At 31.6% G+C, this 144179-nt stretch overlaps 4 protein-coding genes across 4 annotated transcripts; 2 read left to right on the plus strand and 2 right to left on the minus strand.

Annotated features, from left to right (window-relative positions):
* Window positions 1-8412: 8412 nt before the first annotated feature.
* On the minus strand, window positions 8413-39682 carry LOC127711659 (tectonic-2-like). Its single transcript, XM_052217774.1, has 20 exons — window positions 39537-39682; window positions 34500-34645; window positions 33858-33964; window positions 33455-33544; window positions 32727-32837; window positions 30346-30442; window positions 29858-29951; window positions 28799-28881; window positions 27637-27781; window positions 25363-25427; window positions 24197-24371; window positions 23245-23360; window positions 22240-22487; window positions 20381-21216; window positions 19093-19206; window positions 16497-16614; window positions 12398-12502; window positions 11513-11692; window positions 10491-10628; window positions 8413-9485 (listed from the first exon to the last, which is right to left on the minus strand). Exons 1-20 carry the CDS (start codon window positions 39592-39594, stop codon window positions 9314-9316), a joined length of 3198 nt encoding a protein of 1065 aa, XP_052073734.1. The 5' UTR covers window positions 39595-39682; the 3' UTR covers window positions 8413-9313.
* Window positions 39683-39780: 98 nt separating this feature from the next.
* On the plus strand, window positions 39781-96015 carry LOC127711661 (poly(A)-specific ribonuclease PNLDC1-like). The gene is made up of 21 exons (XM_052217776.1): window positions 39781-39911; window positions 44556-44681; window positions 48610-48649; window positions 49892-49967; window positions 50241-50288; window positions 53811-53905; window positions 54573-54676; window positions 55664-55749; window positions 57228-57310; window positions 58926-58986; window positions 59651-59720; window positions 60634-60719; window positions 61803-61867; window positions 62480-62547; window positions 64676-64729; window positions 85635-85677; window positions 86511-86610; window positions 88856-88945; window positions 91315-91403; window positions 93714-93812; window positions 95885-96015. The coding sequence occupies exons 1-21, from the start codon at window positions 39833-39835 to the stop codon at window positions 95952-95954; spliced, it is 1632 nt and encodes a 543-aa protein (XP_052073736.1). The 5' UTR covers window positions 39781-39832; the 3' UTR covers window positions 95955-96015.
* LOC127711668 (uncharacterized) lies at window positions 68085-73185 on the minus strand. Its single transcript, XM_052217785.1, has 3 exons — window positions 72826-73185; window positions 70065-70142; window positions 68085-68750 (listed from the first exon to the last, which is right to left on the minus strand). The coding sequence occupies exons 1-3, from the start codon at window positions 72967-72969 to the stop codon at window positions 68583-68585; spliced, it is 390 nt and encodes a 129-aa protein (XP_052073745.1). The 5' UTR covers window positions 72970-73185; the 3' UTR covers window positions 68085-68582.
* A 9667-nt stretch (window positions 96016-105682) lies between the features above and the next one.
* LOC127711660 (uncharacterized) lies at window positions 105683-107851 on the plus strand. Its single transcript, XM_052217775.1, has one exon. It carries the CDS (start codon window positions 105717-105719, stop codon window positions 107496-107498), a length of 1782 nt encoding a protein of 593 aa, XP_052073735.1. The 5' UTR covers window positions 105683-105716; the 3' UTR covers window positions 107499-107851.
* Window positions 107852-144179: the final 36328 nt, after the last annotated feature.

Consider the following 144179-nt stretch of genomic DNA (forward strand, 5'->3'; position numbering starts at 1 on the left):
ATCTTCATTGTCAACTCCTATACTCCTATCTGCTAATTATTATTAATTAATTATTTATTTATTTATTTATTAGTTTTTATATTTTTTGAACTTTTTTCTTTTGATCTTTTCTATAGAAAATGTCAAATATTTCCAATTATGATGTATTTATAATAATGACATTGTATATATCTTACATGTATTATATTGTATGTATGTCATGTATATGTTTAAATTGTTGGAAATAAACAAATTTAAATTAAAAAAAAAAATTGTTATCACAATCTTTGAATATTGTGTTTATTGGTGCTAACATTGATTTAATTTTTGATAAATTAAAGTATTACTAGTACTAGATATATATTGCTTTAGAAATATGAAACCGTATGGTCTTTCATCCTGTTGATATTACGAACTCGTATTTTGACATTGTATAGGGTCGTACATTTCTCAGACTGTTTATATCGTCTTTACATTAAATCCGTTGTACGTGAACTGATTGATACTTTAGTCTGGGAAAACATGGTTGGATTTTTAGTTGTTCAAACAGACTAGCTTTCAGTAACTGATAGTCATGGCTTATGATCATAGTGTCGTTGATTTATTCAGTTCTATATCGTTCTACTTTGAAACATCTCTCTCTAGAATGTAATTGCCCAACTATCCATGACAATGTCATTAAACTTCGGAAAAATGTAATAAGATACAAAGGGGCAATCAACATATATAAGTCAAAGACATACTAAACCATGACCCATAAGACAGTCGAAACACAGAACAACATTACACAGAAAACTAAAATTTGAGAATCATGAATAATGCATAAAAGGATTACAGGAAGCACCAAAAATACAGTACAACAGACCACATCAACAACCAACGTCGACTCCTCGATATACATATACGGCACATGGTTCAGACACAGCCTGACTTGGTACAATCACAAACTTTTATGGAGTAACCCCAGTTTTAAGAGCCTCTCCTTTATTGATAAAGACCATATCTAGACATTGTTAGGAAAGGAGGGTCACATTTTTTGTTCTCCACAACAGGAAACTATGGATGTTACAGCTGTTTGTTGGAGACTGTTTCTAAAAAAAAATTAAAAAATCTGCTGCGACCTCGTGTGGTCTCATAGGCTAAGCGATTTCTAAGAAAATGTTTCAAAGAGGTGTTAAAAATTTGTCAACATCAACCCTTGACTAAATAGCTTTTTCGTTATCACAAGCTCTCGTACAAACTTTTTTCAATTATATTAATTGGGGATGCCCTTAATTGGCTGGACAATCACTTGAAGAGCTCTTAAGTGATTCTCTATTGATTTATTTGAATTTGGAAAGATTTTAACTGTTCGTCAGTGACCATAATAGATATCGTTTTCAACATTTTCCTAATCTGAGAAACTGAAAGGGTGTAATTGAAAACAACACTTCATACTTTTGTGCAAAGATTAGAAAAATGTTATTCGTAATATTTTGGATTAAGAGTGATTTTCCCCCTTGTAGTGCGTATGGCATGTCACTTTTATTGTTCAATTAGCAAAATAAATTGCTTGTTTATTTAATTAATCAATCCTGTCTCCTCAGCTCTGATGCTTTTGTTAAAATGACAATTTATTATGTCACCATATGCACACAAAATTAAGTATCCGTGTGAATTGTATGGTTCAAAGTTAAGCACAACTATCGGCTTATTGAAAAATAAGATTTTGATTTTTTTTCATGTGACAGCCCTATGACGAAAATAGTTAAAAGACACAATATAGTATTTTTTGTCGATGTAAAAAAAAGTTAATTAATATTTTTCTTCATCATAAAGTTTATGGAAGCAACTGCCTCCTCCGACTGTATGTTATTTACGGTCATGCTGCGGAAATCATAACTGTTAACATGACGTTCAGAGGAATGCAGTTTAGCTAAAACTTAAACTTCCTAGTTTAAAACTTCAGACAAAATACTGTGGGTTCTGTTATGTTCATGGATACCAATTTTCGTGAATTGAAGAAACATTGTATTTAGTTTAGTTGATATTTGATTTCTTGGTTTTGCAAAAGTCTGTATGCACACAACCCTATATAAAACTTGTACTTCATTGAACATTTTGATTCGTGGTTCATCTTTACCCACGAAATCCACGAAAATTGCTATCCTACGAATAATAATGAATTCTCAGTAGTCAATATCGCCTCTGAAATAATCTTTGTCACAATGTAAAAGATCAAAGTCTCGTTTAAAAGTCGAGAAATATTGAAATACTCGTTGTTAAAGATTTAAGGAACACCGATATAGGAAACGAATCTATATGGTGTCCTGTCTAACTTTGTAGGCCAAACGAAGAGGGGATATTTTGGGTAAAGGGGTTTTAAATGTTATTTCAATACAGTCTGGTGAGATGCTATTCAACAGTGTATAACGAAAGAAGTTTGGGATATGCTTCCCTGTCCCGTGTTATTATTTCAACCGAACGGATGTGTAGTTCGGAGTTTTTCATCCAGGAAGTTCAATTAAATTCATTGCATTTTCCAATTCTGTTTTTGTTTGATAATTTTTCCCCTAAACAGCTTCGAAATGTTGGCATAAACTTTCAAATCATTTCTTTGTTAATCAGCAAACCATATGTAGAAGTTCTTCCAATAATTAAGTCTTACTTTTTCCTATATTTCATAAAGGATGTGGGTCATTAAGACAAACGATTTTCAATTAACAATATAACTATTATGAAGTATGTGCAAAATATGCAATTCAGTTAATTTTTAAAAAGTCAAGTTAGTCGAGTATATAGACACTTTCATGTCACGGCTATCAAATTTTTATCTTTACTTGGTTACTAACAATAAAATCTATTTGGGGGCATTTTTATCATGTTTGCGTATAATCAACAGCTGGTGGATTGTATTTTGATATTGAAGTTCACAACGTGCATTTATTCTGCATATAAATATCAGTCTTTCATAAATAATCATGAAATATGATATTGGAAGGAGCATGGCACAAAACTTACTAAAATGCCAATTCTGTAAGAGATCGTCTGAAGTTACATGGAAGTGTAAGACTTGCGAAGTATTTTTCTGTGACCCGTGCAGAATAAATACTCATACCATACTTAAAAATGCGCATGAACACGATGTAACTGATTATAAAGAAATGGATACTAAGTGCAGTGATAGGGTTAATCTAAAAAGCATTCCATGTTCTACACATCCTGAACATAGCTGTTTAATGTTCTGTCGAGTCTGTGACAAATCACTTTGTTCTTCTTGTTTAATTAATCCATTCGACCATGAAGAACTGACAAGGATTTACAATGTAAGACGTGAAAGTCTTAGAGAATTAAAGCATCAAATTGAGAACGTTTTACCCTTCTTTGAAGAGAAGTGCACTGAGTTCCAGGATCTAGAATCGAATTCGCTATCTCAGTACCACCAAATCAGGCAAACAATTTCTGAGAGGCAAAATGCACTGACCCAGGAAGCGGAAGAACTTTTTAAACAATTAAACGACTTTTGGAATCCAGCTGATAACGCACTGACACAAGAGAAAGAAAGGTTAACGACTATAGAAAAGGACTTGAAACAAAGAAAGAGTGAACTTGCAAATGCATTAGAGGAATCATCGCCATCTATTATATTCCCAGTATATGAAAAGATCGACAGAGATATGCCGTCTCAAATGATTGCTAATGTAAAAACTCCTGATCTAATTTACGTTAAATCAAGTTCAAATGATTTTTACTTTGGATCAATTACTCAAGTACCTGAGTTGAATTTGGTCCACACATTCACTATTGCATTGCCAGATATTTCGGCTATTGCTACCATTAATGCTGAGACCAGTGTCCTTTACAGTGCGAGGACAAATCGTTTCCAGCATTTCACTATTTCTAATTTGGAAATAGTCAAATGTTTAGATTACAACGCTAAGAATAATATTTCAAAGCAATTCAATTCATCAACTCGAGTAGTAGATATGACAGAATACCGTGGAAACATTTTGATTTCTGATGAATTGCTGGGCGATGAAATAATGCACATATGTCATAGTGTCAGTCAAACAAAATTCACATCAATCAGTGACTTAAAACCTTGTGGTGTTCATACAACTAGTAATATCATTCTTGTAGGATATTGTAGTAGTTATCGTCGCAATGAAAAAATCTGGAATTAGGAAAGGAAATCAGGCGATTTGAATGTAATGCGAGAACTGAGGAGATGTTATTTACCTTTCCTGCAAAAATCACAACAAATATTAACAATGACATTTGCATCATTGACTACAAGTAATTTTATACAGCAAAAAATCCAAGATATGGTACACGTTATACATATGAATCAAGGAGTGGAAGAATAGTTACCTTAGGAGAGTGGGCATACAGTGGCCAGTCGTGCATCAACTGTTACGATACATTCACACCGTATGACATAGTTACAACGATGCATGGTCACATATTAATTGCGGACGGATACACAAGCACCATTCATGTCGTGTCAAATGATGGAGAGTTTGTCACAAAGTTTTGTCATGACGATATTGAGAACCCTAATAGTCTTAATATTGACAAAATGGGGAGATTATTGGTAGGATGTTCAAGTGACTGGGATGGGGGCAATCACGAAGATGATGCAAGACGTTGTAAAACTTCAAAACTTCATGTAGTTGAGTTGATAGACATCTGTTGATATATCTGCTGTAGAGACATAAACTGTTGTAGATATTCAATTTTACTGATTGCACTTCCATTCATAATATTGCAAACTCGTACCTTTAACTGTTAGTTCTAGCAACTCTCACACTATTTCTGCTGCTGCATTCGTGTATACTCAACATCTCCTTTGATTTACCAATCGTTCATATGGATTCTTTTCTTAAAGGGTTGTTTTACAATTATAGTTTTAAGAGTATTTTGCTACATTGTGTCAATCTTCTGGTTCAGTCTTTCACATGCCTTGATCACTTCTCCCCAACCCAGGGTTAAGATCTTATGGACCCGATTATCGTTGACTTCTGTTACTTGGTGTTCAAAACTTTGTATACTTTGATTGTTTGAAGATGTGTTTGATAAAACTTTTTTTCAAGCCTTTCTTTGAGCTTCGGTTCTTTTCGTCATTGTTAAATATACTTACTGGAACTGTGGTGAGATGATTAATGCTGTAATTTTTCTCCTTTATATGTACGTTTCAGCAGCTTTTTATCGATAGACTGTAGGTATTCATATGGGCACCGACTGCGTCCCTTTAATACCAGACATATGCCTATCTCTTTTTTTAATGAATTATAGTTTATGATCAAACTGAGTAAAGATTTTTCTAAATTCACTAAGCGCTACAAATGATATTTTTGTTTAGAAAATCAAAAATTATCTACTTATATTGCGAAAATTAACCCAAGGGAACTTACGTTAAAATATATCTTATATTAAAAGCAATGAGTGTCTTTTTCTAGATTTGTACAAAAGTGATGAGTTTCGTAAATTATTTAGTCAGGGATTTCGTTACCCCTAATAACTTAAAACTCCTACAAGATTCTTTTATAGATACAACAATTTAGTTTGGAAGTTTTGCTGTACCTGTGGAATTGTTATTAAAAACAGGATATCACATCATAATATTTATGATCATGCTGTTTATAAAGCCCGCAATTTTAGATAGAGTCCATCTTAATTCATTGCCTCTTTGAATACTTATTCTTAAACTATATCAAGGTAACACGTCATAAGATCTTTTTGAATATTGTTTTTATCGGTACTAATGTTGATTTTATTTTTGATAAATTAAAACATTACTAGATATATATATATTACTTTAAAGATATGAAGCCGTATGGTCCTACATCCTGTCGATAGTATGTATGTGCAACCAACAAATATAAGTCGAGGGCATACTAAACCATGACCAAGGAGGCAGTTGAAAACATAAAACAACAATGCACAGAAAACTAAAACAATTTAAGTACTTTCTGATTTATTGAATGTTTGTTCTTTTTTTTTTACCTGCTGCCCCAACGGGCAGGTCTAGTAGTCACTCAAATCTGTCATGTCATGCTGTTTGTCCCTCAGAAAGATTTGGGTTTAAAAATTTCTTCAAATTTTTTTTTTTGGCTTCTCTAAAAGCAGCAGCTTAATATTAAGTTGCAGGGAGTGGGCAATTTTTAGATATGCTTTGCAGCTTCTTCCTGTTGGCAGACAATTTGAAATAACTAATAACAAAACAATCTACGAAAATCAAATATGACAGACATGCACCAACGACAACCTCTGAAATACAGGCTCCAGACTTGGGACAAACACATAAAGAATGTGGCGGGGTTAAACACGTTTGAAAGCGCCAACCCTCCCCTGTAAGCAGTTAGCTACAAATACTCATTGTAGCAGAAAATTTTTGTCAAACTACTCTTGGCTTCTATGGAAGTCAATAATTTTACATTTTGTCTGGTGCTTGATAATGTTGAGTTGTAGCATGTAAATAGTTATCAAAGGTACCAGGATTATAATTTAATACGCCAGACACGCGTTTCCTCTACATAAGACTCATCAGTGACGCTCAGATCAAAATCAAAACAAGTACAAAGTTGAAGTGCATTGAGGACCCAAAATTCCAAAAAGTTGTGCCAAATAAGGCTAAGGTAAGCTATTCCTGGGATAGGAAAATCCATAGTATTTCGAAAATTTCAAAGTTTTGTAACAGGAAATTTATAATAATGACCATATAATTGATATTCATGTCAACACCGAAGTGCTGACTACTGGGCTGGTGATACCCTTTGGGATGAAGCGTCCACCAGCAGTGCCATCAAACCAGTGGTGTAAAAAGTTATCACAGGTACCAGGATTATAATCTAATATGCCAGACGCGTGTTTCGTCTACATAAGACTCATCAGTGATGCTCAAGCATATTTTTTTTTACATCTGTTGTACATCAACTTCCTGTTTGCACATAGTTTGAAAAATCTCATTTTGACAGAAAATTTTTGTCATACTTTTAAAGCTCACAAAAGGATACCCCCCCCCCCCCCCCCCCCTCCCCCCTTGCAAAGTACTTGATTTGCTAGGGGAAACCCAAAAAATAGTTTGGATTAAAAAAGAAATAGGAGATGCACAATGGCATTTTATGGTAAAGATAGAGAGAGAGTTCCATTTATCATAAGGGATTTGCGGTAACAAAATGGGTAATACCCAAATAAAACAATGGCAAAGTCCATTCTTTGGTATTTGAGGTAAACCCCAAAAATAATTCTGATCAAAAACAAAATAGAACAATGGCATTATATGGTCAATAATGTGAGAAAGTTACAATTACCAATCTCATTTAGATAAAGAAAAAAAAAATAGAAAGTGCAAAAGTACATCATGCGAATAAGATTTTGTTAAAGTTTCACAAAATCTTGTTGACTGGTTCAGGCGCAGTTGCAGATGCAAAAGTTGGACAGAAGGAAGAATGAATGTGGCTATATACTGCCCACTTTAAAAAGTAGAAGGACTAAAAAGAAGGCATGATGGTAAGGGCAGAAATTTTGCAATGTCACATACTGACTTCTTAAGACCTAAATGTGAATATATATATTTAAATAAACTGTTATCACAGAGATATGTCTTGTCTTTTTGTAATTTTGATAATGCAAATGTTGAAACTAAAATAGCAATGCTTTAACATGTAAGTTATGCAAATATTCAAAGTTGATGAACAATGACTGAAGGCACATGGCTAAACATTCTCCATGGAATGAGATGTGCCAATGCTAATACAACTGCATACCAAATACCATTGACTTATTATAAGTCGTTCCGTTTAAACAAACCTAAACACAAACATTAACTTGTAAACTATGTAAAAGTTTCAAAGTCAATGAAGCATGATCAGGGGTGGGCCTATATAATCTCCATGGAAACGATACTTGCAAATGCCAATAAATTTGCATACCAAATATCATTGACTTAACATCAGCGGTTCATCTTAAACTGATCTAATCACAAACTAATACATGTTAACTTAGCAAAATTTTCAAAGTCTATAGACCATGACTAAGGGGGCGGAACCAAATAATCTCCATGGAAATGAGATATGCCAATGCTTATACAACTGCATACCAAATATCATTGACCTACCACTAGTGGTTCCCCATTAATTGACCTAATCACAGACTAATACATGTAAACTATGAAAAGTTTCAAAGTCAATAGACCTTGACTGAGGGGGCGGGGCCAAATAATCTCCATGGTAATGAGATGTGCCAACGCTAATACAACTGCATACCAAATATCATTGACCTACCACTAGTGGTTCACCTTGAACTAGACCTAATCACAAACTAATACATTGTTGAGCACGCCGCCGCCACCGACAACAGCATACCTATGTCTCGCTTTTTGACTCCGTCAAGGCGAGACAAAAATGGATGTCAAATGTCACATTGGCTCAGGTTTCTATAAAAAATATAATATTGTTTTCACAAATTTTATTATAAAAATTCATTTATAAATATTAAATGTATATAAAAATATCACTATAACTTGACAAACAAATGATCACTAACATTATTTTGCAGATAAGTTCTGTTATACCATAAAAGGTATAGCTATAAAATATTCATTCAACAACCTGTAAATTTCACTACTTGAAATCATAACAATCAAACGTACACTTTTATAAAACCTCTCATCACTTTCACATATACTCATGGACGGAACAACTATTTATACTAAAAAAATATAAAACAAGCTACAGAAAGAATCATTAATGAAACTATAAACTCATGGTATAGTTCTCCCTATTTTGGTTAACCATGGCAGATATTTTCATACAACTTTTAAGTTTTCTCATTCATTTTTCTAAAACCTAAACTTCACAATGGTCAATGGTTAATGAAAAGTATGCAAATAACTCAAATAAATAATGCTTACTCTAAAACTCATGGATCAGCCGGCTCTCCAGACTCTGAATGATCTTAAATAATAATTTAAAAATTATTCTACATACTGTCACCCAACTTATTTTCAAAATGACTTTTTCTGCATTCAACCATTTCTAGCCGACAGCAATAGAATTTATTGGCTCAATTTTCCTGTTGATTTATTCATATAACGGAAGATCCATTCTGGCATGTCATATTCACATGATTTTACTTCTCCCACAAATTGATTAAATAAATTACTTGCAAAAAATCAGTTGATTTACAATAGCCAATTTTTGTGCTGTAGTTATTGATAGACAACAATACCTTCTAAAATAAACCTCATACTTCTTAAACATGTCATTCACCTTTTTAACAATTCTTAAATTTTAAAATCTTTCTATGCCTTTAAATGTATCAATTTATTACAATAATATCTCTCTCATTTCTTTCACCACCATGGTCTTGTGATGAATAAAAATCCAAACAAAAATAAAATTAAAATTAACGACATAGCTAGAACATATTGTCTTGGTTCAGCAGTGTAAGCACGCACTAGTGGATAAATAAAGTTATCCCAGCAAATATCTCTGTAACATATATCTGGATGTTCTTCTTCCCATCTAGAAAAAAAAATTTACCAAGAGTAAAATTTTTGCATCCTTATCTGTGGTGAACAATATACTAGCTTATAAAGAAACACTTGCTTCAGATTGAGAGTACATCTTCTATATTGCATTGACAATTTGAACAACAATTTGCAGCTTTCAAATTTCAATTTTTTTACGGTCTGGGATGTGGAAAATTTTAAAGTCTCGAGTTATTTCCCCTTTTGAGACTTTTTATTAGCATAGACATAAAAAGGAAGAAATGAAGGCTTATATGATTAACTTTCATTTTGCTATTACTTGTAAATCTGTAAGAAATCCAAGCTTGCATAAATATTTCTAATACAAAACTGAATATTTTGAGTACAAAATTGTAAACATAGCTGTGTACTGTAGATTTATTTATTTGTATATGCTAGTACCAATTGGATTGGATTGAGGAATTTTGAATGCTCTTAGTTTTCTGATTTTGTGGTTATGACAAATTATGTATTCAAGCTTACAATATGGTGTTAGGAAAATTGTATACACTTGAACACTAAATTAGTTGTTACGTTTACCTATATCCCAAAAAAATCACCAAAATTAGTACCTAAAGAATTATTATGAATTGATAGTATCTTTCTTACTTTGAGTTAATTTGAAAAAGAATGTGTCAATAGTATCAGATGCCCCACTCGCACTATCATTTTCTATGTTCAGTTGACTGTGAAATTGGGGTCAAAACTCTAATTTGGCATTAAAATTAGAAAGATTATATCATAGGACACATGTGTACAAAGTTTCAAGTTGATTGGACTTCAACTTCATCAAAAACTACCTTGACCAAAAACTTTAACCTGAAGCGGGACAGATGGACGAACGGATGAACGAACGAACGGACGCACAGACCAAAAAACATGATGCCCCTCTACTATCGTAGGTGAGGGCATAAAAAAAGGAGCATTAGAATATTGTGAGTGTTGAAGCCAATAACTGTATCTAAAGGTGTTTTTTTAAGCCATTGTAGTATTGACATACCTAATTTTGGGTTCTGGTGTATTAGCTGGAACTTTGATAAACCTGACAGAGGCTGTGACAGGGAATGGTTCTACATAAGATGGATCAGCACACTGTGATCCTGATACACATGTTAGCTGCCATGTGGATTTTGAATAGCTGTAAAATAAAACATATAAATGGTCATGTACAGCTGTTGTTATTATCAAAATTTTATCCACCTCTTATAATTTAAAAAAAAAAAAAATTAAAAACGGTATAAAGTTATGTATAAAACGCATCCCCTCTACCAACTAAATGTCTTCGGTTAAAAAGTGTGTATTATACACAACCAAAAACGGTATACAGTAAGTTGAAACTTTTTGAAACAAGTCAATTTTTTATAACAATCAAAATTACATCATAAAATCTATATACAGAAACAAGATGATTTGGAGGTAAATGTCAGACAGACAGCAGTCCAACAGCAACAGAGCAACCAATAAAGATCATATGGAGGTCATCACAAGCAATGATCCTTTTTGTTAAACATTTACAGTCACACATATTAGACAGTTCTGTTTTTCTAGTGTTCAAGACTTGTCAACCAATAAGACGTGTTTTCCAAAATACAGTTTCAACATACTGATCTATACAAAATATTCCTATGTCAGAACTGTCTAAATAAATTGAAAGCTTTTGTATACAAACTCATACAAAGACTTTATTGATAATGAAAAGACAGCTAGCTACTAGTTCATTTTTATCCCTATAACAACAAAAAAAAACAGTACCAAATCTTAATACTTTCATACTTTGGTATTTCATTACCAAATGAATGTGTAATAATCAGACAAAATGTTATTCATAATGTCTCAAACAGATCACAATTAGAGTTTTCATCCAAAACCAAACTTTGAATGCAAAGTAAAATAAGTTAGTTACTTTTTGGAGTATAATCTATATTTCATACAACTACTACTAACTGGGGGGGGGGGGGGGGATATTGGAAGTCCCGTTCTACACCCCACATCCATTTTAATGGGATAGCCCTAAACACTCACCTGATGTATGCTCCTATAATTTCTTTTGTAGGCACACCACTAGCCATGCCAGATTCTCCATACATCACATCTAAATTGATACCACTGACAATATCTGTACAAAACCCAGAAAATCTCCATGACAACACGGTCTGGTTGTTAGCCTGTAAGCTGTTAGTACAAGTTGAGGTCAAATCCTCTCTACCAAAAAAAAGTTGACACAAATATACAAAAACTTACAGTTTTAACCTTCCGAAGTCAACAATTGTCAACAAAATAAATAAGCAATGGATTGCAAGCAGACCTTCTGGACTATCCCAATCCACAATATTTTATTTTTTATGTTGTATAATAGCTGTCTACTAAAAACTTTTACAAAAATAACACCAAGACTTTGGGGGAAAAATTCACATTTAACAGTTAGAAACACATTTTTGTCTTTTTCCAAACTTCAAAAGTTCCTGTGATAATTGTTTAAAAAGATTTTAGTCAAAATAGGCCAGTATGTTTTTTTTTTTTATAAAATTCCCCATTACATATTTTTTTATTCCTTGAACTAATTATATATAATTATCAGAAACTTAGTTTGAAATCTGTGTTAAGTTCAACCAAATAAATCTGATTCAGTCTTCTTAATGTAGGTAGCAATGGGCCCATTGCAGAATTTTCAATAAATAAACATTGCATTTTTGGGGGTATTTCAAGTTGTCAGAATTGAGAATTGCTTCAGGTTACAGTTTTTTTTTAAAACTGTCGCTAGAACGAGAGGAACAATGATCCTATATAGGTTAAAACATAAGAGTTTGTAAAAATCTTGAAATCAAGTACCTTTGAAAATACAGTTTTTCTTTAATTCACAAAAATTGGTACTCGTGTAAATAAATGAATACTCAGTATTCTACTTACCTCAGGACTTCTATCCATTGTGCAGGTCCATATGGATTGTTGTTACCATAACGACCTATTCTCTCAGATGGCATCAAGTTGTCAAGACGATTAATTATCAATTTGCTGAAATTCAATTGCATACACTCTATCATTGTCATTTAATCTTGATTTGATTATTGATTTAAATTGGTCTAAAAAATTACTCCATATCTTTGTCAAATGAACAATTTTTGAAAATTATTAATGTGTTACAAAAGAGTAATATCAACTTATAAGTTATAACATTATTAGCGGCATGTTAACAATCAGACTTAATCTTAGCTGAAAAAAATTTGTTTAACTCAAATCACATATTTTAAAATGACTGTTGGTGTATTTGCCTCTATTGTGGAGGTTGTGTGTTCTTTTCTTTTCTCAGATAGATGAAATCTACAACTTTAAAATTGTATTAACTCCTTTTTTGTCAAGCATGTAGCAAAGACTAGTTAACTATGAGTCAGAATAATGTGTCCATGTAGCGTAACAAATCTTCTTGCAGATTGTTACATACTGAGTTAGTACTGTAAATTCAGAAACTATTGCAAGATTTTTATAAATGCGAACAATGCGACTTGGTGATTATCGCAATAATAAGAACTCGCTTTCTGATATATGATACGTATCTGTATGCAGACTTTCCTGAAATCACAATAATTAATCTCGCATTTTTGTCCAATCTTTAAATAAAATGCTCCGCTGGGCGCAGCTTGATACAACTGCAGAGGTCGAACCCTGAACAGTTGGGGCAAGTATGGACACAACATTCAAGCTTGATACAGATCTGAATTTGGATTGTGATTAAATATTTGACACAGCATAGGTTTCTGACACAGAATGAATGTGGTCTAAGAACTTAAATTTTTTTAATTTACCTATTATGGTCCAATATCCAAAATCTAAATACATGGTTAAATTCAGCATATCAAAGAATCCAAAAAAGTCAATTTTTGATGAAATCAAACAAAGTTTAATTTCGGACCCTTTTGACCTCAATGTGGACCAATTTGATAAAGGGGCCCAAAAATCAAAATACATCGTTAGATTCAGCATATCAAAGAACCCCATATATTCAATTTTTGTTGAAATCAAACAAAGTTTAATTTTGGACCCCAACTTGGACCAACTTGAAAACTGGGCCAATAATCAAAAATCTAAACACATGTTTAGATTCAGCATATCAAAGAACCCCAAGAATTCAATTTTTGTTTAAATCAAACTAAGTCTAATTTTGGACCCTTTGGACCTTAATGTAGACCAATTTAAAAAACGGGACCCAAAATAAAAAATCTAAATACACGGTTAGATTTGGCATATCAAAGAACCCCAATAATTCAATTTTTGATGAAATAAAACAAAGTTTAATTTTGGACCCTTTTGACCTCAATATGAACCAATTTGATAGCAGGGCCCACAAATAAAAAATCTAAATACATGGTTAGATTCAGCATATCAAAGAACCCAATATATTCAATTTTTGTTGAAATCAAACAAAGATTAATTTTGGACCCCAATTTGGACCAACTTGAAAACTAGGGCCTAAATCATAAATCTAAATACATGTTTAGATTCAGCATATCAAAGAACCCCATATATTCAATTTTTGTTAAAATCAAACTAAGTTTAATTTTGGACCCTTTGGACCTTAATGTAGACCAATTTGAAAACTGGACCCAAAATTAAAAATCTAAATACACGGTTAGATTTGGCATATCAAAGAACCCCAATAACTCAATTTTTGATGAAATAAAACAAAGTTTAATTTTGGACCCTTTTGACCTCAATATGAACCAATTTGATAGCGGGGCCCACAAATAAAAAGTCTAAATACATGGTTAGATTCAGCATATCAAAGAACCCCATATATTCAATTTTTGTTGAAATCAAACAAAGTTTAATTTTGGACCCCAATTTGTACCAACTTGAAAACTGGGCCCGAAATCAAAAATGTAAAAACATGTTCAGATTCAGCATATCAAATAACCCCATATATTCAAATATTGTTAAAATAAAACTAAGTTTAATTTTGGACCCTTTGGACCTTAAAGTAGTCCAATTTGAAAACTTGACCCAAAATTAAAAATCTAAATACACGGTTAGATTTGGCATAACAAATAAATAAATGTGGTCAAAGATTTTACAAATCTAATGCGCCATACTGTGCAATTAAAGATTACTTCTTGAAATTTTTCAATATTTGAAATTTGAAAAAAAAAAATATTTGAAGAATAATTCTTTTTAATTTATGAAATCTGAAATGAGAAAAAATTGACCCGCCACAATTTCTTTTTGTTAAAATCAAACTAAGTTTAATTTTGGACCCTTTGGACCTTAATGTAGACCAATTTGAAAACTGGACCCAAAATTAAAAAATATAAATACACGGTTAGATTTGGCATATCAAAGAACCCCAATAATTCAATTTTTGATGAAATAAAACAAAGTTTAATTTTGGACCCTTTTGACCTCAATATGAACCAATTTGATAGCGGGGCCCACAAATAAAAAGTCTAAATACATGGTTAGATTCAGCATATCAAAGAACCCCATATATTCAATTTTTGTTGAAATCAAACAAAGTTTAATTTTGGACCCCAATTTGGACCAACTTGAAAACTGGGCCCGAAATCAAAAATGTAAAAACATGTTCAGATTCAGCATATCAAATAACCCCATATATTCAAATATTGTTAAAATAAAACTAAGTTTAATTTTGGACCCTCTGGACCTTTAAGTAGTCCAATTTGAAAACTTGACCCAAAATTAAAAATCTAAATACACGGTTAGATTTGGCATAACAAATAAATAAATGTGGTCAAAGATTTTACAAATCTAATGCGCCATACTGTGCAATTAAAGATTACTTCTTGAAATTTTTCAATATTTGAAATTTGAAAAAAAAAAATATTTGAAGAATAATTCTTTTTAATTTATGAAATCTGAAATGAGAAAAAATTGACCCTCCACAATTTCTTTTTACCCCCCCCCCCCCTCCTTTTTCCCCCAAAAAATTCTTTCCCTCAAGATATGGTCATAATCTCAATTCAAATTTCCAATGGAATTTGCAACCATAATTACCCATTTAAATTTACCATAGTGCTAACTTAATTTATTTTATAATAGAATTTAAAATATGGTGTCAAATCTTTCATATGGATTTTTTTGTAAAAAAAAAATTATGCAACATTTGCAGATATTTTTACAGGGCTACCTTTATAAATATGCATTTCTTTAATTTAAAAGCAGTGTAAGGGAAGTAATCAAAACATTGTATGTGGATTACCTCCCTTACACTGTTTTAAATTGTCTTAATTGTTCATTAACCATTACATTATACATAATTTAAAAGCAGTGTAAGCGAAGTAATTCAAATGATGTATTTGATTTATCTCCCTTACACTGCTTTAAATTATGTTTTGTACTAAAGTATTTGTCCATATAAAAATGCTTGTTTTTTGCCCCTTTTTTTGCCCCTAATTCCTAAAATTTTGAGGTAATTACCCCCAAAATCAATCCCAGCATTCCCTTTGTGATATGGAACCTTGTGGTACAATGATGGAGAGATCCATACACTAACACACAAGTTATGTCTGGAAGTTACAAAAATGCTTATTTTTGGCCCCTAATTCCTTAACTGTTGGTACCATAACCCCCAAAATCATTCCTAATCTTCCTTTTGTGGTATTGAACCTTATGGTAAAATTTCAAAGAGATCCATTCACTTAAACTAAAGTTAGAGTGCGAAAACCAATGTGTCTTCGGACGACGACGACGCCGGACGATGACGCCAACGTCATACCAATATACGATCGCAAAATTTTTTTGTGGTCGTATAAAAATGCAATAATAAATGCACGCAATAATTTCTGAATTTACAGTATGTCAAAGTCTAACTCTGAATGTTGGTCTATGTACAAAGCAGAGTTTTTTCATATTACACTAACATGTCATTGTCCTGCATTTACATGTAAAACTTGATGTGTGACGAAAAGCAGTATCAATCTTTAATCACAAAATTCCATACAAGAAAGAAAACAAAAACCTTTCAATGTTAATTATCTCCCCTACAAACTAAACATACCTGAGGTCTGTACAATTCTCTAGATCAGATGTACCAATATAAATGTTGCAACTGGTAAAAGTATCTTTACCAAATAAAATCTCTCTTCTTCCAGCATTAGTACACAAACCATCAAAACCTAGAGATATATTTTTTAAGTTAAATTTTATTAAAAGCTCATTCTTTAAAATGTTGGAGGATATAACAGAAAACAATCTGATTAACATACAGAACCTGTATTAAAAAAAAAAAAACCTACAGATGTATGTCCAAGCTTTGCTTACAAGGATTTGAAAACACTCCGTGTTACTTTCTGTTTTTAAAGAATTTTCAGGATCCTTTGGTTTGGTCAGATTAATATACATCTTCTAAAATTTAAATGCTGAAATTTCATTGGCTGATGTAATATTTACCAGAACAGAAAGTAAACCAGACTGTTGACAGAATCTTGTAAGCAAAGCTTGGACACTGTATTTTAATCAGATTGATTAGAAAACTTAATACTGTTTTATATCATAAAAATAGTGTTGTGGTTTTATTGATATGTAAAAGGCATAACACACATTCAAGTTGCTTCATTCTAACAATATGTGTTTGGTCAAAGTTTTTAATTGTAAAAAGTGCATTACCATCTCATATATAAAAAGAAGATGTGGTATGATTGCCAATGAGACAACTCTCCACAAGAGACCAAATGACACAGAGATTAACAACTATAGGTCACCGTATGGCCTTCAACAATGAGCAAAGCCCATACCGCACAGTCAGCTATAAAAGGCCCCAAAATGACAACGTAAAACAATTCAAACGAGAAAACTAACGGCCTAATTTATGCACAAAAAATAAACGAAAAACAAATATGTAACACATAAACAAACGACAACCACTGAATTACAGGCTCCTGACTTTGGACAGGCACATACATACAGAATGTGGCGGGGTTAAACATGTTAGCGGGATCCCAACCCTCCCCCTAACCTTGGGACAGTGGTGTAACAGTACAACATAAGAACGAACTATAAAAATTAGTTGAAAGAGGCTTAACTCATCAGATGGATAAAAATACAAATACTACAATTACAAGTGGACGTGGCTGGGTACTTGTACATCCAAACAACAAAAAAGACACTAAGTACAGATCTGAGAGTAATCGCAGTTACTGACAGCTAGTTCAAAGCCACTAACAACTAATAAAAAAAATCATGCATCTAAGACTAAATTATCATAATTTATTATGCTGTTTTAGGGTTGGAAAATTGACATGAATTTGGTGATGTCTTAGGGTTGGATAAGAGTCAACTACCAATCAGCTATTGCATGATACCAGCTGTTCACTTGATATAATTTGGGAGTAACACCACAAGAGTCACATGTGGAGCAGGATCTGCTAACCGGAGCACCTGAGATTATCTTCTGTTTTTGGTGGGGTTAGTGTTGCTTATTCTTTAGTTATTTATGTTGTGTTATGTATACTGTTGTTTGCCTTTAGGCCATTTTTCTTTTCTTGCCATATGGAATTGTCAGTGTGTCAGATTTTTAAAAAATTAAATAGAACATTTCAGCAATATTGTTTAAAAAAAACAATCCTATGCAATTTCCAGTTGTACCACTAAGCATTATTTTGAGTATGCAATTTTTTTTTTATAAATTTACTGTTTTGGTCAGAGGATGCCTACATGATAATCTGGTTCCTGAGATTGTTAAAATTGTGAATAATTTTATAATAATGAACTAGTCATTTCCCAAGAAGTGTGCTTAGCAAATATTAATGTGTGAAATTTGGAAATGAGTATGCACATTCAGTCAAAAGATGAACTGAAATCAATTTTTGAAAATCCTCAAAAATGTCATGTGTATGTCTTTTAACAATGATAGGCATTTAAAATGCTTGATAGATTTGATAAATTGAAAAATCAAGACAACAGCATACATGAATACATCATGTTTTAATGGTTTCATGCTTATCATTTTCATTGATTTTCTTTACACTCTTGTTGAGGAAAAAGTGATGATGAAATGCAAAATTCCATACTAAAGATAAACATTTCATTAATATTTAGTGACAAGAAAAAGAATATTCATAGATATAAAGTGTGAGACCTTGATAAGCAAGCAGAATTCTGTAATTGAGTGGTTGTTGTTTTTTGCTGTTTTTCATATTTGTTTCATGTTTGTTTTGTAAAATTTGCTATGTTACACCACTGTCCCTGGTTAGGGGGAGGGTTTGCGCAAACAAACTGATTCAAACCTGCCACTTTCTTATGTGCCAGTCATAAGTCAGGAACCTGTAATTCAGTGGTTGTTGTTTGTTGCTGTGTTACATATTTGTTTTTGTTCAATATTTTGTACATAAATTAGGCTGTTAGTTTTATCGTTTGAATTGTTTTACATTTGTCTTCAGGGCCTTTTATAGCTGACTATGCAGTATGTGCTTTGCTCATTGTTGAAGGCTATACGGTGACCTATAGTTGTTAATTTCTGTAATTTGGTCTATTGTAGAGAGTTGTTTCTTTGGCAATCTTACCACATCTTCTATTTATATCCAATAATCAAACTTGCCATAATATCAAATGAGATCAAAACAAGGCATCTTCTAATAAAAGTCTTAAACATTTACCTGTATTCCACAGCGCCACCTGTCTACTGCTGTTAGAGTTCATGTATAAGAAGGCATTGCTGGTTTCATTTCTAATCACCATACCACTGATCATTGGTTTATCTATGTCATAACCTATCAATATAATTTTCATTCTAAAATTAGGAGTATTAAATTATGTATCACTGAATAGTATACTGCAAATTCATGAACATTTTAGTATTACATATGATAATTTTTGTTGTAAATAAACTCATCATAGAAACCAGGATTAAAATTTTGTATTTGCGCCAGATGTGCGTGTCGTCTACAAAAGACTTGTGATGCTCGAATCAAAGAGCCCCAGCAACTTAAGCTGAGAGTTTGTGAAGTTTGAACTACTGAAATCATGTTTATACTAAAATGTTTGCTTTGTTGCATCATATGTTTTTTTTCTTCATGTGAAGTCAAAAAATTGTAGAATAAAGTTTGAGTAGTTCATAAATGGTGGACAAAAAGCAATAAAGGTTTTGATTTAATTTCAAATACATGGGGATGTTTTACAGTGTATGAATCTGTTTTCAGTCCTTACAAATAAATGGACTGTTGCTGAAACCAGTTTGATATCTTAAACTGACATCAATTCTCAAAATAAACAATTGTTTCAGTGGTTGTCGTTTATTGATGGGGTTCATAAGTGTTTCTCATTTCTCTCTTTTTTTTATATAGATTAGACCATTGGTCTTCCTGTTTGAATCCTTTTACACTAGTCATTTTGGGGCCCTTTATAGTTTGATGTATGGTGTGAGCCAAGGCTCTGTTTTGAAGGCTGTAATTTGACCTATAATGATTTACTTTTTACACATTGTGACTGGATGGAGAGTTGTCTCATTCAGTCATTGGCACTCATAACACATTTTCTTCTTTCTTTCTATTAATTGTTTAACAAACAATACAACTCAACAGTTAATTATTGGGAGATATCATTGTGAGAGTTAAATCTTCAATAATAGATTGTCTAAGAAATGATAAAAGTGAAAATACAGTGATTATGGGTCCAAATCCTAAAGGGGAGAATATTTAAAAAGTTCACATCATGAGTAGTTGGTTTCAAATTGATGTGATCACAACTTCATGGTAAACTACCTCCAATAAAACTTTAACCCTATATGGGACAGATGGACCATGGACAAACAGAAAGACAAACGGATGATATATGCCTTGAAACCATATTGCCCCCATCCTATCTCAAGCAGGGCATAACAACAATATCTAATGAAATTATCATATATGTAGATGTATTTCGTAATGACCTTGAATCTAAGCTTACCTGGTTTACCAGACCTAGAGAAAGGTGTACTGACATTGTAGAAGTTATCCTCAGCTGGTGATCCTGCAAAACTGTTCACAAAAGATGCTTTATATTTCTGTGTAACTACCACTGGATTTGTTGGCAAAGAAAGCAATATATTGGCAAGAAATACTGTTGCATTGAGTTTCAATATATTGGGACCAGACCAATAAAAATTGTACCTAACATCTACAACAGCATTTTCACAAGTAGCACCATTGATATTTGGTGATGGTGGTCGAGTGTAGTGGTCATTGAACCCACATCGTGGAGGAAGAGTTTCCTGAGCAGTACCATCAACATAACCAGTACATGGTGGTTCAGTCGTTGTCTCCCTACCACAATTATCCAAAGGGCATCCAGCTGGGTATGTATAGTTGAATAGTGACCTTGTTGATGGTGTTGCTGCAGTTGTTGTTGATTTGATATAAGACGCTGCATCTGTTAAACAGTAATAATTGACAACTGTTTCTGCAATATTCTGTGTATTAGGATTCCCCATTATGGAAAAAGCACTTGGACAGGAGGGATCCCGTGTTGTTGATGACTGTATGTAAGACAAAGCATTAAATACACTATCACCAGAACACATGGCATTTGTCAGTTGAAATGAACAATCACTGTCCATATCCTTCAGATACTGTAATGGTGCAGTTGTAGAACATTCACCAGACAGGATACGCTGTGGAAGGGAGACAACTCCTCTCCTATCAGCCCGACCAGCTGCATTAGTTCTGACAGATAGTACTTTCTCGTTCTGAAGATAACCTTTTGTTGCGGCTGGTGCAGGAGGCTCAACTCTTTCTTCTTCTTCCCTGTTTATAACAAAAATATCTGATATCAAACTGTAAAATAGATAACTCAAATGAACACAATGAAAATAGTTCTACGTGTCCATGCTTCAATAATGATATTGAATATTGCATTGATTTTTTGGGGGGAACTATCTTATACTTACAATGTATATGTTGATTCTACCACTGCATCAAGTGGAATGCAGATATGTTCTTTCTATATGACATGATGAGACATGGTCGCCTTTTTTCAAAATGTCACAATAGGAAATTCCGAGAATAGCAAGGAAATTTGACTTCATAAGTGAATTTTGACCAACGAAAAACTGAGTTAAAAAGAACCACACATAGATTATAAAATAATAATCAACTGGTTGGCAAAAGTATAAATCTGCTAATAATTAGTAAGTTAAAACTAGTTCCATTCATGTGTTTATTATATTCCTTACTAGTGTTAAATTTTGTTTTAATTTTGTTAAAAATTAAAGATGTTTAAACCAAAACTGCTTCGGTAGCTCAAGAAAATTGAAGTTTAATTCTTCTGAAGCAATTTGTAAATTGAAGGAAAATTGATTTCCCTAATAAATATCTCTTCACATAGCTCCAGAGGGAATCTAAATTTTACATTCCAGTTGCAAGAAAACTTTTTTATACCAGTATAGTTTTAATTAGGTGTAAAGTGTCAGTTTTCTAACATTTAAGTTTAAGTACGGGTTAGATTAGAGATTGTGTATGAGGAAATAGGCTTATAGATAGAGTAAGTAACTACATAAATGTTTCAATTAAATTTAGAAGAAAAAAGTAAATGAAAGGTTGATGCAAACTGTGAAAGTAATTTTTTCAAAAGAAGATGGTCTATTATTATTTCTAATTTTAAAATTCATACTCAGTAAACATTCATATAGCAGCTGTATTTTTAAATCAATACACATGACAATCTAGTGTGATAAATCAATACACATGACAATCTAGTGTGATAAATCAATACACATGACAATCTAGTGTGATAAATCAATAAACATGACAATCTAGTGTGATACTCACTTATAAGTAAAGCTTTCTTTACCATTCACCTTCTCCAATAAACTTTGTGTTGTTCGTAAGTTATTTTCATTCTGATAGAAAAAACCCAATAATGAATTGTATTCATTCGTAACACACATCAGTGGAAACCAATCTTCTTTGTGGAAATGTTTAGAATCACACATATATTCTGGTAAGGCAGCTTCCTGACCACCATCTAGATAAGGTATACATCTACTGAAAGTCTCTTGTTCAGCCAATGTACAGTCCTGTACAAAATATTTAAAATAATTTGAAATACTTTTGTCAGATGAAAATGATACCTTAAATAATTTTGCAGGAGTGTCAAAATTTCACATGACAACGTAAATCTATTAATTTTCCAAGTTGTTTTTAGTTTTCAGTTTTCATGATTTTGTTAATTATTTGTTGGTCACAGAAAATAAGCCAATATTTATTTAGCAGTTTAATACAAATCTGTATCTAGATATATTCTATTATCCACTTCATGTCTGGGCCTTTTATAGCTGACTATACGGTATGGGTTTTTCTCATTGTTGAAGGTCATGATAATAATCTATAATTGCTTACATCCACTTCATTTGAACTTTGGTGGATAGTTGTCTCATTTTATAAGAATTTCAAGAAAAAATTAATCAAGATTTCAAGCGTTTATAGGCACAATGAAAATAATAAATAAAAAACATTGTGCCCTGAACTAGTTACTACTTTTACAAGTTTCATCCAAACAATACACACAATGTTAATAATGTATGATTAACTAAAGGAAACTGCAATTGTAAATTTTTAGAGAACAAAAATAAATTATAATATATACATGTAGTTATTGGATAACAATACTTTTCAATCTTGAAAGCAGTTCCTTTAATACAGCCAGGTTAGAGTAGCTTAAATTATGTAAAACATTGTGTAATTTGTGTATTGTTGACATCTTGAAAAACAAAGTTGAAGACACCTCATATATTGAAGTACATGTATACAACATTTTTAAAACAATCAATGTACCCCATCGCAACAGCAATTAATATCACACACTCCTCCTGTCAAATCACAAGGACATGGGGCGACCTCTACAAAGGCTACATTCTGTATCGTTCTTGGTGTTGTAAAGTTATTAATGTCTGAAAACAAACACAGAAATACTGATAGTGACAATGATTAGATCATACAAAATTTTTAAGTTCTGATAAAAATTCTTACTTAAAATACTGTAAACAAAATAATTTTTGTGAACAATCCATTTTCAGGACTTTCACAAATAGGAAAACAAATTGTCACGAATATTTAAAATTTGGTCTACGTTATGTAAATAGAGAAAGAAAATCTGGAAAATAAATTGCCACAAAGTCTACTGAAAATATCTAACCTGAAATAAAGATTTTGTTTAATTTGGTTTACAGTTTTCAAGGCATTTAGGGCTGTTCCATAAAAATATACATGGGACCCAGGGAAGGCACTTTGAAATCTCATCTATGGATGGGTGATTTTGTACAGTTAATTGTAAGAGAAATTCTTAAATTACCGCTATAGATGGTTATCCCATTTCCAGAGTGCCTTCCTTGGGTGCCATGTATGTTTTAATGGAACAGCCCTATCTAAATTTATCTAAATTACTAGTAGATAGCTTTAAGATAAGTATTCATCCTGATATCTATAAGTGCTATTCCATTAAAATGAATATAGGAGGGAAGTTTAGCAATGTTTAGGTGGAGGGTTATGGTTTTATGTTCTTTGTAAATGAGTAAGAAGCATACAGTTATAGCTAGAGTCTGCTGCATTAAGTGGAAGCTGTTTAAAACATTATAAGGAGAATTCAATTGTTTCTTTCTCTTTCTTTTTAAAAAAATTTGTAATTACCAAGGCAATTGCCTCGGTTGTCACAATGGAAGCTATGCCACAGTATAACAGTCAAACTGACAACAAATGTATAGTAATTGACAATTTTCCCTATAAATACCTGTAGATTTCTCCCAGTCAACAGTAGCATTAGGTGTTAATGAGACTTGAGCCCATATGGCAGTTTCTAATGTAGTAGTGCCTGTTGTACTACAACAACTAACAACAACATTCTCTTCTACTGATGTTGTCACACCCACATTACGTGTAGCTTTCAACAAGGCATGGTGAACACTCTGTGAAATAAAATAAATAGAAAGTGTATACAATTACTGTATGTTATCATATTATTTCAAGTAATTATATAAAATGTTGTATGAAAATAAGCACTTTCAACATATCACTGTCATCAATTTAAGCAAGATAAAATTACAAACTGGATTTGGAAAAGTAATTGAAAGTTGAAATAAAATTGAGAATGGAAATGGGGAATGTGTCAAAGAGATAACCCGACCAAAGAGCAGAAAACAGTCCAAGGCCACTAATGGGTCTTCAACACAGCGAGAAAATCCTGCACCAGGAGGCAGGCTTCAGCTGGCCCCTAAACAAAATGTGAAATAGTTCAGTGAAAATGGACATCACACTAAACTCTGAAACATATAAATGAACTAAAATTAAGAAAACATACAAGACTAACAAAGGCCAGAGGATCTCAACCCTCTGGTCAGTCTTGTCTCCTAGGCTGTCAGAAGTCTAAATTATTCAAAGATTTTTTACTTCATCCATATTTACTATTTTCTTTCATGAGAGCAAGTTGACTTCTCCCTTAATGTTGTATATGTAATGAGCTTCACATATATCATGTACAGTGCATTCATTATTATTTATGCAATACCAATTTTCGTTTTCATAAATGGAAATCACAAATTTGATGTTTCAACAAAACATAAATTTTTTATAGGCTTGTACACTAACTTTTGCATAACAACCAAATCAAATATGCATGAGAATACAATTTTTCCTCAATCCAGTGATATTGGTGCACACTATATTAAATGCATTCTCAGTACTGTGGATTCATTTTTATTTGTGGGATACCAATTTTCATGGATTTTGAAGGTAAAGGTGTACCCAGAATTTAAATATTTAACGAATTACGAATTTTCTATAGGCTTGTATGTAGACTTTGACAAAACCATGACATATCCACAACATTTTTTTCCCTCAATCCTTTGAAATTGGTACGCACTAATTTAAATAAATCTGCAATAAATGAATCCAACTTACGCTATCCAGATTGACCTCAGGAGTTAATATTCCCCACTCAGGTGTGACTGTATCTGTAGCATTTCCTGTCAATAAAATTATAATATCATCCATCAACTGGAACAAACTCCCAAGATATACATAAAGGAATCAGTTACACATTAAGCATAATTTTTCATACTTTTGTAGACACAATGAAAAGAGAAATTTACAAAAACTATAAAAATAACTACTTTTGCAATATTTTATAAAATACCAGTATACAATATGAGACCCAAACTTATTCTAAATCTCTGGTTATTATGTAAGTTTTAAAATGATTGACAACTGGCTGAATATATTTATTTGTTTTCACAAATAATCCACACATTCTAAACTTAAAACAAATTGTTTAAACTTGCATTTTGCAAATCAACTTCCTGATAAACATAAATAGTAACTAAAAAAGCATGAAATGCACTACTGAAGCAAATATGGATGTATGGATGAAATTTCACAAAAACTTTATACTTATTAGAAATTTAATGATACATGTAGAACAATTTTCTTTTTACCACTTAGCACTTCTAACATTGATGAATTGACTATTGTTCCAGAAGTTTAAATTTTTCTTGAACATATTAATGTTATAAAACAAATTGCAGTTGGGTCCGATTTTTGAATGAACTGCAATCGGTGAAGAGGAACAGTCTTCTTCATATGTTAGCAAATGAAATCTATATAATTAATCTATTTATAGTACTTGTATGCAGATTATGGAGGAACATTTATCAGGATTGCACACTTTCATATATTAGACCATGCTTACAGATATCAAATTAATTTTCTAATTCTGGAAATGTATCTGCTACAATGAAATCAATAATTCAGCTACAAACAACATAAGCACAAATATAAATAGCTTTCACTAGAATTCAGTTCTTTCCAATTGGCAATGAAATGAAATGTAAAGGAAGGATGGTATTGACAATATGAAATCATAAACCGTGCAAGAACTCACCAATATTTACAAGTATCATCAGGAAAATCCATAAAGGAATGCAAAAAATAATAAGATATCATCAATAGGGTTTAATATTTCTATTCTTTTTTATAAAAGAAATTTATACAAATATTGTATACAATATAAAAATAAGGAGATGTGGTATGATTGCCAATGAGACAACTATCCACCAAAGTTCAAATGAAGGGGATGTAAGCAATTATAGGCAACCATACAGCCTTCAACAATGAGAAAAAATCATACCATATAGTCGGCTATAAAAAGCCCGACATGAAAAATATGAAACAATTCAAATGAGAAAACCAATGGCCTATTTTATAACAAAAACATTTATGAAAAACAAATATTACGGACATGAACCTAAAACAACCACTGAACTACAGGCTCCTGACTTGGGACAGGCACATAAAGAATGTGGTAGGGTTAAACATGTTTGTGAGTACTCAACCCTCCCCTAATCTGGACAGTAGAACAAAAAAAGAACAAACTATAAAAATCAGTTGAAAATGTTCATTCAACTCTATTGTTGGGGTTTTATGTTTGTGGCCAAATGGTCTAAGTTGAATAAAGAACACAGCATTTCATTACTACTCTGCAGCCATAGGTGGACTAGTTTCACTATTATAATTATAATATATTAGCTATTGCTGTAGAATGTTTTTCTTTTGCCAATCATTTGTAAAATTAAAAGGTGCACTTGATCTTTTGGTAGCCAGTATTTATTGGTGGAGGAAGCCAGTGTGCCCAGTGAGAACCAATGACATTCGGCAGGAAAACTGGCAATCCTTGTCAATCAAGACTAAGTCGAAAGTACCTGCCCTATGCTAGATTGGAACTCACAACCCCAAATGTTGACAGGCTAATGATACTGTAGATGAAATACTTAGACCACTTGGCCACAGAGGCCTGTAAACTAATTGAGTTAGTTGCTTTGAGACTCCAGCATTCCAGTTTCCAATTTTGATATAAAATACATGTAAAATTAATGTGAGACTGCAATTCAGCAAGGTAATTGCAAGAAACTTCTTTAGCTACATGTATGTAAAAATCTTCATAACCGGGATAAATTTCAATATTTCTACAATAATGCAAAAAAATAAAAATGTAATGAAATAAAAAACAAAAAAACAAACTGCTTGTGTGTAATGTTGTTAATTTTTTTTTTTTTTTAATGATTTTAATGAGTCATTTTGTATCCTTCAATTCAACTAATAAATTGTGAAAACCATCAAAGTATACAAATTAACAGCTCATCAGTCAGAAATAAAGCAAAGAAATAATATGATACTGACCTGCAGTGGGACTGGGGGTGGGAGTAGCTGCCCTGCATAAGGGATTCTGTAAAGCATTCTGTACATCTGCTAAAGCCAGGAGATCTGCTCTACAACGGAATGTTGTTGCACTGCCTGGGACTGATGATGTCAGAAGTAATATTGTCTGAAATGAAACGAAATGGTTTTCAGAGTTCTTAAAATCTTTTATTTCCCTGGTGGTCCTTGCCATTCAGCTGGTCCTTACTATTATTTCTACTGCAAAATACCAAAATTGTGTCGGTCTTTTGCTAAATTTTGGTGGTCTAAACTTTTGGATGACCACTTTTCGAGAAATCTGCTTTAGAGGTTAGAAATTACAATAGACTACTTTCAAATTGGTATATTTTCCCATACATTTACTATGTCACAATGCTTATGTTATTACGTCACAGTAAGAACCAACCAATTGTCCCATGACATCATTTACACCAACTGAACTAGGAGAAATTGGTGCAACTCATTCATAAAAAAACAAGAATGTGTCCATAGTACATGGATGCCCCACTCGCACTATCATTTTCCATGTTCAGTGGTCTGTGTAATTGGGGTCAAAACTCTAATTTGGCATTTATATTAGAAAGATCATATCATAGGGAACATGTGTTCTAAGTTTCAAGCTGATTGGACTTCAACTTCATCAAAAACTACCTTGACCAAAAACTTCAACCTGAAGCGGGACAGACGGACGGACGAACGAATGAACGGACGCACCTGTAACCTTGTTTCCAAAATATTCTATAGAAACACCAAATAAAAAATTAAGGGTGCATTGAAACACCCAAGATATATGTTTATGACTCAGAAATTTTTTACTGCAATGAAATGTAGGATTAATTTCTAACAACTATCAAATTCAAGGGAATATTTTTTTTGACCCTTTTTCGTATGCAACCGGATGTGACGTACTATGATTTGGTGGTATTACACCTAAAGCTAAGAGATCTATTTTTTATTGATATTCTTTCATACTGCTATCACTGATGACATAAGTAGAATATGTTTTATAAAAACACTATAAGGCTCTAGGAAGAACACCAACTTGAATAATCAAATTAAATAAGTAAATAAATTAAGAAACAAACAAAAGTCACAATAATCTGTCCACAATTTTCAATTTTGTTTTATATGGTGTGATACTTACAGCAAATGAAGTAGTTGATACCGATAAACTTTGAGGGTATAATGCTACAACAGGCTGCACTAGTTGGAATGTGACTGCTGGACCTGTAAATACATTTTAACATTTAATATTTACAGTATACATAATGTATTACTAGCCTGTCAACACTGAGGTTGTGAGTTTGATCGCCACAAATGGCAGGTGCGTCCAACTCCAATCTAAATTGACTAAAATTACCAGTTTTCCTGCCGAAGGTATGTGGTTCTATACAAGCACTCTGGCATCCTCCGCCAAAAGAAGCTGGATAAAGCCAATAGTGCTAAAAGTGGGGTAAAACACAAACAATCAATCCATCAATTTACATTATAAATAAACTGTGCAATGGTATTACTTTGGCAAAACTTTCTCCTAGAGTTTCGTTCACTAGAAAAGACTTAAGGATGTACTTAGGTGAAATTAAAAAAATCTAAAATTTAAAATTGATAAGTCAGAAGAGCATTAGTTAAGGAAAAAAATAAGCTAAAAATATTGATAGGTTATGGAGCTCCTTTTCGAGATATTTAATATTTGAACCTTTAATGAGCTATATCACATACCATATGCCCTTGTACAAAAGGAAAGAGCTTTTTTATAGTGACCTACTGGCATACTTTTTCCTATTGACTGTTGGGTATGATTCTTACCTGCTATGATTTTAGACAGCAAGGCCATGTGATATTAATTTTCTGGTTCTCAGACAATGACTTCTATAAAATTGTTGACAAAGGGAGGGTGTTTATATTTGTATCAGTTATTGTGTTGATATTGACCAGTATTTTTTAAAACACTGTCTGTATTCATCTTAAAAAAATAAGGATGATAAAAAGCACAAAGAAAGTCAACTATATTGTAACCATGTTCTATTTACTTTAGTTTTGCAGAAAATCTTGTTTCAATGGATGTCTTGCCGAATTTTGGAGTTGGGACTTTTTCAAATATGTCAGTGGGTCAAAAAGGGGGGTGCATGTTATCCTTCAATATGTTTTATACACACCAAAAGATGGTAAATGGTATAATATAATAGAAATAAATTATGTTTACCTAGTGAATTGGTCGTTTCGTACTGACCACCTGTCTGTGATTGTCCACTACATGTACCTGTTACAGGTGTATTAATTGTCAAGGTAACTGTTACCTACAAAGAAATCAAATGAAATTTTTGAGATTCATCAAATACTCCTGATTAAAATTATCCTTTGGATTGTCATAAATAGATGGAAACATCACAAAAATAATCATAAATAGGTAAATATTTTAAAAAATAGAAGTTATTTTCTTTTTGACAAACTCAAACTTTATAATTTCTCAATTAAAGTTAAGAAAATCAATCAAATTGAACCTTAATAAAAATACCCTCCCCCACCCTCCAACAAAAAAATCAAATGGCCTATCTTCCTTACAAACCAACCCTTTAGATAAAAGGCAGCGTCCAGATGCTTTTTTGGAAGGAAAAGTTTAAAGTACCACATCACTGAAAACCTCTGATGCACTCAAATATGCTAAAACATAATATTAATGACTATACTAACCGGTACTTCTCTGGCACCAATAGCAGCTGTGGCAGTAACAAATGTTAAACCTGTTCCAGTACATGTAATGGTAACAGGGCTTCCAGCAACAACATCACTGTAAAAATGTTACAAATGCATGTAGTTAAAAATTAACAAAGGATACTCCATACCTTTATTTAAGAAAATGAAAACTAATTTGTAAAGACATACATGGAGATAAAAAAAAAACAAGTATATCATAACAAGAGTGTACACGCTGAAATGTCTCGCCTGCTTCAATTATCATGATTGAACTATATCCTTTTCCATCACATTCTCACTCCACTTTGACGAAATCATTGGCAACATTTTGACAACACCTTGTTGTATGATGTCAGAGGAGTGCTACTTTAGTAACTTAGGATTTATTTCACATGTGCAAATGTTGGTTTTTATTGGAATAAGAATGTCATGTAATTAAAACATTTGTTTCAGTTGAAATCAAATATATTGTAGTGACATGTACTATATTGTATGTTATTTAATGTATATGAAACAAAGTTTCTTTCTTATCCTTTCTGAAGTAAATTTTTCTTCCATCCTTGTCTTTAATACAAAGTATTAAAATCTAAAACTTATTCCTAAACACTAGCATAAAGCATACTTTTCATCAAGCATAACTTTTTCTACAATCAAGGTTCATTAAGGGATGAAAATAAGTTTGAAATTTGTCTTACAATTTAAATAGCTATCAATGTATTAATTTAAGTTGCAGTATAAAAACATATTAGGTCAATGTCAGAAAAATACAAACTTTTTTTGTATTTGGCACAAAACTGGGGAAGGGCTTGGTAAAACCTCGCCCTTCCCCAGTTTCTCAGCCTCATACAAAAAAGTTTATATTTTTCTGACATTGACCTTGATATTGTATATGTATCCAGTTTAGTCCAATTTTAATATAGATATTGTATACTGTTGATTCATTTATTTTCATAAAAATTATGTACCAATTTTTGAGGATGAGGAAAGAATTATATTATGGTGGAATTGTCAAAGTCTGTATACAAGCCTTATGAAAATTTATAACTTTTTGAACATTAAAATTTGGGATTTACCTTTACCAGTGAAATCCATGAGAATTTCCATGAACCCCCCAATTCTGTAAACCAACTTTTTTTTTCATGGATACTATATTTTGCCTTTAGCCCTTTCTATCTAACATTTTGGCAATGTCTTCTTTAACATTTCCATGATATATGTATATAAAGATAGGTCCAACTTTTATTTCTACACTCTTACGTTGCAGAAATAAGTTGGTTTACATTATATCTGCTTTCATGTTCAGTAGTTTAGCTCCAACTCCTAGAATGGAGGTATAATTAAGTTAATAATTACAGAATAAATAATGAGCTTCTGAATCACAATCTATTCCAACTCTTCTGAATGGATTATTAGATGGGTGGCACTGAACAGACTAATAACTCAAACGTTTGGGAAGATAACCATAGATACTGTCGATTCATTGTTATTCATGGGTTATCAATTTTCGTTGATTTAGTGCGTACTTGTCAAGACATATGCAAATGTTCAACAAAGTATCGGCTTGTATGCAGACCTGTGTAAAACTACGAAATCAAACATCCATGAAAATACAATTTTTTCTTAATCCACGAAAATTGGTTTTCATGAAAATAAATGAAACCACAGTATCACATATACATATACAACACAAACCTTTGTCTAACATTAAAGGTCTGTGGAGTATTTTGACTGTTGATAGCCACTACATCTTTAGTACCAGTAGGACAAATACTGACTGTAGGACCACTTACCTTTGTCTAACATTAAAGGTTTGTGGAGTATTTAGACTGTTGATAGCCACTACATCTTTAGTACCAGTAGGACAAATACTGACTGTAGGACCACTTACCTTAGTCTAACATTAAAGATCTGTGGAGTATTTTGACTGTTGATATCCACTACATCTTTAGTACCAGTAGGACAAATACTGACTGTAGGACCACTTACCTTAGTCTAACATTAAAGGTCTGTGGAGTATTTTGACTGTTGATAGCCACTACATCTTTAGTACCAGTAGGACAAATACTGACTGTAGGATCACTCACCTTAGTCTAACATTAAAGGTCTGTGGAGTATTTTGACTGTTGATAGCCACTACATCTTTAGTACCAGTAGGACAAATACTGACTGTAGGACCACTTACCTTAGTCTAACATTAAAGGTTTGTGGAGTATTTTGACTGTTGATAGCCACTACATCTTTAGTACCCGTAGGACAAATACTGACTGTAGGACCACTTACCTTAGTCTAACATTAAAGGTCTGTGGAGTATTTTGACTGTTGATAGCCACTACATCTTTAGTACCCGTAGGACAAATACTGACTGTAGGACCACTTACCTTAGTCTAACATTAAAGGTCTGTGGAGTATTTTGACTGTTGATAGCCACTACATCTTTAGTACCCGTAGGACAAATACTGACTGTAGGGGCACTTACGATGGTAAATGATCTGAAATAAAACAAAAATATTATTAATTTTAAAGCCTTACTTATGCATAACATATTGCTCAAGCTTAACAACACAGCAGTGGTAAATTTTAGTTATATTTGTGTAAATTTCAAAGTTGTATAAACTACATACAGTTTCAAGATTTAAAAGATGGATACAGCCAATATGTTACAAAAATCTGAGTGTAATCTGACACTTCACATAAGTACAGCAAAAAAGAGTTTTAAAATGCCTATGTTAAACATTCTTTATTAGTTTTTAAAACGTTACCTCTAAAGACTATAGATTTAACTTTACTCAATGGTAACAGTAATTTATCTAACCATTAACTAGTACCAGTGCTTTAACTTTGTTGACATTGACAATGTCCTTTTAGGAAACTAAAGTAAACACCATGTAACCGATCCAAAATTTCAAAAATCAGGGTTTTCAGCTCATGTCTATCTTGATTGATAAAAAAAGCGCATTGCTACATATTTTGACGATAAAATTGGTAGCATAGTTCACAAAAATCATTCAGCCCCAATCTGCCCTGATAACTAAAGTTAGACAAAAAACAAAAAGATAAGTTATAGTCTTTTAAAAAGCCTTTATTTTAATAAGTAACTTATACATACGATGGTGAACTTATAGATTCTGTTTTGTTGAACTGAAGACCAGAATCACTAAAACATCTGATGTCTACTGCCTGTCCTTTAACTGGAGCACTGAAACAGAATCTTCTATATGATAATCTATTGATATAAACCAGTCATTTTTTCAGGAGGCTTCTATTTGATTAAATGAGAAAAAATAAAAAAGTAAACTGAGTTAAACTTTAAAAAAATTCCCAAAATTGTTTAAATATCTAAATCTCTATAATCATGATAATAGCATATATGATGTTAGCGTATGTCATATCTATATGAAGCAATTTATTGTAATTCCAGGCTATAAAAATCTGCTGTAAACAGCTTAAATTTTGATATTATGCTGTAGATTTTGTTCATGCTTCTTTTTCAACAGTCTAAGAAATGTTACCTAAATGGAACATTGCCACCACGATTTGCCTGAGTTAATGTTACTGTTTGTATAGTGGCTGAACTAAATCCACTTCCACTTGTACTCAACTCACACTCAACAACTATCTGAAATAATATTACACAAATTAATGATTTATGTTTATTTATATACATGTATAAGCGAGTGAAGCGTGTGAATAAAAACAATATATTTTTTTGGTGTAATTCTTTGCAAATTTTTATTTCCTTGGATGATTACTTTTTTATAATCAATGCATGGCTGATTTCATTGGTCACAATTCAATTATGGTATCTGAATATTCTAGCTTTCATCTGGATTTGCTATTGTGATATAAGGAGACATTCCCCAATGATGTCACATATAAAGAAGTTCAATACATGTACATGTCGAAAAAAATATCATTATAGATCATTTAACCAGAAACACAATGATAAGCTACACATTGTCTAAAATTCATTGGAGAAACAAATTTGAGAGGTGGATGGTTGATAGTTGTCTCATTGGCAATCATACCACATCTACTTATATCTATATTATATGCAGACTTTGGCAAAATAAGGTATTGCATATTCATAAAAAATATACAATGTTTACTCAATCCATAAAAAAAATCCAGTCATGTAACATATCCATACATACATTTCCTGTAATTGGAACATCAGTATTATCCACAGGATTTTTGTTTTCTATGAATACAGGTATCACAAGAGATGCTGAATTCTCATTGAAGGATAGAGTTGACACAGTGTTATTTGGCAATGTTCCAACATAGACTTTTCCAATACCTGGAAAAGAAAACAGAGATAACTTATTTTCAGAAAAAAAGATGCTGTCAATATATTAAAGGAGGGTCTTGATGAGGGGAGGGGGTACCTTTATTTCTTTTATCTTATACCATTTTCCCTTATTTTTATTTATTTTGCCTGTTATTCTCTTTTCTTTAATATTTCAGCTAGTGATCTCCATGGATGAAAATTTAACGATGTAGGAAATTTCACCAGGACAAAACCCTGCAGGTCTTCATTAGAAATGAAAATATTTCATTTCTACATTTCATTGAAAGTAAGGCCAAAATAAAATAATGCTTGTGTTTCTGCTACGTGTGAGAAAAAATCTAGGTAGGTAGGCATTATCATTTTAGTTTACAAACATTTTTGGCTGGTTACTACTAGGAAATCTGTCTGACTTTAACTGTGCTTGTTCAAAAATGACATAAAAAGTGTAAGGGTAGGCACTAAAAATTAGGGTAGGTGGGGTAAGCCGAAACACATGTATTATTTTGTTTGGCCTAAAAGCGAATAGACTACTATTTTGTTCGTTACATTGTATATTTACATCAGAATCATCAGTGATCATTATAGAATAAACAATATTTTCATTAATTGCCATTTGTAGCAATTTCAATGTAATTTCCTGACAAGGTTCACAGAGTCATTTCCTTGCTATTTTTGTAATTTTGTTAGGACTAAACAAATATCCCAGTAATGTCATTTCAATTCAGAAGTCATGAACTGGGATCAATGATTTGCAGCATCAACAACAAGAAGTTTGTTCCTGTTTTTGTAAAACATTCAATACAGTCAGATATACATGTAAATGTGGAAGGCAAATGTTTAAAACTGAAATGGTTTAAATGTGGAAGGCAAAAGTTTAAAACTGAAATGGTTTAAATGTGGAAGGCAAAAGTTTAAAACTGAAATGGTATAAATGTGGAAGGCATAAGTTTAAAACTGAAATGGTTTAAATGTGGAAGGCAAAAGTTTAAAACTGAAATGGTTTAAATGTGGAAGGCAAAAGTTTAAAACTGAAATGGTTTAAATGTGGAAGGCAAAAGTTTAAAACTGAAATGGTTTAAATGTGGAAGGCAAAAGTTTAAAACTGAAATGGTTTAAATGTGGAAGACAAAAGTTTAAAACTGAAATGGTTTTAAGTCACTAAATATTGAAATTTCCACAGTAATAGACCATGCTACATGCATCTTTCCATTCTGAATGTAATACAATGTATTATTTTGATTGTAAACTATGATATAAATTAGGAATTGTCATTATCAAGTTGCGGTTAATATTCAAGTATTTTATTTTAAACTACTGAAGTGATTCATTATGATCGAAAATTATTGTTTTTTTTTGCATGGAATTATGTTCCGTTTTACAATTTAGACTGCAGTGTTCTCCCCAGAAATTGTGGATAGCATCACATTTGGCGTAAAAAAATAAACTGTATTTTTTTTCAATGTCATTTGACGTGTCGCGGCGATGCCCTATTTCCTTTATGTTATATATGTATATATTGTTCAATTCATAATTGAGAATATAATTAAACTTTAACCATGATAGCAGTTGTTTCAGTTTATGTTTTCTATATTCATTTATAGTTACAGAATTATTTTTTTCCTCTTGGGCCAAATAAAAATATATATGTGGTTCCAGTTACCCTACCTACTCAACTAAATGAATGAATGAATGAATGAATGAATGGTTTATTATAGTACAACCTGTATATATACAATACTGAATATCTAGCAAAAAAAAAGAACTGGTTTTTATATAAAAATTTGTAAGGGTTCCGCGGAACCCAGTGTCTTGCCTACTTTTGCTGTTATCTATGTTTTCAGTGTGATAGGGGAATGCACATAATAGATTTACAGTTAATGAAATAAAACGTTTGAAATGTATGAAAAAAGTTATGCTTGTAAAAATGAATACAGTATGGAATCAAATCTATAGATTTATAAAAGAGTTGAAACATAAATTGATTGAATGAACAAATGATAAAGAAGATAATTTTTACATTGTTTGATGATTTATGCCTTAATTCAGACGACGACGGAATGTAGGATCGCTATGTCAACAAAAATGGGGAAAAAATTATTAAAACTTTTCCTCTAGATACTATCTTTTGATTGTAAGAAGCTTCTGTCCAAGTTTGGTAAAAATCCAGGATGGTTTATGAATCTTATAAATTTTTTAAAAACTTTAACTGCAGACTGTATGTAATGTTAACCGGAAGAAAAACTAAGTCCATTTATAAGTAATAGACGGAAAAACAGGAAATAAATTTTTACAAAATTTACAAAATTTCCTTCTAGATACTAGCTTTTGATCATAAACAAGCTTCTGTCCAAGTTTGGTAAAATTCCAGGATAGTTTAAGAAAGTTATTAAAATTTTAAAAACTTTAACCACAGAGTGAATGTAATGTTAACTGGCAGAAAAACTTAGTCCATTTATAAGTAAAATACGGAAAAACAGGATTTTTTTTACAAAATTTACTTCTGGATACTATCTTATGATCATAAACAAGCTTCTGTCCAAGTTTGGTATAAATCCAGAATAGTTTAAGAAAGTTATTAAAATTTTAAAAACTTTAACCACAGAGTGAATGTAATGTTAACTGGCAGAAAAACTTAGTCCATTTATAGGTAAAATACGGAAAAACTGGAATTTTTTTTTTACAAAATTTACTTCTGAATACTATCTTATGATCATAAACAAGCCTCTGTCCAAGTTTGGTAGAAATCAAGGATAGTTTAAGAAAGTTATTAAAATTTCAAAAACTTTAACCACAGAGTGAATATTTGTGGACGCAGCCGCGGACGACGCCGACGGAATGTAGGATCGCTATGTCTTGCTTTTTCGACAAAAGTCGAAGGCTCGACAAAAAGGGAAGAGAAAGTATCATGTAGCAATAAAATTTCAATTAAAAAACTTTATTCTTTATCATGTCTATGAAATTCATTGTTTCATGGTACTCAATGAATTAGTCCCAGTTGTTTCTTTATATCAAAATGATATATATTTTTAACAAAGTTAAGCTACTTAGGCAGTATATTAAAACGATTTATTTTCAAAAAGAATACATTAAGCAAAGATATCTAATAAAAAGTCTGTTAATGCGTGTGAAATGAGAAGTTTTCTCTTTTGTGATCATTTTTTTCTGTCTACTGTGCCATTTGTGCATCTGTAGTTATTATCGTAAAAATGTGGAATTTTGTCATATCTGGTCTGGTTCCAATGCGTAGTTTACACAAATATTTCAATGGCGGCGGAAGAAAAATTTACGAAAATAAACAATGTTTGACAAGAGATTGGGAATGAATATGAAGCTTTTAATGCATTAAATGGATGAAACATTAACTAAAGCCAATTATAATCTCTTTCTAAAGAAGTATCAAACTTATGTAACTCAAAATCAAAATGTTTCGCTCTCGATTAACTAGTAGTACCAGTCAGGGGACTTACTTAAATGAGTGATTTTTTAAATCACTGATTCAAGTAACATTATGTCCATAAAGGTTGGAAGTAAGAGTTGTCTTTCTTTAATAATCACCTATTTAAGTAGTAAAAATTAATCACTAGACTAAGTGATTTAATTTTATTGTAGCTTTAAATATAGAATACTTATGATCCAGGTACTAATTATGTTGCTAAACTTATCAGAACCAACATCTGTGTTGATAGGATGACCGGGTCATGTCAGGTGATGACCTTGTACTAAATCTAGGATAATGACATAAAAATCACTTGTTTAAGTATCATACCTCAATTTCCTTCCAAAAAATCACTTCTTTAAGTATCATTATTTTAATAACCCCAACTAATTTCAACACCCCCGAACAGTGAAATTTTATTACATAATCTATGATGAAACCTTGAATTTTACAGGAAAAATACTCCCACTGCTGGGAAAAATCTGTTAAGAAAGTATCAGTTCATTATGTAAAGCCATTTTTATAGCATTTTTTCAACTAAAATAGAATTTGCAGCTAAATGATTGCATCAAAGGCATAAACCTTGCTGCTTAAAAGAAGCAAAAAGTTCATTTTTTTCAATTTTACTAATGAAAAGATATTATCTAAACCTATGTGTTTAAAATTTTGGTAAAACTACAAAATCACAATTTGTGACAAAACTTCGAATTTGCTACTTAAATAAGTGATTTAAAAATCACTTATTTCAATAAGTTTCCTGACTGAGTATCGGCAATGAAAGATAGTATTTTTTTAAAAGTTGTAAAAATATACAACCTAACCTTTTTTCTAAAGAGAGAAATCGTTTGTATCTTTGAATTCGGATTATGCAAACGTAGATTTCGAATTGTTTTTCGATTTTCTGATTACATTTTCTCCATGTCGAAATTTGCGATTGGACCATGTCATGCATGTGGTATTAGTCATGTCACAAGTGTCAGCTTGGGGTACTCGTATCCATTCAGTTATCACCAAGCGACAGTGGAAAGTAATTCAGTGGTTGTCGTTTGTTTATGTGTTACATATTTGTTTTTCGTTCATTTTTTGTACATAAGTTAGGCCGTTAGTTTTCTCGTTTGAATTGTTTTACATTTTTATTTTGGGGCCTTTTATAGCTGACTATGCAGTATGGGCTTTGCTCATTGTTGAAGGCTGTATGGTGACCTATAGTTGTTAATTTCTGTGTCATTTGGTCTCTTGTTGAGAGTTGTCTCATTGGCAATCATACCACATCTTCTTTTTTATATTTGGATAAAAAATTTCTTTTGTAGACAATACCAGGTTTATTTCATTTAATATAAAAAAAATAAATTATAACATAAAATTAGCTAATGTCCTTCTGGCAGCTAAGTTGCTTGCATCCTGAACATGCAGCAACAGGACTAGTTCTGAAAATGTGCATATTCATATGGAGTAAAGACTAACCCTGACTTGATATTACTTGAAGAAGTAATGATAGCAAAATATAAATGATACAAGACATTTCAGAGACGTAAGCTTCGTTTGTGAGATAGATTGACTGTTATTTTTAGTTTAGCTGAATCTTCTTGTCAAATTTTCCGCCATTGTTGAAGCCTAAAGTGAAACTAACGATATTTTACAAGACTGATTTTGATTGGTTTAAAGTTTTGTATCTACCAATGAGAATTCTTGTAACATTAAAATATATTTCAAGGGGAGAAAACTCATAATTTGGAGTAATAACTTTTTTAGCAGACAGCATGGTTGGAATCACAAAAGCAAACTTCGAGGATGTTTTTCCAACAGTAGAAACTGCTATAAGAAAGGCTGAATTTATAGGTATAAAAAGAGACATGAGTCACTGGGAAAGAGCACATAGCAACGAAAAAAAAAATGCATTTTAAACTTAAAGGGGGCTCGCGGGTATAAATCATTTTTTTTTTCGCTATATTTTTCTATAAATGAACTTTATCATATACTTTATAGAAAAACAAAATAAAAGAAATGGGGTCACCGTTCATTTAAGCTCACAATCTGCCTTCGAAAAAAACATACATTTTTGTATTAAGCATTTAAGGTACTTTTTTTCTGTTGAACATAAGCTCCATGGAAGCAAGTTAACTCGTACCATTGTAAACTCGTACCACGTAAACTCGTACCAAAAAAGTTAACTTGTACCAATGTAAACTCGTACCACTGGGAAGTCGTACAAATCAGAACTCGTACCACTGCAAACTCGTACCATTAAAAATATATTAAAAAATACGAATGTTTTATGATTTTTTTTTTGGTAAACTTAATAAAAAAAGTTGAATTACTTGAATTTTATACTAGATTTTATTTTATGATTATTTTTTTTTAAGCTTTATACAAAAAATTAAAATATCTTTGAATTTTATACCAGATTTTAATGAAAACTTAGACAAAAATCAACTTGTTTAATCATATTATTAAATTTTGATTGTTGTTATATAATTTAACAGCTTGGAATTAAATGTATAATGTTTATTATTAAATGAAATTCCTGATTATCAAAACATAAGCTGACATGAGTTGTCTCAAAGCTCACTTTCCTCATAAAATGGGGCATGTTTGTGAGGTTTCTAATAACCACAATGGAAGACGACAATTGTATATGGTGCCACTCTCTGGTTAGACCCCGACAAGAAGCAATAGAGTGTGATGTATGTTCTAAATGGCAACACAGAAAGTGCGGAAATATAGGTAGCTACAAATTGGTCATCGTAATTTCAAATTATATACATTTTACAGACTTAAGAGGTATCGAGTGAAATTAAAGTATATATTCATCATTAAACACCATTTGAATGCATTTAAATAAGTTGGTACATGTTTACAATGGTATGAATTTACCGTGGTACGAGTTTGCATTGGTACGAGTTCTTTTTTAGTGGTACGAGTTGACATTGGTACGAGTTTACAATGGTACGAGATAACTATAATTCAGCTCCATCTGCTCCAAAGCCAACAACACCATTAGCTTCTTAAAAAGGAATGTTAACATCTCAAACAAGTCAATTAAAGAAAAAGCATACATGTCCCTCATCAGGCCTACTTTAGAATATATATGCTAGTGCAGTATGGGACAAATACCAACAAAACAACATCCACAGATTGGACATGATGCAAAGACGGGCAGCAAGGTACATGTATGTTACTAACAGATATCACAACACCTCATCTGTTAGTAGCATGCTTGAACATCTTGAATGGTCTACCCTACAAGAACGAAGGAAACATAGCCACTTAATAATGATGTATAAGCTACAAAACAACTTTGTCAAAATCAATACATCCAGTAAGCTAATACCAATGAACGCCCTTCCAGAAATAATAACGAAAAGGCACTTAGAATACCATTGTGTAAAACAACTGTACGGAAGGAGTCGTTCTATCCCAGAACAATCAGAGAGTGGAACACCTTGCCCAACTCTACTGTCTCCGCCCTGAGTCCTGAATCCTTCAAGGCTCAGCTCCGTCATTAGATTAAATGCCATGTTTTTAATTGCACCCATTCTCTTTTTGTTTAATAAATTTCAAAAATATTTCATGCGCTCACTCCAAAATGTGGCAGAATAGTCAACCAGTTGACGGTGGCTGCTTACCGGAAGAAGAAGGAGAAATAGAGGTTATATCGAAATAAAAAAAGAACTAAATTACAGAAATCGCTTAAATTTACAATAGTTTAGTTTAAGTACAGCTTAATCGAAAAAAATAATAAAAAATATAGGTCACCGACATGACCGATGAGTTTAAAAAGATATTTGAATTTTAATGCAAAAAAATGGCATTTTTGCACCAAAGGGAGATAATTTGGAGCTTTTTCAATGATATATACATTTTAAAAAGTCATCTGGGACCAAAACGAATTGATTTTTATGGTTGATTTTTGTACCATATGATAAAGTAAAAACTAATAAAGTAATACATAAAATTTGTATTGAAAAAAAAAATGTTTAAGTTTTTGCTGAAATTTTTGTACCCTCGAGCCTCCTTAAGAGTTTTAAAGTAAAAATGATTTCAAACTTTATCTCACCAGCCAACAATTATTTTTACATTGTAAAATGACATTAAAAAATATTTTGAAATACCTTTAGCAGTGTTCTAGGTTTAATGACAAGTTTAATGAACTTTCCCTTAATTTTATACTATTTTGAAAATGTTTTCATAATTTTGTTATTCCTTTCATTGCATGTTTATACATGTACATTTATAGTTCAATTTGAAATTATGAACTCTCTTGTTTCCTTTAGAATTAATTAGTTTGTCTAACTAGCTTGTGATTGTGTTGATATTAATGCAATGTCATCATGGTCATGTTCATCAGATTTACAAAACATTTGATGGAATATATTAATTTTATTTTGAAATAAATTAATTTTAGTTTGAACCTTGTCTATTTGTGACATAACATCAGTAATTCAAATATATTGGCACAAAAAAGTGATAATATTACTCCCAAAAAATCACGAATTTGAGATCCGGATATTACATCTTACCGTTTGCATTCCGGATTTTAGTTTTTGCGTCTACATTAGATGGATACTTGAAATCGTGGATTTCACTTTGTTTAGCTATAAAGCTTATTTATGATGGTGATCGTGAAACACGTGCGCACATTTATCTCCCCTAGACTTTAGAATCCCTGCATAATTTACACCAACAACAACGATCTTGCTTTGCGACTTTGATTGAAATAAAAGAATACAATTGTTTCATCAACCGTTTGATATGCATGAATAGGAAGTTTCTGTAATTTAATTTTACTTGCCCACGGACAACAAAGGTTTGAATTTTCACGTTCCCGTGACCTAAATCAACTTGCCACGGTTGACGGGAAATGGGAATTCTAGAACACTGTTTACCTTCTCCAGTTTTTGTACTTGTATGTATCCAGAATAAAATATGATCTTGTGTTAAGTCAAAATCCAAAACTGCCTCGACTCTCGGTCTGTAAAAGAGAGGTGAAAAATATCTGAGAGACATTCAAACTTGTAAGTTGAAAATAAACTGACAACGCCATGATCAAAAAGAAAAAACCCAACAGATAACCAATAGAACATGAAACACAACATAGAAAACTATAGACTAATAAGTCACAAGTAAGTAGTCCAAATAATTATGATGTCTTGAAAGCTATTATATTTTTTTGCTTTGACACACGACCTCATAACGGCGAACTGATATTTTCAGTGAATTCACTGCTTTATTAAATTGTTTAGCTGATTTCTCCTTAAGACGCCTAACTTTTGGAGTATAAAATATATTTTTGCACCAAACTCTGTAAAACATGTAAAATTTGACAGACCAGAATTTCCGGAGAATATAAAAACAAACATTCCGGAAAATCAGGTCTGTCAAGTTTTACTGAGGTTATTGCAAAAATTTATTTTATCCCTCCCTAAAAAGAAATCAGATAAACGTTTTAAATAAAGCAGTAGATAATCGTCCACCTCTGATGGAATTGTTACTTATTTTACCATTATTTAGGAAATTATAAAATTGGAAATATTTTGCACAAACAAACACATAAAAGGTAAGAATTTGTATATATGCAAAAATGTCTAGCCTTCAATGAAAGTTTTATGGCTAAATATGGACTCAAAGTTGAGAGCAAAATTCGGTCAAAATCCAACCAAAAAAGATGGCTTCAGCTTTATATGACGTCGCTGTAAGGCGTCAAAGCGAAATAATATAATAGCTTTTCAAGACGTTATAATTATTTGGACTAAAGATTAAGCAACACTAACCCCACCAAAAACTGGGGATGATCTTGGGTGCTTTCGAAGGGTAAGCAGATCCTGCTCCACATGTGGTACCCGTTGTGTTACTCGTCTTAGTACAAACCCGGTGATAAGTCTAATTGGGTAGGTCACATATTACATGTCCTCATCTGCTGCTAGATAACCCCCAGCATCTACCCACGATCAAATGTAAATGTTTTTAGGTAATTTTCAAAAATGACATTGCCTATAATTCTATGTAATAAACATGATAAACATTAAAAATATACACCATGAAAGTACTTTTATTTGTGTGGTATCAATTTTCTTAAGTGCCCAACACAAAATATATATAACAGCTGTTGACCAAATCAAGACATTGAAAGATTTCCATGGACAATCACTCATAAGTCGAAAAGGAAATGACAATGCCATGACAAAAAACTAAAAACAACCAAGACAAAAAACATGTTTACAAAACAACAACATAGAAAACTAAACTGTGCATCACGAACCTCATCTACAACTGGGGTTGATCTCAGATGTCTGGAATGGTAAGAAGATCCTGGTCATGTGGCATCCGTCCTGTTGCTCATTGAAGTACAAACCCAGTGATAATTCGAATTCATAATTAGATCACATTTGCGGAAAAGAGGACATGATATATATATTATATATTGTTTTATAGTATGATTGTAAATGAATTTAAAGAGCTAACAATTTTGTCTTTCTTTCTCAGCTTTAGATGCAGAATTCACTGGATTACAACTAAACAAACAGACTAAAAGTACTTTATTTGATACAAGTGAAGAAAGATATGCAAAACTTAGAAGAACCATATCCAACATAACAATATGTCAGATAGGTAAGGGGTCATTTTTAATATTTTCAAGTTTGAAGTCTGGGAGTAATCAGTATCAAGAATTTTTATCATGTTTATTATGTCCATGCTACAGTGGAAGGGACATTATCAGTCTGTACGTCCCAAAATTACTTTCTGTTCTGTAACTTTAGTTTGCCTCAACCAAATATTATGAAACTTATACACTATGATTATTAACACAAAACACAGATGAAATTGGAATTATGGTTGCATCACTTTTTCTGTTCTTGAGTTATGTCCCTTTATAAAGTTAAATGCAAGCCAGGGCATCATCTGTGTCCCCAACTGTGTCCCATAGATACATTCTACATTTGTATTTATAATGTGTCTAAGAAAAGTGATATGCTACTGCATTTTTCCAATTTCTTGCTTAGAAAAAAAATTATCTAACTATCAGGACTAGGACATGATGTTTTATGGTACATGTACTTAACATTACAAGTTTTGTAAATTTCTAATTAATTTACAATCTGCACACTTTGTTCTATCAAGAAATAAAGGATAATCTTTTTTTTCACTCTGTAATTGCTTTACTGTAGAACTTCTGTCAGTAAGCTAAGTCAATGGGAACTGGCATACTTATTTTACTCATTTGAGTCATCTTAGGTCATGATTTCATCAGGTTTTACCAATTCAATATTGTACCTTGTGTTTTCAGTCTGATATATATATGCAATGGCAGAAAAAGTATTTAATATCAAATTTCATATACATTAACATAACATGGAGTATTCAAGAAATATGTATTTCATAAGACATGTACAGTACGGGTAGAGACTTATTACTATAAATAACGGACTGGGACATGTCGGAAATGAATAATCCGACTTTTTTATGGTAGGTAGTATGGTCATTAATCAACAGATCCAGGTGTGAACGGTAATATAATTGTCCTTTCATCTCAATCCGTGCAACTAGATTATTACGCTTCACTGATTTCAGAATCAGGTTACCTGTGATTTAAACCACTCAGTCACTTTATTGATTAGTTCTACATCGTACTTGACATAAAATATCTTTACAGGTGAAGTACTGGAGACAACTTTGTTTTAATAAAAATAGCCTATTTTTTTTATTTATGGCTTTTTATATTTCAAATGCTGTTTATATTCCTCAAAATATTATTTTTTATGTTCCCTGGTTTATTTTTGTTATGTATCTTTTTCGTATTTGTTGGCATACAGTTTTTAAAATATTTTCTTTTTTATTTCTGGAAGGTTATTTTTGTTTTACTGATTTATTTTCCACGTAAACCCATTGATTAGCAGAATGATGTGCAAAGTGCTGCTGCATACGTTTTAGTTTGACAACACTACATTTGTATTTAATTTTCAGTCTGCGTTGGGTCAGTTCTGAAATAAAAATAAGTCCTAACTACACAATAATTTTGGCCAACTAAATTAGACTCAACTCAAATATGCATTTTGCCGCGCAGACAGACTTACAGTGAGCAATACTTGAATACTAGTAGTTTGGTGATTCTTTATAATTGTGAATTTACTTTTTACTGTAAACAAATATTGTCCGAAAATTGGTGATATATAACTAAAGTAGTACGCAAATAATAACACTAGAAGAAGATAACGATTCTTCTCAGGAATTAGGTTTATTTTGATATTTCTGTGTTTGTTAAATATGCATGAAATAATTGCCACTGACATGAATGGACATTAAAACTAGAAGCATTCAATCGTTTGATGACCAGTTAATTAAATATTTACTATGATTTGTAGTCTTAAGAAATGCAATTACTCCCATTTAAATAATTTTATGGTGCTGCATTGACTCTTAATTGCATAATATTAATTTACGCAAAATGCATGTTAACTTGTATGTTGTATTTTTGACACCAATCTAAAAAATATATTTGCCGTGAAAAGAAAATGATACACATATCAGTGATCAACAGCATGTGGTTGAACTTTGAACTTGACTTCACTCACAATACAATGTTGAATGCTAAAAATAGCTGGGATTAATTTTGTCAAATGCACGTGATTTTCATATGGCGGGAAATATCGTAACAGTTAACACAGGTGACCTTACTGACCGACCGTGGGAAAATCCATTCATGATTTAATTTGATACATAATGGTTGGCAGTATTGTACGTTAGTTTTGAGGCTCTTGATCTAGATCCATTAATAATTGAGTTACCAGAATAGAAAATTTAATCCTTGTACATATTAACAAAACAAGCTTTAGTATTCTTTAACTATTTTATTTATTATATTTATCAGTCAACACCCAGATTCCTATTTAAATAATTTATTCTGACACCTTCTTTAAAGTTCGGGAATTATACAATTTAAACTGCCAACATCGATTTACAAAATCTTACTGACTGCACGAGCTTTAGAATGGCTAGAAATACGACGCAAAAGTAAAGACGGCTGATCATGAATAGTGTAAAACTTTGATCTTCGTGTATTGATTGACACAATTCGTAAAATATGTTTATAAAAAAAACGATTTTCATTAAAATTTCAAACATGAAAATAGAAAGGCAATATCTTTGTTATAATACAACGAGTGTCAACAAATCTGTTATTTCCATTTATATGTAAATTTATTAACAAAACAAAATTTAAAATAATGCTGGGTCATAGAATATTGACGTGCATATGAAAAGTTTTTTTTATATAAAAACTAGGAATCGAAAGATGATCATGGCGTTATAAATATTGTAAAAAAAACAATTGTTTCAAAGAGATTAATGGGAAATATATGTCAAATTAGAAAGCACGGATGATCTGGCTGACCAAATTGTTTTACTTGCGAGAAATGATTGACAGGTATGAATAGACGTAGAGGCTCCGACGGGGAACGTGGTATCGAAAGGAAAATAACAGTTTATTCACAATGCCTATATTCAATATGTTTATATACTTTATAAATACGATATGTTGGCCTTATACTTAAAATTGTGTTTCTATTAATAACATAAAGGAACAGGACGTTAAAAAGGGGAAATATTGTAACCATCAACGAAAACGCGTATAATTTACGGGATTGATGTCTCAACATTTTGATTAAAACTTCGATTGAAAACAGTCCTGGTTGTTATAATTTTGAATAAAATAAAATATTTACGGTTTACAAATACTAATACAAATAGTTTATTGGCACAAACACAATTATTATAATTGGCAACACATTTTTACAGTACATTGATAAAAATCGTCTTTCTTTCATTTTCAAGTTAAAAAAAAAGTTGATCCCATATTCATGATATTAAATTTTTATTTTTATTGTAATTTTTGTTTGAATACAAAACAATATTTTACATTTATTATCTATCCTCCATAAATACTAAAATATCTGTACAGGTAAAATTTAATTCTAATCAAGCTGGTACAGATTGATTTACGACCTTCCACTCGGATATTGTACAGGTTAATATCACAGCAGGTGTTAATTACACTGAGACAACTGTCCGACCAGTCTGTCATCTAGACGGATTAAGACATCCATAATAATAAGTCTCTACCCGTACTGTATAAGAAACGAGACAGAATAGACAGTTGACATTTGATGTTTACAAAGATAAATATATATGCAGTATGGAAGTTCTTGCGAAATTAAATTTTGTATTTCTATCCCTGAATTAAATTTTATAAAAAGCATGTGACCAAGAGAGTTACATGAGTAAATAAAAAAAAATGTACATAAATATTTTATATCAATAAAAGATTCTATTTTATTTGTACAAATGAATTGAAATTTAAGCTTGATAAATCTGTAGTTAAAAAAGGATTAACTCCACCATCATTCTGTGTTTTGAACACTTATGCTTTATATATTATCATAATTGGTTATGATAAAAAAAAAACACCTTAGAAATTAATATATAGAATGTAGAAAATGAATTGTTTGATACTAAATTCCAATAATTTTTTCATATATTTCAGGTGTCTCAGCATTTGTGAAAGATCCTGACTCAGAAAACAAGTAGGTTTTTCGTGTACTATACTAGTATCATGCATATGATATAATTTTGTTATGTTGCTATGAATGCTGTATACCCCACACACATGTAATAAAAAGAAAAATTTTAAAAGTGTATATTTTTATCCTGTTAACTTTGGGATAAGGATATGAAAAACTATTTTGTTTATTTGCCATTTTAACTGCAGATTGCAATATGCAAATATATATACATATCTAACATTCTAAGGTACCTATTAAAACGGATACCCAACTGTCTAATCTATATAAAAATGAATAAATATATGGAGGTGTGGTATGATTTTCAATGATACAACTATCCACCAAAGTTCAAATGACTGAAGTGAATGTAAGCAATTATAGACAACTGTATGGCCTTCAACCATGTCAACAATGAGAAAATACCCATACAGTATATTAGGCTATAAAAGGCCCAGAGATGTGAAATATGAAAATTCAATTCAGAAAAACTAACAGCCTAATTTATAACAAAACTATTGATGAAAAAAAATATGACTGTCAGACATGAATCAAAATTGAACCGTAGGCTCCTAATTTCGGATAGACCCATACAGAATGTGGCTGGGTTAAACATTTTTGTGAGTGCTTAAACCTCCTCTAACCTTGGACAGTGGTGTTCCTGCACAAAATAAGAACATCCTATAAAATCAATGGAAAAGGGCTTAAAACGCATTAGATTGCTTCAAAGCAGAAAAACATCTAACAAAAAGACAGGGTATTTATGTATCCCTAACAATAAAAAAGAGAAGAGTACTAATCTGAGAATAATCACAGAGCTAGTTCAAAGCCAAAACAAGTAACAAATAAAAAAATTATGTGTCAAATTTATCTTTCTCATTAGAGAAAAATACTTCCTATTGGAAGACAGGTTGAACCTCTCAACTATGTCGGTGCTTGTCTTGAATGCAGCCAAACTGAAGACTTTGAAAAAACGTATATTTGTTGCATGTTCCAAAGTATGAGTAAGAATGACCATTTAATCAATAAAAAACAAAAAATTATATAAACAAAAAGAAATGCAAATTTAATCATGTTTAAATTTTTAATGTCCATCTACTTAAATAATTCGCACCTATGTTAACATTTTCAGTTTTTAGGCTGATTTAATGAAAAATAACCACAGCACAAACATGGTTGACCTTACTATGAAAATTGTCCTGCCTGTTATAGAAAGGAATGCAATATTGAATTGTATTTAATACTGATTTGATCTTTATTATTTAGATATATAGCACACACCTTTAATTTTCACCTGTACCCACCTGTATTTGGACCTGTTGATGTTAGGTTCACTTGTCAGGTAAGAATACACCATTGAAAATTGCTCCTTTGCTATCTCCATCAATAACCCTCTCATTTATCAAAACACACACACATTGAAGTGTATGAATGTATAGAAATAAATAATTATCCTCTTCAATGAAAATATATATCTGAAAAAAAAGGATATAGATATGTACCAATAGCCTTATTTATGTTTATACCAAAGCACTTTAAATGTTTATAAAGATATGTTGGCCTTTCGAAATAGGGTTAAGATGTTTCATCCTAACTTTATTTCTTCTCATTACAGGCTAGCAGTTTGAGGTTTCTTTGCAAGTACAATTTTGATTTCAATAAGGTATGTTTATATAAGTATAGAATGGAGTTATCAGTTCAGTTTTCTACAGCAAATATATTTTAAGTCTAGGTTAGTCTATGGAAAGGTATATACTATGAAATTTAGAGCGAGGGGCATAGACTATCCAATTTAGCACATATTTACAACTCTAGTAATCTTTTAATTGGTTTATTGATAGTTTATTTTGGCTGACTACTTGTATCACAGGTGTTTGTAAAACATAACTCATTAACGAAGTTTTGTAAATCTACTCACTAGTATCATTGTAAAATATGTGATTTCAAAAGGCCCTTGACTCCAGAATGAAAAGATGGTAGCTGCTGGTGTAAGTATGTTGATTGATATAAAGCGGTGCTTTACTATACATGTACTTCTTTACATGGTAAGATGACAAAATACATTGACCAAAAGCAGGCAATAATTAAATTGCAGTGGAAGCTTTACATGTCTTGAAAACATTTTTCAATTTCACAGTAAAACTGAAGCTATAATAAATTTTAAACATATAGATAGTATGCAGTGGCAGATCCAGGGGGGTGAGGGGTGGGGGTGGGGGGTGGTGTTCTGGGGTCTTGAAAACCCTTTTTTTGAACGACCAATGCTTTTGAATAGGGACATGGGGTTCACCGATGTAATAAATGGATCTTAAGTTTAAATTTAATACTTAACAGAAAACAATAAACTTGCGGAAAAGATGATATACCGCAAACAAAAGGTGCAATGGTTTTTGTACACCATATCCGGATTTCGACAATTAATGTCTCTTCAGTGATGTAAGGAATCGAAACAGTATTTGGAAGGCCATTATAATTTACCTCAATTTAGGATAGACTCTTGAATTTTGAAGAGTCGAAATAGGATGAACGGATCATATAAACCCGAAGGCAAATATAATACAAGCCCAAACGAAAAAATATAAACAAGTCTAAATTGAAAACAACGTTCAAACCTATGATTGCGTTGGATAAAAACCGCAATTTTTATACGTGTGCATGCAAAACAAATTTCTTGGTAGAGGGGTCTAAATACAGCACAAACAACATTTTCTAAAAGACCAAAAAAGTGAAAAAGTATATTTTAACAAAACGCATTTGACTAACAGGTCGAACAACTAATGTTCTTATATATATATATATAGGTGGCACATTATCACGTTTTTTCAATTCATGACATCGTCCTGAACATGCATGAAATATTTGCCACTGGACATTAAGCAACCAATAATCAATTAATCAATCAATTTATGACGAAATAGATCAAGTTGCCTTAATTTCCCTTCACAAGGTTTCATAGTACACACTTTTTTGTGTACGAGTAATTGCATGGATGATAAATTATCACAATTTTAAGATGGTGTTGTACTCTAATCAAGGTATAAAGAATAAAATTGAGAATGGAAATGGGGAATGTGTCAAAGAGACAACAACCCGACCACAGAACAGACAACAGCAGAAGGCCACCAACAGGTCTTCAATGCAGCGAGAAATTCCCGCACCCGGAGGCGTCCTTCAGCTGGCCCCTAAACAAATATATATACTAGTTCAGTGATAATGAACGCCATACTAAACTCCAAATTGTACACAAGAAACTAAAATTAAAAATAATACAAGACTAACAAAGGCTAGAGGCTCCTGACTTGGGACAGGCGCAAAAATGCGGCGGGGTTAAACATGTTTATGAGATCTCAACCCTCCCCCTATACCTCTAGCCAATGTAGAAAAGTAAACGCATAACAATACGCACATTAAAATTCAGTTCAAGAGAAGTCCGAGTCTGATGTCAGAAGATGTAACCAAAGAAAATAAACAAAATGACAATAATACATAAATAACAACAGACTACTAGCAGTTAACTGACATGCCAGCTCCAGACTTCAATTAAACTGATTGAAAGATTATGTCTTCATCATATGAATATCAGGCACAATCCTTCCCGTTAGGGGTTTAGTATCATACCATCATAACATATATGAGAAGAACATAACCCGTGTCATGCCAACAACTGGTTTTTAAATAAATGTGTTTAGTGCCGATGCAAAGACCCTATAAGTGAATCAATATTAACGCCAAAATATGCAATCTTTAATGACCTGACAACAGTATCGTAACTATATCCCTTCTTAATAAGTCTATTTAAAGGTTTTGTTAGTTTCAGAGGTGAATACTGACATTTTTGTGCTTTATAAAGAATATTTCCATAAAAAATTGGATGTGAAATACCTGAACGTATAAGAAGTCTGCATGTTGAGCTATATTTACGAATGATGTCCTTATACCGATGATAAAATTTAGTAAATGTTTTGACTAGTTTGTGATATCGAAAACCCTGGTGTAATAATTTTTCAGTAATACATAAATTTCTCTCGTTAAAATCTAAAACATTGTTACATACACGAGCGAATCGTACAAGTTGAGATATATAAACACCGTAAGATGGTGACAAGGGAACGTCACCATCTAAAAATGGATAATTAACGATAGGAAATGAAAAATCATCTCTTTTATCATATATTTTAGTATTAAGCTTTCCGTTAATGATATAGATATCAAGATCGAGGAAAGGGCAGTGGTCATTGTTAGTATTAGCTTTATTTAAAGTAAGTTCAACAGGATAAATTTCTTTAGTATACATACTGAAGTCGTCATTATTGAGAGCCAAAATATCATCCAAATATCTAAAAGTATTATTAAATTTGTGTATCAGATGTTGTTTCGATGGGTCTTTACTGATTTTTGTCATAAATTGTAACTCATAGCAATACAAAAAAAGGTCCGCAATAAGTGGTGCACAGTTAGTCCCCATTTTTGTTTCTTTTTATTTAAATGAAAGAAACTTGCAATCATCAAAAACATTTTTTAGATCCAAAGATTTTAATAGCAGGATATTTAAAAATCAATGTCAAAACTAAATACAAACTATTTAATTTGAAACACAGCATTTTATTTCAAAATAGCCAGTGGCATTTTTTGTTTAATATCTTGATTACGATACAATGAAATCTTACCCTTGTGGTCATTCATGCATAGTTACTTAGTACACGGGAAAAGTATGTACTATGAAAATTAGATGGCTATTTCAAGCAATTTGATTGGACGAGAAGTTGTAAGTATGTGCTAATTGAATTCACGAAACACCTTAGCTATTAATTGTTAATGAAATAAAAACAAGGAAAGGTGGTATTATTGTCAATCTCCAATGATCAAAGGACAAAGACATGAACATTAATAGGTTACCCTATAGCCTACAACAATGAATGAAACTTATAATCTGTGAGCTTTAAATCGTCCAGGGATGACAAAATCTGAAGAGAAAAAAAATCCAACCTGATTCAAAGTGTGATGGCCAAATATGGTAGTTCAAATTAGTAGTACAGCAAACTCAATGAAGTTTTCATTCCTTTTAGGAAATAAGATTGAACAAAAATGATATGATCGAAATGGATAACTCTTATGACTTTGACTAATTTTAATAAATGAGTTTAAAATACACTAATAGAAGTAAAAAAAAAACTGTGTGTTTTAGTTTATATATGATGGTATTTCCTACCTAAATGCTGAGCAAGAACAACAAATACAACAGTATCTGGATAGAAAAGACTTGTTTCAAGGTGTAGAAAGGTATGTACATTCATTAATATATTGCATCAATTAGTGCCGAAAAAAAAATCATTTTGTCTGATAGGGGCCTTTGTGGCAGAGTGGTCTAAGTAGTCGCACTTCTGTATCACTAACCTGTCAACACTGAGGTTGTGAGTTAGAATCCCCCAAGTGGCAGGTGTGCTTGCTATAGGTGACTTAACCAAAGGTTTACATGAGTTCCTGGTGAACAATTTTGGTTTTGTTTGCCTATGTGATCAACATGATTAATGAATGTACATTTATGCATGAAACATATTCCACTGGCAGGGTTGATTTGCCCTTAATACCATTTTTGAGAGTTCTTTGACCCTTCAAATCAATCAAATATTGTAGCTGATAAAACATTTAATTGTCGGCCCTTTTATTGTTAATTAGAAAATCCGATACTGTGGATTCATTATAATTCATTGGATACCTATTTTCATGGTTTTCGTGGGTAAAGATAGACCTCAAATTCAAATGTTCAAAGAATTGCACATTTTCTATAGGCTTTGTATGCAGCGATTGGCAAAACCACGAAATCAAATCCCCACGAAAGTGCAAGTTTTCCTCAACCCATGAAAATAAATGAAACCACAGTATTGTTTATTTTTGGTTCAACTATTTGTTTTCTTCATTGAAATTCATTATTTTGTTTGTTCTGTAGAGATGTGGATGAATCAGCGATACAGAAGTTGTTATCTACTGTAGCAGAGTGGATGTTTGGTACAGAAACTGATAAACCGCTAGAAATAGTTAAAGATGATGAAGGTGAAGGACACTATTAGAAGTGCACTCTCTTTGATCTGTTTTCTTCTTTGCACAAAACAGACTCTTTTATAAATTTTGACTTGGATGGAGAGTTGTCTCATTGGCACTCATACCACATCTTCTTATATCTATTCTTATCAATCAATTATTCTGTTTGTTAGGGCCTCAGAGGCTGAGTGGTATAAATAGTGATCACTAGCCTGTCAGCATATACTGTATATGTGACTGAATTATACTTGGGCAAGATACTTTTGACTCCAATTTTAATTAACTAAAGATTGCAAGTTTTCTTGCTGAAGCTAGATGGTCTTCAAAGGGTACTTTGGGTTCCTTCATCAATAAAAACGGGTGGCGATGATATAGCAAAGAGTGCCAAAAGTGGCGTTAAACACCAACAATCAATCAATCAGTTAATCATTCTTTTCTTCAGAAGATAGCAGGTGTTAATGTTACATTATTAAAAGATGATTTTTGAAAATGAATTAAGTTTTCAACACCTTTTTAAAATGATATGTTTATACAGAAAATAAAAATTTCTAAATATTCAATGTATACAAGTCATAGGCTTATTATCTAAGGAATGTTGCATGCAAGCATACATGGGGCCCAGGGAAGGCACTTTTAAATCTCAACTTTTGGTGGGGGTCAAACATTTTTGGACTCTGAAAAAGTAAATCATATTTTTAGATTATTTCTTTAAGTATGATAAGTGTCATATTACAGCCTAAAACATCTTGTTGGTGAAATTTTTTATTTTTTTTTATACAAAAAAATCAAACTACATACTTTTTATACATGTAGATTTGGTATTTTTCAAATCAAATTAAAGGAACAGTAAAGTGTGTACCAGATTTGATAGAACAAGTTATATAAAGTTCATTTTTGGACCCATAAAGAATTAATTTAGTCCAAAATTTTAAGAAATGCATGTGTTTTTTTTCATATGGTCATTAAAATTAATAAAGTTTATTTCTCATCTTTTTACAGATTTATTGTATACACAGGATTATATAGTGCATTCAGAATTAAGAAATAGATTTCCAGATATATGGACCACTATAGATAAAACTAAGGTAGCTAAGATTATGGAAAATAAGTTGTATGCAAGCTTGAAATTCATTGGGCAAACTGACACATTTGCACATTAAATGTAAAATTTGTGACATTGCATTTACAAATTCTTATGTAGATAAATAAATTTGTAAATAACTGTTTGTTTTCATATGAAAAAATAGTAAAATAAATCCTTTTAAAGTTGTTTGTAAGCTTCAATTTCGTTGGTCAAACAGACACATTTACACATTAATTTTACAGCTTGTGTCATTCAAATTATGTATAATGCAGACAAATTGATTCTGTAAATATCCATTTATTTTCATAAGAACAAATAGTCTGTTATCATATTAATAGGATTATTGGTTTTTTTGTGGAAATAAATGATGTGTTCAGATAATAAAGTGGGATAACCAATAATCATACTTTGCTGAAATTTAGTTTCATATATCATGCTATTTACCAAAATATAATAAAAGTTATAGGTCACCAAGCTTATTTTCATGTTGTGAAAAAGTTAATCATTTTGTAGGGATTATACATATACAGGGAAAAGGCATAATTAAACATGTTAAATGAATAGAAAGAAATTTAAACGACAGAATTTTATAATAAAATATAAGATAGCTGATACAAAAATGCTTATAGAAAATAAGAATATTATAAAAACTGTACTTTTGATATGCTATAGAAAAAATTACTACATACATTGCTTAAAATCAAAATAGTCATAATCATTCATGATTTCATTTAGTGTATCAAAAAGCAGACTTTTTCTCATTAACTTGAAATCTTTTGGGTTTTATTCAATTTATGAGTGAGTGGACTGAGTTATTACTATCTATACTCTGTTGATTAATTGTCGACTTCAAGTTCTGTTTGAAAGATACACAAATGACCTCCAAAAACAATGTGGTCTGTGTTGTTAATTTTAATACAAATCATTTAAACCAATTACAACTTTGTCATGTGTTTAAGATATTAATGGTCCAAGGACACAGTTATCATCCTTAGATTTTTGTTGTCTACAAATATAGTTCCTAGTGTGGACAGTGTATAACTTGCAAAATTTTTTCATACACTTTCCAAATTTATTTATTTATATTTTGTTCGAAACCTTAAGAAAGGGGATCAAATTACATATTAAAAATATTTGAGTGCTGAATCTTTATGTTAAGTAGTGATTTGATCCAGTTAAAGAAGGTCAAAAACTAGCATGTCTGAAGCTGTTAAACTGAATTTTAGACCCCCTTAATATAAAATTGTCAATATTTTGAGTTAGAGCTGGTATACTTTTCTATAATTTTGATACTATTTGTCCCAATAGTAGTCCACTACACTGTAAAAATGTTTTTGAGATAGAGCTGGTGCGATTTTTTTAATTTGAATATTTTGTCTAAAAATAAATGCACTACGAAATAACTGTGTTCTCGGGCCTAATGGTTGAACATGTTGTTAAATGTGAATATATATTGAAACAGTGTAATATTCATTTCAGATAACAATTGAGAAAATAGGTGAAGAGAAGAGAAAAGCATTAGAGAAAGAAGAAGTTCAGTCAAAAGAACAGCAAGCTACATTGTAAGTTCTTGCAAATTCTTGATTTTTTTTCTGTAAATCAAATTTTGATTTGTTTTGTGTGTAAGCAACCTTTGATGAAAGTTAATCCATGAAATTGGATGTGGGCAAGAAGGAAGGGGGCTTTAAAAACCTTTATTGACCAATGACCAAGCCCTAAAATAAATATTTGCTTTGTCCCCTCCTACATACATGTATATATGATTTGAATAGCCCTTATTTTATTTTATACATTTTGGTTACAAAAGTTGAGTTTTTGAAAGCAGTTTGAACAATTTGAGCTCGAGTGACATTGTTGAAGTTGATAGATATATAGTTCAATGAATTCTCTAGTTTAGTGGTAAATAAAAGATTTATATGCTGTATATTCATTCAATCATTAATAGTAAATTTTCATGGATTTTGGGGAAATGGTATTTTCTTGTGTATTTGAGTTTGTTGCATATATAATAGCCTATGTACCGTAGAAAGGCTTGTATAGTTCGCAGTGGTACATAGTCTGCACCCCCTTCTCCCCACGAAATTTTAGGTAAAAAAACTTTTTGTAACTGTTAGAAAAGGTCTAATGAAACTCCGGTAATTTCAAATCCTGTGCGGTCGTTTGCGGTATTTTCTTGGAAAAACCTGTTTTCCATCATCAAACAGAAGCTGAAACTGCTTGTAAATGATTCTAGAACGCTTCATAATTGTTAAAATAAGTTTAATTCACTTAAAAAACAATTTAGAAACTTGTGTATGTTTAAACAGGAAGTTTAAAAAGCACGTGTAAAAGAAGAAATTAACCGGTGAGAGTCGAAATCCGTACATAACAGATATCACTATAATACGACTTTGAAAGTAAAACAGTTCCATCTTTTTGTAAAACAGTCTTTAATATATCTATCACATTAATGTTTGAAGGGTCTTAAGCTAATACAAACCATATTAGTCAGTATGAAACACCAAAACGGAACGAACAATAACCGATTACGTTTTGTAGTTTACAAATTCTAAGCTGGTTTACGGTTGTCTTTTTCACTATGTTTGTATCGTTTCAATCAAGCAGATACCAGTTTATTTCAACCAATGCATTGAAAAGAAACGAGAATTTTGATATGAAAGGTTTAGTTTTCATATTTATTAGTATTAATTTGATATTGAATAGAAATAACTTATTAATATGGATGAGTTAAAATTATTAGTTTGAAAAATGATAAGAGCGCCCTCTACAATATAAATAACAAAGATGGCGGAACGTAAACAAACCACTTCGCCCGCGAAATTGAAATTTTTCTCTTATTTCTTGCTTATTGTACTCTATAGTCCGCACCCCGTCTGGAAGGTCCAATTTTGGAGAATAAAACCGCGGACTATACAAGCCTTTCTACGGTAGGAGTTTTGTGTTTGGTTCAACATAAAAATCTGTGATTCATTAGTACCAAATGAAACCACAAAAATCAATACCCAGTGAATGAAATGAATCCATGTCAATGATACAGCAACAAAGCAACACAACAAAATGTACAATGTTTAATGCATGCTCTACTTCTTCAAGACATTAAAGACTATAAGTCTAAACAGCGTGCTTTGGAAAGTTGTGGAAAACACAATAAATATTAAATGTTATTTCATTTTCCAGATTAAAAAACAGTTTAGTAGGATTTACAAGAGTGTTTAGATTACTCACTGAAGCAAAAAAGGTAAGACTTGTTATTTAAGTGTTATATAGTTAGAAATACAAGAATACTGAAACATTTTATTATTTTAAGAAAGAAAAAAAAAGAGGGAAACTCCATATTGAGACAAATCAAAACAAAAAGTGTGCACATATTTATAACAGACAACACTAAAGACTAAAGCATAGGCATTTTGAACCCTACATGCATAATTAAGATATAGTGATATCTAAGCAGAGGCAGATTTTGGGGAGGGGGAAGGGGGTCAGGGTGCCCAGGCCCCCCCTTTTGTGGGAAAATTTGGCTGATTTTTTAGTGAATCACTGAAGCATGACTGGAGAAGGCCCCCTCTTTGGCAGTCAGTGGGCCCCCTTATGAAAGTTTCTGGATCCGCCACTGCTAAGGGAATGATTATTATGCATCACATTAATTTAAGATTATAAGTTTATTATATATAAGATAGTGATTGTAGTGATTATGTAGATGAGTGTACTACTGGATTTTAATTTGTACTTAAAAATTAAGACTTTTGAAAACTTTTAATCTTTCATGATGATATTTACATGTGAATAAACTATTGAAAACAGACCATCTTTTTGAAAAAAGTTTTGCCCCTTAAATTTTTAATTACAGATTCCTTGCATTGTGTATTTCTATGTTTTATAGTATCAAGATCTCTTTATTTCAGCCAATACTAGGACACAATATGTTGATGGACTTACTTCTTTATTATGACAAGTTTCACAAATATTTACCACGTAAGTTCTGTTATATAGTATTAAATATCAGACTGATATTTGATTTAAATAAATGAATTATTGTATCACAACTATTATGTCGGATTGTTATATAAATAAGACAACATTTAAGATTCTTTTTAAGTTATGTCGATCGAATGAATGAAAGGAATTATTTATATGATGCTTGCTTTAAAATGTTTTTGAAGAATTAATGAGAAAATTTGCTGTATTTGTACTTCTGTGTCAATGAAAAAATCTGATATATTCAGAACTAAAATTAAAATGATTTAATTGTTGATTAAAATATTTGTAAGAAATTTTGAATTTTAAAATAATGAGAGTTTTCTTAATTTCAAGCATTACAAAATGTTTTGTGTGCTTGCATGAAATGTTAGTTGTTGGAAATTGTTTAGCAGACTTACTTTCATGCATGATCAATCAAATCAAGTTTTGATTTCATTTGAAAAATGAAATTCAGTTTGCTACTATTTATTTGTTTTCTTGAACAGCAGTATTCAACGAGTAGCTGTGGCTACCTTAGAAGAAACCTTTCTGTAATAGTTAACACATTTTGAGTCTGCTTTTCAAATTATGTGTTATCTTTTATTTTCTAGTTCAAGTTAGTGGTCATCATGTTGGTATATCAACCATTTAGTTTTTGTATTGTCTTTTTTAGTGTAATCACATATGGTCTATATAAAGCAAGAGGGAGGTTGGTGTACACACAAATCTGATTTAACTCTGGAATATTATGTGCATGTACAAAAGCATAATGGATATTATACTTTTGGTGCTTGGTGTGGTTGGTTGTTTGATATTATTGGTTATTCCTGTTATCATTTTGGGGTTTTAACACAGGACAATTGAAATAGTTATTACAATTATACACAATATCTTTTCTTTCCAGATCTATTATCTTTTTATTTTTCAGGTAGTTATAAAGAGTTTAAATCAGAAATACACAAATTATTTCCAGTTATAATTGATACAAAACACATAACAAATTTCCTGAGAAAAGTAAGTCATTATTTAAATTTTGTTTATGATATACACTCAATAATGTACCTGTATGTTAGGTTAAGTGCCAGATATGATCTGTTGCAACAATAAGTATATAATATGTTGAATATTGTTTGTGTCTTGCTTCTATTTAAAATTATTTGAAAAATAATCAATTTTTATGGCTACCAAATTTATATCCATTTAGGCTGATATTATTTTTTCCCCATAAAAAGTAACAATATGCACTTGTTGAGCTCTTTTCATAATGCTAGCAAGACAAAGTTTTGTTTGACTTGCTTGCTTTGTTTGTATAAATGTTTGCTCAAGCATTGTAATTAAGATTGACATCTATAAACAATAAAGGTAGGCGGAGTTAAACCTGTGTATAGGTAAATTTGATTATTTGATAATGTCCAATCAAATTTAAATATAATGTATACAAGTTTAGATCCACCTTTTTATGTTGTTTTCAGATGTCAATCTTAATTACAGTGCTTGAGCAAACACTGATACTAACAAAGCAAGCAAGCCAAACAAACCTTTGTCTTGCTAGCATTATGAAAAGAGCTGTAATTCTTGAAAAAGGATAGCAGAACATTATGTGGTATGAAAGTGGATAAATATTTGCAGCTTTATGAAAATTAATGGTACTGTATATGTTTTTTGCAATTTTTTGTTGGAATATAGAAAATTCACAAAAAGCAAATTTTCTGATATCTTAGACCACACAAGACATGTTACATGTATGATGAAAATTCTGTAGTATATATACTTAAGAATGCCTCACTGTTACTTTGAGATGAATAACAGCAAAAAAATTTCTGTTCCTTTGCTTTTTGTGTATTTTTTGCTGTGCATATACTGATTTTGTGGCATGGATGGATACCCCATATCCTTTGTTTTCCTGTTAAAACATTTCTACTTGACAACATTTTGTACATGCATTATTTTTTGATTGTTTGAAATAAAAAAATCATCTGTTTCATGCCAGACCTATTTTCTATATAAAAATTTTAGATTTTAGAACAGATTTTCATTTAATACTTCAAATCATACTTTGCTTTATAATTATAATTATTATATAACTCTCTTTGACAGCCATTAGAAAATACTGGTTTACTGCAATCAACAGCACTAGGCAGCTTGTATGAGGCATTTCACAGGTAACAGTAAAATTTTGATATATTTACTAGTTGATCTTATGCTTGCTACAATCTCTAAACAACTACCAAAAAAATATAGATATATCCATTGATAATAAAAGAGGGACGAAAGATACCAGAGGGACAGTCAAACTCATAGATCGAAAACAAACTGACAACGTCATGGCCAAAAATAAAAAGACAAACAGTCAAATAAAAGTACAGATGACACAACATAGAAAACTAAAGACTAAGCAACACAAACCCCACCAAAAACTGGGGGTGATAATAAGTGGACAGATAAAATCATACTGTCAGAGAAAAAGAAGTGGGAAAAACAGAAAAGTATTCAGTATTATTAATGTAACAAAAAGTATTGATGGGACAGTTTGTTTTTAATTCATTCTACACCTCTTAAAAGAAAAGTTAAGTGTTGATATGGTAGATCTTGTTGTTTTTTATTAAATACATCTGTTCATAATACATGTATTGCTGATGTACAAACTACATTTTTATTTATTTCCAAATTACAGATTACATACTAAACATGCATGTCTTTGCTTGTATTAGAAACTAGGAATCTCTTTACAAATCATTAAAAGTAAACAAACATTGTTTTTGTTTTTGTGATAGCCAGAAAGGACAACAATATGTGATACACACACCAAGCATAGCACTGGGACCTGGTTGTGAACATTATAGTAAGTTATTTCAAAAGCTTTGGCTGTGCTTATGTATGGTTGCTTATTTTAATATCTGATTGCATTGTGTTGGGATAAAAATGTAAAATAAAGTTGATCATCTGATGTAAAAAGCATCAATTTTGATGATTTTTCTTCCTATTTCTTGATCTGGAATTCCCAGGGATGCTAATAGATGTATCTTCCTGTAGACTGCATGTAGAGTGGACCCCAGTGAACCCACAAAAGTGCTTGGGTCTAGTTAAAGTGATCTAGGTATGGCAGTCTATAAAAAAACATTTTAACAAAAAATCAGGTTTTTGTCTCACCTGCGATGAAAGTCGCAGTATGGGAGACATAGGTATTACTATTTGTATAAGGCTATATTTCACAAGCTAGAAGAACTGCATGCTTCATACCTTGTATGCAGATATCTTATGTTACAAAGTTTCCGTCTGTCATATGTCCATTGTCCTTGACCTCATTTTCATGGTTCAGTGACTGCTTGAAAATAAGGCTGTGTTTGGATATATGCCTGAGGCGGCCTACGGTTACCATTAGGTACCTTTTGGTACCTATGGTTTTGATATTTTATACATGTATATCAAAATATCAAACCACGGGTACCCACAGGTACCTACAGCCGCCTTAGGTGTATATCCTAACACAGCCTAAATTATGTTTTTTTTTGTCATGTGAATTTCTTACTTATTATGAGTAGTAGGATAACTATATTTGGTATATGGGTTCCTTACAATACCTAAATGTCTGTCAGACAGGGTTCACCTGACCTCTACCTCATTTCTTGGATCAGTTATCAAGGTTAAAGTTACATGTTTAGGTCCGTTTCTCAGACACTATAAGCAGTAGATTAAATAAATGTAGTGTATGGAATGATTGTAAGGGGTACATGTCAGTCTAGCAGGTTTCATATGACCTTGACCTCATTTTCATGGTTCATTGGTCAATGTTAAATTTTTGTGTTTTGGTCTGTTTTTCAAGTACTAAAAGCAATAGGTCAACTCTATTTGGTGTATGGAATGAATGTAATATGTACATGTTGGTCTAGCTGTTATCATCTGACCTTGACCTCATTTTCATGGTTCATTAGTCAATGTTAGGATTTTGTGTTTTTGTCAGTTTTTCAAATACTAAAAGCAATAGGTCAGCTATGTCATGTATGTTTTGTATATGGAACAATTGTAAGTTGTGAATGTTTGTCTGGCGGGTATCATCTGACCTTGACCTCATTTTCATCGTTCATTGGTCAATGATAAGTTTTCATAATTTTGTCAGTTTTTTCAAATACTATATATAAGCAACAGGTCAACTATATTTGGTGTATGGAATGATTGTAAGGTGTACATGTCTGTCTGGCCTGGTTCATCTGACCATGACCTCATTATCATAGAACATTGATAATGTTAAGTTTATGTGATACTTGTAGTAAAACCTTCATGTTACAGACTTTCAACATAAATTCAATGATAAGTAAAACAGGCGAGACATTTCAGCCTGTGCACTCTTGTTTTATTTTCCCTGATTTTTAGCTTCACCTTGATCTGGAACTGAAAGTAGTTTTTCCATAAACGTATTATAATAATAAATACAATCACAAGTTATATGCACTCACGTTTACACTGTTTTATTTTAAGTTTTAGGCCTCCGTACTGCGTGGGCCACACACAGTAGGAAAAACACCACTCCAGAAAAACATGTTTAATCTGATTTCAATTTTCAAAGTTCATATTTGGGCTCAAACTGCATCTTTAACTTGAGAAACATTAATAAACTTAATAAATAGCCATAGGCCGAGGGAACATTCCTTAATTTCGAAATACATATACAGTTGACCTCCAAAAGGATGGAGAGCCATTGGAGCAAAAAAACATAATCAGGATAGTACCGCCATGTTATAGTACCTGCATGCATGGTAAGGGTGAATGTCAATATATGCAGTTTAGTCTGTTAATTTTGCTATGTCAGATACTTCTGCATTTCATCGATGTAATATTAAATGAAAGCACTTAAGTTCCATAACTGTTTGGGTTAATTATTGTTCATTGTTGAAAGATTTTAAGTATGATCTAATTTAGTTTAAAATGATGTAAATTATATGCAGTGTAATGATATTTATTGTATATTGCAGTGGAAGCAGAGTTTCCACATGAAGCTGGGTTTGATTCCTACATGTGTGGTTATGGTATGTACTCTTTGTAAAATACAGAACTGTAAGGATTTGTACTAAGATAATTGCAAATTCAATAATGCTTTGTCACTATGAATAAAGGCGAGCTGTTAGCTGATGTACAAATCTATTAACTTGATAAGGAAGAGACATATCAAGGTAACAAACAGAAACTCCCAGAATCTAAAGAACTTCCAAAGGAGGGAGATTGGGTGCGTCGACATGATGAGTGTCTCCTGCTTTGCATGCATCACCTGTCATGCGAACATGGGAACAGTAAAGTCACAGTTGTCATACAAAAAGATTATTTAATCATTGATGGACAACAATATACATGTAAAAGATGTATAAACAAAATATGGTGTAATTTTTTTAAGTAATCAAGTTTATTTCCAAAGTTTCTTTAAATTTTATATGAATAATTATTTTTAGCAGGAGTACTGTCTAAATTCTGAAGTCTTCAATCTGAACTTTTTTTTACATTCAACACTATTTGTTATTCCAAAAATATTAAGGCCTTTATACACTTTCAACAAAATGCACTTTTTTTAATACATTTTGTAACCTCCCAGATAAAACATTTGATTTCTACCACATACATACAAAACTTATTATTGCTTGCAATTTGTAAAAGCTGCATGAAACATTTTTTTCTGTGCAAACTTCCTTGATTGATTGAATGTCCAGCAGCAACTATTACAGACTTAGTCAGTAACATAGATAGACGACAACACCCTATAGCTACTAGGATACATTATTCTGACCCAAGTAATAACTCTTACTTCTTCTTGTCAGATGATTAAAAGCTGCAAATACTGATTTAAAAGTCCTTGGCTTGACCCATCTGTTATTATTCTTATGCATTTCTTATGTGAGAATAGCTGGTTTTCAAACTATTTCATACAAAATACAGCTGAGTAGTTTTGCTTAATTTCTTTGTATTTTTTAATCAGAATAGTTCTTGGAATTTCCAATATCACTGTTCCATTTATATGAATGAGAAACATTTTAACAGATTTGCTTCATGTGCAGTTCTGTTTTTCAGAGTTATGTGTGGATCAGGTTATTGCCATTTCAAATGTATACTGATGTCATATGTTTCTCAATAATTTTTTATACGACTGCAAAAATTAAAAAAAATTTTTGGTCGTATATTGGAAAATGTATCACGTTGTCGTCGTCGTCAGTGTCGTCCGAAGACAGATGGTTTCCGGATAATAACTTTAGTATAAGTAAATAGAAATCAATAAAATTTTAACACAAGGTTTATAACCACTAAAGGAAGGTTGGGATTGATTTAGGGGGTTATGGTCCCAACTGTTTAGGAATTAGGGGCCAAAAAGGGGCCCAAATAAGCATTTTTGTGTTAAAGTGTATGATTCTCTCTGTAATTATACCACAAGTTTCCGTACTACAAAGGGATGGTTAGGATTGACTTTAGGGGGTTATGGCTCAAACCAATTAGTGATTAGGGGAAAACAAGGGTTTTTCTGGTTAAAGGACAATTGAGACAATTTAAAAGCAGTGTAAGGGAGGTAATCCAAATCAATTAAAAGAATACTGTTTGATTACCTCCCTTACACTGCTTGTAAATTATGAATTAAGAAATGATGATTGTCTTGAGTTGATTAGCTGTCAATTTATTTTTAGCAGTTACTATTAATTAATATTAATTTTAGCCATGACTATGTATGTCATTTTATATTTTAAAACTTTTATGATGTATTTAAATGGGTAATTATGGTTGCAAACTCCATTAGAAATTTGAATTGAGATACTTACCATATCTTGAAGGAAAGATTTTTTTTTGGGGAATAAGGGAAAGGGGGGAGGTGAAAAAAATTGGAGGGGGGACAATTTTTCTCATTTCAGATTTCAGAAAGTAAAAGAAAATTTCTTCAAATATTTTTTTGGGGGGTTTATATTCAACAGCATAGTGTATTGCACAAAAGCAAAAAACCGGGATAAAATTATTTTTTTTTTAGGGGGGGGGGGGGTCAATTCACAACAGCATAGTGTATTGCACAAAAGCAAAAAATGAATATAAATTCAAATCATATAACCAATTTGAAGTTCTTTGACTACAGTTATTCTGTGTCAGAAACCTATTATGTGTCAAAAATTAAGTTACAATCCAAATTCAGACCTGTATCAAGCATGAATATTGTGTCCATTTTGGCCCCAACTTTTCAGGGTTGGACATCTGCGGTCGTATCCAGCTGCGCTCAGCGAAGTAATTTATTTTAACATTTCCTCCAGATTTTTTTGAAAATAAGATAAAAATTAGTTTTATTAAATGACTTGTAAACTGGGAGCAGAATAAAAAAGGAAAAAACCAATTTTCCTCTTTTTTCCCTCTAATTTCTGACAAGTGCAATTAGGTCTAAATTTGGACCAGAATGTAATAAATTTATTCTATAACCCATGTATTTGAGTAAAAAAGATGAAAAACAAAGACAATTCTGTTATATTAGTATTTATTTGTTACATTTCAAAATAAATTTATACTGAATTCTACACTTAGCTGTACATTTTCAGTCAACTCTCTGTAAAGGATGCAACATAGAATAAATTTATTCTAAATGCATGGTGCTTTCTGTATATGATAATTTATAAAATAAATTTATTTTATAGAGCCCTTATATGCATATTATTTGCGGAAAAAACAGAATAAGTTTATTCTACATTTAATGTGATGCATGACTATATGAAATAAATTTATTTTGAAAATAAAGTTATCTGTATGGTGAGGCTAAAATACAGAATAAATTTATTGTACATTCAATGTGATTTATGATTATAATAAAACATGAAATAAATTTATTTTATAGAGCCTTAACATCTATTATAAGTTCGAGAAAAACATAGAATAAATTTATTCTACATTCAAAATGATTTATGATTATACTTATATATAAAAAACAATTATTTTAAAAGTCCAGTAATCTATATGGTGAGGCTGAGACACAGAATAAATTTATTCTACACTCTAAGTGATTTAGAATTTATGATTATAATAATATATAGAATAAATTTATTTTGAAAGTAAAGTTATCTGTATGGTGAGGCTGAGACACAAAATAAATTTATTCTACATTCAATGTGATTTTTGTTTTATATAATAATATATAAAATAAATTTATTATGAAAGTACAGTAAATATGTTAAGGTTGAGACACAGAATAAATTTATTCTACATTGAAATTGCTTTATGATTATTATGATATAAATGAAATAAACTTTATTTTAAAAATCCTTTGAAATGTTTATCTTTTTTTGCAACATAGGATGTTTTGATAATTGTGAATTTTGATAATATTAAATATATTCACAAAATAATTAAATAAGTACATTTAGGAAACAGAAAATAATTATTCCATCAATGTTTCAACCATGATAAAAAAAAAACAGGATGGTATAGTCATTTATAAAAGTACTCGACATGATTAAACTTAAAAAAATTTAAAAGAAAATTCCAACGGTCTTATTTATTACAGTCATGACAGTCAAACTGATAAAGAATGTTTTGTTCATGAATTATACCTTTTTCCTCTGTCAGTTTTAATACTATTAAATATTCCAAAAGTATTGCAATTATGATTATATCCAATTTATCTTATCACAAATATTCTTGTGGAACAGTTCAGAAAGCATGTAAAACAAAAGTAATGCTTTATGGCCAAAAATCAATTTCCTTATTGTTTCGATTTATCATGTGATGGCATACAAACATTTAAAAAAATACATCAATTTGAAAGTCATTTTGGTTTGCTTATATAATCCTGAACATTTTATTTAATGTTTTGTCAATGGTCATCTGTTAGAATAATTCTGGGGTATTTTCACACAAGACTGTCTTCGTTACAATCTATTTGGTATCAATCGTTTGGACATCTGATCTTTTAATGATATAGCTGGAATTTTTCATCTTAAAACTCTTCTTAACTTTTCCAACAATTGTCTTTGTAAATGTTAGCTTTGTATCTTCTAATATTCCCAAATACATGTTTCCATTATTTCGTTCAACCAAAGCTATCTGAAAGATTAAATAATAAAAAAAAACAGTTCATAAAAAAAATAAATGGAAAATGTGTCTATGGGCCACAAATGCCCCCGTTTGTAAATATGCACGTGTCAACTTCCACATTAAGATACAGGATTCACGTAGTTAAGACTGTTTTTTGATTATAACATTCGGTTGAGGCAAACTAAAGTTAGAGAACTGAAATGAATAATTCGGCGATTTTTATGTTTATAAAGGGGCATAACTCAATAACAATAAAAGTGATGCGAGTAAATTTCGAGCCTGACTTGTTTTTGTGGTAATAAGCATTGTATATGAGTTTTATCACATTTGGTTGAGGCAAACTAAAGTTAGAGAACGGAAACGAAAAATTCAGCAATGTTTTATGTTAATGAAGGGACTTAACACAAGAACGATAGAAGTGAAGCCACCCAATTTCTATCTTGATCTGTGTTTTATGGTAATACGTATGCATTGTGTAAACGAGTTATTTTTTTTGCTTGAGGCAAACTAAAATTAGAGAACAGAAGCGAAAAATCCAGTAATTTTTATGTTTATAAAGGGGCATAACTCAAGAATGGTAAAAGTAACGCCACCCAATTTCGAGCTTGATATGTATTTTGTGGTAATAAGCATTGTGTATAAGTTTTATATCATTTGGTTTAGATAAACTAAAGTTAGAGAACAACCAAGTTTGGGGACGTTCGGGTTGGACGGACGGGACATACAGACATAAAACTTGATGCCCCCACCGCTACGGAGGGGTCATACACATATTCATTCATAACATATTTGAATCAATACCAGTAATAATTTTCCAAGTATAAAAGTGATATAATCCTCTTTTCAAAGAAAACATGAACTCGATATCACGTTACAAACTGTACATCTGTCCCTTTTTTTACGTTGCCTTAACTGAAAAAGCTTTTTTATGCTGATAAAGTTATATTTCAACTCTGTCATCTTTTTAAAAGGAATCTTGTATATTCACCAAACAACAATCTATTAATCAATAAACGATACCAATCACCTTACTTGTAGCTATCATACTGCATATGACAATTTTCCAATGATGCATTTTTTCAAGAGCATAAGTATTGCCTTTTGATACAACTTAATTAACCCCTTGTCATTCTCAAAAACATGAAATAAAATTGCCAAACTACTCTTTACAATAATCTTAGGATACGAACAAATTCTTTCATTAAATATTATGAGTTAATTTGTAATATTGATGTGTTAGTCATCAAACATGACCATATTGACAGATCCTGGTTTAAAAAAGACAAACAGAGTTGAAAGTTTGATGGAGATAATACAACATACCTCTTTATTATCCTTATTCTGATAGTTTTCCTTGAATGATTCTTGCTCTTCATTATGTTCTGTACTAGTCTTTGTTTTCTATAAATAATTAAATGTTTAAATCAATAAGCATAACTTTAATTTTCTGAAAACTATATCACATTCAAGGTGCCCTTGGGCAAATAGTCCTGCAAAGATGTGGAATGTTCATGCTAAGCATACCTCCTTGTAACTCAAAGTGTGAGCAAATAGGAAGTAGATGTTCATAAAAGTAATCACACTTTCCAATTCATCCCCGTCAAAATCTTGACCAATTATGACGTCATTTTGCCAAGTAGTTTCTGAGAAAAATGTAATGAAAATGGTTGTTGAAAGAAGAGATGGGTGGAAGAACAGACAACAATACAGACGAAGTGATTTCTGTGTAGGAGCAGATCTAGAGGTCTTATATTTGTTTTTGTTCTTTTAAATCTTTTCATAAATGTCATACAACTTTCCCTAAAATTTACATTTTAAAGTGGCTTAACTCCTGATCATAAAAAGTTGACTCAGATTGCACAATGCACCCTTTTAGTGCATATTGAAATTGTTGCAAGAACAAAATGGGATATTAGTATTAAGTGGCATTTCATCATAAGCAAATTACATGGGTGCGTAGAAAAATTTGCCCTAAGCATATTAAAATTGCGTCAAATATGACTGTTTTAAAAGCGTCAGATAACTTTTGAATTATTTAAGAAGTTGAATATTATAAGTATTGACGATGGGCAGATGGGTATAAAAGTTAATTCAACTTCTTTCTGATATCAGCATTTTACATAAATGTCATATTAGTCTGTGGTTCTCCTTAAACTGATCCAAACTCAAACTTTAACATGCTACACATGCAATAGCTTTATACTTAATGAATCATGGTTGAGGTGGACCCATATAATCTCCAGAGAAATGAGAAGTGCAAATTCTAATAAAGCTATAGATACCAAATATCATTGTATTACCAATAATGGTTCATCTTAAACTAACCTTATCAAAAACATTAACATGTAAAGTAAGCAAATGTTTCAGAGAGAATAGACGATGAAGGAGCAGCCGGATCTAATCGCCGTAGAAATAAGATATGCAAATGATTGTACAACTGCACACCACATATCAAGCCCCTCGCTCTAAAATTCATAGTATATTCCTTTTCATAGACTAACCGATACATTGCACGCATTTTTAACATAATGACTTCTAATACACTAATTACAATTAAGGACGAACTATTGTCAAAACATGAGTGGGCGTATTGCGTTTCCGCTAATTTTTCAAAGTTCCAATACTAAGTTTCCGAAAACTTAAAGTATACGTTTCCAGAATTGTATTTATTACTTTTCCGGAAATTTATCTGGAATTAAATCATAAATATTTGAATATATGTTAGATAATTATTTATTGTACACTTTTATACAAAAACGTTTCTGATTTTAAATCTACAATATATAAGATATTACCAGTTGACTACGACTATACAAGGACAAAAATTCGGATTTTTTCCTAAATGGCTGACACACTTCTTTGGTTTGGCTTACTTGCCAAACAATAATGTTAAAGAATGATTTGTAGAATTAATAACAGACGCTCCATCTGAAGATAAATGCATGAAGTTTGCAGATTACATATTGGAATTTTATATAGATGGCAATTCGAGATTTCCGCCAACCAATGGTTCCGAGTATTTTAATTTCCACTTAAACAAGCAGTTTTACGCTAGCCATCCTAACCTTTTAGTCTTTGTCGATGTGCTATCAAAACTGCAAATAACATTATCGTAAAGATGAGAACTTTATCTATTAAAGCACCCGTTCGAAAATATGAAAAGGAGAAGATGGACTTCCTTGTTGAAAAAAACCCACAAAACTTTTAAATGGTGAATGTACTACTGTGGATTTTGTACGACGTGTTGGCTACAATTTTATTATGACTTTGCTTTCGTTCAACAGGTATTCCTTAATTATTTTCCCGGAAAAGTTATCATTATTTTTTTTTCAGGAATCGTAACTATTTTCTTGCAAAAATAAGGTATTTCTTTCCGGAAATGTGAACTTTTTTTCCCGGAAACGTCATATTTTTTTCCTGGAAAAGTAATGCCAATTTCCGGAAACGTAAAATGCCGATATGGGGCTATGAGTTATATTACCTTTAATCTTCTGCACTTTCAAAACCTTTTGCAAAGAGATAAGAAAGGACACTTTTATAAAACATCAATTATGATTCATAATTTCAGCATTCTAAGATACTTGTTACAAAAAAGCCAGTTAAAAGTTTAAACTTTTAAATAACCTCAGTCTCTAGATTTACCTCAAAATTTATCCTACAATTTGCTAAGGTATAGTCTTCAGGGTCGGATCCAGGGATATTGAAAGGGGGGTAATCGATAAAACTGAGTCTATAATGGCGGGTAGAGAGTTTCTATATTTAAAATGAAATTTAATATATTCTCCAATCAAGAGGTGGGTGTCACTGCTCTATCATTTATCTAAATGTAATATTCAAAGTTGTTCTTGTTTATTATACAGTGATCGATATTAATCTATGTAGTGCAATCGTAAAAATTTATGCAAATTGATATTGGCAGATGCGGATCGATCGAGGATTTCAAAAGGGGCACGAGCAGGGCAACGCTAGAGGTGAGACTTGTAAAACGTTTAGTATGTATTAAGCATAAATGTCGCTCCATGAGGGGATCCCAGTATCCTTGACCCCCACCCCTAATCCCACCTAATTTACTGAGAAAACTAACCTCCAATTTCTTGAACTGTGATGAATGTTGCATATATACGAAACTGGAAGACGGTTCCCGTCTATTTTCAACCTCCCTCCTTCTAATGTCCACTTGTCTGTCATCTTCGTTGCACGTACATAGAGAATAATACCAAGTAATCATACATATACAAAATTATTGATCCGTGTCGTCTTGTAATTAATTATCTTGTGTTTCCATTTGAAGTCTTCTCGACATGTGGTAACACTAGGGGGCCTACAATCAACGTACGCGTGCATTACATAAAATTGATAAAAGGCTTTTAAGCCGCGATTTGTTTGGTGTAATTAGTAATATTTTAACAACTTCTGATAGATATGCGACACTAGTTTGATAACATAAATTAAAAAAAATCGAATGTTGTAAATTATTTGAATCTTTGTCAATTCCTAGAGGTTATTAATGTCTTTTCATTTTATATCCTTCAAATAACATAATACGCTTATAAAATTGGACAACTGCAAAAGTATAAGGGTCTGGATAGATGGTTCTGACTCAATCGGTTTTGTATTCTTTAATTTTTAAAACATTTTTTTTTTCTATTCTTTATAATTTTTCTCATTATTCTCTATTTGATCACCCTTTTATTTTCTATTCTTTATATTTTTGGTCTTGTTTTCTCTTTATGTTATATGTTTTGTTTGTTATTCTGCGTTTCCCCCATAATTCTATATTCTGTAAACTCCACCCAGACCCTCAAGTATTATTCACGATAAATAGGCGATTGGGCATGGGTACCCTTTTTTCTCACCCTTTCTTCTATTTGTTTTAAAAGATTTGTAATAAATTCATGATTTTTGTTTAACTTATCTTCATTTGTGCTTGCTTTCGTATTTTAACTACAATTTTACAATTTAAACACTAGTTTCTACGTGCTGCCTTTAGTCCGGATTAAATAGATAAAAAATATTGAAATGTTAAAAAAAATGTTCATACAAGAGAGAAAAAAAGAGGGTCTATGTTCTAAGCTCTGACTAGTTATTCCTAGTATAGCTATTCCATGTTACGGCATATCTGTTTCTTTTACATGCAGGATATATATGCATGCATGATACAAAAAATGCATAAAAAATAAAAAAGAATAATACAGCATCAAAGAATTGTCCAAGAAAGGAACGGAAAGTAAAACAATTTATCAATTTAGCAGAACACAAACCGGTGTTACAAGTACAAAGGTCTCGTCACAAATTACTTGTAAAAAGGTATTGAAATGATACGATATTATAGGGAAGATGCTTGTTGGAAAACTGGAAAGCCAGCATCTAGGACAGGATAGTACTTTAGGGCCAAACATGTCTCTAGTTTTTATTTTTATAAGCCCGTCAATTTTTGACGGAACGTATTATGATATACAAATGTCCGGTGTCCGTCCGTCTGTCTGTCCGTCTGTCTGTCCGTCTGTCCGTCTGTCTGACCGGCGTAAACATGTCGCACCGTAACTTGAGAATGACTTATCCAAATTTCATGTAACTTAACATAGTTGTTTCTTATGATGGTCAAACGATCTGTATACTTTTTGGTGAAAATAGGATTAAATCTTTTTGAGTTACGGGACTTAGTAACTAAAACAGGTGTGTGTTTTTTTTTCACATGTCGCGCCGTATCTCAAAAACAATTAATGATTATTGCTTAAAACTTTACACACTTCTTATTTATATTAATCTTAAGATCTGTATACTTTTTAGTGATGATTCAAAATTTTATTTTAGAGATATTGAGTATTTTGTTAAAAAAGGGGGAGGGGTTTTTCACATGTCGCGCCGTATCTCAAAAACAGTTTATGATTATTGCTTAAAACTTTACACACTTCTTAGTTATATTAACCTTAAGATCTGTATACTTTTTGGTGATGATTCAAAATTTTATTTTTGAGTTATTGAGTATTTTGTAAAAAAAAGGGGAGGGGTTTTTCACATGTCGCGCCGTATCTCAAAAACGATTTATGATTATTGCTTAAAATTTTACACTCTTCTTAGTTATATTAATCTCAAGATCTGTATACTTTTTGGTTTTGATATAAAATTTTATTTTTGAGATATTGATTTTTTTTTTAAAAGAGGGGTTTTCACATGTCGCGCCGTATCTCAAAAACGATTTATGATTATTGCTTAAAATTTTACACACTTCTTAGTTATATTAATCTAAAGATCTGTATACTTTTTGGTTTTGATTCAAAATTTTATTTTAGAGATATTGAGTTTTTTGGTAAAAAAAAAGGGGGTTTTCGCATGTCACGCCGTATGTCAGAAACTATTTATGCTTGTTGCATAAAAATTAACACACAAGACGACGGGCGTATCATGCGCTCATGGCGCAGCTGTTTATTTACCTATGAATTTCATGGATAGTTAAAAGTCGGGCAAATGATTTATGGCTTCAATGTAAACATATGATTCCTTTAGAAGATTATGAATTTATCATTTCTTTGGTTTCAATGAAATTGTCAAATGATTCTGATTTTTAATTTTTAAACTGAATGTTAAATGATTTGAAACACATAGAAAAGAAGAGAAAAGGGGAAGGTACATGTAAGCTGACCCTAAAGTAAGATTGTGTTTATAATAGCAAAAATGTCATATTTTTTTTCTAATTGGGAAAAAAATAATTAAACAGAATAAACTAAAAAGGGGGTTTATACTCTAAGCTTGGTATACTATTTCCAGCTCGAGATTTCCAGTGCAGTCATCAGTGCATGTTCACAGATCGCAGTTGTAGTAGAACTTTCAAATCATGCAGCAAAGTATATTCGCTTTGTCCGTTTTCCAAGACTTATTTTTACGCATTTTGCCTCCAATGATACAGGTAAAAGTAAGGGGATAAACAGCAATTCTGGTGTGCTTTTACACTTTATTCTTCTCAGTTTACATGCCAAGCTATTGCCAAGTTATGAAGTCCATCCTAATGAGTATAGACATTTGTTTACAAAGCATGCAATACCATTCTCTCTTTTTCTCTTAAGTCGTCTTTTATTAGATATAAAACACAAGCTCAAATTCTCAAAACGTCCAACAATACGCGCATTTGCAATCCGATACCTCATCCGGAATGCTCAACGATGATATTGATTATTTGTGCATGCGCAAACGGATTGCCGAACAAATAGATATATTAACTTTTCTTCCGGCTTGCCGATTCATATATATTTCTGATAGAACAAATCAAGTCCTTACTATACAAATCCTTAAACAAATATATAAAATGGGAACATTATAATTATCATGAATAAAGTAAGTTAGAACAAAAGATGCGTGAAAAAATGAAAATCCTTAAATTAGAAAAAATTTACCTAAATAGAAAATAGTTACACCTATGGTACAACCAAGAATTTGTATTTTATTAATAGTAAGAAGGATTTGGCATCTCGTGGTTTATCGTCAGGCGAGACTTCGCTACTCGCCACTACTACTTGTCATTTACGATATCGGACCATTATAATTCGGTAATTATTTTGTATACATGATCTTGTTATTTTTTAATTTTTGTTTCGTATAGACATACAAAATCCTTGGTACATCCATGGAAGTATTATATTGTCAATATTATACTTTCATGGTACAACCGTGTTATCTGAATAGATCTCCGACTGTGTCACACTCACAACTGAAAAGTTGGTATGTGCTGCTGATCAGTTTATAGACACTTAAGGGTGACTGGGGAATAGAAATATGGTAACTTGCTTTGTCTTTATCCGCCAAAATAGTAAAATTTAAAACCCGTGTAAAAAGCTTACCGCCCTTCATCCCGGTCTACCCTTATTACAGGTATTCCCCAAAGTATGTATTCTTTTAAAATTGCTTCTAGTCCCGTGCACGCATGAAACTTTTGCCACTGCACGTTAAGCAACCAACAATCAATCGATTTTATAGAAAAGATATATGATCTTACACCAAAACAATGCATAAAGTCATCCGTTTATCTTTTTCTACAAAATTATATATATGCAGATGACATTTATAATACTAGACCACATATATGACACTTCGTCTATACCTGAGGGTGAGGATAGTGGTTTACAGAATAGAGAATAATGGACAAAAATATGAAGAATAGAGAAAAATTGTCTAAAAATTGAAGAATACAGAAATGAAAGAACCATCCAGACCCTCGTACTTGTGAGAACGTAGGTTGGGGCCTTGCCCTCCATTTATTCAAATTAAAGCTTTATTTTGCTTATGAAACATTGTGATTAGAAATGGTTGGTTTTGTTTTCAATCGATCTCCAAACCCTTGAGTCTGGGTGCTTAAACGAAAATATTGATTGATTGGTGTTCAACGCAACTTTCAGCCCTATTGATTTTTTCGTGGCGATCAGTCTGTAATGGTGGAGGAACCCGGAGTGCCAAGAGAGAATCTACGAATTTTGGTGTGACAACTGATAATCATAGTCAATTAAGATTGTAGTTGAATGCACCTGCCATGTGCGTGGTTTGAATTCACAACCTCGGGCCCCTAAAAACGAAAAGATGAAGAAACCAAAAATCGCGTCCATATGTTTAAAATGTACACTGTAAATAAAATCTTTAACGTAATAAAGAAAAGTTTTCACTTTATATATATAATCATTATAAATACCATTTTTAAGTAAATATTATAGATATATAAAAATTATATTTTTTTCAAATTATAATCAAAAGTGCATTAATTGTAATGGAATTCAATAGCGAAACCGCGACTAAAAGAGTTTTCAGCATTTTAAGACAAAAAAGACGATTTTTTAGTTTGCTGAACGTGTAGCGGCTAAAATTACGTGCATATCCAGGACTATAGAAAAAAATTATCAATAAATCCAGTAGATAGGTTCGTAGTGAAATGTCCTCATTGTCTTGTGTAAAAAGCTCTTTTGAAGCCCCCGCAGGTACATGTATAATCAACTTTGTAGTAAGTGCTTCGGTACTGTCATATAATTTTTTCGTTAATTCGCCATTTATTGGTTTATAAATTACATATAAAACAATAACCCGGATAAATAATTCCCGACCCATGATAGTGTTTGTATTTTATAAGAGGATAACGAAATTAGCGAATTATATTTATTCAGATTGATAACCATGATGGAATAAACCACTTTTTTATGTACCTTTTTACCGTAAGGTGCTCGCGTAATTGTTTATATGAAGATTGATTAGGATGACGATGAGAACGATCATCATGTCTAATGTCCAGTGGTAACTATTACATACATATTCAGAACGACAACCTATAATGGTTTACTTTTATATATTGTGACTTGGATGGAGAGTTGCATATTGGCACTTATACCAAATCTTCTTATATCTATTATGATATTAACACGTTTTGTACTAGACAAGCTGAGCCAGGTTGTGGACGTGTTTATTCAGAAGATAAAAAAAAACTCTTACTCTGCCAAGACACATTATTCTAACTTCAATCGTACCAGTCTTCAAATGCTTTCATTACCAATAAACCAATATGTTTTCTTAACCTTCATTATTTGTTTGGCCGGAACAATGACATAATATCGTGGAACAGCCATTGCCTTTTTTACGGAAAGCGGGAACAATAAGCTAATTCTACAAGTATTCCGGTATTCCGGACGGCAACGAAAAAAAATCAACATGCAAATATATATGGGGGATCAGTATACCGTTATTTACACATCAGACTGTACTGGTTATACCTAAACTTTGGATAAACCAAACCAGGTACTTCATATATGAGTAATAGGCAATGTACGCCCTCAATTTTATAGAATTCATTCATAACTATTTGTATCATTTGTAATCATCAGTCAAATGTATTCTACAAGGATCACCAGTCCTTCACCTTTCATTTGATATCTATATAACTTACCAAAAATTGTTTCGCATAGTTTGATGTTTACACCTATACGTAAGAACTACTTTGTTTTAAATATGTACTAGCTACTTTCCTTTTTGACCGTGCCCAATTTGGTGGTGTAACATCTTACGAATTCTATTCAAGTTCTTTTTGCAAAATATTTCGCTCTTGCTGGTGCTAAGGGCCGTCTTACACTCGCAGTGAGGTGAGAGCCTTTTTGCTCCGTGTTGAAGGTCTCAATGTGACTTTGAGATTAAATACAGCAATTAAAGCGCTGTTCCGTTGCTTTTTGTGTGTTTTTTATTGCTGTTCTTATACTGATTTTGTGTCATGGATTGATACCCCATATCCTTTGTTTTTCTATGGAAAAAGAGATGTTGCTTTAAAAAAAAAATAATTTAAGAATTGGTATGTTTAAAACTTCGATACTACTAGTAGAACATAAACTAAGACATGGTGGTCCTCTATTTTAGGGTACACTGAAAGTGTAATATTTATTCATTCCTAATAGGACGCAAAACGTTTGCTGCCTCATGAAATTCTGATGATTGACGTAGTATAAAACTACATGTTTGAGAAAGAAGATGGATACCTCAAAACTTGATTTTTAATTGTAGGAACTAAACGAAAAAGAGAAGTGTAATATGAAATATTATGATTCTTTTTACATTCTACAAAAATGATTAGTTATCCTATGCTAATTACCCATATCATATTTTGATTACCACATACCGTGGCCATCATATAAACCTAATAAACATCCGACTGTAAAATTTCGCACGATAGATAATGACGAACAAACGACGGAAATTACATAATAGATCCACAGCGTGTGCATTTGGCTCTATCTTAATAAATGTGTCAGTACATGGAGGAAAGGTCCGTTTCAAATGTTATTCAAAGATTAGGAGCGACGATTCAATATTCTATTTGTGTATTGTTCTTGTCGTGATTGTAACGGCACCAGGAACAGGAACAGAACAGGAGAGATAACAGAAGTCTGTAAGTATCTATTTTATGTATTTATATATTTACATAGATATCATAAACCTTTCATGTCTGCTGTTGACAAATTTTCATATAATTATATGCACTGTTTTAGTAAACCACAGATGTCATGCAGTCTTTTCGAACTTAAAAAACCTCCCTGAGAAGACACACCTCATTCGAATCTTTCTTCTCAAATGTATGCCTAAATGTACATCAAATTGATAATTTTTATGGACAGGCATTTTCGAATAATTCCTAAAAAAATGTATTAATTCCAACGGCAGGAAATTTTAAATGGTAAATCGTTTACATGTTATCTCGGGGGAAATGTTCACACTAAACCATGTTAACAGTGCATTTTTCACAAATATAATATAAAATGTTATATTATGCAAAAACATTATATCACAACGATTCGGAAAGAATGGAATTGGTCTCAAGAACCTTCGCCTGGTTAGGGTACACAAAATGAAAACCCGACCACAGGCGATAGGAGGTATGGACCTCATTTTTCTCTATTTATATTTGTTTGTGTATTTATTTAATTTAGTAAATACTTCTTTATATTTAAACTTATTTTTACCTATCCAATGCGTTCTTGATCTTGTCGATACGATGTAACAATAACAGTAGTTCATATCAGAGACATAAAATATATATATATTAATATGAGGCAAATAACTATTATCGTAATATTGTATGGATAATAAATTTTGCACAAAACTTGAACAACAGCTTTAACATAAAGAAAATTTCGTTACAAAGTATTCCTGAATGAATGTCGTAGGAATTTAGGGAGCTACCATTTGATTTTTATGGGGGGGAGGGGGGGCTGGGGCTAGGATGAACGAAGAAAAAAAAGGCAGGACAGAATAGAGTGAAAAATAAAAAGGCAGGACAGAGATTACAACTAAAAAAAATGCAGGACAAAATTTTCCATCCTAGCCCCCCCCCCCCCCCCCCCCCCCCCCCATAAAAATCATATGGTAGTTCCCTTAGAACGTACCAATTCATCATGTTCATACTTGTTTTTTCGCGGGGTTTTAGTTTAGTTCAAATATATTTTATTTGCAAAAGTAGCAAAAGAGATTGGACATAAGTTTTAACAACATTAGTGACGTCCTCTCCCGCGGGTTTTTTAGAGAAGGTAAACATTCAGACGAAAAAATTCGTTTCTTAACTCTGGAAGAGTTCAAAAGATGAAAAGGTGACACAATTTGCGGATAATTAAGCGTTCAACCATTTAATTTTTGGTTTATAAATAATGCCATGTTTGTTTTCGTTTGAAAAGTTTCTCAGGTACTTTCATAGCTTACTTTACGGTATGGATTTTTCTCCTTTCTGGCCGTACATGTACGTGGTCTATTGTTACTTAAATATACGTCATTAGGACTCTTCTGCCTCTTGTGGATAGTTGTCTTGTTGGCAACCATACCACATCTCCTTATTTTATGTATATGTTTCTTTATTCTACATTGGCTAGAGGTATAGGGGAGGGTTGAGATCTCACAAAACATCATTAACCCCGCCGCATTTTTGCACCTGTACCAAGTCAGGAGCCTCTGGCCTTTGTTAGTCAGTATGTTTTTTTTAATTTTAGTTCATTTATATGTTTTGGAGTTGAGTATGACGTCCATTTGCACTGAACTAGCACACAATTTTATTTAGGGGCCAGCTGAGGACCACCTCCGGGTGCGGGATTTTCTCGCTGCATTGAAGACCCATTGGTGGCCTTCGGCTGTTGTCTGCTCTTTGGTCGGGTTGTTGTCTCTTTGACATATTCCCCATTTCCATTCTCAATTTTATATCAATTTCTTATATCATGAGTTTTAAATTTGCAGGAACGCTTACTATGGACGTATGTTGCACTGCATTATCATATTCCTTGCCTTTAATGAGACCTGGGGACAAAATACGTGCAAGTCGGTTATTTTAATATCTTTTCATACACGGATGTATGCATTTCACTTGATACGGTCCTCTGAGTTAAACAGTTTAAACTATGATTAAACAGTTTAAATCAGTCAATCAATACAGTTCACTTCCTTTATCAAATGAGTGCAGCTTTTCAAACTTCTTTTTCATCTCAGTTTATTTTGGCACCTCCTGCAGGAATGATAAATTTCACTACCATTGAGTAATACCATTGTCTGACTTTTCTCTTGAAGAAAAATAGTAAAATTGTAGGCTTTAGCATATACCGGTATATCATGTAAATGTATATTGCACGAACCGAAAAGCACAGCATTTATTATTAAATGTTGTGAAAGATCAAACTCTGGAAGAAAAATAGTGTAAGTCCAGCATAAGTATAAACATACTGGCTTCAGCCATAGTTATTTTAACCATTGGTTACGATGCTTTTATTTGTAAAAAAGGTTGAATTGAATTAACAAAATGTAAATGTTCAAACATGAGATAAATTTACTGCTTATATACCATTATTAACACATGACATAGGCAAATTCTCTTTTTTCTTATAGTGCTATAATCTGGATAATGCACAGTAAAGGTGTTCATTAACTACCTCAGATATACTGCACTGTTCAAATGAACTCTTATCTTCAGGGGCGGATCCATTTTTTTTTCAAAGGCATAGGGGTGTTATTCCATAAAAATAAGTTTGTCAATTTTAGGATTAACCTTAATTTATTTTCCAATCAAAAAAAAAAAAGGGGGGGGGGGGGGGCGTAAGTAAACTTTTTTTAAAACATTTGTTAATGGAAAAATAAATGTTCTTAGAAAGGTATCTTTATCTTCAGAGTTTTATATGAAAGTTATTTTATTTTGTCCGTCTGGCAGGTTTTAATTGACTTCGACCTCATTTTCATGGTTTATTTGACAGTTTTTAGTTGTGTGGTTGGATCAATTTCTCGAGCATTATAAGCAATAGGTCAATTATATGTAGTGTATGGAACAATTGTGAGGTGCCTGTCTGTGGGTCGGTGTTTACATGACCTTGACCTCATTTTAAAGGTTTATTGTTCAATGTTTAGATTTTGTGGTTAGATCTGTTTCTCATGTTCTATTAGCAATATGACAACTATAGTTGCCAGGTTCATTGATAATGTTAAGTTTATGTGATAATTGTAGTAAATCCTCCATATTACAGACTTTCAACATGAATTCAATGATAAGTAAAAATAAGGCGACATGTGCACTCTTACTTTGGTTATAAAATGTTTAAAGTGTTGATTAAAGAACATGTACCTAAATTTCAATATATTTTTGTTTCAGAGTGCTTAAGGAGCATCCTTAACATTTTGAGAGGAAAATGAAGATTTTGTTGAAGGGGGAAATGTGTTTGATACATTACTCACATGTTTGCCTGAAGAAGCTGCTGTTCCTTTGGGAACATGTCTTACTTGTTTTCTGATATGAAACATGGGGTACGTAAACGTATTTTTAACACCAGTCATGTGTTTTGTTTAAGACTTAATTAAACCTGTTTTTGTTATTTGTGTCTTCAGTTCGCTGTCTCCTTGACATATACCATTCATCTATTTTAAGACTCGATGATTGATTGATTGATTGGTTATGACTGGCTTAATGTCCAATGGCAAATATTTCATGCATATTCAGGAAGTTGGGAATGATACATGCCAATACTGATAATAATAAAGGAATATGCTTGTTCTTTATTCTTAAAAACAATAACAGATTAATTGATCCTGCATTAAACTTCAAATATTTCTTGTAGAGTGAGAAAATTGTTTTGAAACACCAGCAAAAAAGACTAGATTGTCATTCAGTCCTGACCTCATACAGTGTCTCTGCAGATGAAGATAGGTATGTAATAATGAGGTTTTAATTTGATATATTTTTTACTTTTAAATTGTAAAAGTGTGATTATTAAAAAAAATATTTCAGATTTATTGTGTATTAAAACAACATTGCAAATTGTTTGTTTTGCCTTTTTGTCTCGGTCTGTTAAATTTTAGTTTAAATTTTTTTTGGATCTACTTTTGCAACATTCAAACATATACATAACATAATTGAAAACTTTAAGATTTTAAGACACATTTATGAACGTTTTTCGACGATTTTAATGTGCTACCTATACAAATGTTCAATTATTTTGAAAGAATTCAATCAGTTATATTTCTGAAAATAAAAGAGATAAAGGTATCATCATCAATATGTTAAGCTCATATGGGGTTGCTGGATGAACAAACGGATGCAAAGACTAAAAGCAATTATTCCCCACTACCAGGGTTGGACATTAGAGGGTATCTGATTGCTCAGGACAAATGAAATGAAAAAGGGGGGATACCGCATATATATACAGCTTCAATTAAATCTCACTCTAGCAATTATAAAATCATTTTATCAGCCAATACTAAGAATATTATCTTGCTGTATCCAAGACTATAAACTACAATAAAGAGAGTGAATAATAAAATAAACAAAATAGACATCATAATTAAAATAAAAAAAAGACAGAAAGTTTTTTGACAGTTTCCTCATCAAAGATTATAAATTTTGGTATAATAACTAAAAATATTAACAAAATAGCTATTTTGATATATTTATTTATATCGTATACTCAAATGGAAAACATTTTTTTTTTCATATTTGAAATTGTTGAAAATTTGTCGTTATTTCTTTCAGATCAGGCCTTTCCAGAAACAAGAAAAAGGACAATTTTAAGCACGTTCATCTATGGAGACATGTATCTAAAAAATCAGATTTTTTTCAGTTTTAGTAGAACTTGTTGAATTTTTACTATTTTTAAACTGTTTATTTTACATTTATATGTTGATATTTTGTTTTTTAAAATTGCTGTATTTCTTTCATCTTGCTATTCAGTCCAACAAAACAAAATCTGCTGATATTGATATTTCCATATTTTATAGAAGTGTTCTTTTGCATTGTTGATAGCAGAAATATATTTTGTCTTAAGTTAGGTTTAAAAACATTCACATCCCAACTCCAAATAAAATACATTTTTATGAATGTTACATGTAAATAGACATGAAAGATAGAATTGTATAGGGAAAACTGTATCATGTGAACATATTGAATATTATCAAAAGCACTGCTGCCATAAAATAAATTTATTCTATGTAGTAGACAGTCCTACAGATCAGTGTATTTTTACCTGAAGACATTTTTATATATTTGTATAACCAGAAATAGTGTGAGTGTAGAATAAATTTATTCTTTGTCTCAACCTTAACGTAATTACTGTACTTTCATAATAAATTTGTTTTATATATTTTTAGATTCATAAATTTTAAATCACTTAGAGTGTAGAATAAATTTATTCTGTGTCTCAGCCTCACCATGCAGATAACTGTACTTTCATAATAAATTTATTTTATATATTTTTATATAAAACAAAAATCACATTAAATGTAGAATAAATTTATTCTGTGTATTAACCTCACCATACAGATAACTTTACTTTCGAAATAAATTTATTTTATATATCATTATAATCATAAATTTTAAATCACTTAGAGTGTAGAATAAATTTATTCTGTGTCTCAGCCTCACCATATAGATTACTGGACTTTCAAAATAAATTTATTTTATATATTATTATAGTCATGCATCACATTGAATGTAGAATAAACTTATTCTGTTTTTCTAGAACTAATAATAGATATTAAGGCTCTATAAAATAAATTTATTTTATAAATTATCATAAATACAGAAAAGCACCATGCATTTAGAATAAATTTATTCTATGTTGCATCCTTTACAGAGAGTTGACTGAAAATGTACAGCTAAGTGTAGAATTCAGTATAAATTTATTTTGAAATGTAACAAATAAATACTAATATAACAGAATTGTCTTCGTTTTTCATCTTTTTTACTCAAATACATGGATTATAGAATAAATTTATTACGTTCTGGTCCAAATTTAGCCCCTAATTGCACTTGTCAGAAATTAGAGGGAAAAAAGAGGAAAATTGGTTTTTTCCTTTTTTATTCTGCTCCCAGTTTGTAATAACTTTTGCTTTCTTTGTTATACTATGATTTTTCTTTTCCAGTGTTTTTAAGAATTGCTCATATTGAGACATTTAGAGATGTGTTGTAAGTATAAAACAAAATTGCAAGATATAAAGTTAAATATTTATACATTTCAAAAATTGATTTCTCATCAGTGGTTATTGAGACCAAATATTGTTAATCTGAATATATGAAAAAGGAATTAATAAATGATTACAAAGTCGAACCAGATCAAACAACAGTATATGGTATTCATAAAGAAAACACATTTAATGATTAGCAAAGGGGTGATGATTTAAACTTACTGATGCATTTAACCATTTAGGTACAACAACAAACAACCATATACATGTATAAGCAAAGCCAAACCTTTTGAAATAACTAACTATAATGTTGGCACCCTAGTGACACAGGGTACAACAAATTTGTTCTAATTTAGAAATATTTTTCGGGGTAGAGTCGGTTTTTGAACTTTGTTACATAACTAACAGTCCTGCAGACTAAAATATTTGGTCTAACGGTACAGATTTGGTGGAATGGCTAGACAGGTTTAGCCAAAAGTGTAAGCCTATGAAAGCTGGTCTCGTGTAAAGCCAACCTCTTCAGAGGAATTATAAATGGCAATTAAGATCAAACATTTGAAACGTATCTAAATTTTAATTAATCAAAGATTACTATTTAATTTCGCTAGAGGCCCTCTCATAAAAAACATTATATTTAAAGAAGGAAACCAATAAGCTGTGTCTAAGTATGGTAGTCAGTACTCAAGTACTCGAGAACTACTTGACATCCCTAGTTTATGTGTTAACTTCAAGCCAATAAAAAAGGAAGAAAAAGAGTAGGAGAATGAAAGATGGACAAACCATTTTAGTCAAACATTACAGCATAACAGTCTTTTTTTCTTCATGTTTTTGTAGGTCGACAGAGGTTGTGCCATGTTCATTTAGGAGGTATCTTCATTCTACCTCACAGTATGTGAATAAAATCAATATTATCAGAGCCAATTTAAATTATCTGGTAAGTGAACATTTACTACCTGACATGAATAAAAAAAGATATTTCTCTTATGATCAGGAAGAGATTAAAAAAGAAAAATTTTGTAAATACCTGTGAATTCCACATATTCAACCTCTTTTGAATCTTTCTTCAGTTCCAAGTCCTTAAGCAGGATGTTCACATGGTCCTGATGACCTCTAAATCCTAGTCAAATACCACTATTAATCCATACTGTGTTAATAAAGCTTGTGGGTTACCTGAAAATAAAACACTGTTTTACAATGCATTCATTAAACACATTTTAAACTAATAAATAATTTGAATATTTTTTTTTTTTCAATTTCATTTTGTTCCGCACAAATAGAAGTTTGAAATTTTGATATAGTTAATCCCCCGCATTAGGCAATGGGAGCATTATATGCTACCCTTGACTTTCCATCTTTCCGTCTGTCCCATTTTCGTTTCCGCACTCGACCTTAATTTTGCCTCATGGGCAGTAGGTCGCTTACTGTTCTATAGTTATGCCCCCTTTTAACTCGGAAAATTGCAAAGCTTGAGTGTGGGCATTCATGTCCTCAGACACACTCTTCTTTTATTTTTATAACATTATTTCATAACTTCAAGGGTTTTGGGGGTTATTGCTTGTGAAGCCTCATGTCATAGTTTATCCAATGGTAAAGTGTAAGCTCATACATTGCTGATATTTATAGGAGTAAATTTTCATAGCTGAGCTGGTCGTTATACTAGAATATTAGATGAAGTAATGTAACTGATGGAGCAGTATGTACAATTTAAGTGCATTTTAATACTTGTAAAATATTTAAGTAGATAAAAACTTACCAGTAAAGAATTGAATTCTAGAAGTGGGATGTCCTTTACGTCTCTGAGTTCCCTGTTTGTGGTCAACCAATCTGTGAAAATTTTCATGTTTGACTTTGGTTTGTAGTTTGTATTTCTATTAACATTGTCCTGAACAAACTATTCTGTTTCTTGTAATATAACAGTCCTAAAACGACCAGTCTAAACATTTTTCCTGTTTTCTCGGATCTTGTTTTCCTTATCTTCCTGATCATAAGAGATATCATCAACATCAGGTAAATCGTCAACATTCAGTTCATGAATAGTAAACTTTTAGTCATCCACGAATCCATCCCCCGCTCATGCAAATGCTTATGCTTGCAAATTTCCTTTTCTCCGAAAAAACCTCATTTTGAAGTACGTCATGATCCAAAATATCCATAGTATCTTCCCATGTATTGTGCATGTCAGTCTGAGACTTGGTCGGGGACTTCGATATTGTTTGTTGATGTCTGCTAAATTTAGAAAGCTATAGTCTATTCCAATATGTTTGATTTTCAGAAAATCTACAATAGTCTATTTCAGTTTACTCCCTGTTTAGCACGAAGTCTCCCAAAGCGGGGACACCACCATTTTCTCAATGCTTTCTTTTTCTAACCAGAAGTTAAAATCCTGTATCAGACAAGTTAAAATTCGGAATTAGCTGGTTTTTCTGTATTCAACCTGTATTAATGACCAGTTCTCAGACACACAGAATTGTTATATATGGACACATTAAGATGCATATTAAATCATTGGTTAATAATGTGTTTTATTATATGACTATAAATTTTCATTTTTCTCAGTGGCTAAAATCATAGGAAATTCTCTTTGATAAAATATTATATTCACCGCGGCAAAATTCACGAGAGGTTAATATAAGATTTGGAACAGCGTACGTGTACCTAAGTATAGATATTCCAAGGCAACGTCAATGACGTACGTTTATGACATCAAGTAAATTCCTGGGTTTTTTTCTTTTTCTTCTTGTTTTCGTTGTATTTTTTTGGTAAACTTTATTGAATATTTCAACTTATGGAAATTAGTAACTGCAGAAGCAGATGATATATTTAGTATAAAAACAAGGAGCAGTTTTAAAAGTATCTTGAGCAAATACTAGAAAATTGGAGAAGGATAAAAAGTCATATAATAATAAAACAATTGTTGACTTTTGATTTCTGCTGATACAATGATATATCAACCCCAGAGATATGACATTCACCCGCGGCCGTTGGCATCGGTGAATATATCTCTGGGGTTGATAAATCATTGTATCAACTGAAATCAAAAGTCAATAATTGTATAATATTACATTATGTTACATTATATTGCATTATATTACATTATACTACGTTATATTATATCATATAACATTATATTACATTATATTACACTGTATTACACTGTATTATATTATATTACATTGCAGAGTATTGATTGTGAAGATCCAGTTTCAGAAAGACCAGATCTTTTATTTGTTAGATCAAAGAAAAAATCCTATAAACTAGAAGTAGGACAGGTAATTAAAATACTTTCTTCATGCATATTTATGTATATACATATATAAGTATTGGGATACTTAGTTATTGTTTGTGGAATATCAATTTTATTTTTTATTTTTTTATTGAGTGTTGTGTGTTGAGGAAAAATTAACACTCATTGACTTCCACATAATCAGTCTGGTTTTACTCCAAAATGCTGCATTGTAAGTGAATAAAGAAGTAGCAAATACCAAGTTTTAACATGATCCCATTATTGATTTATTGTAGAACAGCATGATGGCAACTCAAAGAAGTTTCTGTATGATAACTTGCAAAACCATTAAACCAATCTTTTTCAAATTTGATATTTTGATTCTCATGCCAAAATGGAGGTAATGTTCATTAATTCATTTTCCATTTTTTTTTACATTAGTGTATTGTTCTCTATTGATTACAAAAAGGGGATTTATAGTGTTTCCATGCAGTAATTTTAAAACTATGGAACTTATTTATTTCAAATTAGAAGATGTTGTTTTCATGGACGTCCAATTCAATGTGATTATTTTCGCTAATGTTTTCAGTCTTTGATTGATTGATTTAATAGTGATGCTTTATTCTTTCTGTGAGATAACATAAGGGCCATTCAGCCAATCCTTTTCAAATGTGGATAAGTTGTTTTTCATGACAAAATTGAGGTCAAATTTGATTTTGACAAATTTTACTTTGCTGTTTTGGCGATATAGTCCTTGATTAATTGAAAAATGATGTCATTTCCTTTCAATAATACCAATTTTTTTCAGGGTTTTATATTATTGTTTCTTGTGTTATAATGGGGTATTAGTTTGAATTTTACAATATCCATTTATGCTTTTCATGAGTTATGGCCCTTGATTGCTTTAACAATGGCATCTACAAATGTAAGTAAAACCTGTCTTGTTGTCATTTCAAAAGCCTCTTGTAAAGTCTTGTGTGACTGATGATGGAACATGACACTGACATCCAGTGATCTCCCCAGGCCGTTTTAGCGTCGCTGCCCGGCGATGCTATAATTTTTTACCGTGACGCTATAATAATTTCCGCGACGCTATAATTATTTTGAGGACGCTATTTTTTTCTTGTCTGCTCTTAAATTGCCGCAATATCGATGTCCTAAATTTCGAACTTTCATCGAATTGCCGCTTGTGATCATAAAAATTATATCACCTTTAATTGTAATCCCTTCAAATCGGACATAAGAGGCAATTAAATTGATTAAATAGGTGTTAATTGCCCTTTGGGTGATAACTGTTTGGATACGAATACCCCAAGCTGACACTTATGACATGACTAATAACACGTGGACCAATTGCAAAATTTTGACATCGAGAAAATCATAAACAATTCCAAATCTACGTTTGAATCAAGGCAAATTCATCTCCTAAGAGAAGAAAAAAAAAAAAAAAACGAGCGAAATTAACAGGCTGGTCGTTTGTTATTTCAAACTTACAAATTGTAAAGAAGTGTTTTCTTTCCATTCCGGTACTCGAGAGCGTACATAAAACATTTCGATTCTGGGCAAAATAAGTTCTATACTTCATTAGAATGTGATGAAAATTGCCTTTAGGTAATGTTTCATCTATTTATTACAGTAAAATCGTGATATATTCATCCAATTCGCTTCTCAAACATTGTTTATTTTCGTAAATTTTTCTTCGACCGCCATTGATATATTTGTACTAATTACGGATCGGAAGCGGACCAGCTATGATAAAAATCTGCATTTATACGGTAATAACTACAGACGCAGAAACGGCACAGCTGACAGAATAATAATGATCCCAATAGGGAAAGCTACTCATTCCACACGAATTTACAGACTTTTTGTTAGATCTCCTTGCAAAATGTATTTATTTCTATGTAAACGCATTGTTTCAATTAATTTACTGATTAAAGTAGTTTAACAATGTTAAAAACATATATCTGTTTGAAACAACTGGGACTGATACATTGAGTCCCAGGAAATAATGAATTTCATAAACATGATAAACAGAATAGTTTTTAATTGAAATGGTATTACTATATGATACTTTCTTTTCCTTTTTGATATAAAAGAAGTTCTCTTTTGTACTAGATTTTTAGTTGGTAGTTTCTAACAAGAAAAATATAAATCTGTAACTATAAATGAATATTAAAGAAATAAACTAAAAGAACAGTTATACTTTAATTGTATTCTCAGTTATGAATTGAAAAAAATCAACATAACTTAAATGAAAGAGAGCATTGCCGCGACGCAACAAATGACATTGAAAAATAAATACAATTTTTTTTTACGCCAAATGTGATGCTATCCAAAATTCCTAGGGAGATCACTGCTGACATCCATTAGTAAAATTACTGTACTGTGTATGAAATTTATTTTTCTTTTCAGATAGCTCGATGGTTTTCACCTTATGGTTCAGTAGATATTAGTTTAAAAGGACCGTATTCAGCACTAGTTGCAACATCTCATTTTGGATGGTAGGTGGTAATTAAAGAGGCAATAGTTGTTTAATGATGTTAAAGCTAAGTCATCCATATTCAATATACAAATCAAGACAAAAAAATTTAAGGGAATTGTATAAATTTGAAATGGAAGGAGATCAGGTGCATTGACAGAGTAAGCTCCCCCTGCTATACATGCATTACCCATCATGTGAATCCAGAATTAATCAAAATGTCGCGATATGGAATAGGACACAATCAGTACAGATTAGATGTCTGTCGTGAGTTAAGATACAGACGTGGAATCAGTAAACCAATTCTTTTCGGTGATAAAAAAAATTTTGTTACATCAATTTTTGTAATTCTACCTCATAACCATGTTCAAAATTTTGTGTTAGGAGCATATACCTCTGTTTATGAAGTCTATACAGTGGGAACATGCATGTGCACAGCATATCAATTGAGATATAAAAACACCAAACAATGGGACAGATGACATGTGGGGGCAAACAAAAAATTGATTGCGGTCATAGTAAAATAGCAGGTTATATTCTTCTTATTTTTTAGTAGAAACCACTACTAAGTGGTGGGGCATATAGTGTTAGCCTTATACAAATAAGGAGATGAGGTATGATTGCCAATGAGACAACCATCCACCAAAGTTCAAATAAAGTGGATGTAAGCAATTATAGGCAACTGTACGGCCTTCAACAATGAGAAAAACCCATACCGTATTTTCTGCTCTTCTGTCGTAAAATCAATCAGTTGTCCAGAATTTTTGCCTTTATGCTTGCAGATATTGATCTTTTTTATTTGATGAAATTTTATTTACAAATATATATTTACAATAAAAAGTGAAAGGACAAAACCCATATTCACTTAAACATGATAAACATTGTTTAGGTCAATTGCTTGTATATAAAATGGTAAAATGTATTTTCAGTATATTGATGCTGTAATTCAGTTCAAATATAACATGTATTCTTTACACACATCAAAACTGAAAATCAAGAGTTACCCCTCTTATCATGCTTATTATGACAATAAAATTAAGTTTCTAATACCTCTCAAAATAATATTTTAATTTGTGATCCATTATATTTCATGTATTTAAAATAGGGTTTCTATATAAAAAGTATTTCTCAAAAAGATCTACATTGTAAACTCGCGTATATTCCGTGTACTTTTGTAGTGTATATTTAAGGAGCCTTGTGCAATCAGTATGTTTATTTTCAAATACTGTAAATTCAGAAATTATTGCGAGGTTTTTATTAATGCAAATAATGCGACTGGGTGAGTATCGCAATAATAAGAACTCACATTCTGATATCTGATGAATATATCTGTATGCAGCTTTTCCTCAAAGCGCAATAATTAATCTCGCATTTAAGTCAATTTTCCAAAAATCGCAATAATAAATGCTTGCAATAATTTTTGAATTTACAATACTTTTACTTGTCTAGTTTTGTAAATTGAAAGTCTTGCTACACCTAACATAAAATTTGCCCATTTAAAGTTAATAGGCGAGTCTTTATCTGTTTTTGTCTCGCTTTGACAGAGTCAAAAACCAAGATTTTGGCATGTTTTTTTCAGCATGTTGAAACAACTTCGATCCTTGGTCAATGAAAATCTTTTTACATACACACAAAAAATGTAATTGTGATGGCAATCATGCTTTTTCCCTGTTTGTCAATCTCTTAATGATCTGTCTAGATTATCTGCAATAATTTAAAAATTATTTGGTTCTCAAAAGTGCATGAAATTCACTTATCTCTAAAAGTCAAGTGAAAAATATATTGACATGTAACTTAACTGAAATTCACTTGTCAGAATCTTTTGGATTGTAGATGATATGTATATGATACATCTGTTGAAATATTATCTTATTAAAGTCACATAATCTTTGCAGATTGAAGTTGAACATATATTTAATTCTTCTACTTGTTTAAAGGGCTCCATAGCAGCTAATGATGGCTGAATGGTTGATTGGATCTGGGTCTGATTTTGAGGAGATTATTTTCAGGGGGTAACAGTAAACAAAAATATCAGCAATTAGAGGAGTGCATTTAATACCAATTGGAATTCCGATATTTTTAGGAAAAATAATTTTGCGATAACAAACAAATATATTGTAAACCAAGATTTTCTATGAACAGTGAGACTGTTTCTTACTTCGATTAACTGTGAAAAATCTATGTTAGTTAAAAACATCCTTAACATTTAGTCTCTGGTAAATAGTTGTCTCATTGGCAATCAAACAGCATCTTCTTATTTTAATATCTCTACAGAGCTCTTGTTAATAAGCCTGTTGAATTAATTATGTTATATTTCCTTTTTCTTTTCCAGTGCTAGAGACATTTTAAGAAATTTCAAAAGACATGAAAAAATAGCAGTATCAAAATACAGTGTGTGGAAACATTCTCCTGTTGTGAGGAATGTTTTCATGTAAGTATAGAAAGTATAAAAATAACATTGAATGTTTGTCTTCTGATAACATTGTTCTTTTTGCAACTGGTACCCATTATAAGAATGAATGAGCTTCTATTATTTGGAATTACCCTCACTAATGGAGTGGGCTGTGTTCTGGATTCACCTTGTCTGTCCCTTCATCTATGTGTAAATTTTGTTGCATGTTACTCAGTTTCTGTTGAATAGAATTATTTGACATTTGGTCTGGAACTTTTAATGAGTTTTATGAGTTGTACAGTACACACAATTTTAAACTTTACCAGGGAATCACTTCCTGTTTGAAGATTTTTATGTTACTATAACTGTGATAATGAAATTCTTGTTAATGAAGAATACCACCATCTGCTCGTTTGAGAGCCCATTCAACTACTCTTTGTTGGATCTGTAAGTAGCCTTTTGCAAGCCAAAACTTTTGCTCATATCCAACATACCCTCTTTTTGCAATGCAGTCTAAATTTACTGACATTTACATCCCAATTAGATTTTTTTTTATATCTTCTTTTCCAGCGAAATATGCATGAAATATTTTATAATCAACAATGAAATTTCATGAGTGTATTTATATGCTGGCTGCTTGTATTCGTTATATATCCTTTAAAATTCTGTAATTAATATTACATTTATACATAACCTCTATAAAGTAGCAATAAGTTGGAACGGGAAGATAAATTCTAAGATATTCATGGAGTTGGACAATTTATTTTTATACAATCAAATCTTAGATAATTAAATTATCATTATTATGGCCATTTAAAAAAACACATGTACCAGTCAAATTAAAATTCAATGTTGTCATTTAAATTGGTATATTAACCTAGAAAAAAGATATTTAGCCTTGAGAATTGAAAGGTAAGTTTATCCAATTGAACAATAGGAGTTGATAAATTTGGCTTCATGCCATTTACCTTGTCCAAAATATAGGACACATCTTTGTTATTCCTTGACCAAAATGACTGAGTAAAAGTCCAAGGTTTATTTACCAATTTTGATGGCAACATAGAATTGTAATTTGACTGGTACAGGTGTTTTTCAAATGACCATAATTTGGATGAAAAAGACTATGAAAATTTGAGCATTATCTCTGCTTTACCTATTACCGTAATCGGGCTTGTATAGTTCGCACTGGTACATAGTCCGCACCCCCTTCTTCCCACGAAATTTTTGGTAAAAAAACTTTTTGTAACTGTTAGAAAAGGTCTAATGAAACTCAGGTAATTTCAAATAGTGTGTGGTCGTATGCGGTATTTTCTTGGAAAAACCTATTTTCCATCAACAAACAGAAGCTGAAACTGCTTGTAAATGATTCTAAAAGCCTTCACGATTGTTAAAATTAGTCTAAATCACACAAAAAACAATTTAGAAACTTGTTTATGTTTAAACCAGAAGTTTGAAAAGCACGTGTAAAAGAAGAGAAAAAACAGTGAGAGTCGAAATCCGTACATACTAGATATCAATATAATACGACTTTGAAAGTAAAACAGTTCCATCCTGATGTAAAATAGTGTTAAATATATCTATCACATTAATGTTTGAAGGGTTTTAAGCTAATAAATAACATATTAGACAGTATGAAACACCAAAACAGAACGTATAATAACCGATTACGTTTTGTAATTTACACATCGCAAGCTGGTTTACGGTTGTCTTTTTTACTTTTTTTGTACAGTTTCATTCAAGCAGATACCAGTTTATTTTATAAGCAATGCATTGAAAAGAAAAGAGAAATTTGTTATGAAGCGTTTAATTTTTAAATTTATCAATATTAATTTGATATTGAATAATAATAAATTATTTTAATATGGATTAGGTAAAATTATTAGTTTGAAAAATGATAAGAGCGCCCTCTACAATATCAATAACAAACATGGCGGAATGAAAATAAACCACCTTGCGAAATTGAATTTTTTCTCTTATTTCTTGCTTATTGTACTCTATAGTCCGCACCCCTGCTGGCAGGTTCAATTTTGGAGAATAAAACCGCGGACTATACAAGCCTTTTAACGGTACATGACATTTTATTTAATTGACTTACTATTTTCTACTTTCAGAGCTGGGACATTGTTATCTGGTGGACTGTGTGCATGGGTGTTATGGTCTAGTAGAAAACAACCAGCATGAAGACAATATATGAAGTTTAGTCCAATATGTCTGTGATACTTGAATAAATGTGTTCATCTTTTTTATTCCTTTCATTAGCCAATCCAACAGCTTTTATTGTTTGTTTGCAGTAAGAATAATGTAGGGACACTGTTTACCTGAAATCATACAACTGCTATAAGATCCGATAAAATGAATTAGATTATGTTGGATTTAGACGTTTTGAATACATCAGCATTAAAGACAACAATACTCATAAATTACCGCAAAGTAATAGTTGACATGGTCAAAATTATTTGGAATTCCAGACAACCAATTTAGAGAAAAGAGAACGGAACCAGAAACAGAATGAACCACAGGACCCACACAATATGTTTATGAATCCAAACTTGATCCCTGGACATTTTTCAAATAAATTGAATGTATACAGATCTACCACGATTTTTATAATTCCCAATACCAGTGGCGATCATACATCTCATAATATTCCTGACGCAATTGGAAGCAGTACCTCCTAAAGCGAAGTCAGTTGAATTGGTACAGAATTACCAGTGAGGTGTTGTCCATTAGGGAATTTAAACCGAACATTTTATCATCAACTTTCATCATCTCTATAACTTACCTTCACTTTCTTTTCAACTTAACTATTCTTATTTCACTCCACTTTCTATTTTTATCAATAACATCGTCATAACAACAATTATTGTAACATTATTTCTGGTTAACTGCAATAACAGCAAAATTTGTACTTCACTTTATATTTCATATGTATACTTGTCCTGAAGACACCACACTTACTGGAGAAAATTTAAAACTATTATATTGCGGTAATTTATGAGTGTTATTGTCTTTAATGTCGATATATTCTTACTTTTTCAAAGACAACTGTGAATAACTAGAGGTATGAAGTTGATTTTACCCTACAGCACGATCATCACTTCAGGCGTTGTTCACTTAAACAATTACATTTTGAATACATGTATAGATGCTTTGTAGTGTTTGTACAACTCTAAAAGCTCAATTATTTGTATACTGATAAGCTCATTAGGCCACATTTTATATTATATGCTGAAATTATTTGGTCAAGTGTAATCAAAGTTGCCAAAAATGATGTTTTTCCCTTTATTTTTAGATTGGAGGAAGCAGGTGTTGATTGTGATAAATGTAATTCAATTTTCAAATAATTTTTTAATGTAATAAATCACATAGACATTACATTTCAAAATTTATAAATAAAAAATTTAAGTCCCTTAATTAAGATTCCTCATTACCTGTTTATTAGGTGGCATACATTAATAGTATTGATGTCTGATGTACTTCTATTTTCACATTTTGATATTTTTCTGTCTGAAACATGGAATATATAAACCTTGGTAAGAATAATGAATAGAATGTCCACTGTTGAATATCAAAATCAGATAAAAATAAGGATGATGATAGTAATGTTTTATTCTTATTGGTTAAATTTATTCTTTTCAATTTAGATAAGAATTGTTATTTATAGTTCAACCGTAACTTTATAATTGTGTCATGCATTATATTTTTGTGGAAATATAAACAGTAAATTCTGTCTTAAATAAAAAAAAAAGTACTTAAAGAAATTAGGAATTCAGTTGTGGATTATAGGTAAATATTGTCCAGGAACAGTGAACTGTTGTGCCTTCACCATTGGATAAAAAAATCTGTGTTTCATAAGAAACTGCTACAACAGAAAAATGTACTGCATCTATAAAACCAACTATTTTTAGATTATTTATTATATTAAAGATAAGGAGATGGGGTATGATTGCCAAAAGACAACTATCCACCAGAGTTCAAATTAAGTGGACATAAGCAAATATAGGCCACAGTATAATTATAAGTTATTTATTCACTTATCAATTGGTTTCAATCATTAAAATTTTGCAATAAACTTCATATAGTTTCTATGAATAAGAATACCCGATAAATACACATTCAACTCTAAATATAAAAACTACTGTTCTACATATTTTACTTTTGAAAGGATAATAACATACCCCACCCAACAAAGTTGTGGAGGATATAATGTTTTTGATCCATCCATCCATCAGTAATTTCAAATCACAACTCCTCTGAAACCACACAACAGAATATCATGAAAATTTGTAGATAATTAGGCCATATAATGTAGATGTGCATATCGAAAGGAAATTATGATTCATTTTTTTTCTAGGAGTTGTGCCTCTTTGAATTGAGAAATTTGACCATGAAAATTACTGCAACAGTTTGTCTGCACAACTTGTCCGAAATCACACAACAGAATTTGATGAAACTATGAAGATATAAAGGACATATTATGTAGATGTGCATATATATCGACAAAAAATTAGGATTTAAAGTTTTTTCTAGGAGTTCTAGGAATTTTGAGCCTAAATATACTACTGCAACAGTTTGTTACCACACAACAGAATTTCATGAAATTGGTAGTTAATGAGGACATAATATGTAGATGGGCATATCAACAAGAAATTTTTATCAGTTGACTTTTGTAGGATTTACGAGTCTTTAATCTTAGCAATCGGGTGAGATTTTGTTTACCCAATGACAATGTAGGGGGGTTGGGTACATGTATGTAATCGTGCTTTCAAAGGTTCTTTCATTATTATACTGTTTGATTCATAAAAATCAAAATGAGTGAGTCGGACGAATAAAATAAAATCAATATAATATTGAAGTAAAATCAAAGTTATTTGTACTTCATATTGTACCTGCTCTGTCCTCAAATTTAGCGAAATCTAGTTCATAACTAGTTAAAAGTTATTGAAACACAATTAGTCCCATGTTTGATTCCCGCAGGTGACGATGTGATTTTGTAATAGAAACCTTGCTCTACTGTTATACTTTGCACCCAAATGAAAACAAACACGCGATAGTAAGAGGTGATATATAGCCGGGGTTTGTGTTGTAAAGAGCCATAATGGTATAATGACTTGAGGTGGGGGAAGTGGAGTATTTCAGTCAGTTAGAGTGCTGACTTGAAGCACAAAGTTCCCGGGTTTGATTCCCGGAGGTGACAATGATTTTCTATGGTTTATTGTTAATCAGAGAATTTGGTGTTGATTGGACATCTTTAATTGTTTCTGTTGAGTTTAATTACAAAAAACTTGTAGAAAGTGGACAATTAAGAGCTTGACATATTAAATGGACATCTGTCTGTTGTTGAGGAATGTATGCTCCCTTCTATAGTTCTTTTGAATACTGTTTTCGTTGAATTGCTGTCCAATTGACGTTTATAGAAATAAGAAGATGTGGTATGAGTACCAATGAGACAACTCTCCATCCAAAAAATAGCCTTTATCTCATTTTATTCTTATTAACTGGGAAATTCTAAACATTCGGAGTTGTAAGTAGAATTATGATTTTATTGGCTCGTCTTTTTTTTGTCGAGCCTGGCCTGTGACTTCTGTCGCAGAAAGCTCGACATAGGGATAGTGATCCGGCGGGGGCAGCGTTAACAAACTTCTTATAAGCTTAATATTTCAGAAGGTAGAAGACCTGGATCCTTCATACTTTTTATATAGATGCCTTATGTTATGAAGTTTCAGTCTGTCATATGTCCATTGTCCTTGACCTCATTTTCATGGTTTAGTAACTAATTGAAAAAAAGTAAAGATTTTTTGTAATGTTAATATCTCTCTTATGAGTAATAGGATAACTATATTTGGTATGCTTGCAAGGTCCTCATGCCTGTCAGACAGTTTTCACTTGACCTCGACCTCATTTCATGGATCAGTGAACAAGGTTAAGTTTTCGTGGTCAAGTCCATATATCAGATACTATAAGCAATAGGTCTACTATATTTGGTGTATGATTGTAAGGTGTACATGTCCAACTTGCAGGTGTCATCAGACCTTGACCTCATTTTCATGGTTCAGTGGTTAAAGTTAAGTTTTTGTGTTTTGGTCATTTTTTCTAATACTGTATGCAATAGGTCAACTATATTTGGTGTATGGAAATATTTTACGATGTACATGTCAGTCTGGCAGGTTTTATTCGACCGTGACCTCATTTTCAGGGTTCATTGCTCAATGTTAAGTTTTTGTATTTTGGTCGTTTTTTTCTAAAACTGTAAGCAATAGGTCAACTTTATTTGGTGTATGGAATGATTGTAAGGTGTACATGTCCAACTGGCCGGTGTCATCTGACCTTGACCTCATTTTCATGGTTTAGTGGTTAAAGTTAAGTTTTTGTGTTTTGATCTGTTTTTCTTAAACTATACACAATAGGTCAACTATATTTGGTGTATGGAATGATTGTAAGGTGTAAATGTCTGTCTGGCAGGTATCATATGACCTTGACCTTATTTTCATGGTTCATTTGTCAATGTTAAATTTTCATGGTTAAGTTTGTTTCTCAGATACTATAAGCAATAGGTGAACTATATTGAATGCATAGATTGATTGTAAGGTGTACATATCTGTCTGGCATGGTTCGTCTGACCTTGACCTCATTTTCATGGTTCATTGGTCAATGTTAAATTTTCCTGGTTAAGTTTGTTTCTTAGAAACTGTAAGCAATAGGTCAACTATATTTTGTTTATGGAATGATTGTAAGGTGTATATACATGTATTTCCGGTTTGGTTTATCTGACCTTGGCATCATTTTCTTGGATCATGTTAAGTTTATGTGATACTTGTAAAAAAGCTTTATAATTAGGACTATCAACATAAAATCAATGGTCAGTAACACTACAAACCAGTAAAAGTCTGAAATGGCCTATATCTGTACTCGACTGTACTGATTTTTACTCGACCAGTCTGAATTGGTCTGAATTTTACTTAGTATTACTCGACCCAGTCTTAACCATACTCGACTGTACTGATTTGTACTTGACCCTTATCTTTGCTATTGAAAATAGTCTCAACTATTACTCGAACAGTCTGAAACAGTCTTAACCCAGTCTCGACCAATACTTGACCAGCTCTCGACCTATTTTTTTTCAGTCTGAACCATACTCGACCAAAGGTCTGAACAATTCTCGACCAATCTGAACCATACTTGACCAAATAACCTCTTCTTTATAATTTTGATTGCTAAAATAACTTTCTTTTTAACTGACATGACAACAGCCACAATTAAATAAAGATATATATAAAAACAGATTTTTACATCCTTTAATAATACATGATTCATTTAGATTTGTCAAATCGAGATAGTTAAATTATCTAATTTTAAAGTCTGAGTCTTGTTAGATAAAAGACTTTTTTTACCTGAAAACCACACCTATACTGAGGGTAATAAAACCTTATCAAAAATAAGGTGCTTTTTGTTTGGCATGTGTTTTTTTTTTTTAACAAAACTTGATTTTCCTAAATTCCTAAACAAAAACGAATGTAGGTCAAAAAGTCACAATTCAGTTTTGAGATTATTTTTCTTTGAACTTATTTTTAAAAAACATTTTTTATTTTTCTTGAAACAATATCAATAATGATCAAGTAATTGTTAAGAAAACAAAATGTTACAGTGTCTTGGTACTTAAATGCCTTCATGATGCCAAGAATTATATCCTTTGCATGATTAACATTTTATAAATCTTTATTTATCAAGTCTTATGGACAATTTCCTAAACTGTAAAATGAATATGTGTAATAAAAAGTAAACATTTCAAGATCTTTCTCATAAATATTCAAACAATTGTATACAAATTATTTGTGAATTTTTGTCCTATCAAATTTGTGACTTTCTGTACTTAGGTTTTGTGGTTACATACAATAGTTATACAACTATCTTTTTAATGAGGTAACAACAGCCAACAAAATCACTGACATTGTTTAACCTTTTATCAGAAATAAATCTATTCCTATTTATAATTTGGGATATATATATATTTTTAAAAGGGATAAACAATTAAAGAAATTAATAATTTTTTTCTTCTGATTAGGGGTAAACTATAAAGTAATACATCCTGCTATGGGCACACTGATTAAAAAGATCACACCTGGTCAGAGAGTAACACATTTTAAATAACATCCATTGAAAATTAAAACATCCTGTAAAACTTAAATAACAAGGCCTTTTGAATTCACTAGATAAGTAATACACGAGTTAAAGAAAAATATGGGTTTCTTTTTACCTGTAAAACACACCTGTACTGAGGTAATTAAACCATTAAACCTTACTAAAGTGCTTCTTGTACGCCATGTCTTTAATTTTGACAAAACGTATTTAAATTTAATTAAAATAAATTTCTACTGCAACTTTGGAATACATTTCCTTTTTTAAAAGGTTATCAAAAATACAAGGATTGCTATGAAAGTTTTATTATTATCATTATATTATATTTTTGGTTTTACAAAACAAAGGTGTCAATTTTAACATTTATTAAGTTGCTTTATACACTATTTTATATATATTTTGATAAAAAAAAAATTTGAATAACAGTTAAGATATTTGAATAATGTTGAAAGTTCTAGTATTTTTGATGCATAAATCAATGTGAACATGATATCATGTATATAAAATTCATTTAACGAACTTAATTTATTACATGATATTTTTTTAATCCAACCAGAAATTTGATCATCTTGTTTTATTTTAATTTTAAAGGTGATATACATTATATATATATATATATATATAATTATGTATGTATAACAGTTCCTAAATTGATGAAATACAATAGATAGATACAAAAAATAGGTCTAGGTTGTTTAAGACTTGGTCGAGTATGGTTCAAACTAGGTCGAGTATGGTTCAGACTGGGTCGAGCATGGTTAAGACTTGGTCGAGAATGGTTAAGACTATGTCGAGTATGGTTCAGACTCGTATAAAATGGTTAAGTACTGGTCGAGTACAAGTTCAGACTGTTTAGTATGGTTCAGACTACAGTCGAGTAATATCAAGTAAATTTCAGACCAATTCAGACTGGTCGAGTAAAAATCAGTTCAGTCGAGTACAAATATAGGCCATTTCAGACTTTTACTGGTTTGTAGTGTAAAACAGGCAAGACATTTCAGCGTGTGCACTCTTGTTTTTATTATTCTTTATGAAACAAATGTTACTCCATTTAATGATTAAGGTTATCGCCTGTTTCTATGGTCCTTAAAATTTTAAATAAATAAATAATTTATTGTATGCTATATACTTATTTATACACACATAAAATGGAGTTAAGATATAATACACCTTTTTTTAAAGACAAATAGTCACAAAGACTTGATTTTTAGTAGGTTCATATACTTTTTGATCTTGAAGATGGATGTTGATAAATTCCGTTGCAAAAATCAATGTAACAATAACAGATTGATCTGTTAACAACATTCATTTTGCACCTGTACCCCAAGCCATAGTATTTTGAAAAAAGTTTGATGAAAATGTGTAACTGCCTTATTGTGAAGAGAAAGTGGGTACATCTTTTTCATTCAAGCGTTTTTTGAGTCCACTGTTTTTTCCTTTGCAAAATAAAAACAAATGATACATCATCACGCTTCAGATGACTTTTATATTTTAAAGCTAAATGTTGATGTAATTACATCTAAAATTTACATTGTTAGAAAACTAAATATTTAAACCGAGTGAAATCCGTTTGTAATAAGTCCTCATATTACAATGTAGACGTGTTTTAATAACAAAGTAACCTTGTACTGCCGAATACGTAAATATTTTAAACCTTAACATGTTTAAGTATATTTCTTACTCGTAAATTTATTTTCTTTTCTTTGACACGTTAGCAAAGTGAACTTAAGTCGTATTAATTGTCTTATTTATGAAAACATACCATAAAAATAAAAGCCAAACGCACCTATGTGCACTGACATCCCTTAAATGTATGCAAAACACCCTTAATGACTGAGTCATGAAAATATGAAATGTCCTGTTTCTTATCTGTAGCTAAACATTTCAAGGTGATCCCTTCATGAAATATTTTAATTTTGTTTATTATTTTATTGAAGCTTCCATAATTCGCCTTAACAACCAACCAGACATTATTTTTGGAAGTAAAATAGCATATAAGACTGTACCAAATGGTGCTAATTATTATTTGAAGGAAACATCGGTCTTGCCAATTACAAATTTTAGATGGGAATCGTAATGATGCAATATAAATTGAAATAAACAGTTATCAAGACCCACCCAACAGTTGTATTTATGAAGTTACCAGTTCCATATACAAATTCATTAAAAGTTAATTTAAAGGAATAACGTTTTGTTTTTTCTATAAAAATTCTGGTACTTCTGTTATATGGAATAGTACAGGAAAAACAAATGTAATACACATGACGTATTTTTCATGAACTTAACCAAACCATCGAACAGTAAAGACATTGAATGATTGAACAGTAACAGCGCAATTGTGGTTGTACAGTCAATAAAATATCATGACATTTAGAAAATGTTTTTTTTACAATTTTCAAAGAGAACGGCGAACATAAATATCAGAAAAGTTTGGTGGCCGGTTAAGCCCATTTCGTGTTTTCGCATTTTCGACTTTTCGCCTTTCATATTCTGTTGGGCGAAAATGCGAAAACGCGAAGTCGAAAATTCGAAAACTATTTAATTATAATAACTATTAGTCCCATGCATACAGTAACATTGTTTCTCCTATCAAAGTAAATCAAACATATCTAGGTTAATCTAGTAGTACTCTGACAAAATATTTCTTCAATCATAGCATTATTCAATTATATTTGTATGATTGTGCGTCATCATGATGATAACAGCATATGTCACAAACCATATTCAGGATCACATTTTTGGGGGTATAAATTAAGTTTCATAATTGATAAGAAAAAAAAGATCAGTAGAAATTTGGATTCACATTGAATAAATTATTTTGATTTTTTTTGGAAATTCAGCTGCATGTAAAGGACACTTTTATGTGAAATAAAGCATTTAATCATTTATATTCATTAAATAGTCTAAGCTTTCTGTTATTACTTTGTCTGGGTTGACTAAACCAAAGGTCCGGTTGACTTTGTCTCCAGGCCGACTTGTCCCATATTCATCATAAGAGCGTTTGACAGATCATGATTATTTTGCCTTATCGTAAACGCTAAGGTAACATAGATATTGATTTTCTAATATAAAAAAATCTGCATATTTTTTAATATTAAAAATCCATTAACTAGTATTAAAAATGATAGGAATTTTTAATATTAAAGATTCGATTTATTAATATTAAAGATTCGATTTATCAGTATCAAAAATTCGATTTATTAATATTAAAAAAATATTTTTTAATATCAAAAATAATTTTTTTTAATGTTAAAAAGATATTTTGTAATATTAAGAAATCATTTTTTAATATTAAGAAATTATTTTTTAATATTTATGAATAGGGAATAAATTTTAAACGGCTTGCCATAATATTAAGTATAATTCTATTATTGTTAGTAGAACACACATTGTTGTTAGTTTTCAGAGGTACTTCTCCAGGATTTTCTCAATCTTAATGAAATATTTATAAAACTTTATATTTGGATTAATTTCATGAAAATCTATAAAGATAAACCAGATTTTGTAAAATTCTGCATGTTCTCTTAGTTCACTCAATATAATTATCAATTATCAATTATATTGCACACTTGAATGAAATTAACATATTATATAAGATAAAAAAAAAAATCCCGGCCTTTCAATAAATCTGGCAGCTCTTCATATGACATACGCTCACCTAAATCATGTGCACACAGATTTGTTTAGATGACTGACCTGCAATTATTTAATTTTACCTGCATGGCGAACAAAAGAAGTTAAAAATATTCACAAAAACAAATTGCATTCAAAATACGTGTAATTCTATTTAATCAATATTTAAACAATATGGACGATATTAAATGTGCAATCCTTAAGGAACTTTATGGAGAAATATTGGACGATTTAGATCCGATCTACATACTACCATGTTTGTATGAGATACTACCCAGCAAAGTATGTAATAAATTTAAACAAATGAAAGAAAGAACAGACAGAGTTCATTTGTTTATGGAAATGGCTCTCAACTGTATGACTTTAGAAGACATTTTTCAAGCGTTTTCGTATCAAGGCGCATTTGTATTTTTGACCAAAAAAATACTTAACAAACTTAAAGTAAAAATTCAAAATGATAAAGTTTATTATACAATAAGAATAGGACTTTTCACGAGACATCGAAAAGAATTAGTAGAATTTAGACACAGACTAAAAATGTTTTCTTTAACTGGCGATCAAAAATCATTCGACAAGGAAGTAAATCAAGTAGTTTCTTTGTGGAATAACGACAACTATCGTAGGTCTTTACCAGTTACAGGGCGACAGAAATTAGCGGATAGATACTTCTTCGTGAGGGATGCACAATGTGAAAACATACGCCTGAAATATGAAGAGACACTGAAAAACACTGACGTTCTACGGGAAATAGAAGAAATAGCTAAATTTTCAACCAACCCTATATTAATTGATATGATGTACCTGGCTCGGAAGGCATCTGCTATGATAATGGCTGACCCTGACTCGCACGAAAACGCTTATAAAGATTATTTAGAAATTGCAGAGCAGCATACAGAGCTGGTACCTGCTTGTCGTGAAACTGGGCTTGTATTCTATATCAAATATAATTTCATTTGTCTCAGATATGAAAAATGTCTTGACAAAAAATTAAAACAAGAATTGTTCAATATTGCTGGTAAAGCTGTTGATCATTTTACAAGAGAATACGAACAAGTTGCCAACGATTTTCAAAATATTTTTAAGATAAAACTGGCCCATTTACAATTAGGAATAGGCGTTCTAGGTAGTATAATAGAAGATGCAATTATAACAGAAGAAGAAATAAATGATGCAACAATGAGTTTGAGTAAGCTGAATGAGAAACAATTATCAAATAGGTGGAAATGGGGCTATTATATTGCTAAATCAAAAATACTTTGGTTGAGAAGGAATTTACACGATGCCCTAAAATATGCAGAAATTGCATATTCACATGCAGTGAAAGGAAAATTTAAAAAGGAAGTTAAAGGAACTGAGGATATGTTGAATGCCATACGATCGGAACTGTGTGGCAGTTCTTATTTGACTACAACAAAACAAAACACAGACCAACAAGAGCTAAACTCACAAAACTTGCCCCAACCAGATTCAACCGGATTATGTGATGTTCTACAAGGTCCCAGTATCCGTGAACCAGAACCTCTTTCTAAGCTACCACAACAGCAGTCTCAACCTCTTAATAATTTTCAATTGATTTTAGATGCAATAAACCAAATGGATCGGAAGTTAAGCAAACTAGACATGCTTGATGATTTAGGTGCTAGAATGTCAGTATTGGAAACTCGGATTGATAATATTAACAAACCTGATATGCTTAATTATTTAAGTGCGAAAATGTCAGCTTTGGAAACCCAAGTTAACAAAATGAACAAACCTGACATGCTTAATTCCTTGAGTGATAGAATGACAGCTATAAAATCTCAAGTTGATAATATTACACGTGAAATGACATCTTTTAAGCAAGAATTTAATGAACAATTTGAAAGATTTACAAGTGTTGAGAGGAGACTTGCCAGCTTAGAAACCGAGATTGAAAAACTGGTGGTTGAGAATAAGGAATTGAAACAGACACTTTAAAAATACAGTTGCAATAGTTAAAATGATAGAATGTCTTAATGAGCATACAATAACAGGAAAGAATGATTGCATTGATCAGTATTATAAAGTAGATAGAACTTAAAGAAATGAAAATATACCTCAATAATGCAAAAATGTCGATACTTAAAAAAGAAGACTATTTTACAATGTTTAGATGTCAGCTTGTTCTAATTCTTACTTATGTTCGAAAACATAACAATTGACATTTGTTTGGATACAACATATAGATCTGCCCATGCAATTGTAGACCTTGGTTGATGAATTAACAAGTGAAGAATGTTTGCTTACCCTTATTGCAATGCAATCAATAAACATGCTGTACAGAGTTAATATTTACAGGGTATAAAATACTATTTTCATTTTCGACCCTCGACCCTCGACATTTGTCAAATATGACAATAGGTTTAACATTATATCAATCAATCAATCAATCAATCAATCAATCAATCTATCAAACAATCCAGCAATAAATTATTCAAAATATTTCAATCCATTAACCAACATATATGATGAAATATTTGAAGGGGAAATATTCATGGTCAATTTGAGAAATACAAGTACTATTGGAAAAGGATAAAAGATTAAGATGTGTTTGTTTTAGTCTTGAGGTGCATGGTTTTGCAGGCTACTTGTTATTCCTTATCTAGTTATTTTTATATTACTTAACAAAGCAATTGAAATTCGTGAGAAAAATGTGTAAGAGACAGGCAGAAGATACCAAAGGGATTAGCACACTCTAAAGTCGAAGATAAATTGACAACACCATAGAAAAAAAAACCCCGGAAAACGACCAAAAGACAAACAACAATTATTCACTTAAAATAGATATAAAAAAGACTGCAATATTTTTTTTTCTTCTAGATTTTGATATTTCAGTTTCAGACGGAACACTTTATACCAAAATTTACCACAAAAGAGACGAGTTTGCGTTCCCGATTGCTAATTGTCCGTTTTTTGACGGTGATGTTTCTTGGTCTCTTCTTATGTAAATTTCACACCTTGTTCACTATGCTTGTGTCTGTGGTCGAGTTTTCGATTTCTGTGAACGTAAATTGCGTATAACTGGTAAACTATTAAGTCAGGAATTTCTCTACCACAAATTAGTTAAAACATTTACCAAATTCTTTCATAGATGCAAATATTTGGTTAGAACGTTTGGCTGTACCTGTAGAATTCCTATTAAAAACGGGAAATCACATCGTAACTTTTACGGTTATGTTGTTATAGAGCCTGGAAATTTATGTACTATCTATGTAAACTCATTCATCATTTGACTGAACTTATTCTTAAAGGTTACCAATTTAGCACAGTAGTAAAATTTTAAATATTTTTTTTTATCGTTACTAACATTGTTTTTGTTTTTGAAAATTAAAAATAAATGCATATATATTTATATTATTTATAAAGTTAGGATAATCTCATGATCCTACATCCTGTTAGTACTGTTTACTCATATTTTGGCCTTACACAATGTCATGCGTTTCTCAGACAGTTTATGGCGTCCGTACACTAAATCCGTTGGATGTATTATGGGAGAACATGATTCATTTATTAGTTGTCATTGGTTATGAACTAGCTTTCAGTAACTGCGAGTACTCTTATTTCGGTGATTTGTGTCAATTGTTTTATGTCTTATGTTTTTAGGCTTCCTACTGATCTTTTGTTCTTATTTTGTGCTTTTTAACCACAGTCCCAGGTAAGGGGAAGGTTGAGCGATCACAAACATGTTTAACCTCTCTACATTCTTTATGTGCCTGTCCCAAGGCAGGAGCATATAGTTCAGTTGTTGTTGTTCGTTCATGTCTGTCATATTTGGTTTTCGTAAATTGTTTTTTTTTTTTAAATTAAGCCGTTATTTTTTAATTGTTTCGCAATTTTTCATGTCAGGACCTTTTATAGCCGACTATACGGTATGGGTTTTTCTCGTTGTTGAAAGCCGTATGGTGACCTATAATTGCTTTCATCTACTTATTTGAACTCTGGTGGATAGTTGTAGGAAAAATTTCGGAAAAGTTTCCATACACAGCTAAGGTTATTTATTCTTAATGTAGAACATCCTTAGTATTTCTAACAATTCAAAGTTGTGTAACATTTAATTTATTAATATGACAATATCGATGATAATTCATGTCAACACAGAAATGCTTAAGGTAGATTCATAGTATACCGCCATCTTGGATTGTACTATTGCAGTATACAATCAGTCTAGTTATTTGCCCAGTCTGCAAATTTGTAGACATATGTGCAATTGTATTGATAAGACTGTTTATTTATATGAAGAAAACTTGTGGATTTATTGCATTATTCAAAATATTTAAACAAACACCAATTATTTGTGTTTTAGAATCAATTTTTTCAACGAAGCCATTTAAGGGGAGATAACTCTTTTATTAACAAATTTTTACTGGACTGATAGGGAAGGTTTTTATTTTTACTTGTAGCAAGAAAACAAGTTCGGTGACACCATTTTTTCTTTTTATTTTCTATAAACATATTATAAAACCTTTCTTCTCACAATTTGTTTCAAAATTCTATCTCGTAGATTTTTTTTTATGCTCAAAAATGTGTTTTTTCATGATCATTCTAAGCAAATTAAGGCAATTTTCAACGACTCATAGCTTAAAAAATAGCACTGTGACCCATCCTTTTTATTATATTTTTGAAAAGAACATAGTAAAATCTTCATTTTGGCAAAGTATAAGAAAATTCTATCTCAGGAAACATATACCTATGATCTACCTTAAGAGCTCGGTCAAACACTATGGTATACAGCTTTATTTACTTGTCCATAGCTATTGATTAACTCTGATGTCTTCATCAGTAGAAATCACATCATACCAATGCATAGACAATAACGTAAATTTACAAAGACACATCAGATTTACATGCAGTTCCGTTATGATTACTCTTGTACATGATCATTAAAGTTGTTTATCGATGAATATTACCGTCAGCTGACCATGAATATCAGTATTGTCCTTTATACCGTTCCTATTGCTCACCCAGATTGTAGTATTGGGAATTTAATTTGGACATTTAAATTTACAAGTTGGTATAGTTAGAGCTGATGAAAAGCAGATCACTTATGCATTTAACATATACTGTATATATACCTTGATGCCATCCTATTACTTCACCTGTTTCATTCACTATTATAGTAATGAAATGAGATATGCTGTTGTTTCAAAGCCGACGCGAAAAAAAACAATCTACGGTATACTAACTGATATTGTCGTCTTTGAATAAAAAATATTTTTAAATGATTTATTGAATAGCTGAAATTGCTCCAAACTAGCTTTCGGTAACTGTGTTAATTCTTAGATGGGTACTTTCCGTCTTTTATCCTTTTATTGTTTGAAATTATTTTGTGTGCTTCGTGTCGATCTGATGAGTCGGGTTTTTTGCTGCTAATGTTTGTTCTCATGTAAGGTGGAGAGTGAGCACTCAAAGACATATATAAGTGAAATGTCGTTGGTTGCTGTCTTCTTAATTTGTATTTGTTCATTGGTTTTGTCCATTAGGACGTTGGTTTCATAGTTGGTCATGACGTTTTTGTTTTATAAATTACTATACAGTATGAGTTTTTCTCATTATTGAGAGGTGTAAGGTTGTAGTTCTTTTGTGTGTTTCGTGTCGATCTGATGAGTCTGATATGTTGCTGCTAATGTTTGTTCTCATGGAAGGTGGAGAGTTGAGCACTCAAAAACATACAAAGTGAATTGTCATTGGTTGCTGTCTTCTTAATTTGTGTTGTTCATTGGTTTTGTCCATCAGGACGTTGGTTTAATAGTTGATCATGACGGTTTTTTTTATAAATTACTATACAGGATGAGTTTTTCACATTATTGAAAGGTATAATGCTGATCGGTGTGAGCCAATGCTCCGTGTGAAGGCCGTACCTTGACCTATAATGGTTTACTTTTATAAATTGTAACTTGGGTGGAGAGTTGTCTCATTGGCACTCATACCACATCTTCCTATATCTATATAAGGTGTCCTATCTATATGTAGTTACTTGCATCTATGTCATTTTGTCTCATTGGTTATCATACCAACTTTCTTTATATATGCATTTTAAATTCTTTTGATAGATTTAATTGCTGTGGATTTATATTTATACGCTGTGTTCTAAATTTAGATGATTTCGTTGGTATTGTGAAAAAAAGAATTCAAATTTTCAAGGAAGTAAACATTTTTCATTGGTTTTTATATAGTCTTTTGCTAAACAAAGGAATCAAATCCACCATGTCCCTAAATCTACGAAAATTGTAACCTACAAAAATGAATTCACAATTATTTGTTTAACATGTTGAAAAGACTGATTTTTAATACACACATTTATTCGATTCATATTGATCAATTTTGCTCTGACTATATAATGTATATGTCGGATATATATACATGATATACTAAATTATTTTTGTTCAGAATTACTGTTTCAATTCAATTTAAACAAAGGTTTTAAATAACGATACCAACTACATTATCTATTATTAATTAAATATTTAAACCTTCTAATCATCTTCACAAATAATTAGTTAAAGTTAAAATTGAAAAGAAACACATCGCATTTCAAAATCAATTGTAACATACAATACAGATCAAATAATTTTACATAACTGTAACAATACTATATCATTGATGATATTAAAAATAATATTCTTATGCAGTTGAATAGTGAAATACAGACTAATTAAGTTCATAAACAAATTTAGCCTCGGACTCGGTTTTAAAAAGGTTTCCCAAACGTAATGGGAGAATAATTTGAAATGAAATTAAACACAATCTGGTTTCTTGTGCATTATTCTACTATTCCAGTCTAGACGAAAACTGTTCTTATCATATAATGATACCTATATATTTTTTGATTGAACGAACTAGACAGAGGTTCACTCTTCACTGAGAAAATAAACAATTTCTGTGAAACTTTCATTTTCTTTTTTTTCGGCGTTTTATTACACAAAGTCGATAATTATGTGATTATTTAAACCACAATAACAGTAAGGCTATTTGGTAAACAAACAAAAAATAAACTACAGACTAAAGCGATCGCTTTTTTTTATTCGAGTGTCACTGATGAGTCTTTAAAAGACGACACGCGCGTCTGACGTACACAATGTTTATCCTGGTATCTATGATGAGTTTATTCAGTAGTGTCGCGGCTGCGTCATCACCTCGAGTTAGGGGAGTTTTGAGTTCAATTCCTAACCGGTAAGAACAAAGACTAGTCGGCTTGTAGTCTAAAAAGTTTGTCTTCCTGCCAACTGTTACCGTGTCAATTAACACATTTATAAAAAGAAATACTCAGCGTGTCGATCATATTCAAATCACATTATTATGTTCTCCTTATATTCATGTTATTTGTGCCGCTTGACATTAAACACCAATACACCATCATCTTCATCAAATATAGCGTTATGTTAGAAACATCTATGAACGATATGTTTTGGAAAAAAAGATTTTATTTCTAAACAGCTTTTGAAGACTTTTTCGTTCATTTCACGTTAAAAAGATGCGCTTACTTTAAGTCATATTATCTAAACATATTTTGGCAAATGAAACAGTGCACACATTTATCCTTGAATCAAAATATTACAATCATTTTAGATGTTTTCCTTTAATTGTTTTCAAAGTTGACTTATTCAACGAAATTTCCTTTAACGGAAAATAAAATAAAACGAATATTCGTGTGTCTGAAGTGCTTTTCTGGATTTGCCTTAATCAAGAACGCTCAAACTTTATGAATCAAGACAACAGTAACATACCAATATACAAATCTCATAATTCGTGTAAGAAGACAAATCAAGGTAACACACAAAAACTAAGGGAATTACATGAACGCCGAAAGAAGCGAGACCGGATGTTTCGACAGGTTAAGTGACTCCTGCTATGCATGCATCCCCCGCCTGTGATTCAAATTGAATCAAAATGTCACAATGTGGAATAAAAGACAACCGATAAAATTATAGATTTGAAGCTTATGCTGGTATATGAAGATCTAAAACTGCGATAGCATGTCGGTAGAGAGTACACTGCCAATAAAAAGATATTAGAATATCGATGCAATTTTGATTAAAACTGATTTTGTATTCTTTTAACGCCCTGTCCAGGTGTCAAGTGTTCAGAGAGCAATATGGGAAAACTCATACACAGTGTATTAAAGAATACAAACCATTTGATGACTAAATGACACGAAAGAACACATTTCAAAACTGCAGGCCACCCAAGACTTTCAACAAAGGATGAAAGTTAATGACAATATTTCTAAAAGGAAATGGAAAGGGAAGAAACGCCATGGCATAAAAACAAAATCGAAACAAGACGAACAGACAGACAGCATTTAAAAAACACTACCTCGATATCTTCTAAATGTCTGTATTTCTGCATTTGTGTTGAGACAAATAAACATATTTTTCGGATAACCTATGATGAGGATATCACCAGGCATCTGACGTAATATAAATGTCCATAGAAAGATCAACCTAACAATGGTTGGTTATTATCTGTATATCTAACCAGGATATTATTCTATTTACTTCTACGGCAACTTCGCATAGTACTTAGTAGCCGATTAAAAATTACATCCTCTGACTTTTTCTGACAATTTCAGTTTCATTTCAGGAGGTGTTAACTTGTCGTACATTTTGTATGTAGTAAACAAGGACAACAAATCACAATACACGATGTATTATAAGTGAATAGCGACGACAATCTACTCATTGAATTAGTGTTACTACAGGATGCTATTTTTAGAATACAGTCGCTATGTATTCTTATTTATATAGATCATAATATGTGTGGTGACATCTGCAAATAATACCTTGTTAATGATTAGCAAATATCGGACATCTGAAGGGTTATAAATTGGCATAGAAGTTCAACTTATATTATAATAAGTCTTTAATGAATACATAATCATCAACTTATAAATAGTTATATTTCTATTGTGTAACTAAATGTAATAATATACAATTATTGACTTTTGATGAGGTTGATACAATGATTTATCAACCTAAGAGATATGATATTCACCGAGGCCAACTGAAATTAAAAGTCAACAATTGTTTTATTATATGACTTTTTATCCTTCTCCAAATGTTTAGTATTTGCTCAAGATACTTTTAAAACTGCTCCGTGTTTTTATAATAAACATATCATCTGCTTTTGCAGTTGCTTATTTTCATAAGTTGAAATATTCAACTATAAAAATAATGCACCGAAAACAAGAACAAGAGAAAAAATACACCGATAACAAGAAAAAAACAGAAAAAACAGGAATTTACTTGACGTCATAAACCTACGTTCGTCATTGACGTTGCCTTGGAATATCTATATTTAGGTACACGGACGCTGTTCCAAATCTTATATTAACCTCTCGTGATTTTTACCGCGGTGAATATAATGTTTTATCAAAGAGGATTTCTTATGTTTTTAGCCAATGAGAAAACAGAATATACCTATCAGATAATAGCGGACAGTAGATGCATTTCCTATCTGTTAAAAGTACTGACTTCAAAAATATTGAAGTAAAGATCTGATGGGATGCTACATAGATGGGCACACCGGTTGCACTCAACAGATGTACATTTACAATGCGTTCCTAATGACTAGATGTCCGCTGATAATATTATCTGAGACAAATGAATGTGACTTCTTAACTACATCGCGATTTCCTTGTCAGATAGATTCCATGAAATCTTTTTTGCCGATATAGTTATAAGTAGTATTCTGATTGAACATTCTTTTTCGTGAGATATAACGTTGATTTCATAAAAAAAGTAAAACAATGTATACTATCTCATAGATAAACACAAAAGTTTTAAAACTACAAGTCCCGGCACCAAAGTATCTAAATTTCACATTCACTGTTAAACATGTTGCCAGTTTTTTCGATATCAAAATTGTTTGCTTTTGATACAGATACAAAACTGTCATTAGCATGATTAGCTTAACTCGTGTGTTTACAAAAAGTGATGGTACACTCCAAATCGAATTGACATTACACCTGTTTTGCGATATTCTGTAAAATGAACAAGCCCGAAGGAAGTACATATATTCATTTTTACAATCCGGCAGCGGCGGCGGCGACGTCGGGACGGCGTTAACTTTTTGTATGAAGCTTTATATTTCCTGAACTAGAAGACCTGGATGCTTCATACCTTGTATGCAGATACCTTATGTTACGATGTTTCTGTTTGTCATATGTCCATTGTCCTTGACCTCATTTTTATGGTTCAGTGAATGCTTGAAAAAATACTGTTTTTTTAAAATGTGAAATACTTTATTATTATGAGTAATAGGATAACTATATTTGGTATATGGGTTCCTTGCAAGGTTTACATGTCCGTCAGGTAGGGTTTACTTGACCTTGACCTCATTTCATGGATCAGTGATCAAGGTTAAAGTTACATGGTCAAGTCACTATCTCAGAGACTATAAGCAGTAGGTCAACTAAACTTGGTGTATAGAATGATTGTAATGTGTACATGTCTGACTGGCAGGTTTCATCTGACCTTGACCTCAATTTCGTTGGTCCTTGGACATTGTTTAGTTTTTGTGGTATGGTCTATTTATCAGATACTATAAGTAATAAGTCAATTATATTGGTGTATGGAATGATTGTAAGGTGTACATTTCTGTCTGGCAGGGTGCATGTTACAATGACTTCATTTTCATGCTTCATTGGTCAATGTTACGATTTTGTGATTTAATCTTTTTCTAGCGTACTATAATCGGTAGGACTACTATATTTGGTGTATGGAATGATTGTAAGTTATGAATGTTTGTCTGGCAGGTATCATCTGACCTTGACCTCAGGTTTACCGGTCTGTCTGATATGGTTCATCTGACTTCATTTTCATAGATCATACAATCTTAATGATGAGCAAAGCCCATGCCGTTTAGGAAACTATAGAGTCTTGGTATGAAAAAAATTGAAGCAATCTAAATAAAAATAAGAGAATCAAAAACCAACAGCCTGATTTATGGTAAAACTATAAACAAAACACATATTTGGCAGACAACAACATATGACAACCACCGGTTTTCGGCAAGAAAACTGCCAATCTGTTGGAAAGGCTTGACTAATCAAAACGGCACAAAGCACAAAAAGCAATTAAGAAAAAGACAAAAGACACAACGTACCGATCTCAGAGTACTCGCAGTTACAGGAAACCAGTTCAGCTCAAATTACAACTAATCAAATAAATCTTGATCTCCCAGACAATCAGTACACATTCGAGGATTTTGTGTAAAGAGATCAATATCGTTCTGTGAAAAAAACATAACATTGTTCAATGTATCGACAGGATGTAAGACCATACGTGTTCATAAATTTACAGAAATTCAATATTTAGCCATACTGAGAATTCTAAAAATCAAAATCAATGTTGATACAGATAAATACTAAATTCAAGGATCTTACCCGGGTCTAAAATTAAATAGGTAACCTCTTAGTATAAGTGTATTAAAAATAAATTTACATGGATCGTTTCTAACTTTACAGGCTCTATAAACACCATTACCGTAAAAGTATGTATGTGATAATCCGTTTGTTATGAATGAAAATAACAGTTTATAAATTTCCTGCGTCAGAAGCTATTTCCTGTTTCTATGTTACGCTCTTGTATTTGGAAACTATACTGACGTCGTTTAGAGGGATATGTCCCTTACACATATATGTACTTAACTTCTCCAACAGAAGTTATGAGATAGAATGATTTAAATCGCCACAATATCACATTGGTTAAACTATACTGTGTGCCTGTGCCTCAACTCACCAGCGGCACGCTTTCGCGGTCTGAAATCTTTAGATACTACAAAAGTAGTCAGATCTGTAAATTTACCGATTGTGTCCTAAACTTATGTGACATTTTTACTTGGTGTGGATTCTCATTGCGAGTAATGTATGCATAGCAGGAGACACGTACCCTGTCGACACACCCGGTACCGCTCCTTTTAGAGTTCACTCGATTCCCTTAGTTTTCGTATGTTACCTTAATTTGTCTTCTTAATCGAAATATTAAATTTGAACATTAAACTTCTGTTGCCTTAATTGGATACAGGATATGTGTTTTGATCTGACGGAAGTTAACATCAAATTGAATTTAAAATTAGGCTGGACAATAACGTGAGGGATGCGGTAAACAATTTTCAGTTGAAAAAAAAACCTTATATGTCGAAATTGGCTCGAAGAGATTAATATTACCTCAACCGTTTTATTTCCGCCTAAGCTAATTCCACCTTAACACATTCTGAAAATCGGAGTAACTGAAATATATTTGATTTAAGATTCAAGATCGTATCATGTCGTTCCTCACCTTTTAGATAAAAAAAAAAAACAAAAAAAAACTAGAAGTATACACAAATACGTTGTGAAAGGGTAGACAATATATTATCAAAAATTTTAATATTTCACATACAAGTGGGAATTTATGAGCGTTTCAATTTTCAAGCAGAAAGAAGTCTGTTTTCGAGGTCTTTTGACAGAAATGTAAGGAGAACATTACACTGTTCCTGACTTGACTTTTTATAAAATATTTTCATGAATAGCATAAATGACATGCCCAAATTTTACGGAAAGACATTGTCAAAGAAAATCAAATGCATTTACGAGAAAGACGGGAACATGCAGTTTTAAACTAGTCTAGAAGCACTAAATTATTTTGATAGTCATACACACCTAATCTTCTTATCTACTGTTATTATGACTCATTACAGTGGTATATTCAACTTTTTTTATTCGAGCGTCATTGATGAGTCTTGTGTTGACGAAATGCGCGTCTAGCGTACAAAATTTTAATCCTGGTATCTATGATGAATGTTTGTACTTGAAACACAAATATTTTTTTTTAGTTATATATTGTTTTAAATGTTATTATATTGAGATATGGTTGCCACTGACATGAAATATAACATACATTTCTTATTATAAGGTACCAGCGTCCTCAGGCAAAATTATACGATTTTGTCTTATCTTTTTATATTCATTTATGTCATACAACTCGTCAAGATATTTAGAAACCCTTCGCGATCCAATGTTTTGGGGAAAGAATTCCTTATGAGGGTAAACCAAGACAAGGTCTTACGACGAACCGAAATTATATATATATATGTATTGTTTTTACTCTGAAATATAAAATCGTAATGATTCATTATATGTATCATTTTGATGTTTTGTTTTTAAGTCAAAGCAATTTACCCTACAACTCCTGGAAATGAAAAGTATACCAGTATATTTGTACATAGAAAAACAATCATACATTACAAATATGCCGTTTAGATAATTTTGTTACCTTGCAAAAAAAAAAAAAAAAAGAAAAATCCCAACCTTCCTATAAATTAATCTAAATACGGCTTTGACATTGTATTATAATTTATATAAAGTTTGCGATTTTTCAAAAAAGAAAGTCAAAGTTTTCATACATTTTAGAAATGAACAATCAGGTTCATAACAATTAAAAACACAGATGAAACTTGATTTGCTATGAAAAATTTGGTATTAATTTTTAGGTCCTTTTTGGTCATACAAGTCTTCAACTATTTCATTTCTTATTCATCTTTTGCTTTCAAATATTCGGCTTTGAGCGTTCCTGTTTGAAGAACAGCTAGAAAAGCGCTTCGGACGCATGAAATTTATAAAGTGTTGGTTTCATTTTTTTAGTTCCGATATGATACCCAATCTCATGTTCATTGGGATATATGAGACCCAAGCATGCACCAAAATGTTTGCACTTTGAATTTTGCAAAATACTGAGGATTGTCCACACCAGGAATAGATTAATTGAACTGTTTTTGGTAAAACATGTCGGAATATTTGGTCCGCAATGATCTTCAACTTTGTACTTCATTTAATCTTTCAACTTTTTTTTATTCAAGCACACATAGTAAAATATGCCATAAATTGTTAAGAAGTATTGAAAATTTTATCAAACTGACGCTACAATACAAATAATGCATACTTAAGGAGTAATATAACAACCATTTCTATATAAAATTTGAAGTATTTTGTCCTGACTAAAAAAAACATCAAAATCTTAGGGTAAATTTTAATCCTTCGTGAACTACTCCTTTGGTGTCAATTAAAAAGTTCAGCATTTTCAATACATCAGCCTCGCTGTATTTTTTTCCGTTGATTGAGGTGTAATACCACCAAATCATAATACGTCACATCCGGTTGCATACGAAAAAGGGTCGAAAAAAATATTCTATCGAATTTGACAGTTGTAGGAAACTAATCCTACATTCTATTGCAGTAAAAAAATTCTGAGTTATAAACATATATCTTGGGTGTTTCAAAGCACCATTATTTTTTTATTTGGTGTTTCTATAGAATATTTCGTAAACTTGAGGTTACATGGTTACTAAAGCTTGTACACAGGAAAAAAAGGGGTGAACATTTGATTGGTTAACTTCCAGTAATGGTTATTTTCTTATATGCAATGAAATGTTATGTGAAATTTTGTCTATAGTACTGGACAAGATAAAACTTTACTCATGCCAAGTATTTCTTTATTTGAAACAAAGATAAATTCTGCACAATTTTTTGAAAAGTGCAAATTTAACAAAGACTAATAGGGTAAAAGCAATGGTGGTATTACACCTTGATAGCGTTTGATTTTGTCAGTTTTTATGGACTTTCCCTTTTTTGGGTTTGCCTTGGAGTTCGATTTTTTGTTATACTTTTTTTATGTCTAAATTGAGCATGGGGAATACTAGTTTGAACAATGTTTAATTAGCAACACATGTGGAGCAGGATCTCCGTATCCTTTTGGAACACATAATATCATCCTCGGTTTTTGTGTATGTAGGATTCATATGACCAATATTTAGTTTTCCTAGTAGTATTCTGAAAACTGATATCAGTCTTTCTGTCGTTTTTTTCGTTTTTTACCATTGCGTTGTCAGCTTCTGTTCGTCCTTTATGTATTTTCTGCTGTTTTTCTAAAATAACCTGAATAACAACAGAAATGTTCAGGATATGTCCATAATTCGATTTCATGTGTGGTTACCATATGCCTATATACTTTAGTATTTTAGTATGTACAGTTCAAATAGCTATCTTATCTTCAAGAAGAAGTGGTAGTAAAATATGGGATTTGATTTAAAAAAAATGTTAACTAATCTGTGATATCGCTGTTATAACAGGATACAATCTTAGTTCTTATATAGTATTGGTTATTTCTTCCCTTTTAACATAAATGTGTCCTGCTAAAAAACCCATTGTTCATATTCCGGTAGTCAATACTATTTGTATTTTAAAAATCAAGGTATGTTTTAAATCATATCTGTTTAAATTTAGTACCGTTTTGTCTTCCTAATAAGATAATTTAACTAAAACCTTTTGGAAACGTGAGTAGAGCTCGCACCAGAGCATGACCTATTTGTTTAACAAGAACATACAGCCATAAGTATTTTCTTTTTTAAACTTTGATACACAGCTTGAAAATATCGTTCCATCTTCAAAAAACAATATATTACATCACTTCATATCACAGTAAAACATGACATGAATGTAGAGTATATCCATGTTCAATACATATTTCACCACCAAGTCCATGTATTAACAGACTACATATACATATAGGAGTGGTTTCTGATGTTAAGTTTTTATAGTCTATATTGAAAGGATTCACAGGTCATTGAAGTGAAAATCATGTCTGCCTGTCTGCTAATTTCCAATGAAAGTAATGTTTTCAGCCAAACAAAACCATTTTAAAGTTATTTGACCTAATGAATCATAGTATGGTGAAGGAGAACAACCTGTAAGGATTTTTTTCGTTAATAAAAAAATTATGAAACAGATGAGGAAGATATCGAAGGGACAAACAAAATTTAATAGTCAAAGATATACAACCAGAATCAATACAAACACAAAATAAAAAACTCTAACAAAATGACAAACAACGGTGTTCTAAACACTACATTAAAACAATTGACTGAGCAGCATGAAAGCCTGGCTTAAAATATCTAGTATGTGATTATGGACCAAGTTGGCTGCATGAATAGTTTTTTGTCAAATATCGAAGATTTTATGAAAAACACTTTAAGGGATTGAATAAATTTGTTCCTAGTTATTACTTTTTTAGATCATCAAATATGTATTAAAAGGAAACATTAGAGATTCGAAAAATATAAAATGTTCACATTCGATTTTTAGGGAACTTATAGTCATATAGTTTTATGCGTATATGTCTAAATAAGGACAACAGTAGTTTATTGAAGTTCAAATATCATAAATTGATTAAAAAGAGACATACACAGTTAACATGTTTTACATGACGAGATATAAATATCCGAATTCAAATCACAAGACAATGATCAATACAAAGGACAAGTTGTATCCGGATGGATGAACCTTCCAGAGCATCTGAAATCACCCCAAGTTTTTGGTGGGGTTCACAATGCTCTGACATAAATCCTTTATGTAGAGATATGTGGACTCGTGTGCATCATTTGTTTGTCATACAAATAACAAGTCTTAGAATACTTCTGATAAATTTCTGAATCCGAATTTAATGACCTCGCTTCAACATGTAAACTTGTATCAGCGACATGAAAATTAAAAAAAAAAAAAAAACGAACTATAAATAATTTTATTCAATTTTGCCAAAAGACATTTGATAACTCTGCAATATCTTTAACTTTCTAATTTTCTATTTCCTTGCAAGAAACTATGTCAGCACATACAATATGATATATTATGAAATCTTTTGACACAATACTCCCAAACCATTGAAAATTTGTTTGCTCTTGTTCGAAAATTGAACCTTTTTGATAGTAAGCTTACAAAAAGAAAGAAGAACATTATTTAAAATGGACACTGGATTTTCTTATGTGTTGCGTTATACCAAAAGAATGCTCTAGGTGATTACAAACGATTTTCAACTTTTCATACGTAAGTAAGATAGCAGTAAAGGACTAATATCCGAGAAGATCCGAAGTCATAAACAAAGACATGCCTACTATATATTTAAGAGGATATTTCAAACACATCTGGTTGAATGATTTTTATTACATGTGTATAAAACACACACTATCGGAATGCAAATTTATTTTGTATTGATGAAGGTTAAAAAAACACAGTTTACATGTTTATAACACATCTGTTGCATATACAAATAATTACAAATCTTTATAAAATTTGACTTTACGCTGATATTTTCAGGCTTGTCAAATAAAAATTATGTTGATTATGTTAACGTTATTTTGTCGACCAGACAAATATCTTGTTAGCAGAATTTTTAATTTCTTTTGTAAAAAGGGCAGGTCAAACAGATGTGGTATTTGCTTACATATGCATTATGGAATATTCGGCAGATAAGTACGTGGCCATTTGTAAGGTCTGTATTTCTTCAATACGGCCAAAAACATAAAGTGATCCATACTGTTCTGCTATCCTAAGTGTTTGGTCTATTTCAGTCATGCCGTATGTTTACATTGTTGTATGCCTGTTTATTTATAGATTTTGCAATACTGAATGTTGGTGGTGTCTGTGTGATTTTTTGAAAAAAAAAATTTGTCGTTTCAGTCAGAACTATATTGTTCGGATTTTCAAACATCACCAAAACATGTCATACATTGTCATCTTTAAAAAAAACAAATAATATTGTTCATCTCTTATCAACAACGAAACTTCTGTTTTACACATCACACAAAAACAAGATAAAAAAATGAAAAATATTCGATTGACAAATTTTTGAAACTATTTTTTTTGTGATTAAATATCAAACTTGTTATCACTTTTCATCTAAAACAAAACAAAAATCTTTGAATAAAGATGTAACACAAATTTACCCTAAATTGTCTTCACACAGGAACCATTTTCCAAAAGTCCTTAAATCGTCACTTAAATCCACAGATTCAAATGTATACTTTTTGATTTGAATTATTTTCTAGGGGTATTTTGGAAGATTTTACATTTTTACTAAATCATAAATAACTGAAAACTGCAATTTGATTTATTTTGGCAAACCTTGAACAATTCAAACAATGTATAGAAAATGCATTCGTAGACAAAACAAAAGTTCTATTTGAACTTATTCCATAAATTACCTCTCAGATACAATTTTGTTATAGTACAAATGTCCGTCTTTTCAGATACAATTTTTTTAAAGTACGATTGTCCGTCTATGCAAAGTTTACAATATCATGTTAATTGCAATATTGTTTTCAACAGTTTTATACATAGCTAAATAATCATATTTTTGACTTTAAAATAAATGTAGAATTTTTGTTATTACGATTTAGAGACCTTTTAGCCGAGATTCATGATTTTCTGTTAATCTGGTGGCATACATTGTTGTATTGCTGTCAAGAAGGTTTAATTTGGCTCATGACTATGGGAGATTTCATTTTCATATACTTCTTTGAAATAACTCTGCATTTTGAATACACTTGTCATTGATTTCCAGATTTAGGTCAGATAAAAAAGAAGGATTCTAATACCGGTTTTATAAAAAGTTGTGCAATACATTTGATAAAGACTATTAAAGTATTGACATTAATACCAAACAATACTGATATAAAACGATTGACACACACTGACAAGGTTCCTGACTTGGAACAGAGGGCAGATGTGAAGGTGTTAAACTCTTTCCTAGAGATCTTAAAATATTTCATTCTAATGTCAATGAGTGTACATGGAACGATGTCTCAAATTATTACAGAAAAGAAAACATAAGTGTAGGATATCAGTATGATTGTGGAAATAAAACAATGAAATATTTTGTTGTCATTGTCGTGCTTTTATCATACTGTGAAATGTATTAAAATGACATTTGTTTTTAATATCCCGCACAATGAAAATGTGATGTTGATGTGTTTCACTCGGTTTTAGTTTGTAACCCGGATTTGTTTTCTCTCAATCGATTTATGACTTTTGAACACTGGTATACTACTGTTGCCTTTATTTAGTGAGTTGACGTTGAGTGTGACTGAGAATGAACAAGCCATTTTAGGGTAAAAAGAAACCGAAACATCGACTAAATGGTAATAAAGCATATTGATGTATCCTCTTAATCACATTGTCAAACTAACACTATCAAGTCAAGAGCAATTGTCAAGATAAATTCCTCTTGACACAAAAAGACTGTAAGAAAACATGTATAATTCAACGTTTAATTACTGAATAACTTGTTGCTAAACGATGAATAACAAAACTCGTCATATCACAAAGAAACTGGAGCAACTGTGCATACCCTTATGTCCAACTGGTAATTTTTAATGTAAGTTTAACGACTATAGTTTGTCCATATAACAGAACTATAAACAACTGTCATAAAAGCGGGAGGTTTGGCTAGCTATAAATACAGATTTGTCCCACCATTCTCGTCGGAAAATGCCTATACCAAGTCAGAGATATGGCAGTTGTTTTTCATTAGTTCCATTGATAGAAAGCTTTTGATTTTGCCAGTTTTTGCAGACTGTCCCTTTTGAATTGTTCTTGGAGTTCGGTATTTTTGTTACACTTTTTTATTAGGAAGCTAAACTATGAATTATTCATTTTAAGACTTGAACATTATACAAAACCACTGTTGCGATTAAAAAATAATTCCATGTTTCAAAGCACTTATTATTTTAACCTAGCTTTTCCATATATACGTTCGCAAAAAAAAAGTAAGGCGATAAACATACCCCAAAGGTTATCAGTAGCACAACTCAATTGTTTCTTTCCTTAAAGTTCGAAGAAGCCTGTGATGAAAAAAGTAGTGCTTGAAAAATTACAAGCAATCTATTTATCTTTTAATTTTAGACACTGTTTCAAATCTATAACGAGATTATGTTTTAATGTGTGGATTGAAATACCAAGAGTTTGAACAACACCGACGGTTGTATATAAAATGCTGAAGTAAAATGTTCAATTTATTCTATATACATTGATATGATGTACCTGGCTCTGATAGGATTTGCTATGAAAATCACTGATCCATATTTGAATGAATTTTTTTCTACAAATAGTATATGGAAATGGCAGAGTGGCTTTCAGCAGTGTTACCTGCTCGTTGCAAAGTTGGGTTAATATTTCAATGTTTATATAATTTCACTTATCTCAGATATGACAAATATCTTTACAAAAAAATTAAAGCAAGAATTGTTAAATAGTGTTGAAAGTCCGTTGATCAGTTTACAAGAGCTGCAAATGAATTAAAAAACAATTAGTCAAATCTGACAACGCTAATTGCAATTTAAAAAAAGTGTTTTAGGTAATGTGATATAGGAAGGTAGTTTCATTAGAGAACAGGGCAGCAATAATACCTCTTTGTGACTGAGTAAGTTGACAGTAAAGGAGTCATCGAATAGGTGGAAATGTGAGTTTTACATTTTAAAATAACAACAACAAAAATTAGTTGTTTAAAAACTAGACAATGCCCAGACATAAAATTTCTATTTTTTCCCTTCAAATATTGCATTCTCTCATACAGATAAAGGGAAATTTTCGTGGTACAGTGATAACATTAGTCCCAACTTCTTTCTGATTTTTATATACTTATACAGATTTAATGAAACACATGAATCAAACGTAAGACAAACAAGACATGCTTGATGCTAGAATTAAGAAAATGATGTTCAAATGTCATCAGTTGATTAGATAGACAATTTAAATCAAGGTTACGAACAAAAATCCAGGGAATCGCATGAATTTTAAAATTATAATCATCCACCATACGAATACACACTCATGCAAAATGATACAATCTGGAAAAGGACACAATCGTTAAAATTACGGATTAGACGATTATTCCTATATCTCAAGATCAAATACTGCTAATGCATGTCGCTAGAGAGTTGGGACAAACTAATCGTATCGGTCATTCAGTTTGTAATAATGATTATAAAACGTATGTAGTGTCGATTTCAGTCGTTCATCTTTATAACTCGGCACGCGCCTAAAGTATCAATTGAGATACGTAAACCCAATGCCAGTATTTGAATAAGGTAAAACATCCAGATATGTTTGATAACTAAAGTGCTGAATGTCAGCTTTGATATCCCAATTAAACAAACCGAACAAACTTGACATGCTTAATAACCTACGTGAAAGAATCACAAGTATACAATACCAGGGCGATAGGGGCTTTAACATGCTTAAAGAAAAATTTAAACAACATCTGAAAGATTTATACGTGTTAATAGAAACTTGTAAATTGATAAACCGAGATAAAAATCAAGTCTTTGATAATAAAGGTTGAACAATTATTTTTAATACAGGCATATTAATCGAAATGATAGAAGGTGTCAATGAATATACAAATAGAATGAACACTTATTGCATTTGTCAGTAATTCTACTTCATAAATTTGAAGTCTTTGAAATGAATGTTCAAAATATATGGAGTATAAAGACTAGCTTTTTTTTTCTTCATCTCGGTCTATAAATTTGCAAGTGTCTATATTTAACTTTAGCTTCTAAATAATTTAATGATTAATCAACGGGAACTTTAGGAAAGTCTGTAATAAATCATTTAAGTACCGATGCACTGACTAATGAGCTGATAATACTCTCGAGGACTAACAATCAACTAGCAGTGGCTAAGACCAACTTGGTTTAAGCATCTAGGTATTGGGTCCTTCTAAGTACGAAATCAGTTTACCGATATGTGAAAGAGCTTGTCGATTATTCCTCAAAACGAATGAAGAAACAATAACGCTAAATTTACAGAGTTCATTCAGGACTTTCTCAAAGAAAAAGCTTCTTGAAAAAGTTCTTTTATTCACTTTCTGATGTATTTATGATGTCCTCTAATTGAATAAAAACCCACATTTCAGTGAGTGCTTGCACCTCGAATATCCCAGTGAACTTAAATTTAAGGATACTATCGCACCTAGAAGGTCTGCCTCAAATCTTGATCTTTTCGTTAACATGTTTAATATTGACGCATATGAACGAACTCAAACTAGAATCTAGAATAAACGTGATGAATTTAATTTTCCAGTTGCCAACTTCATATTTCTTTGCAGTAAAATGGCATATTCCCCATGGTATAGCGTTTACAAATCTCAATTAATACGTTTTGCTCGTTCTTGTTGACACTATACGAACTTCTTTTAAATGGTATGTTCCTCACACAAACACTGTCCGTACAGAGTTATACGGAAGTATGACTTAGTCGACACTACATTAGTTTTACTGTTACCATCAATGATAGGTTGATCGTTACGACATTGTCCTGGTCTCAAGTAACTAATGACATGTTTTCGCAGTCCTAGTCAAGAGTAGTAATCTGATCTGTACATTTTCCGATTGTTTCCTTATCCTGATTGTTACATTTATTACGATTAAGTTTGGAGTCGCTTATCATGTTGTAGCACCCGCTCTCGCTCCATTTGGAGTTCATGCAATTTTCTCACTTTTTTACCATGAAATATTACTTCATAATTGAGTAATGAGATTTGAACACCAATGAAATACTGTAAACTCTTACTTAATCTTGTTCATTATGCATATGAAGTGTTAATCGGTGAATATAATTGTACGCTAACCATTTGTGTTATTTCTAACCTAAACGTATTACTCGTCAAGATTGTAAATTTTTGTTTTCTCGTCTATCGTTTTTGCTTATGTGCTTTGTCGTAATGCCTTTTTGTTTTTCTTAGTTGACATAGTTGTTAGTTTTTATAGTGATTAAGATTATAACACAATGTTGACTGTTATACCCCTATTTTTGACATTTCTACCTATTATGTCTGTTTGTTTTGTTCACACCTTGTTGTCAATATAATGGAGTTTTATGCGACTGTCATACAAGTGAGAGGTTTAGCTAGCTATAAAACCAGGTTTAATCAACCATTTTCTACATCAGAAAATGACTGTACTAAGTAAGGAAAATGACAGTTGATGTTCATTCGTTTAATGTGTTTGAGCTTTTGATTTTGCCATTTGATTAGGGACTGTCCATTTTGAATTTTCCTTGGAGTTCGGTATTTTTGTTATTTTACTTTTTACTTGAAAATTGAAATGAGTGTTATATAGATTCCACCATCGCAACAAGCGTGTTACGCTATTTCTCCACTCGATACAGTTAAATTTTAATATTTAAAACCTGAGGCTTGCCGAGCTTTTGAAATAATTAAAATTTAACTGTTGAGAGTGGAGAAATATCGTAATACACGAGTTTTAGTGGTGGAATCTGTTTTTCTAATGATTTTATCCTTCCTTTTTAAAGATTTGCAGAAAGTTGTGTTCTTTATATGCGACGTCATCATGCATGGTCGCCTTTTTTCATGACGTCTTAATAGGAAATTCAGAAGAAACCAAGAAAATTTGACGTCATAATTAAATTTCGACCAATCGGGAATAGATATTTCACTAGTGAGCAGAACAATATTTTCACAAGCGGTTTGGGAAATGTGAAAACAGTGAAAAAAATAGAGAAAATTAATCTTAAATTTGTTTCGGAGTTTTTTTTGGAGGATCGGATTTATTTGTTTCAATTCTTCCTTAGGTTTCGCCATAACCAAACAGGATGTAGCCAGGTTATCTTCTAAATCTATACACAATGAAATATTGTTCCAAAACAGTTCTCATGTCAGTGTACATTTGCCAAATGAAAAAACACGAATTACATCTTTCGGACAGGTCATTGAAATAGATAGGTCTTTAGTTTTGTCAATTAGCTTAGTAGTTTGATAATTTTTGATAAGTTAGAGTACTGATGCATAACCAGTATGATTAATGATCAACACAGAATTGTTAAAATTGTGAGGTTTGATTGGAATACAATCTTCTGAATGTGACTCATATTGACCAAATAGCCATCTTTAGTCTTACGAAATGTAACAGACACGTTATTACACAACTCAATACACAACTAACTACGCAATTCCCTGTCCTCAATATTTTGTTAAGTATTAGATAAATATAGAAATGATATAATGATAATTTACCTTTTACGTTTAATCAACAATACAAAAATTGATTTGAGATTATTTCTAAAAAAATGATTAGGCATTTGATTTAACAAGATTTGGTTATATTTTACAAGAGAGGATAAAATATCAAGCTGTGTAAACAAAGACATTTAAGTGGGGTCTATATTAAGATAAGTACACTAACCAACTATTATTGATAAATAACTTCGGTTAGAATTATCAGTGATTCGTTTGAAATAATGTATAAGTAAACTTAAAAAAATTATTAGCCTGATCAAACTGCAATAAGAATTTTATGTTTACGATGTTTTAAACACAGGTATAAATTTATTTCAATACACAAATTCTATTTTTAGAATGAAAAACGAATGAACCTTTCAATCAAATTATTTATTCTTTTTTTATTGTCAAGAAAATGCATTTTTAATACTTCTTTCTTGAAAGCATAAAATAATAAATTGAATAAGAATATTTTACACCATTCTTTGAAATATACCCACTCCATATGATATCTACAATAGTATACAAAACGTTTATGTTTCTCATCAAGAACTTGTGAACTAAGTCACATTTTCATTTCATGTTAATATAATGAAATACTCGTTTAAATCATCACAATGTGCATCACAGTAAATCCGAAAGATATCAAGGAAAACACACTGTCGGTAACACCATGAACAAGAACAATATTCAATTGTATAACTGTACATTGTTTGAATGCTCACGACCGGACAAATTTATGTATAAAGGGTAATAGTTTATAGGTTCATGTATAAATCAAATAAAATATCATTTTTGATCTTCGTACATTTAGTACTTTGTTTTTATTAACTTTAATACAAGACAATAAAAAAAGGATATTCTAATACGACGATCCATATATCGCCAACCAGTATCATTACAGTATATCTACCTTTAGCGTAAACTCATTAATACATGAAATTGGTTGTTCCGCGTTACGCCCACCTTTATACGACCTAATTTCTTACCACTACCGTTATTCAATAATAAAAAAAACATATAATGAATTTGCAAAAAATATTTTTAAATAATAAATTGATGGGAAATTCATTATTATTTTGTTATTTTTAGTATGTATGTACAAATCTTTTGCTGACCCTGAATGCAACAATATGACAACCACATTGCAGATTGGTATTACTGTAAAACACTGCGGCGACAAATACAAACTAAGTGACCACGAAAAGCCTCATGCAAATTTTGCCAAGACATTATATAATTCACCGTTACAAAATGGGGCTCATAAAGAAGGCTTATAGTCACGAATTACTTGAGATTTCCGCATTACCATAACAATGACAAAGCCTGTAGTAACAGAGCAGGAGGAAGAATTGTCCCAGTCGGAAAATGAATTATTCGATGTAGAAATTGAAACAATCTATGCACATAAATCCTCTTAGTACCAACAAAACTATAAGGTTCAAAAGTGCTTCATGTAAGGAAGTAATGGACGCAATAGCCATGGTCAGAACTGAACCAACTGCAAACAAGCAAACAGTTTGGGGAGTTAAATTATTAAGAGGTACAATACTTCCTACAGCAATATTATATATCCCTTCAAGCAAATATATATAATCTGTTATGTCTGCATTAGAAGTGCATGTACATGTATGTCAAACTAACAAAACTTTGTAAACATGCACTCTATTCAGATTTTAAATTTTATTTGAAAATTCTTAAAATAAATCTAAAATGTCAACGAAAAAACCAAGTACCATGGGCCAAAGCTGCAATATTGGGGCATTATAGGACATAAAAAGACAAAAATGTATGGGCCGCACACTTTAAATTTCATCCTACAAAAATAAAATCTTCTGGGATACCGTCTTAGATGTTGGACGCAGGGGACAAGAGGGACTTCATCTTCTCACTCGCGCAAAAATCAAAGACACTGAAGATCACGAGTATAACAAGATGACGTGTAACAAGAGACAATAGACTCACCAGGGCATTGATTCCAGGAAAAAAATGGCAAGAACCGCGCATGTATGTAAATCATGAAAATTCCATAATATGTCCTTGAGCAAGTCGTAACCCATATCTTGGTAAAATCAGCAAAAATATGTGACTCGTTATTCCAGCAACTTCTTCAATATCCCAATGAAACCTTTGGTATACTGCACAACCTATCGAGAATAAAAACTTGCTTTTATGATGGCACGTATATCCAGTGCAGGATGATTATCAAAAGGTGCACAAAACATTGCATCAAAGCCACTGTTGTCACAGGGTTACATCAGAGAGGGGTCGACCTCCGGTCAATAATGATCATCTCCGGGCATCGCTAGTCAATCACTTGACAGTTACATTGAAGGACTTTCTGTTAGTGACCACCGCAATATCTCATCAGTGTTACAAAATCTTGGACAGGAAAATACATCTACATCTCATACTAATTCACTAACCTCTCAGTCTGAATCTGTTCCGACAACTGTCACGTCAATCAACAACACTACGTCGACATTTATTGAAGTCAGAACACTAGTTTTTATGGTCTTAAGTCTACAACATTCAGGGCAGCTGGTGTCAACATAAAAAAGCTTATCTCCGCAAGCTTACCCAACTCAGGAACCACATATCATCCCGTACTTCCCATAGCTTTACCTTCAGTTTAAGGGCCCAACCCAGAAATGTATAAAAATTCACCAAAGGTAGCCTAATTTATGTTCACCCTTGCCATGTGAATACTGTTTGATTTGGAAAATGTTTGTGTGTAATTGTGCTGATAGTTTTCAAAACAGCGGTGCCTTGTAACTGTTCAGTATGACCTAAGTTTTTACAGTTAAAATTTTCACTCAAGTTTCCAAGTACCAGGTTAAGTGCAATTGTCCTTTCGAAAAACCTACATACTATGCGAAATCCCCAAACTCAGCAGCATCACCACTGAAAAAAATCAATGATCCTTTTGGGAGTTCCGAAACAGTTAAAGTGACAAAAATAAGTTACAGTGAAGGTCGGGCTGAATAAACCCGGTTAACTTTTCATCCCCTCTTACAATGATACAATATGTGACTCTGGTACAACCAAAAGCACAAATAATTCCACTGATGTCCAGAAATAGGAACTTATTAATAAATCAGGGTTCACACCTATCTCTACAGGGGTAACCCAAAGACAAAGTGTGATACCTTCATTAAAAATAACAACTACGCAAATGAAATACAGCCGCAAAATTTGTATCAACCCTATTTCCCCACAATTTCTGTCAAAATATCGACACCTGCAACTCCTTTCCTTTTGCTTTGGTTAGAAAAACGAGCTTCCCTCTGAAAATTTCTACCAAAAGACTGCTCACAGACGCCAATGCCTGCTTATCTGACATTAGGACATCGATGTATTGATGCTATCGGATGGCTCTCTGGTTGGAGTTAGGCGTCTGCTTCTAGTTATGCCCTTATTCCAAGAGGTGGATTCTGTGTATTTCCGGAAGTTGGTTTCGACGATGGTCTCATTGAATACCTGCCGGCTACTACAGTATTAAATATTGTAGTGATATATTTATAAGTCAATCATCATGGCTGGCCTTACATGCATAAATGACAGCTATTTATCTGTCAATACAATACCAAATGATCAATCAACTGTCTGAATTGTATTGGAACATTTTTAATATTGGTTGAGAAATAGGTATTGGTAAAGGACAACGCCACACAAACAGTAAAAAGAGCTGTTTATAGCTGTATACTATTTTCAAAAAGAAATGAACTGTAAAAATAACTATTTCTGTTTTGCAATTAGGAGGAAGACGCTGCCAACGGGTAAAACCCTGAAACGAACAGAAAACAGACAATAATAAAAAAAAAAAAACCCAGTCAAAACAATACTGCTCTGGAAACGAAAGATTGTAAGGACTTAGACGTGATTAAACAACGGGAAATTACTATTAGTTGACTAGAAAACATAAGGTATATGTTTGAAATAGAATATAACAAGATAGATCTTATAAAATGCTTTCTGAAAATGAAAGTATAGGCTCATCGTACTTTTTCTTGATTGATTACAAAAATATATCTACATAACCCAAATAATTCAGTCCAACTCCATAATCTGTCTCTGCTTTTCGAAAGAGCCTTATTTCATTGATTGGTACAAAGGCACCACGAATCCTGGACTAAGAGTGGTAAATATACAACACTTTTTGCCTCACCTGGCCCGAAGGGCCAAGCGAGCTTTTCTCATCACTTGGCGTCCGTCGTCCGTCGTCGTTAACTTTTTACATTTTGAACTTATTCTATAGAACCACTGAATGGAATGAAACCAAACATTGCACGAATGTTCCTTAATATGTGCCGACCAAGTGTTGTTACTTTGTAGCCGATCCATTATCCAAGATGGCTGCCAGCGGGGGACTTCGTTTAACATAGGACCCTATGGACAATACATACAAATGTCTTCTTTTAGAGAACCACTGAATGGAATGAAACCAAACATAGCATATATGTGCATTATGAGGTGCTGACCAAGTGTTGAAGCCGATCCATCATCCAAGATGGCCACCAGAGAGGGACATAGTTTAACATAGGACCATATTGGACAATACATACAAATGTTTTCTTTTAGAGAACCACTGAATGGAATGAAACCAAACATGGCGTGAATGTTGCTTATGAGGTGCTGACCAAGTGTTGTTATTTTGAAAACGATCCATCATCCAAGATGGCCGCCAGAAGAGGACATAGTTTAACATAGAACCCTATGGACAATACATACAAATGTCTTCTTTTAGAGAACCACTGAATGAAATGAAACCAAACATGCAGAATGTTCCTAATGAGGTGCTGGCCAAGTGTTGTTACTTTGTAGCCAATCAATCATCCAAGATGGCTGCGAGCGGGGAACTTAGTTTAACAAAGGACCCTATGTGAAGTACATACAAAAGTCTTCTTTTGAAGAACCACTGAATGGAATGAAATCAAACATGGCATGAATTTTCATTATGAGGTGCTGACCAAGTGTTGTTACTTTGTAGCAAATCCATCAACCAAGATGGCTGCCAACGGGGGACTTAGTTTAACAAAGGACCCTAGGGGAAATATATACAAATGTCTTCATCTAGAAAACCGCTTAATTGATTGAAACCAAACATGGCATGAATGTTTCTTTCGAGATGCTGACCAAGTGTAGTTACTTCGTAGCTGTTTTGTCATCCAAGATTGCTGCCAGCAGGGGGAGTAAGTTTAACATAGGACGTATACCCTATGGGAAATACATACAAATGTTTTCTTCTAGAGAACCACTGAATAGAATGAAACCAAACATTGAATGAATGTTCCTAATGAGGTGCTAACCAAGTGTTGTTACTTTGTAACCGAACCAACATCCAAGATGGCTACCAGCAGGGGACGTAGTTTAGCTTAAGACACTATGGGAAATACATACAAATGCTTCTTGAGGAGCAATGAATGGAATGAAACCAAACATGGCATAAATGTTCCTTATGAGGTTCATTAAGTGTTGCTACTTTGTTGCCGATTTACTGTTCAAGATGGCCACAAGGATTTGTTTTATTAAATTACGGGGCCAATATTAAACCAAATTTGGCCTCAATCATTATTAGAATATCTGTTATGTCTTTAATCTATTTTTACATGATTTCCAAAACCAAAGTAGAATCAGGTGAGCGACACAGGCTCTTGAGAGCCTCTAGTTAATAAGAGTAAAGTTTTATCCTGTCCGATACAACAGACAAAATGTCACATAAAAAGATTATAACAATCACTGGAAGTTAAGCAATCAGATTATCACCTTTTTTTTCTGTTTACAAGTTTTAGTGACAATGTAACCTCAAGTTTCCAAAATATTTTATAGAAACACCAAATAAAATATAATGGTGTTTTAAAACACCCAATATATATGTTTATGACTTAGAATTTTTTTTCTGCAATGTATGCAGGGTTTATTTCCAACAACAGTCGAGGTGATATTTGCTTTCGAATCTTTTTCGTATGAATCTGGATGTGACGCACCATGTTGTGGTGGTATATAGAAATATAAAACTATGTTAGTTTTTAATAAAAGTATTGTATTCTGACACGAACGATCGGTTCCCCAAAATTAAGAAACTAAAGATTAATTTGCCCGCTTAAAATATGAGTTTCTAAGAAAGATCACGACAGGAAGATATCAAGTCAACATATCTGTGAGGTTTAAAATTGACAGATAATCAAATAAATTCAAGGGCATGTAAATTATATGTTAATTAGACTGAAAAACCCGAACATATTTATGTGTTTCAATATACCGACTAAATCAATCGATTTCGTAATCTTTCAAAATCATGAATCATTGAAATTACTAAATTGAAAATACTGGTATGATAATAAGTTCAACATCTGGTTTAGTTGGATACAATCGTAAATGTACAATAACTCCTTCAAATAATGACGTAAGACAACATGTATTAAAGTTGCACCAAGTCTCAAGAACCCATATTTTAGAAAACTGTAGATAACATTTAGAATAAATGATAATAATCAGGGACTTTTCCTGGACAGAATATCCTTAAAAGGGAACATGATTCACTTTTGTAGAAAACGTGGAAGATGAAAAACAGATGTCGCTGACGTATAATCAAATAAATCGTGAAACAATCCAAGTTTTATGACTTAAACATATGATCTACAAAGTCAATAACCTTAAAGGATAATTCTACTTTTTAAAATATTCTACGGAAGTCGAATTATGAACTGTGCCTCATCCGAATACCGAAACAAATCGAGGTAAAAGTGGTACACAGTCCGTTCCAACAGAAATGCATAACAAATAAATTGTTAAAAAAAAATAATGAAACAAAATTCAAGCACTTTTAATAATGTCATTTCAGATAACATTTTGGTTGTATCAAATCTAGTATTGAATATTTGTCCTTTCCTCCTAACGTTGATCGTTCTTTTTATAAAACAAATTGTAACTTAATGTTTTAATCGTTTTAAGGGCATACGATACAGATACAGGAATTTTTGACGAAACAACATACAAGCTATTTTTTATCTCGTCAATTCAAATATTAAAAAAAATACACCTTCATGTTTTAATTTTAGAGATACATTGGGTCGAAATTTGATCGGTGAATTGTTCATATAAATTTGAACTAATAGTTTTCATACATAGCCAAGCCTAAGTCAATTTTAAAAAGATGGTGAAGATGTATATGTACTCGTTTTCAAGCTAATGATAAAAATCAGTCGAAAAATGCATTTTTCCGAATATGTCGCTGTTTAAAGTTGCGACGTCATTACCTCCAATATAACTTTATCGTATGCACTTAAGTAAAGAATGTGGATAAAGGGCGGAGAAATCAAATGAATTTAACTCTATTGTAAGAGGAAACATTAAGTGCCAGTCTTTGTAAGAATCAGGTAATTTTGAAAAAAATCAAAAACATGGCCGAAAAAAACCCACCGACCTAATCATCCTTTTTTGAAGTTATCCTCATCCTGAGGTAGAAATGGTAGGTCTTTCGTTTCTGCGTGTATGGTAATTCAAAAAATAGCTTGGTAAGTTTTGGTTAAAATGATAGCAAATTACGGAGAAAGCTCCACTTAATAGTTAATGTCAACCAAATGATATCTTGAATTACCAGAACAGGAAAAGGAAACGAATGTTATATTCGTGCACCATTATACAATTTGAACATAAATTAATGTCAACTTGAGAGGGTTATTGTTTGTCATGTTTTCATCACTGCCTGATTCTTAGGCAGATTGGCACTTAAGATGGTACGCTTGCAGATCTTTGGAATGTTTAGCATCTGAATCATACCAATATAGAGAAGGTATTTAAAAAAAAACCTGGAGCCCGGTGTTGTTAACGAATATGACAATGCAAAAGAACAATATTGTTTGTAAAGGACAATTATTTGATGGGACTAAGGTTAAATCATTTTCTACTTAGAATTGATCTCACCAAAGTTTTAAGTTTGAAATTTATTCAAAATTAAAAATGGCGAAAATAAATTGCCTGAATTATTAATGTTTACAATGTTTAATCAGCAGCACAATAGGTGCCACATTTGGAACAGGATGCGATTAGCATTTTGGAGCAATTGAGATCATCTGGTTTTCGTGTTCTGTTAGAATGACAGGATATATGTTTTAGAGCTTTCTGTCATTCAAATTCATGTCTAGTTTCTATATGCAAATATTTTGTGTACTCTTTGTATGCAAAGACCAAAATGCAAACTTATCATCAACGATAAGTGGTAATAAAATATGTGATTTTATTTATAAAAATGTAAACTTATCTGTCATATTGTCGTAATAACAGGAAACAATTTTTGTATTTATCTGATATGGGGTATTTCTTCCCTCTTTACATGATATTTTTCTGTTATAAAATGCATTGTGTTAAATCATTTAGTGATACAGTCAATACTATTTGTAGTTGGATGTTACAAACGTTCAAGGTAAGCTTTAAAAATTACTATTGTACCTTTAACAGTTTTGCAGAAGGGGTATTTATGAGAAGATAAGAAATACTTAGCAATGGTTCAATTTGTTCAAAACAATTTAGTAAACAATGAATTGTCTTACTTATAACATATGATTTATGTATAAGAAACCCTTTGAGAACCTGCGTGGAATATATTGTATCAGAGAATGAACCAGTTGCGTTTCTACAACAGACAGCCTCGAACATTTTCTTTTGCAAACTTGGATACTAAGCAAGACAACGTCAATCAGGAATAACATATAATATTTTGGATTTACCTTGGAGCTCAGTTATTCTTTATTACATTTTTAACCTCATATCACTTTTCAACCTGTACATGTTTAGTATATTGATGTTCAATAAATAATTCCATGTATCAAACATATGAACATGCAGAACTAATGAGTTCTGGCGTTTTGTTACATGGTCTTCCTTGAAATTGAGGGGGTACATTGAAGTGCAAGTATTGTCTGTCTGATCATTAACAATTGCCAATAAAAGTTAGCTTCTCAGTTCATATTCCATTACCTAATACATAAAAGTATGATGACGGAGAACAAACTGCAAGGCTAGCCATGTGTCACCTTCGTCACAAGAAACTTGATGATAAAAAAGCAATTCATTATTTGTTTATCGCTACTTTTCATTTCAATTATGAATAGGACTGTGTAACATTTTTAGAATGATTTTTCCTCAAATATTGAAAATGTTATTATTGATTTTGAATTGTTACATGACGAGCTATACATATTTCAGTTTTGACCACAAGATAAAAAGTTAAACAGTTGTATAAGCACGATCATAAGTAGATTTAGTTAGTATTAAATTGTTTTGAAAACCTGTGACCTAGAAATACAACTCTAAACTTCTTGGCAAATTGTTTTTCCATTTGTTTAAACTATTTATACTGCTTCTATGTTTAAAGATTATACTGTCATACTTTTGACGGAGTTCTGAATCCGAATCTAACAACATCGCATGTACAATTGAATCAGGCACATTACAATAAAAATAACCGATCGAATAGTTAAAAAGTTATAATTATCAATCAAGGCCAGGAAATATTTATCTTGCCAAAAACATTGCAATGACTTGTTTTTCCATTTTTTTTCTATTTTATTGCAGGAAACTGAGACAGCACATTTAAACTGTTATTTTGTTTTCAAAATGTTTACTTCGTTAGGTTTGCTCCTGTTTTAACATTGAAACTCTTTGATAGCATTATGACGAAAGGTCCACATTATGCAAAATATAATTTCTTCATTTACTGCTCTTCAACAGGGTAAAGGCATTGTATGTGTGGATATTTTACGCTGAGCGTTTGCCCTTTGGCTTGTGTGTGCATCTCCTCTCAAAATATAGAATAGAAAAGGAAGGTACACAAGAACTCGTATACGACTTATTGCCCATGAAATGGTTAAATTTGTAGGTAAATTGATTATAACTTCATAATTTATACAAGATAAAGCCATTGGGTCGTTTGCAATGAGAAATATGACATATAACATGAAAAACACCGATCGGAAGTTATCTGGTGCATATCGGAAGTTCCTATTTTTGCACTTATTCAAGGAAAAATAGACTTACAAACCATATATTTTTGAAATTAATCGAATGACACTGAAACGACCTTTTGTTAACAGGAAGATGCTAATTGTCTTCCTTATTGAAAGAGAAGTTCATAGAAACCATATATTTTTTTAATCATTGTAAAGAGGGCTATCTTATGGCAGGAGATGTGACTTTTGTTAACTTGAAGTAGCTGATTTTTTCCTTTGATTTTCAGCTTAGTCCCTAGCAACCATATATTATTTCCATCAGAATAAAATATCATATGACACCGGAAGTGACCTTATTTAAACAGGAAGTGGAGGATTATCTCCCGCATTTCAAGTAAAAGTACATTGTAACTATATATTTTTGGAATCAGTGTTAAGGTTACTTGTTTTTTCATACCTTAAGACTTTATTTTAACCTTATTTTTATCTTTCTTATCAAAACACTTATGTCATCATCATGTTGAAATACCTCAAATTCCTCTATGTTTTATTTTTGTTTTTCTTTTAGTGTGTTTTGTTTATGTCTTATGAGCATTACGCATTTTGTTGTGTTGTTTTTGTATTTGTTGATACTTCTCGTTGTTTTTTTTTTAATAAATCAATCATCCCTGACATGCTTTATGCTAATTTTGACAATAAGCTACAAGTATCCTCAACTCCACTTTCCGCTATATGGCTCCAGACCACAATTAATGATCCCGCTTTTCGTTGTCCACGAATATAGTTCCCTTTAATTAAAGTGTATTTTTTCTTTATTTTTTTCTTTCCTTTTCTCATACATTTCTTAGTTTTTATAAGGTGGAAATGAAAGAAGAGAGCTGAAATAAATTTTTGGATGTTTTATTTTAACTGATTTTGATATGGAAAGAGTGATTAGGCCAGGTGCAAAAAGGTAATATTTACAGTTTTCGGAACATCTCTTGACTTGTCCATAGGGGTATGGATGTGTATTGGCTAAATTTGAAAGATGTAAGGGTTCAATTTTTCTGAAACTTGGATATACTTTTGGACTTGTACTGTACAGTACACACACAAAAGATTTGACAAAAAAAAAACAGGTAATTTTTTTTAATGCGACAAAACGTTATAAAGAACTAATAGGGGGAATTAATTGTGGTCTGTGGCCTAAGAGGTGCATTTCAGCAAATTTTGAATTTGTACTTTGACAACTTCTCTGAATGATCTATTGGAATTAATTTGTCAAACTACATGAGAATAAATGATTTCCACCTTTATTTGATAGAAATTTTGTAAAAAAAGTCACTTTTCAGCTAGTATGCCCAAAATGTAGCTTTTTCACTTGTTTCAATATTTTTACAAAAGTAGCATGCTTACTTTCTCTCTGACAGATTTTTATGATTTTCTTTTTGTCTTTGTGGTATTTAATTTAGATGTTCTATTCAATTAGGAACTCTGAACAGAAAGAAAAGTAGATAAAACCATAAAAAGTGTGCAAAATGTTCTGTTTAAATGGTCAAAGTCTAACAGTCCGTACGAAGCAAGTGCAATGTTAGGTTCTATGCACATAAAAGTTGAATTCCTTTAAACAGATTTCACTGATCACTGAATCTGTATCAAAAGCACTTATTACTGGTTGTTTTACCTTGTCTGTTTCACTGACTACCTTTAATTTCTTCTGTTGGATAGCTAGTGGTTATAATATTGGCCTTTTGAGGCTGAAATTTCATGCAGGTTTTAAACAGTAAAGTGAATAAACTTTGCATCAGACCATACTGTCTACATATATAGTTGAAAGCAACAGTCTTGTTACACCCAGGCTTCATGTTTCATCATATATAAGCAAGGATTTGAGCAAATAGAAGCATATTTCTATCTCCCATATCATTTATATGCTTTTTAATACGGAAATATGGGAAATGGGCTAAATTGACAACTTGTTTTTTTAAGCTTGACATTGCTTAAGACCATGTCTTCCTCATGTGTTATGCTATTTGAAACTTATATTTCCATGAAAAGTACATTTATGATATGTAGAAGGTTTTTTGTTTTAAATTAACAACTTCAGAAAATTGTTGTAAGTGGAAAATATTCCCGTGATTATCACATTTTCCTCAACACGTGTGTAGTAACTGGATCGATAATGACATAAACATGTCTTTAGTGTGTTATATTCACTTACAATTTGACAATATTAAATGTTTCCATAATAAGACTTAGAAGTTAGTGCCTTTTTCAAGTGAACAAGTGACTTTCGGAATCTCTCGGATAAACATAGTTTTTATTGTTCCTAAAAGAAATGCACCAGCCCCGTTTCAAAAGCGAAAATTGATTCTGATCTTTAAAAAATAATCTTAATCTAGAACCAGCTGTGATAACTTGGTGTTTATAAAAGACAACTAACCTTCATTTTCACAATTTTCTCTGGTGTACAATATGCAATCATTCATAAATCAGTCTTTTAACTTCTTAAATTCATCTCCTAAATTGGCGCAATATGCGCAATTGTTTCTACATAGGCGGTAATGGTAACGTTTTCTTCTCTAGCTCAGTCCATATCGTAAACTTGGATATGTATGATGGCTCGTTTCGAAGCTGAGACATTTTCACATATGTGGTTAAATTTTCGGGGTACGAAGTGTGATTCATTTTTCCGTTGATTAGCATACCCCGAAAATCCTTTCGTGATGCGGCTCTTCATGGTAAAAAATCCCTTTTTTCACACAATAATTTCTTTGAAAATTTAATACTTTGAATACATTTAATAACTCCATAGTTTTTACACATTTATTCTATGTTCTTCTACTTTCAAGATCAATACAAATGGTTAAGCTCAGTCACTTGTTAAAAATTGAAACATGTCCAATTTCACTACACAGAGATTTTTTGTTTACACACAACTTTTATATTCCTCAATTGGAGGCGCATTAGGGATATTGACCCAGATATATTATCTGAATAATGAGGAAAAAAGAGGTGAGAGATAATAAAGTGACATAATAATTTATAAGTCGAGAAAAAACTGACAACGCCATTAAAAAAAGACAAACAGTATTAAAAACATAACATAGAAAACTAAAGACTGAGCAACACGAACCACACCAAAAACTGGAGGCACTCTGGAAGGAGAGTAGACTCTACCTCACATGTTGGTCAAGTTTTTGACCCCTAATAGGCTCCAAAACACAATTAATGATCCCGCTTTTCGTTGTCCACGAATATAGTTCCCTTTAATTAAAGTGTATTTTTTCTTAATTTTTTTCTTACCTTTTCTCATACATTTCTTAGTTTTTATAAGGTGGAAATGAAAGAAGAGAGCTAAAATAAATTTTTGGATGTTTTATTTTAACTGATTTTGATATGGAAAGAGTGATTAGGCCAGGTGCAAAAAGGTAATATTTACAGATGTAAGGGTTCAATTTTTCTGAAACTTGGATAAAGTTTTGGTAATGTACTGTGCAGTACACACACACAAGATTTGACAAAAAAAACAGGTAAATTCTTTTTAATGCGACAAAACGTTATAAAGAACTGATAGGGGGAATTAATTGTGGTCTGTGGCCATATAGATGATGTCCTCACTCAATAATTTAAAGTTTGGTGACTACGTTGAATATATGTATTCCATCGAACTTGAAATAAAGGGTACAAGAGATACAGTTAAGTCTACCTCATATCCTGACTTACATTTTGAAATTGACAATGACTGTCGGTTGAAACCAAGTAGATCACTGCTTGTCTTTTCTAAACTTGTTCAGAACTGTGAATGACTCGGGACCATTTAGTGCATGATATACTAGGTATAAACAATTGTTGAGGACCGTATTATAACGTATGTATAAAAAAGAAGATGTGGTATGATTGCCAATGAGACAACTCTTCACAAGAGACCAAATGACACAGAAATTAACTGCTATAGGCCACCGTACAGCCTTCAACAATGAGCAGAGCCCATACCGCATAGTCAGCTATAAAAGGCCCCGAAATGACAAATGTAAAACTATTCAAACGAGAAAACTAACGGCCTAATTAATGTACAAAAAAATGAAACGAAAAACAAATATGATACACAGCAACAAACGCCAACCACTGAACTACAGGCTCCTGACTTGGGACAGGCACATACATACAGAATGGTTGTTGTTGAATGGACGTAAACCAGTATTTTCTAAATTCATGTCAACCTTTGATATTTCTATAAAATATTGTCCTCGTATATTGTATCGTTTTGTGACGTCTTTATAAATAACTTTAAGGAGACCTGACACGATTTTTAAAATAAACAAAAATCAATTAGTTTTAACTCAATTATACAATATAAACACATTTCAAACAAAATAATTGTAGAAAAAAGCCAAATTAAACTAATTACATGTTTTGTAATCACCGCGTCCCCTGACCTATAAATTTTAATTAGATAGGCGATCACGTGACCCGATGACGTCACAGGCACTTTCTGGGTCAGACAGTGGTCAGCGGTTGAAGAGTTGTAAGAAATTAAATGATAGGAAGTATGGACAGCTGTGAAAGTGATATTCCCAATGTTTCTAGATTAGTAGATATACGTCCGTACCAATTCGAACCACCAGGCAACGAAATTAATTCCGGAGAAGACAGTAATTCCTCGTCAGAGACCTCGGACATCGACGAATTGTCTCAGGCCGAAAACCGCCTAATGAACACCGACTGGTTCGTATTTACTTATTATTGTTCCTTTTTTATATTATTTTTGTTTCAAACCAAATTTGAAATTAAGTTATATCTTTTTATAAACAAAGTGTTTAATTGAACCGAAAGTCGTATACTTGTACCTGCGCCTCCCA

Source organism: Mytilus californianus, unplaced genomic scaffold (assembly GCF_021869535.1).
Source record: "Mytilus californianus isolate M0D057914Y unplaced genomic scaffold, xbMytCali1.0.p SCAF_8, whole genome shotgun sequence".
NCBI classification, from domain to species: Eukaryota; Metazoa; Mollusca; class Bivalvia; order Mytilida; family Mytilidae; genus Mytilus; species Mytilus californianus.

What these genes read in the sequence shown, in the direction of transcription:
- LOC127711668 (XM_052217785.1), bottom strand. Translation starts at nt 72,969, where the DNA reads ATGATTACTTGGTATTATTCTCTATGTACGTGCAACGAAGATGACAGA. An exon ending in CACAGTTCAAGAAATTGGAG is followed by an intron (nt 70,143 to 72,825) that starts GTTAGTTTTCTC and finishes AATTATTTATAG; the next exon opens with AAAACAAAGACTAGTACAGA. An exon ending in AGAATAAGGATAATAAAGAG is followed by an intron (nt 68,751 to 70,064) that starts GTATGTTGTATT and finishes TTAATCTTTCAG; the next exon opens with ATAGCTTTGGTTGAACGAAA.
- LOC127711661 (XM_052217776.1), top strand. Translation starts at nt 39,833, where the DNA reads ATGGTTGGAATCACAAAAGCAAACTTCGAGGATGTTTTTCCAACAGTA. An exon ending in TTGTATGAGGCATTTCACAG is followed by an intron (nt 61,868 to 62,479) that starts GTAACAGTAAAA and finishes TTTTTGTGATAG; the next exon opens with CCAGAAAGGACAACAATATG. An exon ending in TTCCTACATGTGTGGTTATG is followed by an intron (nt 64,730 to 85,634) that starts GTATGTACTCTT and finishes TTTCTTTTCCAG; the next exon opens with TGTTTTTAAGAATTGCTCAT.
- LOC127711659 (XM_052217774.1), bottom strand. Translation starts at nt 39,594, where the DNA reads ATGTCTTGTATCATTTATATTTTGCTATCATTACTTCTTCAAGTAATA. An exon ending in ACCTTTAATGTTAGACTAAG is followed by an intron (nt 30,443 to 32,726) that starts GTAAGTGGTCCT and finishes ACATTTTTACAG; the next exon opens with TGATGTTGTTGCTGGAAGCC. An exon ending in TTGGTGCCAGAGAAGTACCG is followed by an intron (nt 29,952 to 30,345) that starts GTTAGTATAGTC and finishes ATTTCTTTGTAG; the next exon opens with GTAACAGTTACCTTGACAAT.
- LOC127711660 (XM_052217775.1), top strand. Translation starts at nt 105,717, where the DNA reads ATGGACGATATTAAATGTGCAATCCTTAAGGAACTTTATGGAGAAATA.